Source organism: Cynocephalus volans, chromosome 9, assembly GCF_027409185.1.
Source record: "Cynocephalus volans isolate mCynVol1 chromosome 9, mCynVol1.pri, whole genome shotgun sequence".
Lineage (NCBI taxonomy): Eukaryota > Metazoa > Chordata > Mammalia > Dermoptera > Cynocephalidae > Cynocephalus > Cynocephalus volans.
In genome coordinates this window covers 147,222,548-147,344,443 of record NC_084468.1, presented here as the reverse complement: position 1 = coordinate 147,344,443, position 121,896 = coordinate 147,222,548, and the positions used below count along the sequence as shown (strand labels likewise).

The following is a 121,896-nucleotide window of genomic DNA, read 5'->3' as shown; positions in this document are numbered from 1 at the left end:
AGATAACTCTCTGAGATACTGACTTCCTTTCCTTTGGGTGTATACTCAGAAAAGAGACTGATGGATCAGATGGTAGGTCTATTTTCAATTTTTTGAGGACCTCCCATATTCTTTTCCATAAGGGATGTACCAATTTACATTTCCACCAACAGTGTACGAGGGTTTTCTCCCCACTCTCACCAATACTTACCCCTGTCTTTTTGATAATAACCATCTCATTGAGGTTTTGATTTGTATTTCCCTGATGACTAGTGATGTTGAGCACCTTTTCATGTACCTGTTGACCACTGTATGTCTTCTCTGGAAAAAAGTCAGTTAGGTCCTTTGTCCATTCAGACTATAAATCAGTTTATTATTATTATTTGCTGTTGAGTTGTATGAGTTTCTTATACATTTTAAATATCAATTTTGTTACCAGATATTTGTTTTGCAAATATTTCTCCAAATATCAGCACTGTGTTCTAACCAACTGAGCTAACTGGGCACCCCTGTAATGACTTTTTGTCTCTAGAGACATTTTTTGACTTAAAGTCTACTTTGTCTGATATCATTATATAGCCACTTATGCTTGTCTTTGGTTATCATTTGCCTGGAATATTTTTTTGCATCCCTTAATATTCAGCCTATGTGTATCCTTGAATCTAAAGTGAGTTACTTGTGGACAGCATAAAGTTGAATCTCTGTGTGTGTGTGTGTGTGTGTGTGTTTATTCATTTAGCCAATCTATATATTTTTATTAGGGAGTTCAGTCATTTATGCTTAACTTAATTATTTATTGGGAAAGATTTACTATTGCCATTTTGTTAACTGTTTTCTGTTTGTATTGTAGTTCTTTTGTCCTTCTTTTTCTGTTTATGTTGGTTTTTTTTTTTTTTTTTTGGTAGTGATAGATTTTTATTCTTCTGTCTTCTGTGTAACTTACATAGGTATTTTCTTTGTGGTTACCAAGGGCTTTAACATAAAATATCTTCTTCTTTTTTTTTTTTTTCGGTGTCAGTGGTGGAAAAAGAACATAAAATAAAAGTCTATTTTAAGCTAATAAAAACTTAGCTTCCCTTGCATACAAGAACTCTCCACTTTCTCTCTCCTATCCACACATTTTATGCCATTGATGTCAAAATTTGCATCTATTTGTATTATGTATCCACTAGCATAATTTAGTTATAGCTTTCTTTTAAAAAATTACTTATATATTTTTAATTGATACATAATAATGGTACATATTTATGGGGTACAGTGTAATATTTCAATACAGTATTATATAAAATGTAATAATATAATTAGAGTAATTGGCATATCCATCGTCTGAAACATTTATCATTTCTTTGTAGTGAGAACATTCAAAATGCTTTCTTTTTGCTATTTTGAAATATGCAAAGTATTATTGACTACATAGTTATAATTTTTTAAAATACTTTTGTCGTTTAACTTTTATAGTACACTTAAAAGTGATTTATTCACCATCTTTATAGTAACATAAAATTTTTTGCCTGTTTACCTTTACTGAGTTTCAGACTTTCTTATGGTCTGGTTTTGCTATTTAGAATCATTTCATTTCAAGTTGAGTACTCTCAAGAAAATTAGTAATGTCAAATCAAGGTAGTTGTCTCAAGGGTGAGAGAAATGAGGGTGATATACAGTGAGGTTTTCCACAGACTGTGATGTTTTATTTCTTAATTTGTGTTTTATACATAGGAATTTTATTCTTCTTTAAATTGTGCCTATGTGTGTCAATCCACTCTTGTGTGCTTCTTTTCATAATATAAACAAAGAATAATATCTGAGCCACACTCAATCGAAATAGGCATCCACGTAAACCAGGAATAGAACAGAAACATACTTAATGCTAGAACTAGAGAGAAAAGTGGCAGCCTCTTTGAAGTCTGTGGTGACATGAAGAAATCTCTCCAACAGTGGGAGGGAAACAGAAACAATCTATTGTCTTCACTGTTCCAAATCAAAAATATAAAATTTTACTAGGCCCCCAAAATGTCAAACCAAGGAAACTGTGTGTGTGTGTGTGTGTGTGTGTGTGTGTCTGTGTGCATCATCTCACTTGATCTTCATAATTATTTGGCATGATAGATATAACCTCTATATTTCAGGTGATAGTTTAGAACACACCACTGGTAAATAACAACTCAAATCCTTTATAATCAGCAGTAAATCTGCCTGAACTTCTGTGCCTTGGAGGGAGACATTATCTTTATTATACTAAACAGTAAACAAACCTGAACTCTATTCGGGATGGAGGTACCATCTCTCACTTCCAAGGCTGTTACCCATAAAAACATCCTTGAAAATAGTCTTGAGCAATCAGTGTCTTGTTCCCAATAAGTTCAGAAGCAGGAGACCCTCAGAGAATTGTCTCCCACAATGATGTCTTCTCTGCCACCTAGAATTAAGGTACAAATTTGAAATGGGTAAATGCATAGGTGTAGAAAATATGTAAATAAACACAAAATTTATTCGAGCTGTGAAAGTACAATTTTATGCTCTCGACTTAGAACTCCAGAAACACTTTACAGCTAATCCCTGTATTTAGTTTCCACATATGCTGTTTTTGAAAGAAAATGGAGAAAAAAAAAATGAGTAAAATTTCCTCATTGGTTTAAGTTATAGAAGTATGTATATTTAAAAATTATTTTTATTTTTTATTTTTTTGATAGCTGGCCATATGGAGATCCAAACCCTTGACCCTGGTGTTATAAAGCTGAACTCTAACCAACGGAGCTATCTGGCCAGCTATAGAAGTAGATTTAAAAGTTTCTTGTTGTGCTAAATGGACTGATAGTTGTATAATATTCTACCTACTGTCCATAAATTACAGGAAGAAAACGAAGCAATGTCACAGTTCATCCTTCACAGCCTGTTACTGCACAGATGGTAAGAGGTTTTGAATCATGTCCCACACAGAAATAAGGCTTAAAAACTTCAGAAAATGTGTCGGTGAAAGAATGGATGTGAGACCTGTCGTTCAAATTGTAGAAGGAAATCTCGCCCAGCTCATAGTCCAGATAAACACCAATCCCTCTGGGCTTTTCCATCAGCAGCAGAGTGACTGGAACCGCACCTTGAGCCACATAGTCACCATTCCGCAGCTGAACTGTGCAGCATCTGTTCTGTCCCGATGGGGGCCGCTTTCCCTTCCTGGAAAGGGAGTCTTTACAGACCCCCACGGTCCATTTAGGCTTCTCATCCACTTGGACCTCCCAGTAATGCCGGCCGGAATCGAATCCCTCAGAACACAGGACGACTGGTGACACTGTAAATCTCCTTGGATTCTGATGAACTCTTTGCTTTTTCTTCACAAATGTCACACATTTCTTATCCTCGGAGACAAGCAGATTAGGGTGTGCTGTCTCGGGATCTAGAGTCACCTCTTCTCTAAACCTCTGTATAATCTTTTGAAGAGCCACATTCTGTGGAGGCAGACAGCACGCTTCTCTCTTTAACTGGAAGGAACAGAGCGCGGGAGGTTTCAGGCCTTCACACCTGCCCAGGATGCTCCTGATGTCCCTCAGCAGCTCCACTTCCGACATCACACTCTTCTCGGCCACCTCCGTTAGCAGACCTTTGACAGTGGCAATGTGGTCTGAAAATGCTGTTCTGTTTGCACTGAGTTTCTGTTGAATGTCCTTCTCTTCCTCAGCTAACCTTGAGAAAACTGCCCATTGATTATGTTCTAGAAACTGAGTCAGGTGCTCAAATTCACAGGACAATTTCTGTGCCTGGTTTTCCACCTTCTCTCTCAGTTCTAATAGTTCTCTGTCTTGGGCGGCCAGTAGCTTCTGAACGTCCGCCACTTGCTTCTTCAGGGGCTCAATGTAGCTGCGGAGCCTTTTCCTGTGATGAGAGGCGGCCTCCTCTACGGGTCTCACGTGGTGGCCCTGGTGGTCAGGGGGCTGAGTGCATAGGGGACACAACACCTCTAGGTCCTCCTGACAGAAAAGGGTCAGGACCTGGTTGTGCTTCTCACACAAGGACAAATCTTTCTGCCTCTTCTTCTTGCTCCGGGTGATGTGGAGTAGCCTGGCAATGTCAATCATCCTTCCCAGCTGGGTGTTGCTCCTGAAGGTCCCCTCTTGGCATTGGTGACGACAGACAGGGCAAGGGAAACTGTCCTGTAGATTCTCCCAGGATTGTCTGATGCAGGAGTGACAGAAGTTGTTCCCATATTCACTGGTGATGGGGTCTCTCAGGTCATCCAGACAAACAGGGCACTTGGCCTCTGCCTGGACTCCTGACAGGACTGCTGCCACCTCCATTGGGCTGTGAATGAAGGTCTGGATGGAGGTGGGCTTTCTTCAGGAGGTTGGCTCAGCAGGCACTCTCCAGGGAAAAGCAGATGCACCCTGCGATCTCACTGTCCTTCCTGTGTTGAATGCCTCCTTGTCAATTAAGGGCAGCTCTTGATGTTCTGAGGCCACTGGCCTCAGTTGCAGAGGCAGGTGCCCAAAGGAGTTCCACTGCCACTTGCAGCCAGTCACAGATTTGTTGGGCAAGTAGCTGCCAAGGGCAGAGAACAGGAATCCAAGCTCAGCAGTTCTCAGAGTGCCTATTAGTTCCTGGGAATGAGAAAAGATTATTTCAGAAATGCTACCATTCATCTTTTGGCCCTGGACACTACCATATTTGAGGCAACCACTGATTCTTCTCTCTACCCCCAGGAATTGATCTATGCCCAAGTCAACAGCACTGGGCTGCATGAGACTGCAGAAAGTGTATGAGCTTTGGGATTAGATCCCCTCTCCCTGGGTACCTACTGAGGACCTGGGAAAAGGACTTAATTTACTCAACTCTAGTAGAATCAGGTATACAAGGACAAAAATCCCAACGTCAATCATTGCAATCTGGTGAAAACCTAAAACACAATTCTGGTACTTCTTGGCTTAAATCACACATATTTCTGAGAGCACTGTATTCATAATGTACCGACGTTTACTTGTTTTTCATCTAACTTTCTCAACTGATAGATATATCAAGCTGTGTACATAAGTGCATGGGAGTTGGACTAGATAGACTTACTCTGAAAATTCTGCCAACTTGGAAAGCTTATCTTCACATGATGCACAGAAAGAAATTAGAGGTCAGGGTTTCAATGTGTAACAAAACTGAGAAACACATACTCAATTACTCTTTGAAGTTAATGGTGAGCTACCAACTAGTAAGGATTTGTGGGGATTAGATTCTGAGAAGAGGAGACTGGAACTTTCCTTAAGATGCAGTTACTGATTCTGAAACAGAAGCTGAGAGGCTAAGTAGAGCTTTCAGCTGAATCTCAGGGTTGAGGGAACAAACTTGGAGTTCAGAGCACCCTACAGGGGATAAATCCTGGCAAACACCCCAAGGTTAAAATTGGGATCCGTGAAGTGCTACACAATAGAAGTTGAAATCAAAGCTAGGCTACGTGAAAGTCTATCGATTTGAGTAAATTCAAATCATAAAAACAAATGGACAATTATGAAAACAAAGCAGATGACTGGTAATAACACAGACACAGGAGAGCGGAGAAGAGGAGAGAGCTGGCCAGTTAGTTCAGTTGGTTAGTGTGGTGCTGATAAAAGTTGCTTTTGAGACATGTAAAATATTGTAAATGCCGTGGCATTTATGGCACAAATACTTTCTTATTCTAAGATGGAGAGATTCCATGCTATATAACACTATATCAGAACTTCTTTTGTAACTTTTACATGTTGAGAAATAGGCTCAATTTAGAATAGGAGAAATGTAAGTTACTAATGCAACTTAAACTCTTATGTTTCTTGTTCATTTTTTTTTCATATACTAAATATCCTGTAGTGACAGACTACCTAAAGACTCAAAACAAGGAAAACAAGGCAAATTCTCTGGCACAATTATGTCCTTGCTCTTTAATCAAAAACAATGAAAGAGAATATGAAAGGCTTAGGGATGGGCTGGCCAGTTACTCAGTGGGTTGGAGTGTGGTGCTGATGACACCAAGGTCCAGGGTTCGATCCCTGTAACAGGCCAGCCACCAAAAGAAAGGCTTAGGCATTATGACCTACAGATAGGGGATTAATGAAAAACACATCTAGTGGGATATAAAGCAAAATGTGTTTTGGTTGAGGGTTGACCCATGTAGCCCAGAACAAAAACTAATAGGATATTTACATAGTAATTCTTTTGCAAAATCATTATTTTGCTGAGGTAATTTCTTCTGCCTAGACAAAAAAATGCCTTCTCGAATCTTCAAATACCCAAAATCCTAACTATTATTCAAAGCTAAATTCAAATGTCACCTCATCTATGAAGCCATCCTTGATCACCCCAATCAGTAATTTCTCCCTCATCCACTTTCACAGTACTCATCTCACACAGCCCTACTCCTCTACTGCCCAGGCGGAGAGTGTTCTATCCTGCTATGTCCATAAAGTACATAATCTTGTAGCTTACATACATCAGGAGCTCACAAAATATATGGTAACCATTGACTGAATACTTTTGACATTTCCTCAGACATGACATAAGATGCTGATAAATGAAAGCCATATAGCATGTAAAAAACTGAACCGAGAGACTAGCCACTGAACAGCAGAATGTAATTCAGGCCTAGGAACAGATTCCTCCCTCCAACTTCAGGTCTGAGGCCCCCAGAAAGGCCTCAGGTGGATGTGAGATCTGCCTAAGTGTTTCAGTTCTTTAGAGAAGAGATTCAGGATTCTGAGAAGGTACCAGCTCTTCAAATCTGCAGAAGATGTAATGCTTCCAGGTACTGGAAGGGGGCATGGGTAATCATTTTGGGTTGAAAAGCAGTCTGTTTCACATGCAGACCCTTGGTTATATTCACTGAAAGTGGGGCAGAGACTGACAGCCCATGTTCAGTGAACACAAAGGGAAAAGTAGACAGAATGTCTCTTCCTGGAAAAGCAGCAGTGTGGGGGCCCACGAGCAGAAAGAAGCTAGTGGGGGAACTATTTTTTCTTTTTAAGAGGAAAAATAAATAAGCTCCCAAGTTAAGAAAGGCAACTTTTTTCCTTACTTTAGGAACAACAAAAACAACCACTACCACCAAATGGGCCCTCAACATAGTCTTTTGACAGCCTTTCCAACCAAATGGCTAAACCATTTTAAACAAAGTAATGGGAGTAGGCTCTAATATTTACTAAACACAAAGAATAATTTTGAAAAGACAATTACATGAGCAATGTCAATCCACTTCTCGATGATTCTGGCTCTCTGCTGAGTTTTGAGTTCTTTGCCCCCCAGGATGGTGCTGACAACACATTTGGTGAGGGTATTAAACTGAGAGATGGTAGCACGGATCGTAGGAGCCAAATGTTTGTTTTCCTTCTTATCCCTTCGAGACCAAATGCAGCCCAGGCAGTGGTGAGGCACTACTTTCTTGAACAGTTGCTAGAACAAATGAGGAATTGACTTTAAGACAACAGAGACATTTTATACGGCAAAGCACATCATCTGGGGCATCTGTACGATGGTATTTTGTGAAGACAAATAATCCTTTTCAACTTGATTTGCCTCATGGTGTCCATTTCAATAGACAAAACTAAATAATTAAGACATTAATGCATCAGAAAAGCCTACGTGATCTTTTAAAATCAGCTCAACAGAGCAAATAGAACACAATGACCAAAAGAAAATTTAAATGACTAAAGACATTTTTAATTTTCTGTCTTGCAAGAAAAGCCAGGGTAGATAAATGTGGTTAAGGTTATTTTAACTTCAATATCATACCCAAGGTGCATTGTGGGCACTCATGATCATGAACTACCTATAATGCAACTAGATGCTCACTGACTGCCTGAAAGTGACTCACAGACGGACAGCACATGCCCCCCCCATCAATGTCACTATTCCACATTCTTTAAAATGAAGAAAGTAAAAAACATACAATAGGAAAAACTATTCCATATCACACGGTAGAAGGAAGAAAGAGGGATTTAAATCCTGATTTCCAGGTCTTTTCCTAAAAATAATAACCAACAAAGTTTTCCATCTTTGTCTTATGCTATCATTGTGGAACCAAAAGACCAATGTTTTTTAACAAGTCAGATTCTCATTTGTACAACAATTCAGTATAATTTGTGTAGGGATTTGTATAAAAGAAAAACACCAGGATTTACTTCATACAGACTATCTGATTTACTTCTGATACCTTACTTGCATCCTCATTAGATGGAAACTCTCCTGCTTTCTCAAAACTCGTTAAGTGCAGAAGAGCTAAAACCGTTGTGATAATTCCTAAAAGTCTCCTTTAAAAAAAAAAAAAAGAAAGAAACTGGTACTTACTAGCTAACACTGAGCTAAGAAATGTCACTGACAATCAAATATGTACAGCTAACAAAAATATTCAAACTTCAAAAGTACAGGAAGCACACATGGAAATGGGCTGCCAGATAGGGTCACATGTGGATTCGGTGAATTCATTTTATCCTAACTTATCCTTTGACCCTTTACGATCCTCCAAATAAACAGTTCAGAACTTGAAATATTTATGAGTCTGAAGGGAGAAACACTGTGGAACAGGGTAGATTTTGTTTCACTAGGATTAGAATTCTTACTTCCCTCTGTGTCTTGAGCTCCAAGTAAAAAGCACCTTCTTCCAGATTTGCAAGAAGAGCTTAGGCCTGAATTATTCAGATGATTGATTCAAGTCACATCTTAACTCTGCATTTATAGGCACAGCCTCTCTCAAGGATTCAAAAAGACTTAAATCATATTGCCCCACCAATACTGTCACTCCCCCATGTTTAAGTGGAATCACATCTGAGACACAAAGAGAAGACGTACCGCGTCCATGTAGGTCAGCTCCTCGGCCACGAGGTCCTCTGAGAAGCACGTGAATTCTGCTGACCCTCTGCCCTCCAGCTCCTCCTCCTCTTCCAGGCTGAAGGAGATGGTGTTGGGAAGCCCACCTGTTCACATCCGAAAAAAATCAGTAATTTGGTGCCCGTGTATAAGACCTTGTTTACAGAGTCAAATGGGACCTCTTTAGGAAGAAGAGGGCTAGACCTTCAGAAAACCCATAGGGAAATAACAGCAGACCATAAATCTGAGCAAAATGGAGGTCTTCCCCAACTCTGCTTGTTCTTAGATTCTTTACTACCTTCAGGGGCCTCATGCTGTCACTTTGACAAACCACGGGTTCCTACGCCAAGGACAGAGCCAGGTTAGGCAAAATCTGGAGAAGCAAAGTGGGGCCCACATTTGGGGTCACCCTCATTGTGGGCACCCTCAAACTCTCCGATCAGCTCCAGGACTAAACCAAGTCATTCCTAAACCCCGACCATGTAATTCTTAATTTCTGGGCCACTTCTAACCAGAAGCCTAGAAGGACTGGGCATGAAGACAGGCCAGGCTTTGGGGGTAGAATGGGCCATTGTGGTATCAGAAATACTGACAAAGTCCTCAGAATTCTCTAAATGTTCAGAGTCCCTTTCAGCTTCCACCTAGAGTTAAGTATGCATGAAGCAGCAGAATATAGCCTTAAACTAAATTCATCTGAGCCTTATTATAGACAAGCCCATCAATTAGCAAATTACATAGGGCATAGCCTGAAGAAGTAAGAAAAAAATCATTACCCAGGACTCCAAATAAAAAGCTGAAGGGCCGAGCACCTAAAACAGGACCTCCAGTCTCCATCTGGAAAAAACTAGAATTGGATGAAATTTGACTTGAATCCTCAGCTTCCCTTCCCTGGAGGTTTTCCCCAATTCCTGGGTTGTTTCTCACCTCATCCCCCTTCAAAAAAAAGATCTAGTTGCATTCAGTCATATCTCAGCAGAAATTTAAATCAGTTACTACTCCCCCAGAAGAACATTTATATTTTAAAGCTTTTCTCTCTTTCTTTGTAGAATGAATGACTTTTAGGCATCTTGGATCAAGTGAGGGTAGCTTTTTCTTAGTTTTGTAGGGGAAAGGGAATGCTAAGTGTGGGCCCTACAACAATTCCCCTACCAGGGCAGCATGTGGGTACCTGTCTACTCTGGTGGCAGGTATGTAACCTAAAGATTGCCCCATTACCCCGGAGTTGAAGGTCCTCATGCAAATGGGGACTGGAAGAGGTAGGAGGGGATTACTGCCTGGCCCCAAAGTCTGGGACACAAACAAGTGCCAGCTAAAGGAAGCTAAAACACTCCATGATATGGGGGATGTTAAACAGTCTGATTTCATCACTTTCCCTCCACACTACTCAGGTACTCTCATTCAGTGAAGGAATGAGAAATTGGGGGTCTAGTGGTTCAGAATGGGCCTCTGATCCCTCTTGCCAGCTACTGTATAGATATGTATCAACCACCTTGCAATGCAGAGGCTGACCCACTTCAGCCAAGAAAGGTCTGTGCTAAGGCATGATCTCATTCATTCATTCAACAAACACTCATGGCAGCCGCATATGTTCATATGTCTAGAATGTTGCTGTGCATGAAGAGTACACGGTCCTTTCTCTCTGGGGCCTAGTTCATGCCTTCATTGTTTCTGCTTTTCGTTCTCTTCCAGAAGTAAGTAAAAACTTCAAGCACGATTTTACTTTTGAAACATACAGGAGAGCCTGTTGCTTTTGCTGGCGTTAAGACTGGGTAAAATAAACACATGGGAACCAAGGCAATCTCCTTCTCCCCTGCCTCAGCCTGCCAAATGAGCTCTGCCTTCCAGTCCCTGGGTTGGAAACAATGAGCGACTGGTCTCACCGGTTCCCCAATTAGGCACAGAGCCAGGAGCAGCCCCAATGGGGAGAGCTGGGCTCCAACACAGCGTTTTCCACTCCAGCGCAAAGCCAGGTGTGCAGGCCCCGAAGGGAGCTGAGGCTTGCAGCTGGAGGTGTGCCCCTGCTATTCAAACATTCCCGGCAGATGAAGTCACCTGAGATACACAGTATCTGGCAGTCTGCTTGTAATGATGCAACTGCATTTCGCCCTCTCCGCTCCCCCAAATATAAAAAATGCAGCAGGTACTGTTAAGAATTTGAGGTTATTTTCTTTGGAGCTGATGCAGCTTCCCTGATCAGTGCCAAGGAATCGCTTCCTTTCCCTGAGGAAATCAGCCATCACTTCAGAGAAATGCCTGTCACAAGCTCCAAGTAGGTCAGCCACCATGGCAACCATCACCAGCACCCCAGGGAGAAGATAAAACGTCATGCTGGAAGCTTGTCCTAACCTCTTTCTGACTTTCTTCAAAGCCTGATAGTTATAAACACCCCATGACCTAGAATGGCAGCCCCTCCTTTGCCCTTGAAAATGGGGGGTCAATTCCTCAAATAGGAAAAAACAGCCACAGAAACTTCCTTTGCTGAGGCCATTAGAGATGCTAAATGATGGTAATCTGCTCTGGCAGGGGACACATTACAGTGATGCTTTCTACCCTGAAGGAGAAACACCTTTTCTGAGCTCTGGGGAGGGCAGGAGCAGAATCAGATTTAATTTCTTGTCTGCTGGATGGGGGTGCTTGTTTATAGAAGGAGGAGTTATCAGGCAAACAGTGAAAAGCAAGTTCAGCATGGTACATGTTGATGGTGGAATATAAAAATCTCATCCAGGAGACCCTCTTCTTCTTGGTAACAGAAGAAACCCTAGGAAATTACTTAACTTCTCTCAGCCACAGTTTCCACTGTTTTCTCATCTATAAAATAGGGAGCAAACTAGGTGGTCTTGAAAAACACCCTCTTTGCTCTAAAGCTGTAAGGCTCTGTAATTAGCACTTCAGTAACCTTGAGAATTTTACACCCATGTCAATCCTTCAGCAGCTTGTCTTCTGAGGGCACCAAGCTTTCCTATTCAACCGGCATAGGGAGAGCTTTCCTCCAACGTGGAGGCTGGAAATCAGAATCTAGCTTTTCCCTGTGAGCAAACGCAGTACTCACTGTCAGTTTCCACTTCTTGCTTCTGAAACTACTCAAGAAGGTTTTGTGCTCTTCGCTCTGGGTCAGAGCCTGGCATCATCCGTTTGAGATAATCCAGCAGCTTCTGTAAGCACGGGAAGTGAGGGGGTTCTCGGAAGTCCTCCACGCGTTGGTCAAGCCAGGCCCTCAGGATTGAAGCGATTGCACTGAGAATGAGAAATGGATAATCACTGCACCCAACTGGCTGTGGGGACTCAAAACAAGCCCTGGGCACAGAAGCCTGTCCCGGGTAGACCCTGGGAAAACTTGAGCAGGTGGCCAACAGGTGATCAATTTATCCAAAAGTTCCTGGAAACATCAATGAATTTTAAGCACCTTAAAACAAGCTGACCACACTTATTAAGTGGTGATTGAGTGGTGGGGGGAGACTGATAAGGTTCAAAAAAAAAAAAGAAGAAACCTAACCTTCGGAAAAACCCATACAGGGCGGAAAAAGACCTGTAGAAGAAGCTTTCGTGAATCCTGAAATAACTTCAAAGCAATCTGTACACAGTGGGATATGTGGTTTCCAGTTCTGGATTTGCTCAAATCAGAGACCACAAGATCTACCATACTAACAGTTTAGGAAATAACTGCCTGCCATTAGGCTGGAAATCCATCTGATGAAAGGAAGTGCCTGGGTTTGGAAAAGATAAATGCATAAATTTAATTTTACAAAGATCTCCAGGGTTTCAACATGAGTACCAAAATATCCCCTTAAAATTATCCTTTTGTTTATGTATTGTAATGATGAATAAGCTAATTATCCTGATTTGGCCATCATGTATTATACACAAATACTGATAGTCAACTCTGTCCTCCACAAATACGTATAATCAATTAAGTTTCAATAAAGCAAATAAAAAATAAAGAGAAAAGAACAGTGAATATAAAAAAAATCCTTTTGTTTCTCAAATTACAATGAGGAGAATGTTTGAAGAGACAGAAATAGTAGGGTAGAAAAGTTACATCTCTGAAAAATAAAGGAAAAAAACTTGATAAGGAAGACCACCGAGAAGGTGATTTCCTCTGATGTCTCTACAGGTCACCTGCAGAGTTCACTTTGGGTGAAAAAAGGGCCCGGGTCCCAGGGTGAAAGAGACAAGAGTCATTGTGTGTGTACTGCTCCCTCTAGACATGTTACTGATAACACAAGCATGTTGTCTTTAGGTTAGGGGCAGTGCCTCACTCAAGGGAAGAGACAATCAGCTGAAAGGTAAAGAGGATAAAATATTTGGAGTGCGATGATTATTCTATGCTTTATATTCAAAGAAGACTCTACGGACACTCCTGAACCAGGCACATGCTGGGCTGTGTCCTGTGGAGAAGAATAGCTGCCTCATCAGCAACCACCCTCCCCCACAGCCCAGGCACATTCGCTGATGATGGCTGGAAAAGATGACAGGGACCATGCATGTTCTATTGACAGAAAAACAACACCTCGTCATAGCTAAAGACCTAACTGACCAAAAATCTTTCAGCTAGAAAAATCTTTTAGCAAATTTTAAAATTATCATTATCTAAGGGCTGATCCCGTGGCGCACTCGGGAGAGTGCAGCACGGGGAGCGCTCCCGCCGCGGGTTCAGATCCTATATAGAAATGGCTGGTGCACTCACTGGCTGAGTGCCGGTCATGAAAAAGACAAAAAAAAAAAAAAAAAAATCATTATCTAATTATACTTCAAACAAACTGTTTATTTAATTTAAAAACTATGACTAAACTAAAAGTTCTTATCCCTCTTATGTGAGACTTAGGCTAGGCTTTCACAGGTGTGTCTAACTTTCCCGTCTCGGTCTCATACCAAGGAGCAGAACTGTGATCGAGGCATAAATACAACTAAAGCCAACTTAATGCTGAACTTTTGGAATTGAAGTACAAACAGAAAGAAAATAAATGTGTTAATAACTGTTTTCACTACTGTGTACATCACTGTTTCACTAATGTAGACATTAAGGCATTTGGAATTGTAATATTCAATTATCTACACCTAAAGTAGATGACACAGGGCCTGCCCATGGCTCACTTGGGAGAGCGCGGTGCTGACGACACCAAGTCAAGGGTTAAGATCCCCTTACCGGTCATCTTTAAAAATAAATAAATAAATAAATAAAAGTAAAGTAGATGACACAAAACCATTAAAATCATAGAAATAACTCAATACTCTCCAAATCTTTAGTCCAGATTACATAAAATTATAAACAAAAATTACATTCCCTTCCAGAAAGCTAGAAGAAATTAATCTGGATTCTGGGGTTAATTGAAAACGTAAGTAAAAATGAAATCAATGGACACACATAAGCAATCATCGTTTCTTCTTTCTTTTACAAAACCAAATATCATGAATTAAAGAAGAAAATGATGAAGTGGTAATTAAATATTTCAGTTTTATAAAAAATATATTTTTTGGGCCGAGCCCGTGGCGCACTCGGTAGAGTGCGGCGCTGGGAGCGCGACGACGCTCCTGCCGCGGGTTCGGATCCTATATAGGATTGGCCGGTGCACTCACTGGCTGAGTGCCGGTCAGGAAAAAAACGGCAAAAAAAAAAAAAAAATGAAAAAAAAAAAAAATATTTTTTTTCTGTGAATACGTTCCCTTCCTTCCTGACAAACGTTGAGCCCAGATCAGTGGTGCACACAGGTGGCGTGACAGCCTAGAACACAGGAAAGCCTGACATTTGCATATGGCAGGTTGACTCTTTGACTCTTTTTTTTTGAAGCAGCTGATCAGTATGGGATCGGAACCCTTGACTTTGGTGTTATAATACTGTGCTCTAACAACTGAGCTACCCAGCCAGCCCCTAGCAGGTTGACTCTTCCAGGACTTCTGTAAAACGTTTTGCACTTCTCAAAATAGGAATGAATTAATCTAATTAATATTACTGCTCGCTTATTAACATTTCTTAATATTTCAGTGAGAAGATACTCTCTCGATGACACTAATGGAAAAACAGACATGGAGAAGTGATCATTCACATGACACAATGACAGCCAATAAGAACGTCAGCCTAACAATGAGACAAACAACCTAATGACCCCTCAGTGTTTCCTAGCTTAAAAGAACACCCAGATAGAAACACAAAATTATAGACAGAAACCAATGATATTAATACACCATTTACTCCTTAACTGCTCATAATTATTCATTTTAAAATGATAAAACTCATTATTTATTGCAAAAAAAGTAAGTCTTACAAAAGAATATAAACTAAAAAAGCAAAATATCTACTCCCCCTTCATTCTAATCCCATTCCAATCACCTCTTTTCAACAGTTTGGAGTATATTCTTCTAGACCTTTCTGTGGATGTGTATACATATTTAAATACACATACCATGTATATACAAATCAGCATGGGTTTTTCACTGAACGGTATGTTATAGACACCTCTCCATTCATTACCTCCAGATCTCCCTTACTGTTTCTCACAATTACATAGTGTTCCACTGCATGAAAGCACCATAATTAATTCAAGTATTCTTCTACTGGTAGGCAGAGAGTTAAGTTATTTTTAGGTTCTCACATTACAAACAATTGTAAAATGTGTACCCCTGTTTACGTCTCTGCATACTTGTGAGTATTTCTCTAGGACACATTATGTAGAACTTACTTCCATAGAAAGCCGCAGCCTCAGAAGGACTGGGGAGCTCTAAAGAAGGACCTTAGTCCAGATCAGACTTGCCCCTAGGTGCACATTTTGTCCTCCTCAATATGATGTTTTTAACTAGTTCTGGTAATCTATTCATTTTACCTTTTGCGACAATGACCTTCCCGCAGCTTAGTTTAAGAGGGCTTTGAAAGTTCACCCCAAACCTAGGCACTGAATTAGCCAGAAAAAGCATTTCACACACACACACAAAAGGAATAAAGGAGGAGGAGGAAGAAGAAAAGAAGGGAAAGACACACACAAACAGCACAGTAAAGCATGAGGCAGACCCCTGCCCTCCTTCCTAATCAGTGGAATGTTCATCAGTACGCCAGAGAGAGAGGCTTTCTGCAAAGGCCTGGACATACACCCAACGCTCACAGTAGCTTTACGTTTGCCAGCCCTGGGGAGAAACTTTCCATTCTTGATAGACTAAGAAGCGGATAGAAATGAGAAACTTAAGATTTCAAAAAAGAAAGCAACATCGCAAAATCATGACAGAAAACAGGATTACTGGCCAACAGCTTTTCTGTCTTCCCCTGCCTGGCTCCACTCCTGAGATCTAGCTTATACACTAACCAGAACTGAGTGGGAGTATGTAAAGAACCCTACTACTGAAGGGAAATGCTGGTTTGAACTCACAAATTTACAGGAAAGGAGTGACTGTCAGACTAGAGAAGCCGCTTGGCTCTGTGCACAAAACAGGAAAGGAGGCTTGCAGGAGGAAAACCTGACTTCTCATCCTAGCTGTGCCACCTGTGAACTAAGGGAACCGGGACAGGTTCGCTAACGCCACTGACCCCTATCTGGAGAAGAGACATAAAAATACCTGCCTTCATCCGCCTGACTGATTGTGATTTCAAATGACACAATGACAATAAGGACATTTTGAGGCACCTGGAGACAGAGACAATTGTTAAGTCTGCAACTACTTGCCAAAACTCACAAAAGGAAGAGACTGAAAGAGGTAAAATGGTTTGGTGAAAATCAATCAGCACTCATGGAAGTCAACTCAAAGAATTTGCTACCTATCAAAGGAAAAATGACATAGAATACAAACTGTGTGCAACGCATACGGCTCCAGAGCCGCTGGAAGATGATAATTGCCATGAACAAATGTTGAGTGCACATGTATGGCGCACACACACGCACAAAAGCACACGTGTGGGCACACACATGCATACGCGTGCACAGATCATACACGCATGGGGGCACATATGCACACCCACCAAGGCATCCTCCCTGGGACAGATCAATGCAAAGACATTAAATTATAGTATTAACTCCAAGAGGGTCTTCCAGTGTCCGGCCGCAGGCCAGCCTTAGTGACTGGGGCGCCGGGGCCCCGGGGCGGCGACGTGGGGCGGGCGGGCGGACAGACGCCGGCCTCGGGCTGCCTTCGTCGACCCCCAAGCTCACCCGGAGCAAGCAGCCGCCCGCCAGCTGCCATGCAGCCTCCTCACCCGCTCCCGCCGGCAAGCAAGGTAAGGGAGCGGGAGAGTGAGGCAGGCTTAGGCGGAGCGGCTCAGGGCGCCCGGGGGTTGGCATGGCCCTCGGGCCCGGGGCAGCTGCACGGCCAGCTGAATGTCACCCCGGGGGGCGGCGGGGGCCAGGGCCGAAGGCGCGCCGCCCTTCCCCCGGCCCCACGAGCCGGGAGGCCAATGACCTGTGGCTTCTAGAACCCCAGCCAGCGCGGGCTCCTTGGAAACGGTCGTCAGTGCCTCCTCAGTGCCATGGTGGCCATGGCTTCTGCAGCACCTGATACAGACGGAGAGAGCGGGGCGTGGCTAGGCCGGGGGTCAGCCTCACCGTGAGGGGCCCCGGGGGTCCGTCGTGCCCGGAGTGCGGCCCGGACCCTCGGGAGCGGCCCCCTTGCCCTCGCCCCGTCTGTGTGTTGGCGACACTTAAACGCCTCTCATCGACTCACCTATCGCTTTTCCTTCCCTCCTAGCCGTCGCCTGCTGTCCGGACCTGCTGGCTCTATTTCCGTTGTGGAATTTTATTTTGGGCTGTAAACTTACGTAAGTTAGGTTGACTGACCAGCCATCGGAGAACACCTCTCCCAACCCTTCACGAGTCCCGTTCCTTTAGTGCTCACCAAATCCTGCCCAAGAATTCAGGGAGCCGTCAGTCCGTCCCAGGAGCTGACTGCACACATTCCTATAAGATGCCTGATGGGTTTTGTACTTGTCAGTTTTGCTGCCTCTGTGCTCCTTCTATGCTTTTCCTGAAAAGTGATTGGGTGGCGTGTGTGTTTGACTTGCTCTCTCCCAACCGGGAAATTGGAAAAATAGGTACCTGAAGCACACTTGTTCTCAACAACTAAAAAGTATAGCTTGGCGAACAAAATACTGCTGGGTTTCCTCTTTATGTGAGGGGCAGTCCTCTGGTCTTGACCCCTTCACGGGATTATTGTCCCTGTGAGTATCTTCATGGTGTGCGTTCCTGCACTTAGTATTTCCCTGTGTATGCTTTCCCAACTTATTTGCATACAAAGTGTAACAGATCTGAGAATAAAGAGGCTGTGAACCTTTCATTTATTAGCTGCAGATACTTATGAAACTGCAGATTTATGGGAACCTGTATTCTGCTCTTAATGATTCTAGTCTGGGTCTTTCATTTCCAGATGATGCGTGAGGTGATGCCAACCATCAGTGAAGCCGAAGGCTCCCCAGGAGGAAGTGGGAGCCATGCATCCGGCTCCCCTTCACAGGCAGACACAGATTCACATTTTGAACAGTTGATGGTCTCCATGCTAGAAGAAAGGGACCGACTTCTTGACACTCTTAGAGAGACTCAAGAAACGCTGGCATTAACCCAGGAGAAATTACACGAAGTTGGCCACGAAAGAGATTCCTTGCAGAGACAGCTCAATACTGCACTTCCACAGGAGTTTGCTGCATGTACGAAGGAACTGAATGCATGCAGCAAACAGCTTCTTGAAAGGGAAGAAGAAATTGCTGAACTGAAAGCAGAAAGGAACAACACCAGGCTGCTTTTAGAACATTTGGAATGCCTTGTCTCTAGGCACGAGAGGTCTCTCAGGATGACCGTGGTGAAGAGACAGGCACGGTCCCCAACCGGTGTGTCCAGCGAAGTCGAAGTGCTCAGAGCACTGAAGTCGTTGTTTGAGTACCACAAAGCTCTGGATGAAAAGGTGAGAGAGAGATTACGATTTGAGCACCACAAAGCTCTGGATGAAAAGGTGAGAGAGAGATTACGAGTAGCACTTGAAAGGTGTAGTTCATTAGAAGAAGAATTAGGTGCCACACACAAAGAGCTAATGATTCTTAAAGAACAAAATGATCAGAAAAAAACACTAACAGATGGAGCGCTTGACATGAGCCATGAACAAGAAAATACCCCGAGCACGAATGGAAAGAGATCTTCTGATGGTTCGTTAAGCCACGAGGAGGACCTTGGTAAAGTAACAGAGCTCCAGGCAGTCATAGACAAGCAACTGAGGGAGCAGAGCCAAATGAAAGAGCGCCTGGCCGCCCTCTCCAGTCACGTGGTGGAGCTGGAGGAAGATCTCTACACGACCAGGGAAGACTTGATCAATTCTGAGGAGATGAACACGAAATTGCAACGGGACATCTGTGAAGCCATGGCCCAAAAAGAAGACATGGAAGAGAGAATCAGTCACGTGGCAGAGCTGGAGGAAGATCTCTACACGGCCAGGGAAGACTTGATCAAATCTGAGGAGATGAACACGAAATTGCAACGGGACATCCGTGAAGCCATGGCCCAAAAAGAAGACATGGAAGAGAGAATCAGTCACGTGGCAGAGCTGGAGGAAGATCTCTACACGGCCAGGGAAGACTTGATCAAATCTGAGGAGATGAACACGAAATTGCAACGGGACATCCGTGAAGCCATGGCCCAAAAAGAAGACATGGAAGAGAGAATCAGTCACGTGGCAGAGCTGGAGGAAGATCTCTACACAGCCAGGGAAGACTTGATCAATTCTGTGGAGATGAACACGAAACTGCAACGGGACATCCGTGAAGCCAAGGCCCAAAAAGAAGACATGGAAGAGAGAATCAGTCACGTGGCAGAGCTGGAGGAAGATCTCTACACGGCTAGGGAAGACTCGATCAATTCTGAGGAGAGGAACACGAAATTGCAACGGGACATCTGCAAAGCCATGGCCCAACAGGAAGACATGGAAGAGAGAATCAGTCACGTGGCAGAGCTGGAGGAAGATCTCTACACGGCCAGGGAAGACTTGATCAAATCTGAGGAGAGGAACACGAAATTGCAACGGGACATCTGCAAAGCCATGGCCCAACAGGAAGACATGGAAGAGAGAATCAGTCACATGGCAGAGCTGGAGGAAGATCTCTACACGGCCAGGGAAGACTTGATCAAATCTGAGGAGAGGAACACGAAATTGCAACGGGACATCTGCGAAGCCATGGCCCAAAACAAAGACATGGAAGAGAGAATCACTACTCTTGAAAAACACTACCTCGCTGCACAGCGTGAAGCCACGTCTGTGCATGACCTCAATGATAAACTTGAAAATGAAATTGCAAACAAAGACTCTATGCATCGACAGACTGAGGATAAAAACCGCCAGTTACAGGAACGGCTGGAATTAGCGGAGCAAAAGCTGCAGCCGACCATGAGGAAAGCCGAGACACTCCTGGAGGTGGAGGCGGAGCTGGCCCAGAGGGTGGCAGCGCTCTCGAAGGCTGAAGAGAGACACCGCAACATTGAAGAAAAGTTAAGACAGATGGAGGTGCAGCTGGAGGAAAAGAACCAAGAACTGCAGCGGGCAAGGCAGAGAGAAAAAATGAATGAAGAGCATAATAAACGTTTATCAGACACTGTTGACAAGCTACTTTCAGAATCTAATGAGAGGCTCTAGCTTCATCTGGAAGAGAGAATGGCTGCTCTAGAAGATAAGAATTCTCTGTTACGAGAAGTTGAAAATGCAAAAAAGCAATTGGAAGATACACATGATAAGGATCAGCACATCTTAAACACTGAAGCATTGAGTGCTGAACTAGACCAAATGAGACTAAGAGGTGCTTCACTTCATCATGGCCGACCCCACTTGGGCAGTGTCCTGGATTTCATGTTCCCTGTGGCAGACAGTCACACAGATTCCTACAGCACCAGTGCAGTGTTGTGGCACCCCCAGAAAGGCCGCCTAGCTGCTCTATGGGATGAGCCTTCCAAGGTAGAAACTCTTAATGAACAGGATTGGGAACATGCCCAACAGGCTAGTGTCTTATCAAATGTAGCACAAGCTTTTGAGAGCCAAGTCGATGTGTCTGATGGCAAAGATGACGGGGACACTCTACTCAGCTCAGTTGATCTGTTGTCACCCAGTGGACAGGCTGATGCACAGACATTAGCCATGACGCTTCAAGAGCAGCTGGATGCCATCAACAAAGAGATCGGGTTCATACAAGAAGAAAAGGAAAACACAGAGCAGCGAGCAGAGGAGATTGAAAGTAGAGTTGGTAGTGGAGGCTTAGACAATCTTGGTCGTTTGGGATCAATGAGCTCCATTCCGCCCCACCCTGCTTCCTCCCTTGCCAGCTCCTCCCCTCCAGGCAGCGGCCGTTCCATCCCAAGGAGGATTCCTCACAGCCCAGCCAGGGAAGTAGACAGACTGGGCATCATGACTCTGTTGCCAGCATCCAGAGAGGAGGCACGAGACGACACAACAACGATAAAATGTGAAAGCTCCCCTCCGGCCCTCCGGGGAGACAGGCTGCATAAGGGGGCATTGCACACAGTCAGCCATGAGGACGTCAGGGACGTGAGAAACTCGACAGGCTCCCAGGACAGTCCCGTGAGCAATCCCAGCAGTAGTAACAGCAGCAAGGACTCACTCCACAAAGTCCCAAAGAAGAAGGGCATCAAGTCCTCTATCGGCCGCTTGTTTGGCAAGAAAGAAAAGGGCCGACCTGGACAAGCTGGCAAAAAATCATTAGGACACGCTAGTGTTTCAGAGACAGATAATGCATCTCAAGATGCCTTGGCACTGAGCAAATTGGGAGGACAGGCTGAAAATAATCGTAAACTTCAAAAAAAGCATGAACTGCTTGATGAAGCCCGAAGACAAGGTTTGCCTTTTGCCCAGTGGGATGGGCCGACCATAGTTGTGTGGTTGGAGCTCTGGGTGGGGATGCCCGCCTGGTATGTCGCTGCTGCCTGCCGAGCCAACGTGAAGAGCGGGGCCATCATGTCGGCCCTGTTGCACACCGAGATGAAGCGTGAGATAGGCATCAGCAACCCCCTGCATAGGCTGAAGCTGAGGCTGGCCATCCAAGAGATCATACCTCTTACCAGCCCGTCTGCCCCTCCCATGTCGCGAACGACACTCGCATATGGGGACATGAACCACGAGTGGATTGGGAACAAGTGGCTGCCCAGCCTGGGCCTCCCTCAGTACCGCAGCTACTTCATGGAGTGCCTGGTGGACGCCAGGATGCTGGACCACCTGACCAAGAAGGACCTCCACGGGCAGCTGAAAATGGTCGACAGTTTCCACACAAACAGTTTCCAGCGTGGAATTATGAGCCTGAGAAGATTAAATTATGACCAAAAAGAATGGGAAAGAAAAAGAGAAGAAAGTCAGAATGAAGTAAAAGATGTGCTTGTTTGGAGCAATGATCGAGTGATTCGCTGGATCCTGTCAATTGGCCTTAAAGAATATGCAAACAATCTTTTAGAGACTGGCGTTCACGGTGCCCTTCTGGCCTTCAATGAAACCTTTGACTTCAACGCACTGGCGCTATTGTTACAGATCCCAACACAGAATACACAGGCTAGTGCTGTCTTAGAAAGAGAATTTAACAACCTTTCGGTCATGGGGACTGACAGAAGGTTTGATGAAGACGATAAAAGCTTTATGAGAGCACCATCAGGGAGAAAAAAATTTAGACCAAGGGATATTCGTGGCTTAGCTGCTGGATCAACAGAGACTCTTCCCGCAAACTTCTGGGTTACTTCTTCTATGTCTTCACCCTCCATGCAGCCAAAGAAGATGCAGATGGACGGCAGTGTGTCAGGAACACAGAGGTTGGATTCTGCCACAGTCAGGACTTACTCCTCCTGCTAAAGCCTCCTGCTCTTTACCCACACTACTTCTACAGATGACTATTCAGCATTTTGAATCCAACAAAGACTACATTTTAGAATGCAATGGAATCTTTAATCTGTTAATACTTGTTATATGGACCCTAAGATATTTTATTACAGTTTTTAATTAGTGAAAATTTCATGAATACCATAGAGAAATATTTTAGAATTTAATGTTTCTTATATTTATGTAAACTTATGACTCTTCATTTATATAGTTACTTCCTTTTTCATGTATATCCAGGCTATAAATATCCTTTCAAATCAATTCATGTTCTTATACCTAATTTTAGTTTTTCAAATGAATGTACTTTTTAATGCTTATATGTATAAATCCTATGGACAAATATAGGGCTTTTGTAAATTATACATTTATTGTAATTATTATTGTTTAATTTTTTAATGATAAACCATTACAGAGAAGAAAAATAAATTAAAATAATAAAAATAATTTTTAAAACAGTATTAACTCCAAGAGATGATTCTTGAATGTGAAGATTAAAAAAGTAATTTCAGAAACCAAATGGAAAGATTAAGATTGTGACACAATCTAAACTCAGGAAGGAGAAAAGCCAGGACATGAATGACCTCCTCTTACAGTCATCTTTGGTGGGTTATTGAGCAAAACTTCTGTCTCAAGGGGAGGTGTAAATCTTCTAAGCACAGGGAGTATGTGGCCAGGGGCAGAAGCCCAAACCAGACAGCCGAGGGGACAACTAGAACTGTGTTGTCCACCTCAGGCACCCTTGGCAATATGCAGAACCACAGTGCATGAGCCTTTTCCAACCCACTGCAGTGGCCCACAGAGGAAGGAAGACATGCTCAGATGGCAACATGTGCAACCTACTAACACAGCTTCTAAGGTTTTTCGTTCTAAGAAAACAGACTCCTGGGCAGAATTAATTCACTAATTAAACTGATATTTATTGAGTACCCTTTATTTACATTTACAAAAAACTAATTATTTATGTGATGACTGTCATAATAAGGAAGTTGAGCCCCACAGAAGCATTTAACTTCAGAGGGAGCTAGCCTGGCCAAGGCTTCAGGGAGCACTCCCCAGAGGAAATAAAGCTAAAGCTGGGATCATAAGGGTTAGGAGGAGTCAGCAGGGGGAAGACTCTGGGGAGACAGCGGAGGCAAAGGTCCTGAGGCGGCAGAGAGCCAAACACGAATTTTTAAGAGACTTGAAGAACTGTGTAACTGAAGAACAGAAAGACAGGGTAGGAAAGGAGCACAATGGGATCTGCTATACTCGTTGATTTCCCAGCCAACGAGAATCACACTTAACACTGGTAGAAGATATTGTGGGATTTTAGTAACAGAAAGATATAGCTCTAACCTGCACAATTTGCTAGTATAGCTTTAACCTGCGCTTCTGCAAACGCTTGCTAAAACCGGGGAACATATCTAAAGGCATTTAATCTAAAGCAGCTTCTAAGGGGCTGTTGAAATGTAAAGCAGCTTCTAAGGGGCTATTAAGCAGCAGGGGGCCCAGGTACACTAAACATTCCAAGAAGGGCATGGCCCCCACCAGGTCCCAGGCACGGGCTGGTTCCTTATCGAAAAGACTCCTTGCCAGGTGCCAAGGAAGATATAGGATTGAAAGAAGCGCCATTACCGGGGGTACCAGCCTACTAAAGCCCACCTGTAAATCTAAAGGCGCCACAGATCTACCGGGGTACTAGCCTGCTAGAGTCTGCCCACAAATCCAAGGGCGCCACTGATAACCGACAACTCATCCTGTCATAAAGATCTGTTCAAGAAAAACTGTATAAAAAATGCTTGTGTTGTAAACTGGGGGGGCTTTTCATAAAGGCAAAGTGCCCCAGCATGCTGGAAAAATAAAATCCCTCTTGCTGATTGCAACGGTCCTGGTCTTGTGGTCTTTGTGAGGCGAGCCGCTCCTTTCTGTAGGATTTGTTCTTGGTGCACGGGTCTTATATTTTTGGGGGCTCGTCCGGGATTGGCTCGCTCTCCCTGGGACCAAAGACTAGAGAACGGAGGATCGCTCGAGCAGGTACCGCCATTGTCGGTATGACTGTGTCTGTTTCTTTGGTTGTCATCTGTAAGCTGTCTGTTATAATCTGGTTTCGGTGGCTCCAGGACGGAATCACCGGTCTGATTTTAGATTTTCTGAGGCTCCAAAGCGGAGCCATCTGAAGCGGACAAGCGGCGGGGCAGACGTGCCGGCACGCCGCAGCCACAGGAGTCCTGGAGGACACTCCAGATTCCTCTGCAGGAGACGAACAGGTTCGGCTCCACGGGAGATCTCTAGGACTAGTAAAGAGACCCCTCCCGAGTTCTCTGATAATCTGGTTGTGGCGCTCGTGGCAGGGGCGCATCTGTGTTTTGTTTTTTGTCTGTCTGGTTGTGTGTGTGTGTGTGTGTGGGGACTGACGATTTTCTGGGGCGCCATGGGGCAGACTGTCTCAACCCCTTTGAGCCTGACTCTGAAAAACTGGAATGACGTGAAGGAAAGAGCAAACGATTTGTCTGTGCCGGTTAGAAAGAATAAATGGGTAACACTTTGTTCTTCGGAGTGGCCAGCTTTCCGACCCGGATGGCCTGCTGAAGCTTCCTTCTCTGTGCCGTTGATTACAGTGGTAAAAAGAAAAATTTTCAATTCTGAAAATCTCCTAGACCAGACATCTTATATCATTGTCTGGGAAGATTTAGTCATGGATTCTCCTCCGTGGGTCCGTCCCTTTGTACCCTTAACAGGTCCAATGGCTGTGTTTGCTCTCCAAGAAGTAAAAAAGAAACCGAGGTCCTGCCGTCCACCGACCCAGACTGGCTTCTTTCTGATCCCCCTCCCCCTTCTTTCCGATCACAGGCAGCCCGGCCGTCCGCACCACCAGAAAATGAATCCGAGGGAGGGCCTGCTCAGGGGACACGCAGTAAACGAGTGGCCCCTCCAGATGCTCTTCCTATTTTCCCCCTGCGGGCTTACGGCCCTGCTGATGAAGAGGGCAACCAGCCCTTACAGTACTGGCCTTTCTCTTCCTCCGATCTTTACAATTGGAAATCTCAGAATCCCCCTTTCTCTGAAAACCCCCAGGGTCTCACTAACCTTGTAGAATCTCTCCTATTTACTCATCAGCCCACCTGGGATGATTGCCAGCAGCTTCTACAGGTCCTGTTCACTACCGAGGAGAGACAACAAATCCTCCTGGAAGCTCGAAAGAATGTGCCAGGAGGGCCGAGCCCATGGCGCACTAGGGAGAGTGCGGCGCTGGGAGTGCGGCGACACTCCCACCGCGGATTCGGATCCTATATAGGAATGGCCGGTGCACTCACTGGCTGAGTGCTGGTCACAAAAAAGACAAAAAAAAAAACCACAATATTTCTTGGCTGTCACCCATTTCCAGGGCAGCCCTGGGCCTTGTGACACTCTGAGCACAGCCCAGCAGATATCTTTCTTTAATAAAGCTGGAATGGTAAAAAAAAAAAAAAAAAAAAAGAATGTTCCAGGAGAAGATGGGTGACCTACCCTCCTCCATGATGTTATAGATGCACGGTTCCCGTTAATCAGACCAAACTGGGACTTCAACTCGGTGGAAGATAGGGAGCACCTGAAGGTCTACTGCCAGGCTCTAATGGCAGGCCTCAGAGGGGCAGCAAAACACCCCACCCATTTGACTAATGTAAGAGAGATAACCCAGGGGCCCGATGAGTCTCCAATAGCATTCCTGGAGAGACTCATGGAGGCATTCCGTCGGTTCACCCCGTATGATCCTGGTAGTGAAGAGCATAAGGCTACAGGGACGGTCGCTTTTATTGACCAGTCTAGTAGGGACATCAGGAAGAAACTGCAGAGACTGGAAGGGTTGCAAGATAAGTCATTAAGAGAATTAGTGCAGGTGGCTGAAAAGGTTCATCATACCAGAATCAGAAGAAGCAAAGGAAATAAAGAGAAAAGCGCCAAGAAAAAAATTTTCACAAACTTCTGGCCACTGTAGTTAGGGAGACTAGGGAGCCCAATAAAATGGTGCCAGGCAATAAAAAGGAACCCCTGGCGAAGGATCAATGTGTGTACTGTAAGGAGAGAGGACACTGGGTTCGAAACTGCCCCAGGAAAAAGAAAGAGCCTCAAGCCTCCAAAGTCTTGGCCTTGCAGGAAGACAGTGATTAGGGGGGACAGGGTTCGGGTCCCCTTCCCGAACCCAGGGTAACTCTCAAAGTGGAGGGGAAGCCTACTCAGTTCGTAGTAGACCCTGGAGCCGAAAATTCAGTATTGCTACAAGCAAACGGACCTCTTCTCGGGAAAAAGTCATGGGTACAAGGGGCTACAGGGTACAAGCAGTACCCATGGACTACCCGAAGAACAGTGGACCTAGGCGTGGGCCGGGTATCCCACTTGTTCATAGTCATTCCCGAGTGCCCCTACCCACTGCTGGGAAGAGATCTGCTCACCAAAATGGGTGCTCAAATTTATTTTGACCCCGAGGGACCTCGGGTGCTAAATCGGCAAGGAAAGCCTCTGCAGATACTAACCCTCAGGTTAGAAGATGAATACCAATTGTTTGAAATGCAAGGGCAGGAGACTGGACAGATGGATTGGTGGTTAGAAAACTACCCCCAGGCGTGGGCAGAAACAGCAGGGATAGGGAAGGCTAAAAACAGGCCCCCCGTCCACGTAGAGCTGAAGGCTCAAGCCAGTCCTATAGCTGTCCGACAATACCCAATGTCCCGAGACGCACGCAAAGCCAGCAGACCCCACATTGCTCGTTTGCTCCAGCTGGGAGTCCTACGGAAGTGTCAATCAGCCTGGAACACGCCCTTGCTGCCGGTCCGAAAGCCTGGGACTAATGACTACCGACCGGTCCAAGATCTCCAAGAGGTAAACAAACGCGTGGCCAATCTCCAGGCCACCGTCCCTAATCCCTATAATCTTTTAAGTTCTTTACCTCTAGACAGGAGCTGGTACTCAGTACTGGATCTCAAAGATGCATACTTCTGTTTGCCACAGACTGCAAAAAGTCAAGAGTACTTCGCTTTCAAGTGGAGAGATGCAGAGACTGGCCTAGCAGGGCAACTCACTCGGACCCGCCTGCCTCAAGGGTTCAAAAACTCGCCCACCATCTTTGATGAGGCCTTCCACCAAGATTTGGCTATGTTCCGGGCCTCTAACCCACAGATAACTTTGTTGCAGTATGTGGATGACCTCCTCCTGGCAGCGGCCGACGAGGAACTGTGTTTAGAAGGAACAAAGCGTCTCCTCATGGAGTTAGGAGAGCTGGGCTATCCAGTTGGGAGAGCCACGGGCCGGCCCCTACAATTTCCTTATTTTAAAACACTGCTGGTTCTCTTAATGTTTTCAAATGTAAAAAACTCTCTCTCTCTCTCTCTCAAGCTATCTATAACTAACAACAGTTTGGTAAAATGTCATTTAAAACAAAAGTGAAAGCATTTGTTTTCTCCCTATTAATCCCCCCAAATTTAATAACTTTAAATATCCTCATAACTATTATAACAATGTGGCTATTTTTATAAGTTTAATAAAAATTAACTCTCTCCTTATAACAAAATATAATTTAAAACTTTAAATATAAAATAGCATGTCTCACTTCCAAGTTCTGACCCCTCTTTCATGTTGCCTACATTTGGCCTAACTGCTGCTTCATCCTGCTGTTCATCTTCCCCCCAATGTAAAACAAATCACTATAAAAAAGTAAGCCAAAATGTTCCTTTCAATCACCACCTGGGAAAAAGCCTTCCCAACAGCAAAAAATTTATACAAAGAAAAGTAAAACCTTTTCAATCAAGATATTAATCATTAATGCTTTTATAAAAAATGATTAAAAAGGGAAAAACGTCTTCTCTACAAAAGCAGTTCTCTAAATATTCCTGGCCTTAAAGAGGGTGTTTGTAACTTAAATAAAACATCCTGTTCTTAAACAAAAACTTGTAATTAATCAAAAATTTTACAAAAAACTAAATGCTTTAAAAACAGTAATGTCCTAAACAGTTTAACAAACTTTCTAAACTCAGAATCAACTATTATATGGAGCAAAATCCCTTTCCGGAGTTTCAACAATTGGTAATTACACCCAATTCGCAGCACCTAAAATAATGCTGCTGTAGCTGCCCTAAAAAACAAAACAATAACATCTCAGTCCTCACCTAGAGTAAATTAAAAAACACTTGCTATGCTAAATAATACCAACTTTGCTTTAAATGCTTTTGTCTTAACTGTGCCAACCTAATCTGTAACGTTTGCTTTTTCTTTTAAAATAAATAAAATGGGGGGAGATGTGGAATATACTATAAAGCATATGTACTTCACAGGGCCTGGTTTTCCAAAGCCTTACAGTTTCAAATATTAACCTTGCAAAAAACAGAAAATTTTCCTCAAGGTATAAAGTCTCTGCTGTAAAATAAAAATTTGTGGCACAGCAAGGTTGCTGGCTCAAAAACAAATAGATTACTAAGTAAATTATAAAAATACCAAAAAAATTGCTGTAAAAAAATGTTTGTTAATAAATCACTTAATTGCCTTACTAAAATGTCATCTGCCTTGTTTCACTAAAAGTTACCAGTCTATATTGTTAAACTATAACCCTACCTATGTTCTCTTCCTGGTCTGGAAAATAAATGCAAAAAAACCCAATTGGGGTTAATTTCCCAAAAAAGGAATGCCTCTCGCTTAAAAATTCTGGGAAAGTTAACCACTTTGGGGCTTCTCACTGCTCAAAAAAAAAAGGGGGGCTTTAAGTAATCCTTTGCGGCTCCATCACCCAGGGGAAGTGGGGTAACAAATCTGTGGGGGGCAAAACAACAGGTAGAACTCTTAAGCAATTTGCTTCAGAGTGGACCAACCACTGAAAACAGAATTACTAAGCCATAGACAATTTCAGTGTTCAAGCAGATAGTGCTACCTTTTAAGGCTTCAATGTAATTAACCTGACTACATGAATGTTTGAAAGTCATCATTTCAAAGCTAGAACCTAAATGGCATGCATAAGAGCTCCTCTCTTAAATAAAGGCAAATCAGCATTACCTACCTCTGTTTGGTTGTATCTGCATTAACCTCCATGATACACCAAGCAATCTGTTCAGCTGCTTACTATTGAGCCTAAAACCATCTTCAAGGGTCTCTGTCACAAATTTCCTTATCGTTTCTATCCAACTGGAATCCTTCGTCAAAGCTGAGGCACTGGCCAGGGAGAAAATGATATCAGACAGTGTTAAGTTCAGTAAGAGATGATCTATGTTATTGGAGACAATCGTGCAATGCTTCGTGCTAAAAACAAAGACAAACACACATCTATAACGTGTTACATCAACTGTGTCTGCTTCATTTAGAATACTTAAAATAATCAATCAATGGATAAAACACATTTCCTTCTAGAATTGATAAATTGCCACAAAGACAGGTGCATAGGCCAGGTTTAGGCCACAGTTCTAGAAATAAACCCCATCCATTAGGGAATGAAGGTTGTTAAGACATGAATTACAGTGTATACTGCTCAGTTCACTACGAAGTGCTATTCACACAAAAGGTAAATGCCCGAGAATCTCAGAAGATTTGAAAGATAAAAAGACTTGAAACCCCTAACACACTTAGAGACTTTTTTAATAGAAGATACTTATATTTGGATGAACACCACAGTAGATCTTGGCTCTGCTTTTAAGTAATCATTTGACTTAAAAGAATCACTAATTTCTCCTGGCCGCAATTTCCTCATGTGTGAAGGAGACTTATCTAGGTAAGCACTGGTCTGAAATAACTTAATTTTTTATTTTTATTTTTATTTTTATTTTTCTGGGGTAAATACTATCATCTCTTTATTACAGATGAAGTGAAAAAGTAATTTCTCCTGGTCACAAGTCTCTTCAGTGGAGGAGCCTGCGTTTGCACCCTAGCTGTCTGGTTCCCATACACACGTGTCTACACCTCCCTGAACGGAGGGCCTGCTCTCTGAGCACTTTCCTTTCCTCCAGTTCAGCATCTTTGCTTCTTCACATTCCTTTCTCCATGATGTCTGCTATAGGCTTTCTTGTACATTCCACTTATTTGGTTAAGAAGATACATTCCTTTCTTTGCTGAGTTTCTTTTGTATTGTATCGTTAAATACTTTTTCTGCATATATTGAGATAAGTGTATGGGTTTTTTTCTCCTTTAAATTTGTTTTTCTGGAAGCCACAAGTTGGTCCTGATTGATATATATATATATTTTATTTTTTTATTTTTTATTTTTTTGGTGGTTGCCTGGTACAGGGATCGAATCCTGTACCTTGGTGTTATCAGCACCATGCTCTAATCAACTGATCTAACTGGCCAGCCCCTGAATTTTTTTAAAAAATGGATTGGGTTGGGAGATGCAGTTTGTCATGTTGTTGTTTAGGATTTTTGCATTTATGCTAATCAGTGGTAGTGGCCTGCGATTTTCTTTTTTCAAAAAAAGAGAGAAGACTCAAATTAGTAAAATCAGAAATGAAGGAGGGGATATTATTACCAAACTTACAGAAATAAAAAGGATTATAAAGGAATGCTTTAAAAATTGTGTGCCAATAAATTAGATAGATTAGTTATAATGGATGCATTACCAGAAAGACACGAACTACTGAAACTGCATCAAGAAGAAACAAAAAATCTGAACAAAACTATAACAAGTAAAGAACTTGAATTAGTAACAAGAACTCTACGAAGAAAAGCCCAGGCCCAGAAGGCTTTACTGGTGGACTCTAACAAACATTTAAATAAAAGTTAGTATCAATTATTCACACACTGTTCCAAAAATGTGAAGAGGATGAGCTTCCCAACTCATTCTATGAGACCAATATTACCTGACATCAAAACTAGACCAAGATATCACAAGAAAAGAAAATTACAAACCAATATTCTCTTATGAATATAGATGCAAATACACTAAAAAAATACTAGCAAATGAAATACAGAAACATTAAACAGAATTATGCACCATGGCCAAGAGGAATTTATCCCAAGAATGCAAGGTTGGTTAAATATATAAAAATCAATAAGTATAATATACCCTATCAATAGAATAAAAAATAATCACAAAAAACACACATGAGCATCTCATCAGAATATTGAAAAGCATACGACAATATCTAACAACGTTTTATGATAAAAGTACTCAACATACTAGGACTAGAAGAGGATTTTTTTAACCCGCTAAAGGGCATCTATGAAAATCCTGCTGCTAACATTGTACTTACTATTGACTGATAATTTCCCCTAAGGTTAGAATAAGACAAGAATGCTTACTCTTACCACTTCTATTCAGCATGTACTGGAGACTCTATCTAGGATAATTAGGCAAGAAAATAAAATAAAAGGCACCAATATTGTAAAGGAAGAAGTAAAACTATCTGTATTCTCAGGTGACATAACCTTGGAAATTCAAGGAACCCAGAATTGCCAAAACAATCCTAAAAGGCAGAATGAAGTTGAAGTGCTCACAGTTGGAAACATAGAATAGTTTCCAATTTCAAAATTTACTAAAAAGTTACACTAATCACGACAGTGTGGTAATGGTACAAGGACAGACATATTGACGAATGGAATAGAATTGTGAGTCCAGAAATAAACTCATATGTTTAAGGTCAATTGCTTTTGGACAAGGGTGTTAAGACCACTCAGTGGGGTAAGAATAGTCATTTCAACAAATGAAGTGTGACAACTGGATAGCAAAATGAAGTTGAACCTTCATCTCATATCATACACAAAATGTATCAAAGACCTAAATGGAGCAGCTAAAACTGTAAAACTTTTAAAAGAAAACATAAGAATTAATCTTTGTGACCTTGGGCTAGGCAAAGAATTCCTAGCTATGACACCAAAAGCACGCATCAAAAAAAGAAAAAATCAATAAATTGAACTTCATCAAAATTAAAAACTTTTGTGCTTCACAGGACACTCAATAAAGTGAAGAGACCACTCACAGAATGGGAGAAAATATTTGCAAATTATGTACCTGATAAAGAATACATCAAGAATATACAAGGAACTCTTAGAATTCAACGAAAAAAAAGAAAAATAGTCTGGCTGGTTAGTTCAGTTTGTTAGAGCATGGTGTTCTTTTTTATTTTTTTATTTTTTTTTAATTTTATTTTGTCGATATACATTGTAGCTGATTATTGCTCCCCATCACCAAAACCTCCCTCCCTTCTCCCTCCCCCCCTCCCCCCCAACAATGTCCTTTCTGTTTGCTTGTTGTATCAACTTCAAATAATTGTGGTTGTTATATCTTCTTCCCCCCCCCGGTTTGTGTGTGTGTGTGTGTGTGTATGTGTGTGTGTGAATTTATATATTAATTTTTAGCTCCCTCCAATAAGTGAGAACATGAGGTATTTCTCTTTCTGTGCCTGACTTGTTTCACTTAATATAATTCTCTCAAGGTCCATCCATGTTGTTGCAAATGGCAGTATTTCATTCGTTTTTATAGCTGAGTAGTATTCCATTGTGTAGATGTACCACATTTTCCGTATCCACTCACCTGATGATGGGCATTTGGGCTGGTTCCAACTCTTGGCTATTGTAAAGAGTGCTGCGATGAACATTGGGGAACAGGTATACCTTCGACTTGATGATTTCCATTCCTCTGGGTATATTCCAAACAGTGGGATGGCTGGGTCGTATGGTAGATCTATTTGCAATTGTTTGAGGAACCTCCATACCATTTTCCATAGAGGCTGCACCATTTTGCAGTCCCACCAACAATGTATGAGAGTTCCTTTTTCTCCACAGCCTCGCCAGCATTTATCGTTCATAGTCTTTTGGATTTTAGCCATCCTAACTGGGGTTAGATGGTATCTCAATGTGGTTTTGATGTGCATTTCCCGGATGCTGAGTGATGTTGAGCATTTTTTCATATGTCTGTTGGCCATTTGGATATCTTCCTTAGAGAAATGCCTACTTAGCTCTTTTGCCCATTTTTTAACTGGGTTGCTTGTTTTCTTCTTGTAAAGTTGTTTGAGTTCCTTATATATTCTGGATATTAATCCTTTGTCAGATGTATATATATATATATATATTTTGTGTGTGTCTTTTTTTCGTGACCGGCACTCAGCCAGTGAGTGCACTGGCCAGTCCTATGTGGGATCCGAACCCGCGGTGGGAGCGTCGCTGCGCTCCCAAGCGCTGCACTCTCCTGAGTGCGCCACGGGGCCGGCCCCTGTCAGATGTATATTTTGCAAATATTTTCTCCCACTCTGTTGGTTGTCTTTTAACTCTGTTAATTGTTTCTTTTGCTGTGCAGAAGCTTTTTAGTTTGATATAATCCCATTTGTTTATTTTTCCTTTGGTTGCCCGTGCTTTTGGGGTCGTATTCATGAAGTCTGTGCCCAGTCCTATTTCCTGAAGCGTTTCTCCTATGTTTTCTTTAAGAAGTTTTATTGTCTCAGGGTGTATATTTAAATCCTTAATCCATTTTGAGTTGATTTTAGTATACGGTGAGAGGTATGTATCTAGTTTCATTCTCCTGCATATCGATATCCAGTTATCCCAGCACCACTTGCTGAAGAGGCAGTCCCTTCCCCAGTGAATAGGCTTGGTGCCTTTGTCAAAGATCAGATGGCAGTAAGTGTGTGGGTTGATTTCTGGATTCTCTATTCTATTCCATTGGTCAGTGTGTCTGTTTTTATGCCAGTACCATACTGTTTTGGTTATTATAGCTTTGTAGTATAGCTTAAAGTCAGGTAGTGTTATGCCTCCAGCTTTATTTTTTTTGCTGAGCATTGCTTTGGCTATTCGTGGTCTTTTATTGTTCCATATAAATGTCTGAATAGTTTTTTCCATTTCTGAGAAAAATGTCTTTGGAATTTTGATGGGGATTGCATTGAATTTGTATATCACTTTGGGTAGTATGGACATTTTCACTATGTTGATTCTTCCAATCCAAGAGCATGGAATATCTTTCCATCTTCTTGTATCCTCTCTAATTTCTCTCAGCAGTGGTTTGTAGTTCTCATTATAGAGATTTTTCACCTCCTTGGTTAACTCAATTCCTAAGTATTTTATTTTTTTGGTGGCTATTGTAAATGGGCAGGCTTTCTTGATTTCTCCTTCTGCATGTTCACTATTGGAGAAAAGAAATGCTACTGATTTTTGTGTGTTGATTTTGTATCCTGCTACTGTGCTGAAATCATTGATCAATTCCAAGAGTTTTTTTGTAGAGGTTTTAGGCTGTTCGATATATAGGATCATGTCATCTGCAAACAGGGACAGTTTGACTTCATCTTTTCCAATCTGGATGCCCTTTATTTCCTTCTCTTCTCTGATTGCTCTGGCTAGTACTTCCAACACTATGTTGAATAGGAGTGGTGAGAGTGGGCATCCTTGTCTAGTGCCTGTTCTTAAAGGAAAAGCTTTCAGCTTTTCCCCATTCAGGATGATATTGGCAGTGGGTTTGGCATATATGGCTTTAATTATGTTGAGATACTTTCCCTCTATACCTAACTTATAGAGGGTCTTTTTCATAAATGAGTGCTGAACTTTATCAAATGCTTTTTCAGCATCTATAGAGATGATCATATGGTCCTTGTGTTTGAGTTTATTAATATGGTGTATCACATTGATTGATTTGCGTATGTTGAACCAACCTTGCATCCCTGGGATGAATCCCACTTGATCGTGATGAATAATTTTTCGTATGTGTTGCTGTATTCTGTTTGCTAGTATTTTAGTGAGGATTTTTGCATCTATATTCATCAAGGATATCGGCCTGTAGTTTTCTTTTTTGGTTATATCTTTACCTGGTTTTGGTATCAGGATGATGTTTGCTTCATAGAATGAGTTTGGGAGATTTGCGTCCGTTTCAATCTTTTGGAATAGTTTGTAAAGAATCGGTGTCTATTCCTCTTTGAATGTTTGGTAAAATTCTGCTGTGAATCCATCTGGTCCTGGGCTTTTCTTTGTTGGGAGCCTTCTGATAACAGCTTCAATCTCCTTTATTGTTATTGGTCTGTTCAAATTTTCTACGTCTTCACGGTTCAGTTTTGGGAGCTTGTGTGTGTCCAGAAATTTATCCATTTCCTCCAGATTTTCAAATTTGTTGGCGTACAGTTGTTTGTAGTAGTCTCGAATGATTCCTTGTATTTCAGATGAATCAGTTGTAATATCGCCTTTTTCATTTCTAATTTTTGTTATTTGAGTCTTCTCTTTTCTTTTTTTTGTTAGCCATGCTAATGGTTTGTCAATTTTATTTATCTTTTCAAAAAACCAACTTTTTGATTCGTTGATCTTTTGAATTGTTTTTTGGTTTTCAATTTCATTCAGTTCTGCTCTGATCTTAATGATTTCTTTCCGTCTGCTAACTTTAGGATTGGATTGTTCTTGTTTTTCTAGTTCTTTAAGGTGAAGTGTTAGGTTGTTCACTTGCCATCTTTCCATTCTTCTGAAGTGAGCATTTAATGCAATAAATTTTCCCCTCAATACTGCTTTTGCAGTATCCCACAGGTTTTGGTATGATGTATCATTGTTTTCATTAGTTTCAATAAACTTTTTGATTTCCTGCTTGATTTCTTCTTGGGCCCATATGTCATTAAGTAGAATGCTGTTTAATTTCCATGTGTTTGTATAGTTTCCAGAGTTTTGTTTGTTATTAATTTCTAGTTTTAATCCATTGTGGTCTGAGAAGATACATGGGATAATTCCAATTTTTTTCAATTTATTGAGACTTGATTTGTGACCTAATATGTGATCTATCCTGGAGAATGATCCATGTGCTGATGAGAAGAATGAATATTCTGAGGTTGTTGGGTGGAATGTTCTGTAGATATCTGCCAATTCCAATTGGTCTAGAGTCTTGTTTAGATCTTGTGTTTCTCTACTGATTCTTTGCCTAGATGATCTGTCGAATATTGACAGTGGAGTGTTCAGGTCCCCTGCTATTATGGTATTAGTGTCTATTTCCTTCTTTAGGTCTAATAGAGTTTGTTTTATAAATCTGGCTGCTCCAACATTGGGTGCATACATATTTATGATTGTTATGTCTTCTTGATGGATCAGTCCTTTTATCATTAAGTAGTGTCCCTCATTGTCTCTTTTTATGGTTTTTAGTTTAAAGTCTATTTTGTCAGATATAAGAATAGCCACTCCAGCTCGTTTTTCTTTTCTGTTTGCATGGTAAATCTTTTTCCATCCTTTCACTCTTAGTCTGTGTGAATCTTTATGGGTGAGGTGGGTCTCTTGTAGGCAGCATATAGTTGGGTCCTGCTTTTTGATCCAGTCAGCCAGTCTGTGTCTTTTAATTGGGGAATTTAAGCCTTTAACATTAAGAGTTGTTATTGAAAGGTGTTGATTTATTCCTAGCATTTTATTGGTTGTTTGGTTGTCTTAGGTGTCTTTTGTTCCTTGCTTTCTGATTTACTGTTTGGTTTCTTTGTTTGTTGGTTCCTTAGGTTGTAGATAGTGTTTTTGTTAGCTTGTTTTCTCTTCATGAATGCCATTTTTATTGTACTAGCGGGTTTAGATTTTTCTTAGGTTTTTATGGCAGTGGTAGTTATTTTTCAGGAACCAAACCCAGTTCTCCCTTGAGGATTTCTTGTAAGGGTGGTCTTGTGGTAGTGAACTCCCGCAGTTTTTGTTTGTCTGAGAAATATACTATTTGCCCCTCATTTCGGAAGGATAGCCTTGCAGGGTAGAGTATTCTTGGCTGGCAATCTTTGTCTTTTAGTATTTTGAAAATATCATCCCATTCCTTTCTAGCTTTTAGGGTTTGTGATGAAAAGTCTGATGTTAACCTGATTGGGGCTCCCTTATAGGTGATTTGACGCTTCTCTCTTGCAGCTTTTAAGATTCTCTCTTTGTCTCTGAGTTTTGCCAATTTGACTATGACATGTCTTGGAGAAGGCCTTTTTGGGTTGAATACGTTTGGACATCATTGAGCTTCCTGGATCTGAAGATCTGTGATTTTTCCTATACCTGGGAAGTTTTCTGCCACTATTTTGTTGAATATGTTTTCAATGGAATCTCCATTTTCCTCCCCTTCTGGAATACCCATGACTCGGATATTTGAGCGCTTGAGGTTGTCTGATATCTCTCTCAGATTTTCTTCCATGTCCTTGATTCTTTTTTCTTTCTTTTTGTCTGCTTGTGTTATTTCAAACAGCCCATCTTCAAGTTCAGAGGTTCTCTCTTCAACTTCGACAAGCCTGCTGGTTAAACTCTCCGTTGTGTTTTTTATTTCGCTGAATAACTTCTTCAGTTCAGCAAGTTCTGCTACATTTTTTTTCAGGACATTGATTTCCTTGTACATTTCCTCTTTCAGATCCTGTATACTTTTCCTCATTTCATCATGATGTCTAGCTGAGTTTTCTTGTATCTCATTCAGTTTCCTTAGAATTATCACTCGAAATTCCTTGTCAGTTACTTCAAGGGCTTCTTGTTCTATAGGATCTAGAGTATGAGATTTATTAACTTTTGGTGGTGTACTTTCTTGATTTTTTGTATTTCTGGTGTCTTTTTTTTGGTGTTTATTCATTGTGGCAGGGGGTTTCACAGTCCACCAGTTTGAGACTAATGACTAACTAGGATGTTGCTGTGGTTGCCAATTTGGTATGGCTCCCGCCGTGACTGCTCAGTTGGCCTCTAGTGTCTTGTGTGTGTGGTTGCCTCGGGTCTTGGGCTTCTCTGGGGAGCCACCTTTCTGGTCAGCTTGGACTCTGCTGGGCTGGTGGATCACGTACCACAGGGTGTGTGATCTCTGTTGAGCTTTCACTTTCTGTACAGGACTTCTCCCCGTTCCGTGTGCTCTGGCCCAGGCTGTTAGATCGTGCAGTGGCGACCCCACCGGGTGTGTGGTTTCTGTCGAGTCTCCGCCTCCCTGGCCGCACGTCTCCCCCCTCTGTGCACACTGTGCTGGGCAGGGGTGTGTCTTCTGCACCCCTCGTCTATCAGCTGGGCCTTCAAGACCCTGCTCAGCACCGCCTCGCCCAGGAAGTCTACCAGGTTTCTGCTAGGCACAGACGACCGGTCTCTCTGGGTGCCTTTGTAGCACTGTGTAGATCTTTCTCGGGTCTTGTTCACCTTTGTATCCCCCCGGTATAAACCGAGTCTAGTGCCCGCCTGCAGCCTGCTCTCCGGCAGGTTCAAGCGGACCTGGGAACTCTCCTACCACACTATTCCCAACCAGAAATTCGTTAGGCTTTTTTCCAAACTGGTGGTCGCAGAGATGGTATCTGCCTCCCAGTAACAGGAAGTGTACTGGGGCCGGAGTCCAGGGTGTGGTGGAGTGACAGTCGGCCCGCCCTTACTTCCTAGCCCTCCCAACACTAGTCGGGACGCTCCACGCCCCCAGCCCCGCCAGAGAACCGCGGAGGGAGTGGGAGAGGAGGCCGGCCCGCAGGGTCCGGAAAGCCCCGCGCCAGGCCAAGCAAATGGGCTCAGTGATGGCCGAGCAGGGCGGAGCTGCCCGCACCTGCGAAAATGGAGGCAGCACCGGGGCAGTGAGTGGCCTGGTGGTGCAGGCGGGAGTCGCGTGGGCATCCACCCCCCGAACAGAGCTGTGCCAGGGATCACTCACAGTGCTGTGCCAGGTCGGGCGCTCGCTCTGTCTCTGATTTGTTGCCTTCCGTGTTCTCGGCGCTGCCGCCTCGGGCTGTTCAGTCACGGCACCGCTCGGGCGCTCCCAGGAATCTTCTTTAATGCCGGCCTGAAACCTCGAATCCTGAATAGGGCAGCTGGCCGCCTTTAGTGCGGCCCCAGCCTCCGGGATCCTGGCTGCATCCACAGCAGCCCTGGCGCTGTGTTCCGTTTCAAGACTCGCTTTTGCAGCTAAGAATCAGTTCTTTTCCTGCTCCACACTTCAAAGCTGTTGCCTGTAAATGAGGCAGCCTCTCCTGCCGGGGGCAAAGTGGCGTTGAGCCCCCACGACCGGCCAGCAGCAGCAGTCCTCCCTTAAGAGATGGCCAGAGGAAGGTCCACAAGTTTCCCGGCTGCCTGAGGCCCAGTGGCCACCTTTTCCACCTCAGCTACTCCGCGCCAGCCGCCGCAGCCGCCGCCATCTTGAAACTCCATAACTTAATTTTTTAATTCCATATTAAAATCAGTTTTTTCAATTCTAGTCAAATAAAAAACATGCCTTTCAAATCCTGAAAGAAATTTCAAAACACCTCAAATAGAATATTCTTATAAAGACACAATTTGCAACTTAGAACATATTCATTTCAGACTATGATATATTCAACAACAGAGCCTATTTCTGTCATGTTTTGAAAAACGTAAAGTTATCTAAAATCATAAATATCTCAAACTAACCATTTAAAGGAAAAGATGAATCCTAGATTAGGCTTAAGCCAGGACACAGTAGAGAGAAACCACAAATACATGAGAAGGAAAATAAAAGATAAGTAAAGTTGGAGCTATCAATTGCATTTCATCAAATGCAAGACTAGAAATGACAAATGGGCCTGGAAAGGTAAAATGGGACCAAATGACAAAGAGTCAAAGGCTAAAGACACTAAAATGAATTCTGTAGGGAAGGGAGTAACAGGGTTGTGAACTTCTTTCGGATGAATGATTCCGTGGATGCAAAAGGAAAAATGCAAGTTAGAGACCATAAACGAAGAAGCAGTTGTGCAGCTATTTTAGCAATCCACTCAAGAGATGACAGGTGCAAGAACCAGGGTCTTTGTTGGTTTGAACTGGGAGAAGTGGGGCATTTAAGAATAAAAATTACCTGGACCTGAAATGTGCTTAAATGTACACATATATGAGTGAGTTTGGGGATGATGGAAATGGAAGGAGTCAAGGGATCTAGCACTGGTGACTAAGTTGATAACGATGATGATGAAAAAGGAACAGCGATCTAGAAATAAATGCTACCTTGGGTATGTGAGCTAAAGTGTCATAAATCCAGCCAGAGGTGACCCATAGACAACTCAATGTACAAGTCTGATAATGGGAGAAGTCTGAACTATCTAAAAGAAACTACCCACATAACTGCTCCTAACTACAAAGGAAGCTGGGAAATATAGATTTTGCTTTGTGTAGCCATATATGCAGCTAAAAATTGGGAATTCTTTCATCAAGAAAAGAGAGAATAAAAACTGGGACAGACTTGCAACATTTCTTCCCCACAGGAAGAGCTCTACATGATCTACCGTAACTTTATCTTGAACAGCATAATCTATTACTATCTGAAAGGTCTCAATGGACATCTTCAAATGTGGTAGAGTTCATTCTGATCCTCCAAGAATTTATACAAAAATTTTAAAGAATAAATATACCAACCATCAATTCCATAAGGGAGGCAGGTCTCTGGTGAAACTTCAATTTCCAGTATTGGTAGTGTAGGTAGTTAGAACCAATCCTTCTTTTGAAAATAACTCTAAAAACTGGATGAAATCGTTTTTTTTTTTAAATCTCAAAAGCACTCTCAAAAGAGCTAACAAGAAAATGAACATTCATTTACTGGGCCCCAAAACCTAGGAAAAAGCAAGTTCCAGGCACTCAAGATTTAGTCTTGTGGGCAACTGCCAATTCCAAAGAAAAAGCTGCAAAACTAAGGTAACCTTTCAGTGGCTCCACAGAGAAAGGAAGGCAAAAGTCTAAGCCCCGAGGCCAGCCAAAGATATATTATCGCTACTGTAAGCTGGATCCTTAAAGATTTCTCTCCCAGGATAAAATAAACAGCTCAGATAAAACCGAATTCCAGTTCTACAACATCCTAGTCGCTTAAGGAATAGTTCTTTCCAACTTGATCCATAGATTCAACATGATACTAATCAAAATTCCATCAAACTGTTTCGTAGTTATTGACAAATTGATTGTAAAGTCTATATGATACAGTCAAAGATCCAGAATACCCAACACAAGACTGAAGCAGAACAAATCAGGAGGACTCTCATTATTCCATTTCAAGGCTTACTATAAAGCTACAGTAATCAAGACAGCATGGTATTGGTGAAAGAAGAGACACTCATAAGTTAACGGAACAGAGAGTCCCAAAATAAACCCACAAAAATATAGTCAACTGAACTTTGACAAAGAAGCACAGGCAATTCAATGGATAAGGGATCATCTTTTCAATAAATGATGACGGAACAAGTGGACAGAAATTCTAGAACTAAAATAAAAATTAGGAAAAAAATTCAATGGATTTATGTTTGCCTACAACTGGACACAACTAAAGAATTAAAAACTGGAAGATAAGAGATAAAGAAAAGACAAGAAAAATAGGAGAGGATTCAGTAAATATCCCTAAAATTAGAGTACACAAACTTTTTGAAGTGTTCTTCTATACTAAATTAGCATTAAAAGTGAAAATGGTACTGCAGTAATTTTTTAAAAGATAATGAGAATTTTTCAGAACTGAGTAAAGACATGTTGTTGAAGATTCAAGATCTCATATTCAGTAAGTCTACTGAATTGTAAGGAGAATAAATAAAAAGGAAAGAAAACCACACCAGGATACATCATTATGAAACTGCAGAAAACAAAGGACAAGGAGAAAAATTTTAGGAGGAAAAAACTAACATGTAACTTTAAAAGGCATCAACAGTTAGGCTCATCACTGACTTCTTAAACAGCAGTGAAAACCAGGAGACAGTAAAATGTTATTTTAAGTGTGCTCAAAGAAAATAACTGCCAAACCAAGAATATTATACTCTACTAAAACATTCTTTAGAAATACAAAAGAAAAAAATATTTTTATGCAAGAAAAAAAAAGCTCCAGAAGATTCTTAATGATCCCCGATGGACAGAGATACATGAAAAAAAATGAAGAGGAGAAAGGGAGAAAAAGTAAGGATACAATTCATAGTGGTAGAGAGAAGTTCTCCAAAATATCAATTTTTGCTTGAAAGCTCAAATTTTATCATTGGCAACAAATACCAGTTGTTTTCCTGGAACTGAGAGGTCCACTTTGTTCATTTTTGTGAAAAAAATGTCTGCCAAAACACCCAAGTCTGAGTTTGTCTCAGTCATTTTTAGGTTAAAATTGAGTCCATTCCAAAAAAATACTTACAAGTAGAACAATCACACAAAGCTATTTTCTTGAGATAACTGTAGTTCTTTGATATACAGCAGTAATGCTTTACGTACACTTCCCATTCATCCATCAAACAGAATATTAAAAATGCATGTTTTCAAGGGTCATAACTTAATAAAATCAGAATTTTCACTGCTTCGTTAAGGACATTTTTAAGTGAAGCTGGCTTGTTTTTTTACACTGTGAGTATATGGCAGTGAAGAATGTGTCTACTAGTACAGTTTGGTGCTGCTGCTTAATTCATGCTATCATACCAAGTTTTACCCACCATTGCTTTTGCACTGTCAGTGCAAATGTCAAAACAAAACAAAACAAAAAGGCAAATAACGTCTTAATATAATTATGAAAGTAGTTCTTACCTTGTGGTCCACAGGGGTCAAGGACCACACTTTGAGAACTACTGCCTTAGATAAATGTCATAAGAGTAAGCTAGCTAAATGTAATCAACTGTCTCACAATACCAACAATGCTTATAAAATACACATTAAAAAAAAAAAGTCTTCTGCTTACACAAAATCTCAGGGAGTTTTCCTCCCACCTCCAGCCTAATTTGTTCTGTTCCTTCATCATAAGGTTCTCCCTAAGTAATAACAATCCTTATGGATTTAACAATTCTAGATCTTCAAAGGAGTCCTTATTTAAACTAGTTATGAAAACTTTCTATATACAATACATCCAACAAACCTCTTTTTACCATGTAACCTTTTAATGCTATTCTAGATGATCTTTCATTTTAGCCTTTACAGATATTTCTCTTCGATTTAATGACAGGAAGTCCTGATTTTTTTCTGTGGATGAAACTGCAAATCAATTTCCTTTTTGATTTTTGCTTCCTGAAGTACTCAATCCCTACTGGGCTATCTTTCTCTGCAGCTTATTCTGTTCTCTGGTCCCCCAAAAGAAATCTGTTTGTTAGTACATTTGCCAAAACGTAATCATTCGCATACTGTCTGAACTTCTATTTACTTATTATTTGATACAGCTCACACTTTAAAAACAAATATTTTAAAAAGAAACTATCACTACCATAAATGGAAATCTGGCCTTTCTAACATACTTTGCAATAAATTCACAACCCAACCACCACTCAATCAACCTCAACTTGCTAAATTAATCAAATCTCTCTATTCCTCTGAAAAAATAAACTAAAATTTCCCCAGCAAACAAAAAAATCTTTCCAATTAATGGACTTCTCTAGTCAGCAGTGAATTAACTGTTTTCACAAACTGATCTGTAGGCCAAAGGCAAGACTTAGCTGCATCTATTCACAAACCTTTTCATGCTAGTTGTACTTACCGGCATTAACTCAGAATAATCATCTAAATCAATAAATTATGAGCCCAAAAAGGCAGTGTTCTTAAAGACAACTCAACTACCCTGAATTTTTTAGATGTCGGTATTTTCAGTAATGCCAAAATTACATCCTTTGATATACACAAAAAAATTAAAAGCAAAAACTTGAACACATATTTGGAAACCAATGTTCATAGCTGCATTACTCACAATAGTCAATAGGTGGAAACAACCCAAATGTCCACTGGTAGACAAATGGATAAACAAAATGTGGTATACATACATATAAAATGGAATACTATTCAGCGCTAAAAAGAAATAATCAAGCCAACAAGTGACATGGAAGAACCTTAAATGAATATTACTAAGTGAAAGAAACCAATCTGAAAAGGCTACATACTGTATGATTCCAACTATATGACATTCTCTTAAAGGCAAAACTTATGGAGATAGTAAAAAGATCAGTGGTTACCAGGAGTTAGGAGATGGAGGGATGAAAAAGCTAGGCATAGCACAGGGGATTTTTAGAACACTGAAACTATTCTGTATGATACTATAATGATGGATACACTTGTCAAAACTCACAGAATGTGTAACACCAAGAGTAACCCTAATGTAAATTATCACTTTGGTGATAATGACGTATCAATGTAGGTTCACAGACTGCAACAAACGTACTACTCTGCTACACAGTGTTAATAGTGAAAAAGGCTATGCATGGATCAGGACAGAGAGTACATGGGAACTCTGTACTTTCTGCTCAGTTTTGCTGTGAACCTAGAACTGCTCTAAAGAATAAAGTCTGTTAAAAAAAAAATGAAATTCCAATACATGTTACAACATTGTTGTAGAGACATTATTTCATACACAAAAGGATAAATACTATAAGAGTCCACTTAACATGAGGTATGACGAATAGGCAAATTCATGAGTGGGCAAATTCATCAATGTACACTGAGAAGCTAAAAAAAAAAAATTCAATAAATAAATAAAAGAATGATACTTATGCATACTGGGGGAAAAAAGCAGTTAAAATGGTTAATGTTATATATATTTTACCACAACAAAATAAATTATATCATTTGCAACTCTCTATTTCAACCTGAGATGAAAAAATTTAGACATGAAGTTAAAAATATACTGGGGGAACATGAATATGAGTGTGAAGGCCACTGGCCTAGACTATTGTTGGCTTCCCTAACTATGATCTGTATTGGTATGTACTAAGTATTCAATGCACTAACAAGAGCAGCCTATAGTGCCAAAAAATAACCACTGGAGGAACCCGATGAAGAATAAGTTAATTATACCAGCAATCCATGTTTGCTAAAAAGCCTACAATTCTCCATCTCAACCTCCTCAAGTTAACTCCTTTTTTTACCTTTTATATCTTGAGACAAATGTCACTTCGTCACAGTAGCCTTCCCTAGGACCCTCCTCCCCCTTGAAAGATCAGGACCGCCTCCTTATGTATATACCGTAAACTCTTCCTTCATTATATTTATCAGTCAGTCACTGATTAAAGAATCAGAGAAATAAGTATGTCTCCCTCATTAAACTATACTCCATGAGAACTGGCACCCTGCCTATTTCCTTTACCACTAAATGCTCACCACCTTATATATACACCATAGAATACTTACTCTGCCATAAAACAAGAACAAAATTCTCCCATTTGCAACAACATGGATGAGCTTGGAGAAACTTACGTTGAGTGAAATAAGCAAAGCACAGAGGGATAAATACCATATGTACTCACTCATATGTGGGAGCTAAGAGAGAAAGAAGGAAGGAAAGAAAGACCACAGTGGTGTGTTGGACTTGCAGAGGGAGAGAACATTACCTAAGGATACAAAGGGGGATGGGGAGGGAGGTTAGGGATAATTGGGGGGATAACTGGGTGGGGGACGCAGGGTATAATCACAATTTGTGGTAATAGGCAAGCTGCCAGTATGGACCTGGCCATCACATCTTAGGCACGAGTGGTGACAATTTGCTTTGTACTCTATGAATATTCATAACCAATAAAAAAAAATAAAATCATATATACAAAAAATAAATAAATAAAAACTGAGTCAAAAGGGAAACAAAAAGCACAGCACAAGGCAGTTACTCTCTCTGCTCCACCATTTCACAATGTGATTCCCTGAGTTGCTGTAGTCCCCACCAGGACAAGACCCTCACCAGATGTGTTTCTTGCACTTTGGACTTACTAGTTTCTGAAACTGTAAGCAATAAATTTTGTTTTCTTTACAAAAAAAACAAATGAATTTGATGGACAATGGATAAGACCATTGTAGTAGATTTATACAATGGAATCCTATACAGCAATATAAAAGAACAAACTACTGTTACATGCAAGAATGTGAATGAATCTCAAAAAGACTACTTAAAGAAGCCAGGGACAAAATATTATACACAGTATGCTTTTAAAAAAAAATTTATATGAAGTTCTAAAACTAAATACTAACCTATAGTGTTAGAAATCAGATTGCGGATGCCTGGGGTAGCAAGAGATGTGGAAGATTGACTAAAGATAAGCATGTGGTAATTTAGGATAAGGAAAAGGTCTATATCTTGGCATAGTAATTGGAGTATATATGCTTGCCAAACTGCTCACTTACAATGGGTGCATTTAATTGTACATAAGTTATACTTCAATAAAGCTGATTTTTAAAATGTAAAAATAAATGAATAAATGCTCACCACCTAGTACAGAAAGTGCCTTGTACATATTAAATGTCTAATACATGTGTTAAATAATGGTACAACAACATACTCTTGGATAATTTAATGGTCTACTAAATTCCAAATATTCTACCCATTATTTAATCTCATTTTGATAAAAATTATATATAAAACCCCTTACCAGAAAAAATACACAAATATACAATTCTATATCATTATTTCAAGAGTTCAAGGACTTTCTGAAGCTTACCCATGGATAAAAACTTTTGCTCTAATAAGAAAATTGTACGTGGGGGAAAATTTTCTTGAGCAAGATGTCAGGATTTTATCTCTATGTTTGACTCTGTCACCTCAACTCCAGAAATTCCCTAAATTACTCTTCCTAAAACAACAATTCTAACCCAACCAAAATTCTTCAATGCCAAAAGGATCAAGGCTAAAAGATAAATAAACTCCAGAAATAAGAAATTACTTTGAGCATTAAGGCCAGTGACAAGCAGAAACCAGCTTTGACCCAGGTCCATGCTCTCCATCCTTACCTAATCCTACAGCTCTCCTGTATGCTGTCTACTCCAGTTAGTATAGTCTCTCATCCCTTGCATTCCTGCCTGCTGAAATCATATCCACTACATCCAGTCAAATACTACTCTTCAATATAGCTTTGTCTGTTTATCCTAACAAGGGATCTGTCTCTTCCTATGAATTCCTATAGCACTTAATTATACAGTTCTAATGATACTTATATACTGCCTTGTTTCAAATATGTAAATTCACTTCTCCTGTCAGTTACTGAGCTATTGTTTCTCAGCTTCAAACCCACACTTTACGCTTGGCTTTGTCATCCTGGTGCTCGGACTCTGTGAGCCACATTTTTTTCCTTTGCAGCTGCTTCTCATTGGGATCTGCCAATAATGGTAAAAAGAGACTACAAAGCTGTAGGAAGATGAGACACTCTCCCATCCTATTTTTTTGCTTCCTATTGCTGCCAGTATCGACCGGCAGATCTTCTTTAGGCCATTAGCAGCACATTCTAGTAGCCACAGTTTACTCCAATTTGCAGTTTTTCTGACACAGAAACAGAACCACCCCCTAAGAAACACCAGCACCAGCTAGCCAGAGCCCCCTCTGCAGCGTTCTGGGCCTCAGTCCCATTGGGCCCCACTTCTGAGCTCAAGACACGAGCACCAACCGAGCAGCACCCACTCCTCAGAGGTCAGAGTTTTGTCTCCCTTCTCCAAGCTTCTGCCATTCCTCTCTTTGTTCCCCCAGTTCTAGAGATAGTAGCTGCCTCCTCAGTTGCTACCTCCAAAATATCTTACTGTTCCCTTCTGTCATTTTGGTTTTTCAGTTCACAATTCTTTATATTAAATTCTCTGTTAAAAAAGTCACTGGTGTGTTTTCTGCCTCCTGACACACTTTCTTACAATTCAGAACGAAACTGCTTAGGAGAGCGAGTATACCTTGAGACATCTGATTACCTCTACCATGATACTTTGTTCATAGAAAGCAACCAAAATAAATATTTAGTGAATGAATGAAAAAACCATATGCCTATAACAGCCTTATCACTTCTAAGCATATCCTTTGAAACCTGCTCAAAGAGCTTAATGATTCTTTGGTATATTTAAGAACGTTTTGACGGACTGTAAAATCCCTTGCAAGTGTTTGTTCACTTGGGCGAACTACAGTTTTAAGTGTTCTAGCTTGTACCTGTTTGTCATACTTTATCACATCATTTGTTCTCACATTTATCTGCTCTCACTTGAAGTGGACATTTTAAATAATTTTCAGGCTTACTTTTTCTTTTAACTCCATATTTTAATCTATCACCCATCTCTTTCTGATTATTCTCCAATTATCCCTCTTCTTTCAGGATACTGATATTAATGTCATACCAATTTCCTCATGTATAAATGAGAGCAGAATTAGATGACCTTCAAAATACTTTCTCACTTAGAGATGCAATAATTACATAGTGTCTCACCCAAATAAATCCCCCCACCTCAGCAACGTTTACTAAATTAATATTTATGTAATTTGATACATTCTTGTAGCACAAAACACTCAGTTTACTTTTTTTAAAAAAAATCAAAAACCTGTTAGTCCCAAGGCTTAAAGTGACTTGTTCAAGATCAGCCATACTACTGCTACTTGTATTTTCACAAAATCTAGATATAAATGCCTCACAGTTTAGAAAGTTCCATATTAAGACTAATTACTTACTGATAATTTGTTTAAAAAGCTTTTCAAACCTATACAGTGGAAAAGAATCACAATACCTTTTATTTGTCTCTTTCCTTCTGTGCTTGGTTATTTCTTTTAAGGCATATGGAAAATGGCTCATAAAATGGTGGTCAAAATCGCTGAGGTAATTCTTTCGAAGCCATGATTCCTATTAAAATAAGCAAAGATTATAAAATCTACAAGAAAAAATAATGTGAAATAACCAACGAAAGTTTAAGCAGAAATTTGAAAACTTATTGCTATTCAACTAGACATGTTTCATTACAATACATCTTTTGCCAGTGATCTGTAAATAAATGTTAAAATTAAAATGAACTATTACTGCACATAATTTTCATCTGCAGATCCTTTTGGTGCTTAATAATTACTTTTACTTGAATTTTATCTGCTGTTTAAGAGGGAAAAAAGGGAGAGTAAATGAGATTTAAGAAAATTCTGAATTTGGACCATTGATGCAATGTTTATAAAATACTTAAGAAAGTCTTATACCTGGTGGTCTCTTTATACCCTAACTCTATTCCTCAGCAAATCCATTATTTCACATTAAAGATATTTAACACTTTCACAAAGCAATACACTTCCCAAAATGCTTCAGAAATATTAGTAATTTTATCATTCCCTCCTACTTGAACACTGTCTTTCTAATTCCAGATCATAACACTCTTATTCCCTTCTATCCAGGGTCATCAACTATCCCATTTTGCGAGAGACTGAGTGGTTTCTTAGGAGGTGGAACTTGAGATGCTAAAACAGCTGGTCACCCTAAAGTTCAATTGTTTTTCCTTCTTAGTAACCTTTTCAAGATTCTTCTATTCTCCCTGACTTCTAAATGTTTGGATTTACCCAGATATCAATCCTTGTACCATTTCTGCCTGACTCCAGATTCTATGTACATTTGTATCTTGTACCCTGATATCTCCTCTTGAACGTCGAACAGGCATTTTAAAACTTAACATGAATAAAACCAAACTCTCCCTATCAACAGTCACCTTGCCATCTGGACCTTAACACATGCATTGTCCTTAAGTCCTTTTTCCTTCACTATGCACACCAGCAGTGCTGTTGGCTTTACCTGGATCCAGTTACTTCTCATCACTTCAACCACTAGCTACCATTCTACTCCAAGCTACCATCTCTTACCTGGATTATGGCAATAGCCTCCTAATTTATCTCCCTGCTTCTCTTCTTATCCCCCAAAAGTCAGTTCTCCACACAGCAGCCACAGTGATATTTTAAAACATAAATCGTGCTTCAAAATGATACAGAAAGGGGAAAAGAGAATAGGTGTACATATATGTAGGGCAAACTGGTCATCCATGAAATGATGGTTACTAGAGCTGGACAGTAAGCACAAGGGAGTCAATGAGTGTTCTACTTTTGTAAACTCAACATATTAAAGTTCAATAAACATAATGCAGATCATGCCACTCTTCTGCTCAAAACCCTCCAATGTCCACCGCACTCAAGTTAAAATCCAACCTCCTTACCAGAGACCACAGAGAACCACATGATCTGGCCATACTGTCACTACTCTTTTTCTCCTTCACTTTCTACCATTCTCCTAGCACCTCATTTGCACAGGCTTTCCTGCCTTTCCTCAAATATGCCAAACTTGTTCTCACCTCAGGGCCTTTATACTTGCTGTTCCCTATGCCTAGGATGTTCTTCCCACAAACCTTCGCAAGACTCGCTCTTTCACTTCATTCGGTGACATTCAAATGTCTTACCCTCAGAGTGCGTTTCATAACAAACTATCTAAACTCCCTCTCACTCTGTTCCGACACACGCTGTCTTTACACCCTGCTTTACTTTCATCTTTCTTCCTAGTACCAACATTTTACATTTGCTTACTGTCTATCAGTCCCACTAGAAGGTAAACATGAGAGCAAGCATCTATCAATCTGTTTATCTCTACATCCAGAGCCTAGAACAACACTATTCAAAAGGCCTTTTTGAAATGATGAAACTGTTTTCTATCTGTGCTGTCCAATACAGTCGCCTCTGCCCACATGTAGCTATCGAACACTTGTGACTGAGGAATTGCAGTTTTAAATTGTAATTAAGTAGCCACATTTATAGATGCCCAACAAATCTTACAATAAATGCCTCAAGAAGCATGAATGCATCTGTCTGTGTTTAGTTGCAAATTCTAATCCTTATGGGAAAAGGATAACAGCAATGAGACATACAGCAAAAAAGTAGCAAGTAAGCCCAGCATTAAAATACAAAGTTAAGGCAAAACAAAAATTTTAGAGTGCATAACTACAATTGTGGCCCTGACACCCAGGACCCCGAAAGCCAAAGCGAATTAAAAAGTTAATGAAAAATTGTATTTTCACTTTAGAAACTAGCTACACATTAAGTATACACACAGTATATCAGAAATAAGCAATCTCAGTAAGGATCTGGGTATTCAACCACTGCAAATAACATTCAATGTACCTTGAGATTTTTTTTCAAACCAAGGATCAAAGTTTGAAATTACTACAAAGGTTTAAAAAAAAAAAAAAAAACTAGTTGAATACAAATGAAATTTCTCAAATATGTTGCAAATACTAGTAAACTAAATGCATTAAACAGCACCAACACTTAAAAGTAAGTAATCAGTGGTCTTAGAACTGTGTACCAAACCCGGATGTCAATTTATCAACAGAAAAACCTATAGGTTTTCCGAGGAAAAAGTTACAATTCAGCCTGTGGTGTGTGATTCACTTTTAAGGCCAAGAAATGCCATTCTGTTCCTCCTAAAGATTAAACCGTTGCAACACAGATGAGCTTGGAGAACATTATTTTAAGTGAAATAAGCCAGGAACAGAAAGAGAAATACAGCATGTTCTTGCTCTATGTGGAAGATAAGAAAGTTGATTGCTTATACACAGAAAGTAGAATAGTGATTACCAGACGCAGAAAAGGGGAGTGAGGAGAGAGACTAGGAAGAGGTTGACTAACAGATGCAAAATGATAGCTAGAAAGGATGCATAAGATCTAGTGCTCTGTATAGCACTGTAGGGTAACTGTAAGTAACAATTTATTGTATATACTTTCAATGAGCTACAAAAGAAGATTTTGAATGTTCCCAATACAAGGAAATGATAAATGTTTGAGGTAATGGATATGTTGACTGACTGAATTAAGATCATTACATATTGTACACACGTATTGAAATATCACACAATATCCCACACACATGTTCAATTATTGTGTCAATTAAAAAAAATGCTTTCTAATAAATATCAAAAACTTAGGAAGGAAGGGAGGGAGGAAGGGAGAGAGGGAGGGAGGAGGGAAGGAAGGGAGGGAGGAAGGGAGGGAGGAGGGAAGGAAGGAAACAATACTGGAAATTAAAAAAAGATTAAGCTCTTATAGGTCATCCAATATCTTAACGAACAATCTACAAATAAAGGTGAATGAGAGAGAAACTAACAGTGCAAGTGGTAAAAAAAAATAAATTAACATGCACTTTAACGGCATTATGTATGGCTAACATACATTTTTATACTTTGTCTCTAAGATAATGGTTCTTATTTTATCAAGTTATTACAGTTCAGCATAACAAATCTGCTAAGGTAAACTAGAGAATTCTACCAGCAGATGCTTTCAAATATTATTCCTATCTGAATTAACCACCCTCCCACTCCAGTCATTTCAGTTTTAAACCGTATCTCAATGCAGTATTCTGGTCTTCAACAGTCTATACAGTCTTTAAACTTAGTAGCCTATGTTAAGGAACTGCTAAAAAAATGTAGCCATGTTATAAGAACACAAAATAGATCTAAAGCATACTATTTTAAATATCCGTAAAATTAAAGCAGATCCTTTGTCAGTGTTATCAAAATAGTAATAGATAATCCAAAACTAGTACAATTAATAAATTTGCAGATTTGTTATTTTGGTCCTACTATCCTATCTAAATACAAATACAACTACCAAAGCAGTACGAAAAGTTTACTGGTGCTCATATGTCACCAAACACCAAAGAGGCTTGGAATTTTTATTTTTCGGCTCTCTAAAAACAAAGAAAAGGCTGGTACTCAAAGTCCATGTTGAATATCATTACTTTTATTTTCTATCTTAGCCTTTCAGATGAAAATAGACCAATTCAAGATTGCAGATTAACATATACTTTTCTAAGAAGCTGTACAGATTATTACTAGCCTAATCACAAACCAACTGCCATATGAAAATCAAGCTTTACTTTCTCCAAATCACATACTATACCCCTAATCATGACTAATTTTTTTTTTGCCAGTTTCTGCAATGAATCAAAAGACAGAAAGGCTCAAAACTATTAAACAAAATGCTACCCTGTTTGGAAAAACAACTCAAAAAACGTCCTTACAGATGATGGGTCATGGATTATTAGCAACAGAGCAAGCTCTTAAAAGAAACACACACCTTAATACAATTCCATAAAGCTTTGCGAGATTATCAAATACTATTTAATTTATCCCTAGTCAGTTTATGCAGGCTTCTGACTCATTCTAAACTTCAGCATGAAATAAAAAGAATTAAAAAAACAAAAAACAAAAAAAACACCGCATTCTCAGTTTTATCTGTACAAAGGCCACCTCAAGAATTCACACTTGCCTAGTCAAAAGTCCTTGCAGAATTCTTCTATAAACCAGATACTTCAATCTTTGAAGTCTTGCTCCGGCAGCTGATCTTTTAAAGTGTGCTACCATATTAATTTAGCAACACTTTAATCTTACAGTTTGTTCTTCCTTAGTTGCACAGCAAAAGCATGGCAAGTACTACATTCACTACAGCATACTTAAAACAATTCAGGGCTAACCACCCGTTCAGTTTGCTCCATTTCTGCTAAATATGGCAATGGGGTACAAAGTGGAAGAGACTACTTAATAAGCAACTGTTTTAATAATACAACAGACTTTCAGAAACTAGAATACCCTGACATAATCAACCTGCCATAAGCAATACACTGCAACTCTACTGTGAATTACACCTAATAAAAACAAATGAAATCAGGTATATTCAGTTATCCATTTCACTTAAAAAAATGCATTAAATATATTCAGATAATAATCTCTCACTAATTTGTCTCTAAAAACTAACTTGTAGTTTTGTGCAAAAGAAACAAGTTTATAGTTCAACTCTGGGTATTTTTTGGAAAATGCATAACCAGTTAGTAGTAATAAGCTGATTTCTAATCTTCCCATTTATGATAAAAGGCATTACTAAGAAAATAAAGAACCCATTAGTTCTCACCAATTTATGGGTTTCATCATGTTGTTTAGAGAGTTTCCACAGAAGGGAAATAATGTTAAGAACTTGCTGCATAACCTGTAGAGGTTCTCGTTCTATACCATTTCCAACAGAAGCAGATAGTTGTGGAGGCACAGCTTCAATCCAGCACTCAATTAACAATGGAATTATTATCTCAATAAATCCTTTCAGGTTTTCTGTAGATGACAGGCCTTCATCCACACTGCCTCCTCCAACCAGGTACCTAATAAGGAAGGGAAAGAATGAAGAAAAAGATTAATGCTTAAAAAATATTTATTATCCCTTGCTTAATTTAAATCTTAAATACAAAATACCACTAAAATGAAGTTCCATAAACTAATAATTACATTAATCAAGACTAGAAAGAAAAATGAAATTCTAAGATGACAAAGCCAACAGAGATCATCAAGTTTTATTTCTCATTAGGCTCTGCTAGAAATGAATAAATTAATATGCTTTCAAATGACTCCTCCCATCAGTAAACCAAATCAAATCATGAGTAACTATATGAAAACTACGAAATACAACTGCATATCTTCCCATCATTAGCCATCAATGGTCAGCAGTTATAATTCAAAATAGGAAAACTGAGTGTGGACATAACTGAAATCCTTCTTACCGTAGCCTGAACTGTGAACTGACATTTGGCTGTGAACCCCCATTTTCATAAACCTGGATGTGTTGCTGGTCGTTCGCATGTTCCTTCCAGTTGATAAAAATGGAGTTGCTAGTGGCATGGGGATTTTCTTTTTGTTCCTGAAGTCCTTCACTTTCTCTCAAACTACTGGATCCATCTGCCAAGGCCTGAAGGAATTGACTGAGTCTCACTAAGACTTTCAGCCTCCATTGCTGAGAAGTGAGTCTCCGATTAGGATTTACAGAAAGTATCCAGGACTGGAATCTGTCTCTATTTACCAGTCCTTTGGACAGCTGCTGATGAGAAATAAGTTCTACAAAATTCTTAAGCAATATACTGCTATGGTCAGTAATTAGAGCTGGGTACTGTTCCAGCAGAATGTCCAAAAGTTTTAAAGAGTCCTCCTGAATTCCTTCAGTAATGTGAGTCATGGCACTAGAGAGATGGGCACTTACCAAAGGAAAAAATGGAGAAATTTGTTCAGCTCGTATTTTGGGGGCCAGGAACTGAAGAAGCTGAACTGCTGCTAATCGTACATTAGCATCTTTATCTGTAAACACAGCAGTCAGTTTGAAAGGTGTGCATCAATTATAAATGGGTACTGAGACAAAAGGTCTTTAAGTCCAAGAAGAGCACTTTGTTTAACCCCAGCATTGTAGTGATGCATCTATGACAGCAAATCCTATAAATAAAAATACACATTTTAGGTACATACACATACACATTCTATTATTTTCAAATAAAGATGCTAACTAAAATTATGCTAATACACTAACACTCCATGGAAAAACTACCTCAATAAGTATTTTAAACATTATTTAGCTTTTATTAAGATCAGATCACAGTTTTATCTTTAAAATATTTTTATCTTAATAATGTTACATAATTTTCAGTTAGAATTTTCTCGTTTTTACATTAACCTGAACGCAGACTTAGGCACTCTATGATTTAAAGTGACAGCAATCAGCACCATTTACTGAAGACCAACTATAAACCAAACGTTAAACATTACAGTATGTTCATTTACATACTTTTAATTTAACAGGCCCTTTCTGCCTATTTTAAATTGTCTTTCGGAAGGTGTGTGTTTTATTCAAAGCACACTACTTAACAATTTTATTTCTGGCATAATGTACATAACTTTCAAAAAAAAACACATAACTTCAAATACCTTTCTGGTATTATTTAACCCTCAGAGCTTAAAAACCAAAACTAGAAAATGCATATCTTTACAAAGACTTGTACTATACACAAATGTTCATAACAGTATTATATAAGAGCCAAAAAGTGGAAGCCATACGTCCATCAACTGATGGGTGATCAACAAAATGTGACATAACCACACAATGGGATACTGTATGACAATACAAAGGAATGAAATACTGTTCTGATACATGCCTCAACATGGATGAACCTCAAAAACATTATGCTAAGTGAAAGATCAGTAACAAAACACCATGTATTATATATGATTGCATTTACATGCAATGTCCAGAATAAGCAAATCTGTAGAGATAGAAAGTCGATTTGCGTCACCTAACGCTAGGAGAATGGAATGGAGTGACTTCCAATGGATACAGCGTTTCTTTCTACAGTAACTAAAATGTTCTAAAATTGATTATGGTGATAATAACATAACTCTGTAAATGCACTAAAAACCATTGAACTATATTCTTTAAAAAGAGTGAATTTTATTATGTGTAAATTATATCTCCATAAAGCTGTTAAAAATTTTTTAAGCAAAACTACTGGTCAAACTTCAACTGACTTCAAGCATTCAACAGGAACCTATAATAAGCTATGTGCTATGTATGGGTTCAAAAATGAGTAAAACAGGATCTTATCTTAATTAGCTATAAAAACAGCTGGTAAAATGTTTATCAAAAGCTTGACACATTAAAAAGTTAAACATAAGAATTATTTCCAGATGATATATCATCACATAAGTATTCTAGGGAAAAATCATTATGGGTTTAGTTTAGCAAATCTTTCTGGAGGAGGTGGGAAAGATGCAGGTATAAGATCAGATATAGGTAACAGATGAACTCTAAACATTATCCATCAATAAACCCTATGACTCTAGGCAAGCCATTTGCTTTAAGAGTTAAAACAACTTTTCACAAAAACATAACATTCTACATGATTTCAAAAAAATCTCACTTTACCAAAACACAATTCATGACTTACCTTTATGTTAAGTTTTCTATTGTTTGTTGGAAGTGTTCCATCCTCTTTGAGTTGCTCGGGCAGATGTATCGTCTTTGTTTTAAAGTTTGTTGCAATAGCATTTTCTATCTTGGGCTTCTTTTTACCAACTTTTAGTTTTACTTTTTGGAAATCATCTTGGCGTTTTCTTTTTTTGGTCATTCTTGAATGCTATAACGAAAAAAATTAATTTAAAAACAATGGATAAAGACAAGAATAAACGATAATAAAAAAGCTATTTTCCTACACTTACATTACTCTAACACTTATTTCAAACATACTCAAGAATCAAGGCCTACAGTGATTATGTCAAAGGATCAAAATATTCAATAGAAAACACTGTTAAGAAATGCAAAAAGTAAGCTGAGTCAAGAAATACTGAGGGGAGTCATTAACAATAGGCAACAGTCTTGCCACTGGTTTTGCAAGATTTTCTGAGCCATGGAACCCTCTGTCAAGCAACATGCTAAGTGTAGACCTTCCGAAATGATTTTTCTTTCTTTGTGTGTAGGAAAGCAGCACACTTGCTACAGATATACCCTGTATCTGCTGGGAAGCTTGTAGTTCCTACAGTCCCCTGCGGAACCTCTAGCAAAAGAAAGCAAAATTTGAAAATCAATGTTATTAATAAATGTAGCTTATAACAGGAAAAGTTTCATGAATGTAAATGCCTAAACAATGAGGAAGATTCAAATATGCAGCAAGGAGAGTACTAGGCATTTCATGAGCAAGGAAAGTCAAGAGTAGGGCATGGGCTTGGTATAGGCAAAGTGAAGATCCAGCATTCTGAATACCAGGAAAAGCTAGACTAGATATAAACAGGAAACAGTACCCAAAAGAAAAAAGAATAAAACTAGGATAAAAAGCAGCTTGAAAGGAAATGCAATGTAACAGAGGAATAAGGAACAAAGACCAGGTAGGCCACTATCATAAGAAATAATGCAGGCATCACCATGTCACCTTGCACCCCTCCCTCTCACCACATTATTTCAACTTAAATCCAAATCTTCCTTACACAGGGCATCTTTGATCTGCGTAAAGACGGTCCATTCCCAGACCACTACTTTAAAGAAGTCCTTTATATCTACCCTAGACTATTCAATAGTTTCCCCACTGGTATTCTTGCCTCGTCTCTAGTGTCTACTCTCTAGACTACTGGCCACAGTCACCACAGAGCTCTTTCTAAACAAAGATCTAACCAAGGCTCAGGAGCTTTCAGTTGTTCTTACTCCTCTCACATAGTAAAAACTCCTTAGCAGAATATATTAGGTCCTTCCAAATGTGGCCCCATTCATCCTCTCCAGCTTTACCTTCCCACAAGCTAATCTCTATCTAAAAAACAGTCTCTCCCACCTGGTACCAGTTCAACTCTTCTTGAAGCCTTTCCACATGCCACAAAAATAATGAATTCTGACTTCCACTACAGTTGAGTAAGTAACTACCTTTGGAACAAATGAAACTTCTCCTGGTCTATCAGAATTATCCTGTGCCTAACTATAAAAAGTCACAATGCTATACCTGTTGGTACAAAAAAAAAAAATGAGTTAAAACGAAAGCCTGCATTACTGCAAGATTAATAAAATGTCTGGTGCAAGACTGCGCAGCTCAAGTTCCAGCCTCGAGTTCAAGGATATAATCTGAATTATATCCAAATTCACTTCACTGCAGGGTTTTACTACATTATAAAATCCCCATGAGCTAGGATGTGGCTACACAGATCAAGAGCCAATTCTAGAACCATACTGATTAGGTTCTGATCCAGACTTTGCCCCTTCCTAGCTGTACTTATCCACAGTGCCCTAGTTTCTACCTATAAAATAGGGATAACAACAATATCTACCTCACATAGTTGTTATGAGGGAGGTCAAATAAAGAGTAAATTACTTCATGCTTGTAAAACACTCAAAACTGTGCCTGACACATTGCTAATTATATATGCAATAAGCACAAACACGTATGTGTTCTTGAAGTCTCCGGACCAGTGCATACCAAGCACAATATCAGATGCATTACATACATTACCACTCAATCCCACAATACCATGTGAAGAAACTGGTACTAAACCCATTTGAAAGATGTGGCTCAGAAAGGTTTTTAAGTCAATCCTTCACTAGAGAGTTGAAGAGGGGCTGGGCCGGTGGCTCACTTGGGACAGTGTGGTGCTGACAACACCAAGTCAAGGGTTAAGATCCCCTTACTGATCATCTTTTAAAACATAAAAAAAAAATAGAGTTGAAGAGGAATTCACTCACAGGACTGAGCTCTGCAAAACCTACTGTATGTTATACACACTGGAATCAAAATGGTTTGCCTTATTTCATTTATCCCAATCCCAAGTTTTCATCCCACCCACATCTCTAGTTACTTCAGTCTGAAAAAAACAATGGGTAAGGAAAGGAAGACTAAAACGATGGCCCGGGCCGACCCCGTGGCGCGCTCGGGAGAGTGCAGCGCTGGGAGTGCAGCAGCGCTCGCGCCGCGGGTTCGGAGGATGGCCGGTGCGCTCACTGGCTGAGCACGGTGCAGCCGGTCACAAAAAGACAAAAAAAAGAAGAAGAAGAAAAAAAAGGATGGCCTGGATACTCACCTGGCCTCTTTTAATACAAAACCGGTTTTCACTTATTAAGCAAGCACAATCTTTGAGCTTTTCCTATAATTACTAGCGGGTACCAGGGATGAAAATAAATGGTACAGGACATTCTGAAAAATTAACCCTCTTACCCCCACCCACACCAATCCTCTTGGCTCTCTTTAGCCATTAACTACCTGACTGATCTCTAACAGAGATTACTGTCAAGTTCATGCCATGTTATCCGTCATTTTGTATTAGTCACACGAATGTTCTGCCTTCGATAGGACAATTAGGAGGGCTCATTGCCCTTCCTTGACTTTTAAAACTGGCAAGATTATTTCTATGTAGATCACATTTTTACATTAGGAACTTTGAAAGTTCTACTACAAGTTTCTGTTATTTTCACCTAAAAGAAAGAATTTCATAGCACAGAAGTCAAACAGTTCTACTAAGCCGCTTTCAGAGTAGCTGGTTTTGAGTATAAAGTAGGAACTCTGACCTCAAGGACTGAACTCATATCACTGGGTCTCTTAGATATGTGAGCCCCAATAGTTTTTAAACTATCGGGCTTTAATTCCATATATTCCTACTGCAGGCCTTTTCTGTTAATTTCAACTAAAGGCAGTTCATGGCTATTAAAATTCAACGGCACCGAATTCCACCTAGTTTGCCTGACACCTCACTACCCTTCCTCATTTCTAACTTCTTTTCCCAAAAAAGTCAAGGAGAGAGCAAGCACACTGCACTGGGCCTTTGACAATCTCCTCTCCAACCCCGACCCAAACTCCACCGAGAGGCCAGTCGGAGGCACCCGACTTCCCCGAAGCAAATGCCCCAGGCAGAGGGGACTCCACACAACTGGTGCTCCGGTTCTGCTCGGTACAGGTCGCTTAACTGCACACCCGGGCGGCGGGAGGGCGAATGAGGAGGCGACCGTTCAGCCCCACCCCACGTTCTCGGTCTTGAGTGCCAGAAGTGAAGACCCCGTGGGTTTTAGGAAACTATCCCTCCTTCTACTCCTGTGAACGCCGGTCAGGGCCGCAGTCGAGTAAGGGGGGCCGATCCCCACACACAGACCTAAAACTCTCAGACTCGGAACCCCGCGAACCCGCCCAGTCACTTGAAACGCTTCAAACGCCCGCGCGAGGCGCCCCGCCCCCGCACGGCCCCGCTCCGCACCCAGGCCGAGCTCCAACGGCGCGCCACGGCCGGGGGCAGGGAGGGGCGCACAGCGGCCACAACCGGCCCTGTCCGCCTGGGCCGCCGACCAGAGAGCGACGGCCCCGCGCGACGTCCCTAGCCCCGGGAGGGCCCTGCCCGACGGGAAGTGGCCTCTCACCTGAAGGCCCTGCCGGGGCCGGGCGCGGAGGCCGAGGGGAAGAGCGTGCGACCAGAAGCCCAACGAGCGACAGCGTGCGCCGCCGACCGCAGCCTGTCGCTCCCGGAGCGTGTCTTCAAATCGCCTCGTCCTCTCACGCGACCGCGTCTCCTTCCGCCGCCCGGAAATCAGGGCCCCTCCCCCGCCGCGCCGCGCTCACGTGACCACGACCCGCCGCCGCGCGCAGCCGGGGAGGCGGGAGCCGGAGCGGCAGGCCCCGCCCCCGGGAGAAGGGGTCGCGCCGGAAGCTTCCCGCCCGCGGGGAGGAGAGCGCCGGATTGGAGGACAAAGCCTGGCCCTTAGGGCCAGCCCACAACTTTGCAGGCCTGCCTCTCGGGGTGTCTCCCTGGTCACAGCTAGCTTTTACTCCTTCTTGTACACCACGTTTCTTCAGACACGGAGCTGCATTCAGAGAATAGTTTAAATTGAACTGAACTAAGAAAGGGAAAAGTTTGAGAATGCAAGGAGGGTGGAATTCCTGGGGACATTAACCTGGGCTACGATGGAGCCGATAAGAATTACTTAAAAGCAAAATACACCTCGTAGCTGATGCCTGGAAGTCTCAATCTAGGATTTTCCCTAATATTTCAGTTTCTCAGGACTAATAGTCCTGCTACTGAAATTAAGTGGAAAATTAAATTAATTTAAATTAATTTCTGAAATTAAGAAATTAAAATGCCTAGAAAGAAGGTAAAAAAAGCAAGGAGAATGAGCCTTTGGGAGATAGTCTTGGCATAGACTGGCATGGTGACACGGAAGAAAGAGCCCCAAGTATGGAGTTTAGATCTTGATTCAAATTTGTCTCTACAGCTTACCAGATATGAGACTTAATAAAGCTGGCAAAGACATTGAGCCTCAATATAGAGGGTAGGAGTTCAAAGCAATGATGTCTGAATCTGGGAGACCCAAACTCTGGAACTAAAACCATGCCTACTGCATAATCAGAGATTAATGAGGCAGCACCAGAAACCCCGCTCTTCACTGTCAACACAGCCACACTGCCACAATTTGCCTCGAATCCCCCATAACCATAAACTTTTAGGAGTCATTGGCATTTTATGGCATTACATATAAAGCTATGAGATTGAATCAGAAGAAGAAAGGTTTATTGCCTGCCAGATTTGGCCCCTGAACTCCTGATTTATACCTAACAGGTCATTCAACTTTTCCTTTTGATATCAGGTATACATGTTAAGGTCAACATACTCAAAGCCAAAATCCCAATTTACCCTCTGAAATTTATTCTTCCTGCAGCTCCTTCAAATAGCAACTCCATCCTTCCAGTTACTCAAGGCAGAACTTTTGGGTTTTGGCCTTGCTTATTTCTTTCGCATCTCACATCTAATCCATGAGGAGATTCTGTTGAGTCTACCTTCAAACACATCCTGACTTCCACCACTTAACATCACCTCCTGTGCTGCCATCCTGGTCTAAGCCACTTTCCGATCACTCTGAACAGGTCTCCCTGCTTTTGCCATCTCCTTTTCCTCCTAGAATCTAGTATCAGCAGAGCAGCATCGTGAATATTTTAAAATCTACATCAGATCAGGTCACTCTTTTCAAAACCCTTCCATGGCTCCCCTTGACCTCTGAGCACTCCTCCTTGCACTCTTCCCATTTTCACTGTTGCAGCCGCCCTTGCTTCTTTGCCTTTCTCAAACACATGGGACATGCTCTTGCCTTCGGACCTTTGCTTTAGCTTTTCTGTCTGCCTTAAACACTCTTCCCAAATAAATTCACGTAGCTAACTCCCTCCCCTCCCTTGAGTGTGCTCAAATATCTTTTCGAGGAGGCCTTCCCTGACCACTTCATTTAAAATCACAACCTACCTTCTCCCAGAACTTGTAATTCCTTCTTTGCTCTACATTTATATTATTTTTAGAACTTATAACCTTCTTATATACCACATGATTTGCTTATGTATCATATTTATTATTTGATTCTGTCCTCTATCCACCACTAATATGTAAGCTCCACATGAGATCTTTGTGTGTTTTGTTTCCTGGTATATTTCAAGTACCTAGAGCAGTGCCTGTCATACAGTAGGTCCTCAATAAATATTTGTTGAATGGATGTCAAGGAAACACCTGCTACATAGTGGTGCTTGCAAACAGCAGCCCTTCTTTGCTGTAGGAAATGTAGGACATGGATTACAGACTCAGCCGAGAAAGTGGTCTGGTGGCTATGGAGCTGAGGGATGTACTTGTGGCTGGCAGGTCTCAGCAATGGCCAACTGTTGCCATGAGGGAATGCACATCTTCTCATTTGCAAGCAAACCCAGAAATCCAGAAATGTTTATAAGAAATCTGATCTTTAAATACAGCAAGTACATTTGGGGTTGGCCGGTTAGCTCAGTTGGTTACAGCAGTGTTATAATACCAAGGTCAAGGGTTCAGATCCCATACTGGCCAGCCGCCAAAATAAAATAAATAAATAAATACAGTGAGTACATTAAATAAATGATCATGTACATTTTTTCCCCCTTTTTTAAAACTGCGGCCACAAAAAACTCTTATGAACAGGTTGCCAGTTTACAGCCTCTGGTTTAAGACATGAAAAGTGTGTACATAAAGATAGGCTTTTACTGACTTCTGATCAAGATGGTGGAATAGACGGCCCTCAGAGTCACCCTCTCCCACAAATCAACTAATTTATGACTATTAAAAAGCAATGACAGCCAAGCTGAACTGCTAGAGCTCAGGGGAAGAGGAGGAAAGACGTATAGAGTGCATGAAGGCCAGAAAAGCCATGATGAGAGAAAAGAAAAACGTCTTGGACCATTTCGAATCCTGGCCACTTCCAGGCTGGAGTTGCTAAATACACAGAGCAGGAGCTGGCAAAAGCTGCAGCTGTGCCCTTCAGATGAAGTTGCTTGGAGGCAGCAAGGGAGAAGAGGGTGTCGATGGCCCTCTGGCCAGCAAGACCAGTAATAGGGTTCCAGTGGACACACATAGGAGCGAGGAACCACAACAACTGAAAAAAAAGAGCCATTCAGAGGCCTGTGAGTCATCTCAAGGGACCGGTGTACAGCCCGTCCCATGGTCAGTGTTTGCAGCACAAGCGGTGGGGGAGAGGGGACCTCTGGGAGAACACTGGGGCACAGCAAGGACAGCTGATCTGACCCCCAGTCAGTATAGGACCACTCAGAGGAGACTGGTCAGGAATATAGAATTGCATGGGTTGCAGTTTGATGAAAAGACTCAGGCCCAGACCAGTGTGTCTACACAACCCAGGTGCATTGGATTTCACTAAATCCAGAAGTCCTGGGCTGAGCCCGTGGCGCACTCGGTAGCGTGCTGCGCTAGCAGCGCGGCGACGCTCCCGCCGCAGGTTCGCATCCTATATAGGAATGACCGGTGCACTCCCTGGCTGCACGCAGGTCACAAAAAAAAAAAAAAAGCATATAAAAAAAATCCAGAAGTCCTATGAAGTCAACCATTAAAACCTGACCTGCACAAAAAGCCTTCCCCAGGGAATAAACAGCAAAGCAGCAATTTAGCTCACCCACAGAGCTCAAGTACTGGTCTCCACAGGAAGTTCCCCCACTTTTGAAGTAAGCAAAGGACAACAAATTAGTTCCAGTTCAGAGTTTAAGTGGTGGAAACAGCAAATAATCAGACAGAGAACTGAAAGAAAAAACAGAGTACCCACAATCAGAGACAAAGTTTGATATTAACTAGTAACGGTCTCATCTCACCAAAGAACACCTATAACATTTAGAAGGACCAGAGGTCCCCTGGTCTACCAATCCAGAAAGGGGGGACAACCAGGCACGCCACCAGCACCATGGGGCCCACCCAGGGTCCTGAGGTTGGGATCTGGGGACTGGAACCCCCTCCCACAACCAAACACACCATGATCACCACCAACAACTAGGTAAGGAGCATGCCTACCACAGCCACCACAATAACCACAGCTACCAATAGACACCACAACCACCGTGTAGATGGTCTGCCAGCCACTGGAGTGCATTGACACAAGGAGAGTCACCAGCAGAGATAAAGGAAAGAAGAGGATGTCTCTCTCCACAAAGCTCATTCCAGAGTGACAGAATAAGCATCTGCTCTACAGTAATATTGGGGGACCTGAACACACCTCTCAGCATTGGACAGATCATCTAGACAACAAATCAACAGAGTAACCACTACACTTTCAGAAGGAGAGAAGAAATCTAGGGTAATTAGAGGGGGGAGGGGGGAGAGAGAAGGGGATGGAGAGAGATTGGACAAGGGGCGTAAAGAATAACTACGATTTGTAACAATATATATGCTAGTAATATTGATTTGATCAGCATATGTCCATGTTGAACCCCCAAAAGATGTATGCTCGATTATGATTCGATAAAAATTTTTTTTAAAAAGACAGGCTTTTTCCGACTCTATATGATGAACTTAACAATTACAAGGATTGTCTGCTTAGCTGAGCCAGAAGAGACTTTTGATAAATAGCAAGCATGTAACTAATCAGGGTCCTGACCCATGCCGGAAAAACATTATTTACAGTGAAAATACATTGTGGAATGTGTAGGACATTCCACTTCCAAAACTCTGTCAATTGGCCACATAATCCACTGTATTAGTTTTCTGGGGTTACCATAACAAAGTACCACAAACTGAGTGGCCTCAATAACAAAAATGTATTGGCTCCCAGTTGTGGAAATATAGAAATTGGTTTCTTCGAAGGGCTCTGAGGGAGAATCTGTTCCATGCCTGTCTTCTAGCATCTAGTGGCCTTTGACATTCCTTGGCTTGTAGATGGTGTTCTCTCTGTGTCTTCACATTGTTTTCCCTCTGTGTGTGTCTATATCTGTGTCCAAATTTCCTCTTCTTAATTTTGTTTGTTTTGTTTGCTGGCTGCTACACAGATCGAACCCTGGACATTGGTGTTGTCAGCACCACATTCTAACCAACTGAGCTAATTGGCCAGCCTTAAATATCCTCTTTTTATATGGACACCAGTCATATTGGATTAAGGCTGCCTTAATGAACTCATTTTAACTTGACTACCTCTGTAAAGACCTTATATCCAAATAAGGTCACCTTCTGAGGTACTAGGGGTTATAACTTCAACATTTGTTTTGGGGGGGACACAATTCAATGCATAATAGCCACCAAGATCTGTGTCCAGAAATGTCTATATTTCATCTGAACAACTTCTTTTTGTCTATGCTCAGAAGCATCACAAGATTCTAGATTAAGTAACTTACTCCTACACAATACAACTAACCTTTGCAGCTGCTCTTTAAAATGTTTTTTATATGGGCTTCCACTTAACATTTGCTTTGGGAATAAGGTACCACTGCTAAAAAAAAAACCTGAAACTCTGTTAACCAAATAAAATTGATTTTATAATGTCAAGGCAAACAATAAAAAGATAAGCATATTAAACTGGCTCTTACCTTACATTGTAAAGCTACTGCTAATACAAAAAGCAAAAAGTGTCCTTAAAGAAAGGTGAAAAGGATGAGTTCAAGTTTGGTACTATAACCAGTACAAAAACTGAGAGTACATTCCCTGGGAATTGATATGACATATGCAAATTACTTGGCACACTGCCTGGTACACAGTAGACCTTCAATAAACGGCAACAGATATCAGTATTGAGAATGTAGTGGGCCTTGTTTGTGCAAAATGAACTTTTTGTCAGGCTTCTCAAAGTAACAATAAACCAGTTCTGACTTTAAGTGAAAAGGAATTTATTGAAAGGGTATTGGGTAACACTCAGAATGGCCAGGAAGGCTGCCAGTTCAGGCTTGGAAAAAAGGCAGGAAGAAGGGGGACCAGCCAGGCCAGGAGTACCACCACCGTTATGTCACAATATCAGTTTAAGAAATAAGAATTGGAAATGAGGAAGTAAAATTATTTTTATTTGCAGATATGATTGTATATCTCAAAAAAAATCAACTAAGAAGTTATTACAAACAATAGTAGAATTCAGAAAGGTCAAGGAGGTATAAAATTAACATTCAGAAATCAATAGTCTTCATTTTACGCAAACAACCATTTGGAAGATAGGATGGAAAAGAAGGTCCCATTTACAGTAGCAATCAAAACAGATAAGATTCCTATGACTGGATTAGAATATTCAACTTCCTAAAGATGCCAATTCTCTCTAAATTAATTGGTAAATTGATTGGGATCCCAATAAATATATCAACAGGGCTTTTTTCTAGACATGGGGTCAAATTGTGCATAAAAAATTAAACAAACAAGAATAGCCAAGAATCAGTTGGTTAGAGAATGGTGCTGGTAACAGCGAGGTCCAGGGATCAATCCCTGTACTGGCCAGCCACCAAAAAAAAAAAAAAAAAAAAAAAAAAAAAAAAAAAAAAAAAAGAAAGAAAGAAAGAAAGAAAAGAAAAGAATAGCCAAGAAAACTTTTAAAAAGAAAAAAAGAGAAGCAATGAGTGAGGACCAGCACTATTAGATAAGGAAACATTATAAAACCTCAACAATTTAAATTTGGTTTTGGCATATGAATAGAAAAATCAATACAAAACAAAATACAAAGTCCAGAAATAAACCTAAATAAATACAAGAACTTTGTACATTATAAAGGCAACATCTCATATCAGTGGCACAATGCTAAATGGTTTAAACAAATAGGGAGCCATTTGGAAAAAGGTAAAGTTGGATCTATACTTCACATATTAAATTCAAAGATGTATATTTAAAAAACAAATCCATAAAAGTCCCAGACAACAAATTGGGTGGATTATTGCATGACTCTGGACTTCTACTAGGATTTAAATCTAAATGCCAGGGGGGAAAGTGTTTCCAAAATTTGGTTATAGGCTTTTGCCAAAACTTTTAAATATTTTCTGCATGACCAAAAAAAAGTGAAGTCGAAAGAAAAATGACAAACTTGGAAAAAAAAATTGGCAGCTCATATAACATAAAGAATTAATTTTCCTAATATATAAAGAACTACTAGAAACAAACAAAAAAGATCAACAAAAATATTTGCTTCCTGACAGTTTACAGAAAAAGAAATACAAATGACACTTCTACATACTAAAAGATGTTCAATCTGATTCATAACAAGAGAAAGGCAAATTAAAAGTAAACTATTTTTTCCCATTTTTAAGATTATCGAAATTCAGAAGTTTGACAATATATCTGTTGTTGAGGCTGTGGAGAAACAGCACTCTCATATATAGTTGGTGGAAGTATAAATTGACATCAACCCTACAAAATATGTATTTGTAAGAACTAAGTCTGTCTGGGAGTAACAGCAAAACACAAAATAACAACTTAATTTCTCACATTAAAGTCGAGAAATGACATCAGTGGCTCTGCTTCAGAAATTCCTCAAATCCTCAGGCTGCTTCTGCCTTGTTGTTCCATTCTTAAGGTCACCTCATTCTTCAAGATAGCTGTTCTAGCTCCAGTCATCACACCCACATCTCAGTCAGCAAGTAAAAGAAAAGGAAGGAGAAGGGCATGACCATTCCATTTAAGGAGACTTCTTGAAAGTCTCAGACAGCATTTCTGCTTATCTTTCTGGCCAGAACTGTAAAGGAGCTGGGAAATTTGAGGGATCTTCTGTAAGTAGTTAAAATCTTTGCCAGAAATATTGTTTTGTGAAATTTTTGTTTCAATTTTATAGAAACATGTAAATGTATGCTCATTGACAAAGCAGAATACATCCTAACAATAGATTCAAATTTTTAAAAGTTTGAAAACCACTGTCCTAAATGAGGCAGTATGGTATAGCACAAGAGCACCAAAAGAAATAGACATGATTATATGTCTAACCTCTGGGTAGAAAGGACTTTTCAAAGTGTAAGAGGAAAGGGAAAAAAAATCATGAAAGATGAATTGATGTTTGCCTACACAAAAATTTTAAAGTTTCATGTATCAAAAGGTCTTTTAGGGCCGACCGTGTGGCGCACTCGGGAGAGTGTGGCGCTGGGAGCGCAGCAGTGTTCCTGCCGCAGGTTCGGATCCTATATAAGGATGGCCGATATGCTCACTGGCTGAGCGCGGTGTGGCTGGTCACAAAAAGACAAAAAAAAAAAAAAAAGTCTTTTAAACAAAATCAGTAGGGAAAAGATGATTAGATATTAAATGCTGTTAGGGTGATTAGCCATTTAAAGAGGGGGAAACTGGCCTCTGTGAAATTCCTACATAAAAGTATGTCACAACTTGCTTAAATTCTAAGGAAAAGATTGACGAATTCAACAGTAACACTCAAGGTCAAAGCAGGAAACAGAAACCATGCCAGATATTTTAACAGAGATTATTTAATATAAAGAATTGTTAATTGGGTACTCAAGAATAAAAAGGCAGAAAGGGGATACTGATATATCACACGGGAATAACTGCAAGAGTCAGTTACTACCAGTTACTACCCATAGGTCTGGGGAAACAAAGGCAAGGAGTGGGGATTATTAAAATATAGGAGGTTGGAGATGGCGCCACTGAGCTGGAGGTCCAACCTCTGGAGGGGCAGACAGGTTGGGTGCTAACTGGCTGGCATCTCCAAAGTGGGTCAATGGGACTGCTTCTGCAAGAGTTGGAAAAACTGCAAAATGGAAACAATTGCTGCTTCAGAACAAAGTTGCAACTGGTTGAAGACCCATTATTACAGTGATGTGGACTACAGTGATGAAAGGAACAAGAAACAAACAGAAAAGATCAAGTCCCTTCTTCCTCCATTACCCTTCCAGTCTCCCTCTCCTGCCTCCCACTGGCAGAGCCCAGCAGGGAGCCAGCTGGCAAAGTCGAAATGTAGTTTGCAGAGTCCCAGGCCCAGCATCACAAAGCAGAATATAGAAGGATGGGCTTGAGGGCCGAGCCCGTGGCGCACTTGGTAGAGTGCTGCGCTGGCAGCGCGGCGACGCTCCCGCTGCGGGTTCGGATCCTATATAGGACTGACCGCTGCACTCACTGGCTGAGTGCCGGTCACGAAAAAACGACAAAAAAAAAAAAAAAAAATAGAAGGATTTGCTTGAAGCTGAGAGATCACAGCTTGATAATCAGCACTTCAAGACTATAAAAATTTAAAACAATTAATTAAAATAATAAAAGCATTAATTTAGGAGAGACTTTCTTTAAAAAGACAAGAAACCTAGGAGCTATATGAAGAGTCTTCAAAAAGTTCCTGGAAGGATTTGTATTATCTTTTAATTCAATTTTTCCATAAACTTTTTTTTTTTTCTCATAAACAACGCAAATTTATTTCGCAGATTTCTGGAGGCTGGGAAGTCCAAGATCAAGATGTTCAAGGTCCAGGGTTCTTTCCCTGTACTGGCCAGCCACCAAAAACAAGAAAAGAAAGAACAATTGCCTCCAAAAAGGCCAAGTATGTAAGCATATAAACAGTTCACAGAAAAGGAAACAAATGGTTTGTGAGCCTATGAGAAGATGATAAATTTCAATTATGGTAAGAAAAATGCTAATTGACCTATATAACAAGATAGCAAACCAGATAGATGAAAAATGTTAATACTCTGTATGAGCAGTACTCTGTGGGAAAAAAGCACTGTCCTGTGTCCTACTGGGATGTATAAATTGGTGACCTCTCTGGAGGGCAAATTTAGAAATACAGTATCTGTCAAAATCACAAATGCAATATGTTCTTTGACCTGCAATTTCACTTCCAGGAATTTATCCTAGGAATATACTCTCACCTGTCCTAAAGTATTAATTGTATGATTATGAGGGTACTTCAAAAAGTTCATAGAGAAATAGAATTAAAAATATTATGAATCTTTTCATGAACGTTTTCAAGTACCCTTGAATTTGTAATAGCCAGAATAAGAATACAAATTAAATGTCCATCCGTAGAGGATTGGTTAAATAACACCATCAGAAAGTACAAGGCAGGGCTGGCCGGTTAGCTCAGTTGGTTAGAGCCTGGTATCATAACAACAAGGTCAAGGGTTCAGATCACCGAACCCTTTTTTTGGCCAGTGCCAAAAAAAAAAAAAGTAGGGTACTAACTGGATAGTGTTACTATTTGCGTAAAAAAAGAAAAGATACTTTTACAGTATACACATTAACTGTCTCTAAAACTATAAAAACTAGAAATTTTGGTTTCCTCTAGGTTGGGGAACATGGTGGCGAGGAGACAGGGCTGGGAATGACTTTATTGTATATCTCTTTCTGCTTTATGGGTTTTTTTGTTTGTTTTGGGAAGCTGGACTGGGGATCTGAACCCCTGACCTTGGTGTTGTCAGCACAATGCTCTCCCAAGTGAGCTAACCGGCCCTCTCTAGATAGGGATCCGAACCCGCGGCCTTGGTGTTATCAGCACCACACTCTCCCAAGCGAGCCACAGGCTGGGCCCTATCAGCACCATGTTCTAACCGAGTGAGCTAAACAACCAGCCCCTTTGGAGTTTTGAAACTTGATTTTTATGCCTATTCAAAGATTAATTGAATTTCAGATTTAAAAAGGGAAACAAAGAAAAGTAAGAAGAGGATAAATACATGCAGTTCGTAGAAACACAGTGGCCAAAACTATGTGAAAAGATGTGCCACCTCGTTATTCATCAGGGAAATTCAAGTTAAACGGTATTTCTGCAAATCAGTGGCAAGAGTGATAAGATTGGTTGTATCCAATTTTGGCAGGAGTGTCCAAATAGACACTTGGATATGGCAATCACGGGCACTTGGGAACCACATATTTAGTGCTAAATACACCAAATAACTCTGACTCCAACAATCCTTCCTACATTCATATGTGAAAAGTCATGTGAGGGATGGTTTACTCCATTAGTTTAATATTGAGCATATGAAATACCATATAGATTCAATAGGTGAATAAATCTTAAAGATATGATAGACTCCTGGCATGAAATGCTCTGCAGCATTTAAAAAAATAATGTAGATATATATGAGGGTCCTTCAAAAAGTTTGTGGAAATTAAAAGGTAATACAAACCTGTCCGTGAACTTTTTTGAAGACCCCTCTTATATACCAACATGAAATAATGCCTCTAATATATTGTTAAGTGAAAAAACCAGGTTGTTGAATATGTGTTTAATATCATGACATCTCACTTAGGTTAAAAGTGGTGTGTGTGTGTAAGTGGATAGATGTAGGTCAAGAAGAATACACAACAAACTTAGTAATTCACACTGGAAAGGATATGTGGCTATGGAGTAAGAGAATCAGATGGGGAAGGACTGGACAAGAAGAAAATAAAATTAAAGAATTTTTGACTTTATTCTATTTCTATATTATGTAAAGTTTTTACAGTAACTACGTATTATTATTATTATTATTATTTGGCTAGTTCTGTTATTTATTTATTTATTTATTTTTGGCGGCTGGCCAGTACAGGGAAAGAACCCTGGACCTTGATGTTATCAGCACCATGCTCTAACCAGCTGACCAACCGGCCAGCCCAGTTCTGTTTTGGAAACTCTATCTGCACTTTCTGACAAACTGAAACAATCACCCTCATATCTAGTAATGTGCCAAGGTCCATCCACGTAATCCCTGCGGAAAAGACATTTACTAGCACTGTTTTCTATAGTTGCTGAAACAAAATGAAAGTTTCTTCTTGGAAGAGGTGAAACTATGAAAGAAAAAGTTAGGAATTAGATTCAAAGGTGTATTAATACTATAGCCTACACACTTTCCATTAAAAAAAAAAAGTAAAACGGTTTAGTCTATCAAGGGGATTTCATTCACAGTCGGTTCCTGTACAGATTCGGAGAGGTTGTGAATTAGGTCCGATATGGAAATAAGGCCGAAGAAGTCCAGTAACGGTGAGAGAGAAAGTACAGATGAGAGATTTATCAGTCATGTCATAGAATGAGATCTCACCCAACTCACAGTCCAGGAAAATGCCGACGCCTCTGGCTTTCACTTCCAACAGTGGAGGGTTTGGAACAGCTCCTGGTGCATCATAGCCATCATCCTGCAGCTGAAGCCTCCAGCATCCCTGCTGGGCTGATGGTGGTCTCCTCACCTTTGCAGGAAGAGAATCTTTGCAAACGCCAATAGCCCACTCAGACTTGTCTCCCACCTCTACTTCCCAGAAATGCCTGCCGGAATGAAAATATGGAAAACCGAGGACACCTGGATTGACTGTAAATCTTTTAGGAAAATCAGGAACGTTTTGTTTTCTCTTTGTAAATCTCACACATTTTTTATCCTCAGAGACAACCAGGTTAGGGTGTGCTGTTTCAGGGTCTAGAATTATATCTACTTTAAATTTCTTTATAATTCTCTGCAGAGCAGAATACTGGGGAGGAAAACTGCAGCTTTCTCTCCTTAAATGAATTGAAAAGACTGATGGGCTAATCCCATTGTCAGAGTTGTAGAAAGTTTTAATGTGTGATAGCAATTCCACTTCAGACTGCATGCTGAGCTCCATTACCTTACTTAACAGACTACTGAGTGTAGAAACGTAGTTTGAAAATGCTGTTATGTTTTCACTGAGTTTCTGTTGAATGTCCTTCTCTTCCTCAGCTAACCTCGAGAGAACAGCCTGTTGCTCACGTTCTAGAAACTGGTTCAGGTGCTCAAATTCAGAGGACAATTCCCGCCTATGGTTTTCCACCTCCTCTCTCAGGTCCAAGGGTTTGGTGCTTTGAATACTTATTAATTTTTGAACGTCCGCCACTTGCTTCTTCAGAGGCTCGATGTAGCCATTGAGCTTCATCCTGTGATGAGAGGCGGCCTCCTCTACGGGTCTCACGTGGTGGCCCTGGTGGTCAGGGGGCTGAGTGCACAGGGGACACAACACCTCTAGGTCCTCCTCACAGAAAAGGGTCAGGACCTGGTTGTGCTTCTCGCACAAGGACAAATCTTCCTTCCTCTTCTTCTTGCTCTGGGTGATGTGGAGTAGCCTGGCAATGTCAATCATCCTTCCCAGCTGGGTGTTGCTCCTGAAGGTCCCCTCTTGGCATTGGTGACGACAGACAGGGCAAGGGAATCTGTCCTCTAGATTTTCCCAGGACTGTTTGATGCAGGAGCAACAGAAGTTGTGCCCACATTCGATGGTGACAGGGTCTCTTAGGTAATCGAGACAGATGGGGCACTTGGCTTCTGCCTGGAGTCCTGACAGGGCTGCTGCCACCGCCATCAGGCTGTGAATGAAGGTCTGGACTGAAGTGGGCTTTCTTCAGGAGGTTGGCTCTGCAGGTACTCTCTGGTGAGAAGCAGGTGCACCCTCAGCTCTCACAGTCCTTTCTGGAGACAGCTGATGGTCTCACTACAGTCCCACTGGTTTCTCACATTTGAGGCAGGACTTGAAGTCCTTGGAGTCTTCAGACCCTTTATTTCCAGCTGCTAAAAGGAGTCCCACTCATGGCCTGCAGCCAGTCACAGCTTAGCCAGTCAACTACTCTTCCAGCCTTTGGCAGCTCAGAGAAAAAGAAGCCAAGCTAAGTAGTTCTCAGGAAAACAGCCATTGCCTCAGATCATTAATTGCTGTGGGTGAGAAGATATCACGTTCTTAAAAAAACCAAAAACCCAAACCAAAAACCATCTTGAGTTTATTTCAGGTGGTCCTACCTACTGCCTTATACTAGTCAAACACAGATTTTCCGCCCCATCCCCAGTCTTTCATTCCCGTGCCTTTACTATTGTGCCCTAGCGACTCCACCGACTCGGCACCACAATCCCCACATTTCATCCACTTACCAGTCACCCTAACTGGGGCTCTGAAGCAGACAGACCACAGCCAAATTGGAGTACAGCCTCGGTCTACCACCATATCACCCTGAACGCATCTGAATGTCTGACTTTGAAAGGGAAGCAGGGTCAGGCCTGGTTAGTACTCTCCAGGGGAGACCCCCTGGCAATACTGGTGCTGTAGGCTTTCAAAAAGAAAAAAAAAATACAATCTTTGTTAGTTATCTTTGTAACTTCGAAAAATTTACTTTACATCCCAAACTTTTGGAATTAGGTAAAATATAATGATCTCACCATAAACTTTTGTCTTGTTAAAATATAGAAGAGAGCTAAGGAAAGCCCGCATCACTTTTAGGGCTTAAAATATGTTTCTTTCTTTTCTTTCTTTCTTTCTTTTTTATTTTTTTAGTTATAATAAGGTATTTTTAATCTCTGAAAATTCACATTTACCAAATTTGGTTTGCTTTTTTATTAGATCTTTGTTTCTCTACAGCTGAATAGATTGCAGAAAGCCTACTTTGTGAAATGAAGCCCAGGAGATAATATTAAAAACATATAAAACATGGGGCCGGGCCGTGGCTCACTCGGGTGAGTGCGGTGCTGATAACACTAAGGCCACGGGTTCGGATCCCATATAGGGATGGCCGGTTAGCTCACTGGGTGAGCGTGGTGTTGACAACACCAAGTCAAGGGTTAAGATCCCCTTACCGGTCATCTTTTAAAAAAAAAAAAAAAAACCATATAAAACCAAAAAAAAGAAAACATTTAAAACATACAAATTGAATATAAATAAAACTCAGAAAAAACCAAAAACTCAGAAAAATATTTTCAGTATTTATTATTAAAATGTCATTATCTCTAAAAACAATTTATTTTTTAAATTTGTAATTCTTAGATCATTAGTAAAGTTCTACATCTTTCCATAACTTGTTTTGTCTTTTTTGTTTTTGGTAGCTGACGGGGGGATCTGAACCCTTGGCCTCGGTGTTACAAGTTGGCCCTCTAGCCAACAAAGCAAAGTGGCCAGCCTTTCTCATCTCGTAGGTATTCTTTGTTTACAATAGATAATGCCATATTAATAGTAAATACTGAAAATATTGTATTAGTAAGATTGAAAAAAATTGGTAATTCCCTGTTATGGGGTTAAGGAGGTAGATATTTCAACACTGTAGACAGGCAAAGTAGAAAACTTTTTTAAAGAAATATCCATCAAAAATTGAAGTCTTTAGGGCCGGCCCGTGGCTCACTTGGGAGAGTGCGGTGCTGATAATACTAGGGCCACGGGTTCAGATCCCTATATAGGGATGACCGGTTAGCTCATTCGGAGAGCGGGGTGCTGACACCACCAAGTTAAGGGTTAAGATCCCCTTACCGGTCATCTTTATTTAAAAAAAAAAAAAAAAATTGAAGTCTTTGCTTGTGTAATTCCACAATACTAATCCTATAAAAACACATATAACTTAAATACTCAAAGATAAGGCTGGGCTGGTGGCTTAGCTCAGTTGGTGAGAGCTCTCAGTCTTATAACACCATCATCAAGGGTTCGGACCTCAATACCCACCAACCACCAAAAATCAAAAACAAATATGTGTACAAAGATGTTCTTATCAGCACTGATTTTTTTTGTTTTTGTTTTTTTGTCAGGGACTGGGATCAAACCCTGTACCTTAGTGTTGTCATCACCAGGCTTTCACCAACTGGCTGGTTACAGCACTGATTTGACCTTCAAAAGGGTGGCAACATTGGAAATGTCTATTATCGTCAGTACTGGTTGAATAAACTACATATATTCTGTGCATGGGACTACCAGACAGATTTTAAAGAAAGATGGTCGCACCAAATGTAGTGATAGAGAAAGACGCACACGATATACGGTAGGATGAAGACAGCAGGCTTAGCACCCATTCTTCACTCCAGGCCCTGCTACTATCTCTTCCCCCTGGACCACAAGGTCACAGCACTCAGAATTTTGCAGTTTAGAAAATGAATGTGGTACATAGATGGTCTATCATGTGAAGCTCTCCAGGAGGGTCTGGGGAGACAGTTCCTAATGAAACATAGTCACATCTGTGGAGCACAGCAGTGAGTCTTCCTCGGCCCCAGGGCGTCTGCATCCTGCTGACCCGGAGTCCAGCAAAGCTCTGCCACCGCCAAGGGCTTCCTCCCTCAGCTCCTCCTCTTCCTTGCGATCTCGCACTGCTCCCCTCACCCCACGGTCCAATTTCCACGTTCACTATCAGACACCTTTCCTTTGTAATTATCTTTGAGGTCCATGGCTGTCTTCCTCATTAACTACCAAAACAGTAGGACTGAGTCCTTCTTTCTCACTCTTGTATCCTTAAGCACCCAGCTCAGGGCCTGGCACCTATGGGCACTCATTAAAATTTTGTTGACTTAGGTTTCTGGTGCTCCTTTATCAACCGTGTGACCTTGGGTAAGCTACTTAACCTCTCCGGCCTTAGTGTGCCCTTTGTAAGCAAGCAAGCAGGACAGTTAGATTAAGGAAGATAAGTCCATAAAGCGCCTGAGTACAGGGGACATCAGGCACCCATATCAGGGTCCTGATCTCTCTACCCCCCACATCCCCCTGCAAACCATTCCGCACGTCGACAGCCGGGAAGACGACCCCACACTCGCCATCAGACCAGCACCTCTCCGTGCCGCTCCAGACACAGACATTAGTCACTTCCCTTTCTGACTCTTTAGGAGTTTACGTATTTGTAGCAAGCATTTAGGTGACTCAGGACAGGGCTCATAGACGAACCGGGAGCCATAATAAAAAGCACAGGTTTTCAAATAAAGCGAGGCACGACCTCCCGCCCGGCACCGAGCCGGCGCTCAGCCGGCCCCTGCGCTGCAGCCCGCGAGCCCACACGGTGTCATCTGTCCGCTTACCTGGAGCAGGCGCTGTGCAGCTGTCCTTCACCCGTGCAAAGAGCCGGACACTGGACCCTAAACACACAGGTGTCTTACGTGGAAAGTGCGGCTGTGAGGACTGCTCCCAGCAAAGACCCTCGATTCCTCCTGGAAGCGGGAGGGGCAGGGGCGAGAGAAGGCGGGGGAGGTTTTCAGCTGTAAATACTTGAGCGTCTTCGTCCTTGATCTAAGAGCTTTGGAGTCTTCCTTGTGATAACCGAGTAGGGCAGGTTCTGTAGTTATTTGCATTTTTTGGAGAAGAGGAAACTGAGAAATTGAGAGGTCGAGAAAAACGAGAGAAGATTTCAGCCTGGATTCTGCAGGTGGGCTACCTGCTGAAAGATTTTCCTTACATAAGATTAAGACTGAGGGTGCCCTTGTACAACAGGCATTCCCCACATGTGCACCTGGTTTTATAAGAAAATGTGTGGAAAATAACGTAATTCATTTTGGTCTGCTATATATAGAAAGTAATTCTAAAGTGATTTTTAAGTTGGAATATTGGCTAATTCCATTTAGTTATCAATTGGAATATTGATAACAAGCCTGATGGTTACATGGAGATTCATTCCGTCTACTTTGTGTACGTTTTTTTTCTTTTTTCCTTTTTTTCTTTTACCTCCTATCCCTCTGAAATGTATGTTTTTAAATTTTTATAACATTTAGAAAGGATTTAGCTGAGAAACAAAATGTGTTTGTAGGCGAAAACATATTACTCTGTTCATGTGAATCCCATGTACTGTATAATGGAATCCTGTAGTAAATAACCTGTAGATACGTGGTATTCTTCAGTTACCCTGATAAAAGATAAGACGCTAAAGTGAAATATATAGTTATCTGTGAATACTGGCAGATAGCAGGCAAAAATATATAGTTATTGACAAAGTATTGATACCATTCATATGCTATTGTAAAAGTAAATGCAAATACTGTATTTAAGTGAATACAACTAACTAAAAGCAGAGCTCAACATAAAATAAATTTAAATGAATTTCTATGCGGCACATACACATAAAAGAAACCTATCAGTAAATCAAGCAGATATACACACACAGAGCAATAATTTATATTTTATAAAAATACATCCGTATTTAAAGACAAATCAAATCCATTCAAGGGGGGGAGAAGAACGGGAGTGGGAATCATGAATGAGGGAAGGATTTTAAAGGGAATGGTCTTCATGAAACGACGGTAACACAGACTGAACTGAGGACAGGATTAAATCAAGGCTCTCAGAGAGAGACCACAAATTTGAATAATATTCTCTCTCAGAAGCAACAAAACAGGCAGACAAAATGATTTACTTGAATTTATTTATAAAACTGAAATATGCTGGTTAAAAAAAATCAAACATTTAAGTTCATTTTGTCCTCCTAATTTTAAGTATAAATGAAGGTCTGTATCCATTAATATTTCCACTCACAAACCTTGCCAAATGGTTATTAAGGGTCTTTTTAATTTTTGTGAACCTAGTGGGGTAGACATACTTGTATATTAATTTAATTCTCCTGTCCCGGATTATGAGTGAGTTAAATTATCTGTTCATTTGTTAATTTGTATTCCTGTTGTGAATTGTCTGGAGGACCCTTTTTTTCTCCCTAGACAGTACCATTGCTTTTAAGCATTAACACAACTTTAGAATGATGGTTCAGAGTTGTTCTCCAGCCTGGCTTTGTCCTGGCCACCAGCCTTCTGTTTGCAACTGTCTATTGGTGGTTTCCACCTGGAATTCTAGCTGGCATCTCCAGATTCATGAACCAGAAAGAGGAATCTTGATTTCTCCCCAACTTTCACTGCCATGAATCTGCCCCTCCCCGAGTCTTCTCCATCTCAATCAATGGAACCTCCATTCTCCTAATATCTAAGGCAAAAACCTAGGAGGCATCTCTGATTTTTCTCAGTCCTTTACGCCCTACTCAACCTACTAGGAGGCCTGTCATCCTTCCTCCACACTGTGACTTTGGGTTCTGAGGCACTCTCCTGGGGACACCTGGAACTCCTGGCCTGGGATACCTGACTCTGGCCCATCCTCACACATCCCCCCAACCTCCGAATCACAGTGTTGTATGTGAAATGTTACTTTGGGGAGTGTGTTTGGCTTCATATGGGTCCTGTGCAGGCAGAAAACACATGGAGAACCCCAGCCAAGGGCAGATCCTTAGGAAGCAGTGAGTTCTAAGGAGCACGAGAGAAAGAGCCATCTGCCAAAGAGACTGAGAGATGGCTGGCAGAGGGTGGTCAGCAGGGTCACCTTCCAGAGGGATCAAGACAACAGGAAAGGCAGTGATGAATTAGTGGGAGCAATTTCAGTGGAGTAAGGGTCAAAGTCAGCATGGCTCTGATGGGAGTTATGAAAGAGAAATACTACTGATAATTTTTCAAAGTAATTAGCCGAGAGCATGAAATCAAGGGGAAGAATGGATTTTGGGGGTTAATTTGCATCTCTGAGGGTAAGTAATCTTTCTTCAATTCTACCCCCTCCCACCTATTGGCTAATTCCATTTACTTTTAGCCTGCACCCTATGGATAAAAGAAATGATCAGAGTTACTGGAATATTTTCCTGAAGGGGTTTTAATCGAGACAGGGTAAGGTTTCCTGTCTTAAGAGTGAATCTGAATGTTTTCGATTCTTCGAACTATTAAACCTTATAAGGCCGGCCCGTGGCTCACTCGGTAGAGTGCGGTGGTGATAACACCAAGACCACGGGTTCGGATCCTATATAGGGATGGCTGGTTTGCTCGCTGGCTGAGCGTGGTGCTGAAAACACCAAGGTCAAGGTTCAGATCCCCATACTGGCCAGCCAGCCAAAAAATAAATGAGTATGTAGATCTTGTTTGGATCCTGAATTAAACAAACTGACTCTAAAAAATAAAAGCTATGAGACAGCCTGGGAAATTTGAAAACAAAAGGGATATTTCGTGATATTCAAAATATGTTTAATTTCTTAAGGGTAATTATGGTATTACTGTTATTTATTTTTGGCAGCCAGCGGGTATGGGGATCCCAACTCTTGACCTTGGTGTTACAAGGCTGCACTTGAACCAACTGAGCTAATCAGCAAGCCTGTATTACCATTATTATTATTATGATTTTTTTTTTTAAAGATGACCGGTAAGGGGATCTTAATCCTTGACTTGGTGTTGTCAGCACCATGCTCACCCAGTGAGCTAACCGGCCATCCCTATATGGGATCCGAACATGTGGCCTTGGTATTATCAGCACAACACTCTCCCGAGTGAGCCACGGGCCGGCCCTATTATTTTTAATAAGACTATATCTTTTAGAGGTATATTTGACGTAGCTTTGGACCAAATGATGTGATGACTTCAAATGATATGATTAGCTTCAAAATAGTCTAAGTGTTACCAAACTCAGGTCCGGCTGCCTGCCCCCTCAAGAAGAAAAGAAAAAAAGACTCACAAATTAAGTGATTGGTGTTTAGAAAAGCAGATGTATTCAGCTGAAGGGGATGGTAAGCTATCTCATCTCAAAGCCTTAGATTTACCTGAGGAGTTTTTTAAGGCAGGGGTGGGGAGGGTGGGGGAGGGGGAGACAAAGGAATGGAATGTGAGAAATGAAAAGTAGGAGGGACTGGTACAGCTACAAGGTGTCCCGTCCTTGTCTGGAGTCAGGTACAAGTTCTTGCCAAGGTCTCGTCTGATTTCTGCTCTCATCTTTGCTGTTATCTCAGGGCCTTGCAAGATTTTGATTTGCTCCAGAGTAGAATCAACCTTTCTGCAAAGTCTTTTGCATAGTTTCACTTCCAAAGCTCTGGTTGACTTGGCTGGTGCCCAAGGTCAACTTCCAGTCATTTGGCTTTGATCACTTCTTAAAATTCTACAAGTCTCAAAGAAAGAACTGTTAGCTTTGCAAACTACTGATTAGCTTCTCAGCATTGTTTTCCTATTTAGCAAGTGAGATAAAGTCAGGGAGTGGTAAGAAAGAGTGGAGAGGAAAAAAATGTCCTTTTAAAATTCCCACCTCCACCCCCACAGCCCAGGTGGTTTTAGGACCCAATGTGGCCTCTTCAGTCCTGCTCACTTCAACAACATGACACCTAAGCTTAAATAAAAAGAGAGGCTTTTCCTTTATTATATAGCACTTATTTAGTCCAATTGTCTTCCTAAAATAAAGAAATTGCTTTAGTCTATAGTCAGAGTCAAAGACCTAGAAGCGTATTTCATTTATATTTACATTAGTTTTTAAAGGTTCTATTTGAATAAAACACACTATTAAAAATTGTCTTTTTAAAAACTATTATTATTGCTTTTTGGTGGCTGACCGGTACAGGGATTGAACCCTTGGCCTTGGTGTTATCAGCACCATGCTCTAACCAATTGTGCTAACCAGCCAGCCCCCAAAATTGTCTTTTTGAATCTCAAATTGATATAGCCCTAATTTAAGAATACCTGATAATTTGTAACTCAGACTTGCAAAATAAATAGAAGATGATTTACACAGGAAAAGTTTATAATTATTATAAGTTTACTTAGTGCAGAGTTTCTTTAGAAGGTTTAAGCATGACTCGTTTTCTTCCACCTCCTTAGTAATAGGCTTACTTTTTAAAATCATAGTGTGCCGTTGAATGTACTATAGGCTCTGACAGGAGGGAATTTAGAGAGTAGCTTCTAGGAACAAATGTTGTTTTTGTTCAGTATGTCACAGCACGTTTGGGGTTGCTTCCCTGATATATATGCATTTTTCTTCTTTCTCTGTACTAAATTTTCAAATGATAGCTAGTTTCGTAATGTCAGTAGAAACTCTTTAGGATATAATTCTTTAATATATTAATTATGACCTAAACTTGACTAATTTATTTGCATTGTTAAGTACTTAATCTCTAGACACCAAAATGGACTCCTTTCATCGAGCATTAATTTGCCTGACTGCCTCCTAGGAGAAAACTAGGAAAATACAGGAAAAAATAAGGATATATATAAAGCGCTTTATAAATACACAGAAATTAACATCCATATTATTGTTACATGAACATCATAGTATAAAAATACCTCATACACAAAACAATATCATAATTCCGTCACCCAGAAATACAGTCATCCCTGTGGATCTGTAAGTTCCGCATCAGGAATTCAACCAACCAAGAGGCAGAACCCGCGGAGATGGATGGACCAACTGTAAGAGACTTGAGCATCCGAGGATTTTGGTATTTGTGGATACTGAGGGACGGCTCTAATATTCTGCAGTATGTATATTCTGACATTTTTCTGTGTTTGTTAAGAACTAGAAAACCTCTCTTCAGGAACACTCTGTCCAAACCCCTGCACTGAGACCTGACCAAACTTTAACAAGACTTCTAGCAGCCTAAGACCTTGTCCCTGGGACCACCCAGACACTCTGAGTTTTTGTCTGATAAAGCTCAAGACTGTCAAAAGAATTTATTGTTTGTCATAGGCCCTTCGCCCCCTTCGTCTTAGAGCATTTACTTAAGAAGTTTACAATTGTAAATCCTTCTTCTTCTTCTTCTTTTTTTTTTTATATATATCTTAAGAAATATACTTTATTATACACGAAACAGGCAATCCAGACTCCACCAAATCTCATTTCCATTGAATCATTTTGGTTACATTTTTAAAACACATACTTCAAAAAATTAAACAATGGAATCAGTATGCAAATGCTTTTTTAGCCAGACCGTGGCTAAATCCATGGCAGATCTTAAAAGTAGCACTATCAAGCCCTTGCAACCAATCCATACAACTTTGACCTCCAATTTGATGCTATAGTTCAGGGGGGAACAAAAAACTCTAACTTGGATGTTTTCTCTTTGAAAAACAGAGATTAAGGGATCAATAAATAAGCAATTGCTAACTCTAACATTGTTTTTATTTAGTGAAGCATTTTCTGCAACAGACCTCAGAAGCAAAGTTTTGAGTCCATTAACTTGTGTTGGATAGTGACGTTGGAGACCAATTTATATAGCCTACGTAATGAATCAGATTGGACCATCTGAAATAATGTTTAACTCTAAAACTTATACTAACTTTCATAAAGTATTACAAGGCATTAAATGTAGTTAAGGCATGTTACTATATGTAACACAGCAACGATTTATCACAATATGTAAAGAATTATTTGCTAAATAATGCTATTCTGTACATGTATAACAATTTTCAACAAAGAACCACAAAAGTGTTTTCAAATATCAGAGGCAAATATAATCATTGTAAAAACAGAAGCAGAGGTGAGGTTAAAGGGTCTGTCTTAAAGAAAGCACTCTTTAAGAGACAAAAATTCCTTTTAGATCTTGACCTATTCCAGAGTTCTAGTGGCCAAATGGCACCTTCCCAACCATACACATTACTTTGGGGGCTTAAAAATATTTAAACTATTTCTTAGCCTCTATTACACAAATTATACATTATGTTCCCATTTCTGTTTCAACTTATGCTTTCACAGCACGCATGCTAAACATGTTTTTAAAAAGTTTCAAAACTGAGTATTGAGCATATGCTATCATAATTCTAGAACCAAACTTTTTTGCAACTAAGTATTTTGGTGGTTTTCAGTAGTAAATTTTCTTCAGTTGCAGACATCTGATGAGATCATTATTTTGCTTCATAAAATTAACATGAATAACCTTAAACCAAAAAATAATTTAAAAAATCAAATTTAAACATTACCAGTTTTGAGTAACAATAATGATATTACCTTCCAAGTAAAGAACTTCCTAAACATACATTTAAATTCATTTCTGCTTTAAGCATGGGTACAATAGATGAATGGATTGACTGCTCTCAACATCAACTAACAACTGTAGAGCTTTTATACACAATCCACTTGTACATGGCTCAAAAAAATTTTTAAAGGTAAAAAAAATAAATAAAAGCATCTCCAGTCTTCCTAAATTCTGCCTTCTAAGTGGGTTCCTGAATATTATCCACCACATTCCAGATGCACAAGTGATCACTAACTTTGTGATTATGAGCTAACTGCTATGTTTTATGCGGAGCAGCAGGTTACCGAGAATCTTGACTATATAGTTTATGATCATCTTGTTGGCCAAAGTGTGTTCCTTTAGTTGCAGCAATTCCATTTTCCATTTCTCTCTGCTGTGATGGGGGTGTGATTCCCTGGATGCAAATGTGAAGAGTCCACTGTTGAATGGTGACTAACATCCACTTTGGCTAAAATTTCATAATACAGCAAATAAAACACAGGTGTTATTATGCCTACTATCAACATTATCACTACAGCTGTCCCCCACCCTGTTCCCCAGTCTGCTCCATAATAGGGATCCTTACAGGTTGAATGTTCTTGCTGTCAGAGTCCAGACGTATTTGTTGTGTTGTGAAGGCAGACACTGCCTCATTGAGGTTCTCTCTTGGTGTCTCTACACTTTACTATTTGTCCCATGTCTCGGTCTACTTCTTTTAAAAAGCTCCCAGCGACTCCCTGGAAGACAGAGAATGCCTGGCTGGTAGGATTTCCTGTTGCTGTGGAGCATGCTGAACAGACAAGGACGTGAAGCCTGCCTTCCTGTTGGAGGATGTACAGCGATACTGAAGGGCTGTTGCATTTACAGTGTCTCCTTCCTGCATATCTTTTGTTCATGCTGTAGTGCCATCAGGTCTCCCTCTCGATGTACTTCTTCGGACTTTCTCTTTTCTCTGGATCGAAGCTCATACCCTTCAGCATCCTCCTCCCACGTATCACTCTCTGTACAATTTCCAAATGCATGTCCTTGACCACTCGACCGAGCTCCTGGAAGGGGAAAGCTACGATTCTGACGCCTCCCTGCCGTAATGTTAAAGTCCGTCCCGCTAGCAGGTGGCACGTAGCGAGGGCGCAGCTACCGAGCCCACCGCTGCCGCTGCTGTCCCGGCAAGTTCACGGCACAGCCTGCACTTGGGCTGCCCGTGCCCACCGCCGCCCCACGTCTCCGTCTTCTCCGTAAATCCCTCTTCTGTCCCTTTGAGATACATACGTTTATCCTACAGGAGTGTCTTTTTCAAGAACCTGAAAGCCGTGCCCTTGACAAGTAATCATATGGAAGGACAGGGCCTGTCTCCCAGTCTTTGTGGGAGGGAACAGTCTGAACTTCCGTAATGGCCAGCTAGCAGACGTAGCCAGCCTCATTGCTTTTACACTAACAACTCTTGGAAGTTTTCCACTTTCCCGACTAGATCTGTTTTGGGCGGCTGGCAGGTGCAGGGCTGAACCCTGGACCTTGGTGCTGCCGGCGCTGCGGTCCCACCAGCTGGGCAACTGGCAGCCGTCCCCTGACTGTGCCGGCTCCTGGCTCATTCCCGCTCCCAACTCGGTCTTTGTCCCTCTAAAACGCCCTCTGTGCAAATTGGAACGGAGCTTAGCGCTTTCTTCTTCTGCTAGTAGATTCTGAATAAAATGTTTCCGGCGCGTTCACTAATGTCTGCCCTTATCTCTGACAGTGGTAACCCCATACTTAGAATAATTGAATATTATAATTGAACGTATTTCTCCTCTAATAATGTGCAAAGAACATTCTTTTCCATCATGCAATCTTTATCTTTATGAAATGTGGTTATCTTAATGTTATAAAAACAATGTATTAGTTTAAAGACATATATGTAAAATAAGATAGATTGTGCATGTAGAAATTCAAATCCTCCGACTCCTCCCACTTCAGAAATAACCAGTTAGCTAAAAAGATAGAGAAAATACATCATGCCTCTTTTTACTCGTAAAACTTTTTATTTAAAAGAAATATCACGCGAGATGATTTTGGATTTATACAAAGGTTCAAGGTAGGCTCAGGTGCGCATCCTGCTTGGACCGGCGTCACCCCAGGCCCGGGATCCCCCGCTACCGGGCGCCGCCACGTGCGCACCGCTGTCCTGGGCCCTGGTGGCCAGAGCGGCAGGACCAGCTGGGGCTGCGCGATGCGACCAAGCAGTTCGCACGATACCGCAGCAGCAGCTGCGGAAGCTGGAGGCCGAGGAGCGCGAATGGTACCCAGAGGTCACGCAGGAGTCACTGCCGGAGCTGCAGCTGGCGAAGGAAGAGAAAGAGCCATGGGCAGCTCATCGCGGACCGCAGGGCCAAGCTGCCACAGGTGACCAGGCGTGGCTGAAGCAGCAGCTGGGAGTGCTGGGGCAGGCGGTCCTGGCTGAGGCTCCGGAAAATTGTAACAAACTGATAGGTCGAGCCACCTGCCCCCAGACAAAAGCAAACCACTCGAAAGTCAAATGTTGGTGAAAATGGACGTCAGCTTTTTTTCAGGAATACCCGTGACCTGAGGAGGTTAGGCTAGGCCATCTCTCTAGTCAACCTGAAGGAGAATGGCCAGGCTAAAGCCATGTCAAAGACTCAGGTTTACTGAGGGGATGAGAGAGTGGAATATGGGAAATTAAAAGCAAGAGGGAGAGGGACATGTAAGGGCCAGGTGCAGTCTCACCAAGATTCTGCCTGGTTTCTGCTCCCAGCCTTGGCTTGCTGTTATCTTGGGGTCTGGGTAGCAGGTGCAAGTCTGTAGCTTCAGGAGGACTGGAAAACAACTTTACATGCATGTAAATAATGTCATCTTGCCCCATAGCAAAGGTTCAAAATATCAAATAACCATGGGAAAACAGGGAACTCAGAGAGATGCATGCTAAGAAAAAAAAAAAACCTTGTCCTTTAAAAAAAATTTTTTTTTTTTTTAAAGATGACCATTAAGGGGATCTTAACCCTTGACTTGGTGTTTTCAGCACCACGCTCACCCAGTGAGCTAACCGGCCATCCTTATATGGGATCCGAACCCATGGCCTTGGTATTATCAGCACCGCACTCTCCTGAGTGAACCACGGGCTGGCCCCTTTTAAAATCTTTTAGAGCCCATGCGGGTTTAGGTCCCAACATGGCTTCAGTCCAACACTTCCAGGAGCTGCTACAGGACCTAGAGAGGCAAGCCCCTCAAGGAGAAGAACCAAAGACAAGAAGGAGGCCCCGGCTGATGCAATGGGTGCAGCTCTGGCTCAGGACCTAGCTCCTGAGCTTTGTCCTTTTCCAATATAGCCTGCTTCCTTTAAAAAACCAACAACAAAACATTGCAGAATAGTACAGAGAATTTTTTTTTTTATAAGATGACAGGTAAGGGAATCTTAACCCTTGACTTGGTGTTGTCAGCACCACGATCTCCCAAGTGAGCCAACCGGCCATCCCTATATAGGGATCCGAACCCGTGGCCTTGGTGTTATCAGTACTACACTCTCCCAAGTGAGCCACGGGCTGGCCCTAGTACAGAGAATTCTGTGTATCCTTTAACTAGATTCCCCTCATGTTAAAATCTTACATAGTCATGATATGTTTATCAACATGAAGAAATTAACATTTGTATAAAACTATTAATTACAGGTTTTATTTGGGTTTCACAATATTTCAGTAAGGTTGTTTTTATGTTCCAGGATCCAATAGAATACTGTATTGTAGTTAATGGTTTTTTTTTTTTGGTTGGCCGGTCTAGGGATCCGAACCCTGACCTTGACATTATAAGGCTGTGCACTTTAACAAACTGAACTAACTGGCCAGCCCATAGTTAGTATATTTTTTGAAAAAATATATTGTTAACCTTTTTCCAGGTGATACATAGCTGGATGTATTAGTCTGTTAAGGCTTAAACAACAGAAATTTATTTTCTCACAGCTCTGGAGATTGGAAGTTCAAGTTCAAGGTGTTGGCAGGTTTGGTTTCTCCTGAGGCCTGTCTCCTTGGCTGTAGACAGCTGCCTTCTCCCTGTGTTCTCACATGGCCTTTCCTCTGTACATGTACATTTCTGGTGCCTCTTTCTCTTCTTATGAAGACACCAGTCCTATTAGTTGAGGGCCCAATACATATGACCTCATTTAACTTTAATTACCTCCTTAAAGTCCATAACTCCAAATATAATCACACAGGGAGTTAGGGCTTCAACATATAAATTGGTGGTGGGGGGTTGGTGGGGATGCAGTTTGACTGAATTAAAACTAGAAAATAGAAAAACAAAAAAATGAAACAAACAAACAAACACAAAAAATAGAGAAAAGAAAACAACAAAGAAGAAAAATAAAAAATATAAAAACTAGATGATAGGGCCGGCCCGTGGCTCACTCGGGAGAGTGTGGTGCTGATAACACCAAGGCCACGGGTTCCCATCCTATATAGGGATGGCCGGTTTGCTCAGTGGCTGAGCGTGGTGCTGACAATACCAAGCCAAGGGTTGAGATCCCCTTACCGGTCATCTTTTAAAAAAAAAAAAAATTCATTGCAGTCTTGTGAAAACCTAAAACACGATTCTGGTACTTCTTGTCTTAAATCATAAATATTCTGATAGCACTGTATTCATAATGTACCGACGTTTACTTGTTTTTCATTTAACTTTCTCAACTGATAGATATATCAAGCTGTGTACATAAGTGCATGGGAGTTGGACTAGATAGACTTATACTGAAAATTCTGCCAACTTGGAAAGCTTATCTTCACATGATGCACAGAAAGAAATTAGAGGTCAGGGTTTCAATGTGTAACAAAACTGAGAAACACATACACAATTAGTCTTTGAAGTTAATGGTGAGTTACCAACTAGTAAGGATTTGTGGGGATTAGATTCTGAGAAGAGGAGACTGGAACTTTCCTTAAGATGCAGTTACTGATTCTGAAACAGAAGCTGAGAGGCTAAGTAGAGCTTTCAGCTGAATCTCAGGGTTGAGGGAACAAACTTGGAGTTCAGAGCACCCTACAGGGGATACATCCTGGCAAACACCCCAAGGTTAAAATTGGGATCTGTGAAGTGCTACACAATAGAAGTTGAAATCAAAGCTAGGCTACGTGAAAGTCTATCGATTTGAGTAAATTCAAATCATAAAAACAAATGGACAATTATGAAAACAAAGCAGATGACTGGTAATAACACAGACACAGGAGAGTGGAGAAGAGGAGAGAGCTGGCCAGTTAGTTCAGTTGGTTAGTGTGGTGCTGATAAAACCAATGTCCAGGATTCCATCCCTATACCGGCCACCAAAAAACAAAACAAATCAAGAGAGACTGTTGTTCGTGCCTCATCTGATTGGCAATGGTGAAGATGAATTAGATTGCAGACACAGGGCAGAGGAGCAGGAAGGAGAGGAGGCCTGGGGGTGAGAGAGCAAGGCCTCTGGGCCAGGCTGCCTGGGCTGAAATCCTGGCTCCTCCAGGTATAGTGATGGGACCTTGGACTATTCAGAAAGGACATACTGAGGAGAGAAGATGGTCCCGACAGCAGGCCTGGGACACAGAAGGTCCTCATTTGTGTTTGATGGTACCCCAGACTTTCCACATTCAGGATCCTATGGTCAAGGAACACATCTTTTGTTGTCACCACTACTGCCATCCTCAAAGCTACCTTGTCCCCAGGAGATACCTCCCCTGCCCCATCTGCCAACCCATTAGCACTGACTGGGGCCTCCTCTCATCTGCTCTCCACGCCGATTTAACCATGACTCTCTCCCACAGGACTGCGGGTCCCATCAAGAGGACCCCAGTCCTTCCTTCAGCTCCAGCATATCTTAGTACCATGTGCAGTTCTTACTTTCTCCAGTAGGCTGCACTTCCTCTGGCCCCAGCACCTGTGTATAAGTAGATCCCTTGTCTCCTGTGCTGTAGCCAGCTCTCAGCTCATTTGTCACTTCCTCCCAATCCAAGCTCCGCCTGACCCTAAAACAATGTCATGGAACAGTAGGTCAGCATCATGAATTGTCCTTTTAACTCTTAATGACTGTTGCAAATTTTCGCACATTTGGAGATCTGCATTGCCCAGTAACTGTGACCTCCATGTCACCCTTGCCATGATTGGGTCTCCTCAGTCCCTGGCCTAAACAGCTGTTGAATGATAAAATCTTGGCTAGGTTCCTGGGTCTCCCTTAAGACCTGAGAGAATCTGGACAACCTACTTGAGCTGAGTGTCTGTAAGCAAGCCCACTGGTTTGATTGAGAAAGATCAAGCCCCTTACTATGATATCTGGAAGGTGATTCCACACTTGGCTTCAGATCAGCACCGCTGAGCACATGATCAGTCACAGAGGTTAGTCCACAGCTTTTCTTTTCTTTTCTTTTCTGAAAAAGATGACTGGTAAGGGGATCTTAACCCTTGACTTGGTGTAGTCAGCAACACGCTCTCCCAAGTGAGCAAACAGGCCATCCCTATATGGGATCCGAACCCGTGGCCTTAGTGCAATCAGCACCACACTCTCCCAAGTGAGCCACGGGCCGGCCCATAGTCCACAGCTTTTCTGACCTCACAGGGCAGGGTGGGACCTAGGTACATATATTTTTAGCAAGCACTTATTTGTGTTAAAATAATGCCATATGGTGTTTGGATTCCCTTGCGAGGTGTGACCTCCTGCCTGCCACAGAGCAGGCGCTCAGGAAGCCACGGGTCTTACTATGTTCCAGCTTGCCAAACCCACATAATCCCATCTCCCTGCTTACCTAGAGCAGGGGCCTCTGGAAGGGTCTTGGAAGAGGCCTCAGAGAGGGGTCTCCAAAGCCAGTCTTGCAGCAAACCTTGCAGTCACTGTTCAACTGTGGTATATATGTACCACTAGGAGGTTGGAGCTATTAGGTCCCCGCCCAACAAAGACTGGCAGCTCCTTCCTGCAGGAGGGAAGGCAGGGCAGTGGGTGAGGATGTTCAGAAGTCTTGTGGGTGGGGAGGGAATCTCCTGTGATTGCATTAGGCCAGGAGGGCCAGGCAGTGTATTTGTATGCATGAACTAATTTACACTTTTGTGATCCTCCCTTAATCCTCTCGAAACACTTGATCCCATCTTTGCTGATGAAGAAACTGAAAATATGAAAGGCTAAGTAGTTCTTTTCCTATTCTGGCCCAAGTAAGTTTGACTCGGGAACCAACCAGTTGAACCCTCTCTTTCCAGTGTCAGGCTTCCAGCACTGTACGGGACAAAGAGGGACAACTTTGCCCTTCAGTGGCAGAAGTCTAGGTTGAGTCTATCACTTGCTTTCTGCCCCCTCACAAGCTGTGACTTATTGCAGTGACTGCAGAAGCCCCCCACCAGCAGGGGGTGGTTTATGGAGACCAACCCAACCATGGGGGTGCCTGAGGCACAGGAGGAGAACCTGTGAAAAGTCCCAAGCCAGAGACAGCTGTGCAGCTGTTGATGGTTCATGGTCCCTGAATCACTGTCTCCAGGAAATGAAGAATCTGGACATAAGCAACCCATGTGATAGAGTTTGGATGTGTTGTCCCCGTCAAAACTCGTGAGTAAATCTGATCCCCACTGTGGCAGTGCTGGAAGCTGTTTGAGTCATGGGGGTGGATCCCTCATGAATGGATTAATGCTCTCCCTGGGGGAGGGGGGATTGAGTGAGTTCTCGCTCTATTAGTTCCTGAGAGCTGGTTGTTTATAGGACCCTGGCACCTCCTCTCTCTCTCTCTCTTGCTTCCTCTCACCATGTGATCTGCTTGTACCCACGGCTGCCGGCTGCTTTCCACCATGAGTAGAAGCAGCCTGAGGCCCAGGGCAGATGCAGCTGTCCCAGAATCATAAACCAAATAAACCTGTTTTTTATAAATTACCCAGTTCCAGGTATTCTGTTATAGCAACACAAAATGGACTAAAACACCATGGGAGGAAAAGAGCCTCAGTACACCCCAGAGTGCATCAGGAAACAACAGTGCCTGAGTGTGGTGGCCTGTGAGCATCTGCTGACCCCTTTTCCTGGTGATGCACCAAGGGGTTGGTGTGAGCCATAAAATGACCCCTCACTTCTTACACCTCCACCTCACCCTGATCCTGAGGCAGATCCCAGGTCCTCTCTGAGTCCAAGTGACAACATGGCCATCTCCACCCATCTACACTGCTTGGTCTCTTAAGTGATTTACTCCCATTCACTCTACCTCACCGCTTTCTGTTGGAGTGAGCAGGACTGAAGCCATGGTGGAAACTAAAACCACTGGGGCTATAGGAAAAAATTTTTTTAAAAGTTATTTTCTAGGCCGGCCCGTGGCTCACTCGGTAGAGTGCGGTGCTGATAACACCAAGGCCATGGGTTCGGATCCTATATAGGGATGGCCGGTTTGCTCACTGGCTGAGCGTGGTGCTGACAACACCAAGCCAAGGGTTGAGATCCCCTTACCGGTCATCTTTATTTAAAAAAAAAAAAAAAGTTATTTTCTTAGCATGCATTTCTTTGAATCCCCCTCTTGGTTACTTGTTATTTCAAACCTTGGTTATGGTACTCTATGAATATTCATAACCAATAAAAACAAAACATTAAAAAAAACAAAACAAACAAAAAAACCTTGGTTATGGGGCAGAATGACATAACATTATTTATATAAATGTAAAGTTGTTTTCCAGATAGCCTGGAGCTGCAAACTTGTCATGAGACATATACTATCCAGACACTGAGAAACCAAGTTAGACATCAATAAAGCAAAGCTGATTCCACACCGAAGCAAATCAAAATCTTGCAGGAACCTAAGATAACGTCAAGGAGAACAGAAGCCAGATGGAGGCTTGGTGAGGATTTACACCTGGCTCCTTACACGTCCCCCTCCCTCCTGCTTTTTGTTTTCCACATTCCATTCCCTCAATACCCTTTGTAGTGGATTGAATTATGTCCCCCCCAAACTCACTGAAGCTTGAATTGTGTCCCCCACATTTTATTTATTAGGAACTTAGCTCCCACTGTGACTGTTAAGAGGGTGGGAAATCCTATTATGGTAATTGGAAGGTGGAAACTAGACGAGGTGATTGGATTGTAGGACCATGCAGTAGTGAATGGGATAAAAATGGTGGTTAGGGATGTGGTTCTGAAGGCTTTAAAAGAAGAGGAGAGTCTGTCTTGCTCTCTCTGCTTCCACCATCTTGCAATGTGGGACCCCTGGGTCACTGTCACCACCACCAGATGGACTTTGGACTTCCTAGCGTCAGAAACTATAAGCAGTAAATGTCATTTTTCTTTATAATTACCCAGTTTCGTGTATTTTGTATAAGCAACACAAAACGGACTAATACACCTTCTTTGAAAACTCCTCAGTAAATCTCTTTGAGATGGTTTTAGTCTTGCCATCTCCTTCAGGTTTACCATGGAGATGGGTTAGCCTAACATCTCCTTCAGGTTGCTGGTATTACTGAATAAAGCTGACTTCCTTCTTTACCAACATTTGACTTTTAAGTCATTTGTTTTCGTCTGGGGCAGGCAGCCAGACGGGTTTGGTAACATTTCCATTGCCTACTTGTTATCTTTCTTCAAACTGCAATTTTAATCATGCTCCTTAAAACAGTGGAGTGGCTTTCACAGCTCTTAGAAAGTGACCAAAGGCCCTGCACCGTCTGGTCCCACCTATTCTCTTGATAACACGCTGTAACTTGTTAATTATAGATACCTAGGTGGACTGTACACCAATAGAACTTATCTTTCTTATCTAGCTGTAATTTTCTGTCCATTAACTAACCATTTATGATTACCCCCACAACCCTCCCTTTTCCACCTCTAGTAACCACAGTTATACACTCTCCATTGTGTGTGTGTGTGTGTGTGTGTGATGGCAGGCCAGTATGGCGATCTGAACCCTGGACCTTCTTCATGTTATCAGCACCATGCTCTAACCAAGTGAGCTATACTCTATTCTTCTTAAAGTTCAACTTATTATTATTATTTATTTACTTACTTATTTTTTTAGCTCACACATCTGAGTGAGAACATGCAGTATTTCCCTTTCTGTACTTGACTTAATTCACTTATTTCTCCAAGCTCATCCATGTTGCTGCAAATGGCAGAATTCATTCTTTTTTTTTTTTTTTTTTTAAAGATGACTGGTAAGGTCCTTGACTTGGTATTGTCAGCACCATGCTCTCCCAAGTGAGCTAACTGGCCATCCCTATATAGGATCCGAACCCACGGCCTTGGTGTTACCAACACCACACTCTCCCAAGTGAGCCATGGGCTGGCCCAGAATTCATTTTTTTTAATGTCTGTAGTATTCCATAGTGTATATATACACCACATTTTCTTTTTCTTTTTTTTTGGGAGGGGGGCAGCTGGCTGGTCTGCGGATCCAAACCCTCCACTTTGATGTTATTTTTTTATTTATTTATTTTTTAAAAGATGACCGGTAAGGGGATCTTAACCCTTGACTTGGTGTTGTCAGCACCACGCTCAGCCAGTGAGCGAACCAGCCATCCGTATATAGGATCCGAACCCGGGGCCTTGGTGTTATCAGCACCGCACTCTCCCGAGTGAGCCACGGGCTGGCCCCACTTTGATGTTATAACACCATGCTCTAAGCAACTGAATTAGCCGGCCAACCTCTGGATTCCTCATTTTTTTTTTTACCCAATCATCTGTTGATGGACATTTAGGTTGGTTCCATTATCTTGGCTATTGTGATTAACATCGGAGTCCAGGCATCCCTTTGACTTGATGATTTCCATTCCTTTGGGTATGTACCTGATAGTCGGATTGCTGGATTTTATGGTAGTTCTATCTGTTTGAGAAACCTCTATACAGTTTTCTGTGATGGCTTTACTAATTTATAGACCCATCAACAATGTATAAGAATTCTCCTTTCTCTGTATCCTTGCCAGCATTTGTTATTTTTTCTCTTTTTGATAATAGCCAGTCTACCTGGGGTGAAATAGTATCTCAGTGTGCTTTTGATTTACATTTCCCTGATTAGTGATGTTGAGCGCTTTTTCACATACCTGTTGTCTATTTGTATGTCTTCTTTTGAGAAATGTCTATTCAGTTCCTTTGCCCATTTTTTAATTGGATTATTTGGGGGTTTTTTGTATGTTTGTTTACTATCAAGTTGTTTGAGTTCCTTGTATATTCTGGATATTAGTCCCTTGTCAGATGCATATTTGGCAAATATTTTCTCCCATTCTGCAGGTTGTCTCTTTGCTCTGTTGATTGTTTCCTTTGCTGTGCAGAAGCTTTTTAATTTGATATAATTTCATTTGTTTATTTTGCTTCTGTTGCCTGTGCTTTTGAGGTCTTTTTCACAAACTCTTTTCCCAGTCTGATGTCCTGAAGCCTTTCTCCTGTATTTTCTTCTACAAGTTTTATAGTTTCAGGTGTTACAGTTAAATTTTTACTCCATATTAAGTAGACTTTTGTGTCTGGTAAGAGATATGGGTCTAGTTTCATCTCCTACACATGGATATCCAGTTTTTCCACCACAATTTATTGAGGGGTCTGTCCTTTCCCCAACATATGGTCTCAGCACCTTTGCCAAAGCTTGGTTGACTGTAAATATGTGAATTTATTTCTGAGTTCTCTAGTCTTTTCCATTGGTCCATACGTCAGTACCCTGCTGTTTTGGTTACTATAGGTTAGAAGAATAATTTGAAGTTAGGTAGTGGAATGTCTCCAGCTTTATTTCTTTGCTCAGGGTTGCTTTGGCTTTTAGGATCTTTTGTTGCTTCATATAAACGTTGGAATTGTTTTTTTCTATTTCTGTGAAAAATGTCATTGGTATTTTGATGGGGAGTGCACTGAATCTGTAGATCGCATTTGTAGTATGGTCATTTTCACAACATTAATTTTTCCAATCCATAAACATGGAGTGTCTTTCCATCTTTTTGTGTCCTCTTTAATTTCTTTTATCAGTGTCTTGTAGTTTTCATTGTAGAGATCTTTCATTTATACCTAGGCATTTTTTCTGGTAGCTGTTTTATTTTATTTTATTTTTCTGGTAGCTGTTTTATTTTACTTTATTTTATTTTATTTCTTTAAAAAGATGAATAGTAAGGGGATCTCAACCCTTGGCTTGGTGTTGTCAGCACCACGCTCAGCCAGTGAGCAAACCGGCCATCCCTATATGGGATCCAAACCCATGGCCTTGATGTTATCAGCACCGCACTCTCCCGAGTGAGCCACGGGCCGGCCCCTTGATTTTTTTTTTAAATACTAGTTTATTGTTGGTGTATAGAAACACTACTGATTTTTGTATATTCATTTTGTATCCTGCAACTTTACTGAATCAATTATTCAGTTCTAAGTTTTTTTTTGATGTTGTCTTTAGGTTTTTCTATATATGATTATGTTATCTGAAAATAGGGATAATTTGACTTGACTTGACTTCCAATTTGGATGCCCTTTATTTCTTTCTCTTGCCTAATTGCTCTGGCTAGACTTTACAGTACTATGTTACATAGGAGTGGTGATATTGTACATACTTGACTTGTTCCTGTTCTTAGAGAAAAACCTTTCAACTTTTCCCCTTTTAGGATGATGTTAGCTGTGGGTTTGTCATATATTGCTTTTACCGTGTTAAGATAATTTCCTTCTGTACCTAATTTGAGAGAGCTTTTATCATGAAGGGATGTGGAATTTTTTTTTGCATCTATTGGGATGATTGTATGGTTTTTTCTTTTATTTTATTGATGTGGTATGTTACATTTATTAATTTGTGTATGTTGAAACATCCTTGCATCCCTGGGATAAATCCCACTTGATCATTGTGCATAATCTTTTTGATATGCTGTTAAATTATGTTTGCTAACATTTTGTTGAGAATTTTTGTATCTATGTTTATTAAGGATATTGGCCTGTAGTTTTTTTGTTGTTGTATCTTTGTCTGATTTTGGTATCAGGGTGATGCTGGTGTGACGTGTGTGTATGTGTGTGTGTTGATGAAACTCTTAAAAAGTTTGTATCCGGGCCAGCCCGTGGCTCACTCGGGAGAGTGCGGTGCTGATAACACCAAGGCCCCGGGTTCGGATCCCATATATGGATGGCCGGTTCGCTCACTGGCTGAGCGTGGTGCTGACAACACCAAATCAAGAGTTAAGATCCCCTTACCGGTCATCTTTAAAAAAAAAAAAAAAAGTTTGTATCCTTTAGAGGTACAAACTGAAGTATATACAAGTGATGTGCCATGTCTGAAATGATGTCTATTTGCTTCAATAGGATTAGGTGCAGGGCCGGCCCATGGCTCACTCGGGAGAGTGCGGTGCTGAGAACACCAAGGCCCCGGGTTCGGATCCCATATATGGATGGCCGGTTCGCTCACTGGCTGAGCGTGGTGCTCACAACACCAAGTCAAGGGTTAAGATCCCCTTACCGGTCATCTTTAAAAAAAAAAAAAAAAAAAGGATTAGGTGCAGAGGAGAAGAGGGTGTGGTATAGAAGACACAAGATTGCCTGTGAGTTGACATTTGTTGAACATAGATGACGCTACATGGGGGTTTGTTTGAATGTATTTGAAATTTTCTAACACAAAAAGGAGAGAGTGTTCTGCTTCTGGCCTAACTTGTCCATTGAGAACAACCATCGAAGGTGAATAAAACACACGAAGCAACAGATTGAAAGGCACTGGAGAACAAACAAGGCTGTCAGGGTCTGAGAGGCCAAATCCTGGAGAGGAGGAGGTCCCACATTGATCTGCCTTTGTGTCCCTCATGGACTGGGGTATTCTCCACAGTGAGAACACACTCCTACTCCATGTGTGACATGCATATACCACATATAAAGCCTGTGCATCTATGAATCCCCTCCCTAGTCACTCACATGCTCAATCCTTCCACTCCATCCTGCATTGATTTATGCCTCTCTACCAGATTGTTCCTATCAGCATATTAATGAGTTGTTTTTGCTCCCATCTTAAATTTTTTACAAATATGAAAAGAAATAATCCTCTCTAGATCTTCCTTTCCCCTCCAGCTACCACCCCATTTTTCTAGTCTTTCCATCTTAAAACTCCTTGAAAGAACGTTCTCATCATTATTTTTCATTCTTTCTTTTTTGTTCTTAATTTTTTTCCACATGCAACAATGCAGAGTGTTCTATTCTTCCTCATTTCTCTTCTCCCATACTCCCTTGAACACACTAGAAAGCAGGTTTCCATAGTCACCCTTCCACAACACCTCTTTTCTTAAATTTACCAAGGGTATCTGCTTGGTTAATTCCAATGATCATTTTTAGTCCTCAACACACTTAACTCTCTCTTCCTGAAACACTTTCTTACCTTGGCTGGCAGACCAACATACACTCGTGGTGTCCTTTATTTCTGGCCAATTCTTCTGGACCCTTTCATGGATCCTCCTCATCTCTCCTAACTCTAAAGTGCACCAGAAGTAGCTTTGCCAGACTTACGAGATAAAAATACAGCACAACTGGTTAAATTTGAAATATTGCATGGGGCATACTTATCCTAAAAATTATTTCATGGAGTTAGTGTGGGGTGCCTGGCCAGGCCAGCTCTGCCATATCACACTGATGTCAGACCCACAACTGCTGTACAAAGAACTCAGCTTTCCTGAAAGAACACCTTTCACAACAGTCTTAAAGTTTGCAGCAGAAGAATTTAAAGTTCCTGCAGCAACTAGTGCAATTATTACAAACGATAAAATAGGAATAAATCCTGTACAGACTGCTGGAAATGTTTTTCTGAAGCATGGTTTGGAACTATGAGTTATTTCTAGAGACTGTGTTGAAAGTTGATAATATCTGCTACTTGGAACATTTGATTACCTTTTCGAATAAATATTGATATTTTTTGTTATTGTTGTAAACAAAAACCAAAAACCTTATTTGTTGTTTATATGAAATTCAAATTTAAGTTCGAGCCCTCTTCTTTGTCTGCAACCCTAACCAGAATTCAGTCCCTGGACCTCTACTTTGTCTACCTCTCTGCTGAAGTGATTTCTACTGTCAAGTCTTTAAATATAATTCATATGCTGGTAACGCCCAAATTTTACCTCCACCTTGTGTCTCTTCCCTAAACTCTAGATGCTTGTATGCAACCACTACTTGATATCTCCACTCATGTGTCAAATAGGCAAGGCCAACTTAATATGTTTAAACAGAACTCCTAATATTCCTACCCAGTCCATCTCCTCCTGCAGTCTGCAGTCTTCTCCATTTCTGTTGATGATTACTCCATTTACCAGTTACTCAGACTGAACACATTCCTGTCGTCCTTGATCCTTCCTTCTTTTTCTCACACACCTCTTACCAAGACCGTCAACAAATCCTGCAGGCTTTGTTTTCAAAATGGAGAATTCAATCCTTTTCTCTGCACTCCCACTGCTACCACCTTGGTATAAATCATTCATCATTTTTTGCCTGGATTATTGCAGTAACTTCCTGATGGCTCCCTGTTTTCCATCTATTTTTAAGAGTGTAGCCAACGTTCCCGTGTCATTCCTCTGCTCCAAACCCTCCCATTTTACTAAGTAAAATAGCCTAAGTGTGTTTATCATGACCTATAGCATCCTCCTCAATTTTCCTATTTTACCCTTCCTCAATTTCTGACTTTACCTCCTAAAATCTCCATCTCTGGTTCTCTCTGCTCCAGCACACCAGCTTCCTTGCCATTCCCTGAATACTTGCCATGTATTCTTTTGATATCCATGATTCACTGAACAAATGTTGAGATTCTACCATATGCTTACCATTTAGGGAATAAAATGATTTAGGGAGTAGTACTCTTATTGTCTCCACTGTCAGCACCACACTCTCCCGAGTGAGCCACGGGCCGGCCCTCTTATTGTCTCCATTGTATAGAAGGAAAAACAGATTATATAGAAGAAAAAAATAATAGCCAGGATCTCACAAATTATTTGGAATACTGTATAAGAGTAGAAATGATCTATGTATATATGATAATATACTTTATCTGTAGCTGTCTGTAACTAAAGTTTTAGCATAAAGAAAGAGTCCAGTGTGGGGGTCACTCAAGAGCAACTCACACTGACACCCTTCCTTCCCCACGTACCCCCACACAGCTAGACCAGGTCCAGCAGGGGACACAGGGCTCTCATCCTGGACTGTGTCCTTAACTACACCTGGAGCACACCTCCTGCTATTTTCCCAGAAATTCATTCTCTTCAGGATCTTCCTAAAGTATTCACCCTGCCAGCCAGGGTGCTATGTATTTGTGTGCGTGTCCCTCCCCAAATTCATATTTTTAAGTCCTAACCCCCAGTACAAAATGTGACTGTAATTGGAGATAGAGCTTTTAAAGGAATGATTAATTTAAATGAGGCCTAATCCAATCTGACTGGTGTCCTTATAAAAAGAGAAAGGTCCTTGTGAGGATATAGCAAGAAGGTGGCCTTCTGCAAGCCAAGAATAGCCTCTGCTGACACCTTAATCTTGGGTTTCTAGCCTCTTAAACTGTGAGAAAATAAATTAATAAACTTCTGTTATGTGACTTATTCTGTGATATTTTGTGATGACAGCCCTAGCAAACAAATATAGTCCCTTTTTTGTTTTTGGTGGGTGGACAGTGTGGGTATCCAATAAATACAGTCACTCTTTTTGACTTTCCATGTTTTTTTTTTTTTTTTAAAGATTACCGGTAAGGGGATCTTAACCCTTGACTTGATGTTGTCAGCACCATGCTCACCCAATGAGCAAACCAGCCATCCCTACATGGGATCCAAATCCATGGCCTTGGTGTTATCAGCACCGCACTCTCCTGAGTGAGCCACAGGCTGTCCCCGACTTTCCATGTTCTAAACCCCCTTCCAATATTTGGGGAAGTCCCCAATGATGTGTTGGTGGTCAGTGCCTCTGTAACAGCAGCAATGGTTTCATCAAGATGGAGTTTCCAGTTCAGTGCTGAGAATGCTAATGGGGCACGCTTGACTAGGTGGCTTTTTTATAACAAGAATCTAATGCATTTATCTCCTAAAACATCCCACTTGCCCATGAAGACTCTCAGATCCCCCTGGTTGGGTTGCTTCCTCCATCACAGGCTGCCATGGCCCCAGGTTCCCTCCTCCCTAGGTTCTACCCAATGGAATGAGGCCTTTCTCACTCTGAGTCCTCAGATAAAGTCCTGCTCCAGGCCAATAAAAGCTCCCCCAAAATGAACAAATAAAAAGAAACAAACATAGAACAATCAATTAATATGTGGAACTTTCAAAAGTAGAAATCAGAACTGAAATTACTAGAGGTGAGAAAGGGGTGGGGGAGGGGGGAAAGGGGGGAATTGGTAAAGGGCCATGGAAAATCCATTACATTGTATAATGTTGAACATACTAATTATACTGATTTGAACATCACATACTGCACACAAGTATTGATATTCAATGCTGTACCCTACAGATATGTACAATCAACTGTGTTCCAATAAAAAATACATAAAAGTTCCCAATGAGGGGCTCACTTGGATCTGGCCAGACTCCATCCTGCTCAGCATCTAGGTGGCTTGATGGGGAGGAACCCCGGGACCCCATGTCAATCCGCACTGAGGCAGCTTCTTCTCACACACAACCTGAACCTGGAGGCTGTAAGATCAGAGTAAACCTAGGCCTGAATCCTATACTGCTCTTCAGTCTTTGTTCCACCCCAAATACCACCTGGAACTAAACTGACTCATTTAAAAAAAAAAAAAGTTTACTTAGAAAAAATAAAGTGCTTCTTTTGTCTCCATAGGTGAGGTCAGAGAATCTGTATTTTCTTTTTCTTTTTTAAAAATATGTTTCTTATTTGAGAATCTGTATTTTTGACAAGCATTCTGGTGACTGTGATAAAGTCACTTCTTGCACCAGCAACTGGAAACCATGGTAGAAAGGACTGGCTTCAGTGTGCAACAAGACAAAATTGAGTCCAGATTCCTGGTCAATTACTGAATTTCTGTGTGACCAGACCCCGCATGTGGTAAAACCTCACTAAACTGCTCTTGCTAAACCTCAGGCTGCAAAACTCTTGTTGCCCTTAAGCTGCCCAAGTTGACCATACCATGTGGCTATTATGAGTGAACTCTGGAACAACACACTGGGTTTGAACCTTGGCTCTGCCTAACTTGTAAGCCTGAGAGCATGGCTCCCAGAATATAAGCCCCCTGGACCTCAATTTTTTTCCACCACAAAATGGTAGAGCTGATCTCATAGAACAGTTGAGAGGAGAGAGCTAAAGCACTGAGAATACAGAAAATGCTATATACAAGTTTTCTGATATGATGATGACTAATAGCACCTGAAGCAGGTAAAAGTCAGTCTATGTTGTGAGTCTCAAGTCTGAACAGCTATAATACAAACTGGAGAGAATCAACACCTTTATTATACTGAGTCTTCCAATCCATGGATATGGTAAACTCTGACATTTATAAAGGTCTTCTTCAACACCTTTCACTAAATGTTCATAATTTTCTGCATGAAATTCTTGCATATTAATAGCTAGATTCATTTCCAGCTAATTTATGTGTTATGCAATTATAAAAGGTTTCTTAAAAGTTAAACCCTCCTTATCTACAGAAATAAATTAATAAAATAAAAAGCAGAAAACTTTGATGAGAAATATGCAGATATACAGAAGAATCCACTAAAAAGAAAGGCAGGTATGTGGTAAGCATGATATTTAAATAACAATTCATACAACTTTACATGTCTGACTTGTTTTATTGGACATGTTAACAGAATTCTCAAACTTTTTTTTTTTTTTTAAAGACGACCGGTGAGGGGATCTTATCCCTTGACTTGGTGTTGCCAGCACCATGTTCACCCACCGAGCTAACTGGCCATCCCTATATGGGATCCGAACCCATGGCCTTGGTGTTATCAGCACCACACTCTCCTGAGTGAGCCATGGGCCAGCCCTAGAATTCTCAAACATTTTATCTTAGAATTCAAAGCACCTGACAATTAGTATTCATAACATGTATGAAACTGGTATTACTGTCACATTTTCATAGTTGCTGAAAAGGACAGAGAATAATCTACTCAGGTTTTCAGTGGTAAAACTTATAAAGATTCCAGACATAATGAGATTCAGTTTACTGGCTTAAGTTTCCCCTAATAACTAAAGCAGAATCATTTACCAGGTTCTTTATCTTTCATAATCTGATACTGAACAGATTTTAAGAGGTTCAGAATCTGTTCCAACATGGAAATAAGGCCAAACGGCATCTGTAAAATGATCATGAAAAGTATAGAGTACAGACCTATCATTCATATTATAGAAGGAAACCTCACCCAATTCATAGTCCAGAAAAATGCCAATCTTGCTGGGTCTCACTCCTGGCAGAAGCTGGGTTCTCTTAGGACCTGATGCAACATAACCACTTTCAATGTATTTCCCAATTGCCCAGAATCCACCGAGAACTGATGGCTGATTCTGCCAGTTCCTAGGAAGACAGTCTTGACACACGCCCAATATCCACTTAGGCTTGTTTCCCACTTCTACCTCCCAGTAATGTCTGCCAGAAGTAAATCTCTGAGAACCCAAGATAGCAGGGCAGACATAAAATCTCCTTCTGTTATAACACATGGTTTGTTTCGTTCTTCCATATCGCACAGTTTTTCTATCTTCAGAAACCATAAGTTGAGGATGTGCTGTGTCAAGATCTAGAATCACATCTACATGAAATGGCTTGATAATTTTGTCCAAGCCAGAATATTGTGGTGGAAGACTGAAACCATATTTTGTTAACCTGAATGAAGAGAGTTCAGGGTATTTTAGATTTTGATACCTGTGGTGGATACGCTTAACATGCCGGAGTAATTCCAGGTCTGACTTCACACATTTGCCCTCTATCTCCCTTAGGAGATGTTTTAATGTGGAAACATCATCTGAAAATGTTACAAGGTTTTCATTTATTTTTGCTAAAATGTCCAGCTCTTCTTCTTGTATCTGCCTAAGAATAGCCTTTTGCTCATTCTGTAAAAAGAGTCTGATTTGCTCAAATTCAGAATTTATTTCTTCTCTCCTATATTCTACTTTCTTTTTCAGCTCTACTAATTTGCTGCCCTGTAGAGTTATCACTTTTTCAACTCGTTCCATATTATGCTTCAAGGGCTCAATGCTATGTTCTAGAATTTTTCTGTGATAACAGGCAGCTTTCTTAATGGCGCAAATGTAGTGATTCTGGTGTTTAGTGGCTAAACTGCACTGTGTACATAAAACCTCGAGGTCCTTCACACAGAAAAGGGTCAGAAACTTATTGTGCTTCTCACACACAGCACTCTCTTCATGCCTCTTCCTCTTGCTTCTTCTGACCTGGAGTAGCTTAGCAATTTCAGTCAAATTACAGAGCTGGGGGTTTTTCCTGAAATTCCTGTGTGGACAGCAAAAATGGCAGACAGGACAGGGAAAAGTATCATCTAGATCCTTCCAGGATATACTGAGGCAGGAGTGACAGAAGTTGTGCCCACAGTTGATAGTCACTGGGTCTTTCAAGTAGTCCAGACAGATGGGGCAGCTAGACTCCTCTTGGAGGTCTGCCAGGGCTGTCGCAAACTCCATTGTGCTGTGAACAAAGGTGGTGGATAAGGTAAGCTCGCTTCGGCAAGGCCTGCCTCCCTAGAGCTCAAGACCCAGTTAGAAGTGGATATCCCTCCCAGCCCTTCCAGACTGACTAGCTTTAGGTTTCACTGGCCAGGCAAGCTGATGGAAGCGACTGAAGTCTTGTTTAGTCCACTGCTCCATAGCTTGGAGGACAATGATTCAGGCAATAATCATTAATAATTGTTAACACTGTTGGGTGATACTTTATGGGGGGAAAAATACTCACAGTCTCAAATATCACCCTAGGAATTGTATTTTAATTACAGAGAGAAAAAAGAAATACCTTTACAATGTGGAGATCTAGTGAATCCTACTTTAATCAATGATGGGACAAAATGATGAACTGCAATGGGAAGAAAGCATTATCACCTATGAAGAACGCTGGCAAAGAATAAAAATAAATTTGTTCTACATCAAAGGAGGCTATAGAAAATAGAGTAATTATTTATCCTAGCTTAGACTCCAGACTGGGAAAAAAAGTTGCAATAAAATGGATGATATGGAAAAAAAAAAAAAAAGGATGATATGAGATAATGTGAAAAATTTATGTGCTAGTGTTTTGAAATAGTAATGAACACAGGTACGTCAGAGTTAAATTTCCTGAATTTCATAATTGTACCATAGCTACATTAAAAATGTCCTTATTCTAGGGCCGGCCCGTGGCTCACTTGGGAGAGTGTGGTGCTGATAACACCAAGGCCACGGGTTCGGATCCCTATATAGGGATGGCCGGTTAGCTCACTTGGGAGAGTGTGGAGCTGACAACACCAAATCAAGGGTTAAGATCCCCTTACCGGTCATCTTTTTAAAAAAATGAATAAAGAAAAATGTCCTTATTCTTAGGAAATACATGCTGAAGTATTTACTGGTGAAAGGCTCATGTTCTTTGCAACCTGCTCTGAAGTGCTATAAAAAATAAAAGGATATGTGGTTCCTAGGGTTCAGGGATGATGAGAGTGACATGGATGTGGCTATAAGGGTACAGCACAAGGGAGATCTCTGTGGTGATGGAATAGTTTTTTTTTTTGGTGGCTTGCCAGTACAGGGATCTGAACCTGTGACCTTGGTGTTATAAGGCTGCGTTCTAACCAACTGAGCTAACCGGCCAGCCTGTAAAGGAATAGTTCTGAAATTTGATTGTGGTGGTGGTGATGTGAATATACACAGGATAAATGACACTGAACTATACACACTCATTCTATCAATGCCAATTTCTTTGTCTTGATATTGTATTCTCAAATAACATGAGAAACTAGATAAAGGGTACATGAGACCTCTCTGTATCCTTCAAAATGCCTATGAATCTATAATTACTTCATAATACAAAGCCAAAAGAATCACCTTCATGACAGTAAATCCTAAGGTTTAACTCAACAGGAAGTGGTATAGTTCATTGCATAAAGCCCTGGGATACTCAACAAATCATGTATACCCTTTGTGTCTTCTATTCATTGATTTTACCATGAATTAGAAGGGTATATGACCACTTTGTACAGTACATGGACCCAGTATGGAAGCCTAACCTGGATCGAGGCACCATGAGCTCTCAGCTGGATTATTTTGTCCTCCTCCTAACCGATCAGCTTGCTTCTACTCTTGCTCCCTTACATCCATTCTGCATTCAGCCAGCAGTCAAAACTTCTTTTGAATACACAACTTTGGAATGCCCTTTCATTCCAGTCCTTACTACCCTCCATGGTCTGACTGCAAAAACAAAAACCCAAACACCCCACCAAGGTCTGTAGCCCTGTATAAACAGGTACCTTCTTGTCACTGAGTTAGACTCTTCTTCTTTGCTACACTGCAGCTACAATTAACTTGTTTGTGTTGAATAAGCCAAGATAATTCTGCTGCGGATGTGAGAACCCTCTCCCAGAATCTTCAAACACCCCTGTCTGTCTTTTCCTTCAGGTCAACTCACAAGTCCTGAGGAAACTGTCTCTACTCACCAGTGTGACAGCCTCCCACTCACATCCACCATCTCACTATCATATCCCTCTGCTTTCTTTCACAGAACTCAATCATAATCTAAACTTGTCTTCTTCCTTTGTGTCTTGGTTTGTTTCTCTTCTGGCTTTCATTCGTGAATGAGACAGACTAGAAGCAGGTACTTAGTCTACTCTATTCATTGGGAGGTAGTAGAAAAATCAAGAAAGACTTTAAAAGTAAATAACAAACAAGTGAATACAAAATGAATAAAATCTCAATAAAAGAATACAAATAGAATAAATGTGTGTAAAAGACAAAATTTAGGTGGGGAGACTGTTCAAAATTAAGAGATTAAAGAGAGGGCCGGCCCGTGGCTCACTCGGGAGAGTGCGGTGCTGATAACACCAAGGCCGTGGGTTCGGATCCCATATAGGGATGGCCGGTTGGCTCATTGGGTGAGCGTGGTGCTGACAACACCAAATCAAGGGTTAAGATCCCCTTACCGGTCATCTTTAAAAAAAAAAAAAAAAAAAGAAAAAAAGAGATTAAAGAGAAAAGAAAACCATATGCAATGTGGGATATCTGAATTCCTCTGGATTATAAAAACAAAATAGTTATCAAGGATGCTGTGGATACAACTGGGAATATTTAAACATGGACTTGTATCATATAATTATAGTGTATTAGTGAAAAGTGTGTGCAATATTTATAACAAAAAAGTACAATGTCCAAGGTCTTAAGAGATACAGCCTTGTCTTTTTAAGAGAGAAGTGACATGACGTTTGAAACATTTTTTATTTTTTTATTTTTTATTTTTTAAAAGATGACCGGTAAGGGGATCTTAACCCTTGACTTTGTGGTGTCAGCACCACGCTCACCCAGTGAGCCAACAGGCCATCCCTATATGGGATCCGAACCCATGGCCTTGGTGTTATCAGCACCATATCAGCACCATACTCTCCCGAGTGAGCCATGGGCTGGCCCCTTGTAACTTATTTTTTAACTGTTCAAAATGAAACATATATATTCATAATTTTACGCATGTATACACCCATACACACAAATGCACACACACCCATAGTGAGAGACAGAAAGTGGGTCAGCCCCAAATGTTAACTGGGGACTCTAGGCAAAGAGTACAAGGGGTGTATTCATTATTCTTTCAGTATCACTGTAGGTTTGAAATATTCCAAAATAAATAGTTGTAGAAACTACTAGCTTCTTTTCCATATCCCCTTTCTTGACAATTTTCCAGCCAATCAAGGTTAACCTCTCATACATCTGGTTACTCAACCATCACTATAGTATTCTCTTCCCTTCTCCCCAATGCTAACAAGCACCATTCTTTCAATTCTTTCTGCTGCTCACCTTTCCCTTATAATGAGGCTTGAAGGTAGTGGAATTGGCATGATTTTGACATGTGATGCTGACTTTGTCTTTGACCTAGAGGAATTTGCCTCACTGTGATTCATCCACTGCAAGCTACCTCTTCTTTTCAGAATTATTCAAATGGTCACTCATCTGAGTACTGATGAAACAGGTCCTATGTAGCTGTCACACATTTTAACATCCCCTCCTCGCTCATTTCAATCCAACACACTTTAGCAGAACATAGAACTACATACATCAGGCTTAGGGTCCTGCAGGAACTTGAAGAGAAAGCCACTTGAACTGAATTTGGCTTTCCTTTCTAGATACACATGCAAGTAATCTGAGTCTATAGGTCAATTCATTCCTTTTTCCCAGACACTAAGGCATACCTTGACTCTAAATTACATTCCAGATCTTCTGGTCTCTCTCCTCCCTGTGAATGTTTCAAATACCTGTGTTTAAATCACTGCATGGGGACGGTAGAAATGGGCTGGTAGAAGGTACATTCTCAAACATCCACAGCTCTGATCTTCCTCTGTTCTACTAGGGTTAGGGATTTTTTGACCACTCTATGTTAATCTTCCATCTTTGCAAACTTTACTTTGCAAACATTCACTTTGCCTAGTTCTGTTCCTCACTTTTTCCCTAAGATTGACTTTTGATGCTGTTTAGAGACATCTCAAAAATCACCTTCTATGGTAAGGTTTACTATGTGTCAGGCACAGTGGCAAATGCCTTCCATACAGTCACAGATCTTCTTAATGAAATCTTAACAACTGCCTGAATTCATGTTGAGGGAGTCAATCTACCATCGGCTCCAAGTGTCCCTGTTTGTCTCTTAGATATGCCAAGAATCTAAGAGGGCCCTGTGACTACTCCTTATCCAGGACAATTCTCAGGGTTGTGTTTGCAGCAAGCATCCTTGAAAGATGAGGTAAAGTGTCATTTTGGGACAAAGAACAGGCTTGCTATTAAAATGGATTCCCAAGCTCAGGGTTCATTGGCTGTGATACAAAACCTTCTTGTGCACAGCATCTGCTAGGGTCCCTCCACATCACCTCTGTGGGACTTGGGAAGTATGGGAAACTGACACAAACATGATTGATGCTCATGCTGCTGGCTGTGCCAGGAGTAATCAAGTTCTTTGTCTCTGATTCAGGAGTGTTGTGTCTTCTGGTAGTATACAAAAATACTAACAGGCTAATTTATTAGCTTGTAAGTAGGATGAAATCCCAAACTCTGAGAATTTGGAGTTATTATCTTCAATTTATAAGTGTGAAATTTAAATTTACAAAAATTTAGGCCGGCCCGTGGCTCACTCAGTAGAGTGCGGTGCTGATAACACCAAGGCCACGGGTTCGGATCCTGTATAGGGATGGCCGGTTTGCTCACTGGCTGAGAGTGGTGCTGACATCACCAAGCCAAGGGTTGAGATCCCCTTACCGGTCATCTTTTTAAAAAAAAAATAAAGAAAATAAATAAATAAATTTACAAAAATTTGATACATTTATCCAAAGTTGTAATACTAACTGGTATAACAACTGGTACGATATTAATTCATTAAGCACACTATCCTTTCTTGGTACTCATATAACACAGTGTACAGCCTTCTAAACCTATATTAAAGAGCTTCACAGTGTTCTATTCAACCCATCCAGATGGACATTCCACAACTCAATATATCCAAATAATCTAACAATGAGAAAATTAATATATATATATATATATATTCTTTTACATTTTTTCATGCTATATAAGATGGCATAAAAGGATACTACTCAAATTATTAGGTAGTGGTCTCCTACTGAATGAGTGTTTTGTCCCAGTACTGCCACTTAACAAGCTATACATCATCGATCAACTAACTTAATTTCTCTGAGCTATTTCAGAAAGTCAGAAGCAATAACTGAGAAAATACTTAAGGATGTTACAGTGCCTAACCCAGTACAGATGCTCAATAAGTGGTATTGTGCAGAAAAGAGTTAACATTAGCAGGTCCAAGCCTGCTACCCTTAAGAAGGCTCCTTGCAAGAATGGCACTTAGCTCGTGTCTGGGAACTTTGATTTCCTAAGGGTCTCACCATTCCTAAGGGTCTGCTTTCCTTCTAAAAATCTGGAATTTTGATATGAGCTAGGTAGATGTGTCTGCATGACCTGCTCCCAATAAAAAACACCTTGGGCAACAAGTCTCTAAGGAGCTCCCCTGGTATGCAATATTCCACTTGTATGGTCACAACCTGTTACAGAAAGAATTAAGCAGGACCTATGTGATTCCATTGAGAGGACTTCTGGAAGCTTGTGCTCCGTTTCCTCCAGACTTCATTCCATACACTTTTCCTTTTGCTGATTTTGCTTGGTATCTGTTCACTATAAAAAACCATAACTGCAGGTAACACTTTCTGCTGGGTCCTGTAGTCACTTTAGTGACTCACCAAACCTGGGGGTGTTCTTGGGGAAAACAACAACACACATATTATTAGAAAATCCAGTAAAATTTCTAAGTGAAAAGCACACTTAGAAATTTAGCTCAACTGCCTACATTTACATTATGGCACACATTGTTCTATTGTAGTATATACAATAGTACTATTTTAGCCTAAAGCTTCCATATCTCTCATCACTCCTGACTCTTTAATGATAAGAAAAGTTGTTAACTGCTCATGGCAGTGATTTGGCAGAAAAAGTCATGGACATTCTAATTTCCAAGGGGTGATAAGACATCATGTTTTAAAAATTTTAATGTTTTTCAATAGGCTGGCCCATTAGTTCACTTGCTGTGGTGCTGACAAAACCAAGGTCACGAGTTTGTATTCCATATTGGCCAGACACAAAAAAAGAAAACAAAACAAAAATATTTTTCAATACTGAGGAATTTAAAACAAAAATGATAATGTGTCTTTCAATTCTTCCCACTTTCCAATCTAACTTTCCATAAATACCAATGCCATTCCATGAGCTCCTAAACTTGTTTTACTTTTATTATTATTTTTTAAAGATGACCGGTAAGGGGATCTTAACCCTTGACTTGGTGTTATCAGCACCTCGCTCTCCCAAGTGAGCCAAGGGCCGGCCCCTAAATTTGTTTTAAAATATCATGTTTAATGGGTACATTTGGCCTGGGTTAATATGAAGAGGAAGTTTTAAGAATTTTGCACAAAGCTGTACAGCCAGTACATTGCAAAATATGACTGGAATTGTTGAAAATAGAAGGAACAACTATATCTCTGTTAAAAAAAGGATATTTCATTTAAAATAAAAAGAGGGGGGAGGAGGATTTCTGCACAGACCCTGGTACCTCCCCTCCCCACATACTCTAATTTCTTCTAACAGCTTCCAGACTCAGGCCATGAAGTGAAAAAAACAGCTCTGTAAGCCATTTTCCTTGTCCAGGATGTAAAAGTTGCCTTCTATTGCAACTAAATCCTTGCACTCAACAAAGACTCTTTTTTAACCAACTCTAGCCAGGCCCTTCTGAGCCCTCTTCTCAACCAGGCCTCAATTTTGGTCTGTAAAGATTTTATCAAAATACTAACATAGATCTAACAATTCAAGGCTGCATCCCTAGGGTGATGCTAGCCCTCATAAAGTTCCTTCTAGAGAAAACCCATGGCTGCCAAAAGAATTTACTGTTTATTCCAATCAACATCTGGAAGAGCAAACCCAGATGTGTTTCACATAGACCAACTACCACTTTCCCATTATTTGTAATTTTTCATTTCTCTGACTCGACTGTCCCCCCATTCAACACCCACCATTCCCACTTTAAAATAGTCACCTCTGTAAAAAAAAAAGTTGAGTTCTGCTCATGGTGAATTCTTTTTCCTATTGCAATAGTGTATTACTGATTAAAATCCATCCTTCCATTTTACCAAATGACCAGCTTTATTTATCTTTGACACCCTCCACCCCCTCAATCGATTCCATAACTCTGTAGCTTTTCAAACACAAATCTAAGCCTATTAGTTTCCAATTTCCAACGCTGCAATAACTTTTCCTTACTCAAAGAACAAGACTTAGAGAACCTCAATATTAGGAACTCCACTCTCTTTTCATGGCTCCAAATACCGATCATACCTCAGTTGAGAGACAAAAATAAAAGTCAAATCTCAACTATGATCTGCGTTGACTTTTACTTTTGTCAACCTTTGGTTAAGGACACTGGAGTTGTACTGTTCTTGGTCTGAATTCTTCCCTATATTCCTCAAAATTGTACTACCTACTCGTATTCTTGTGGCTGGTGCATAGTGTGGGCTACTGTGAGATGCAGAAATACTAGGCTGATAAATCTGTGGTAGATTCTGTCCTCTGAAGATTCAATCTCTATTGCTTTAGATAATACTTAACATAACTGAGCCTAAACTTTCTCATCTGTACAATTTAAGTAGTAATTTCCTACCTGCAAGATCCCTGTAAGGACTGAAGGGTGATGAAATCCGCCACAGCGGTGCTGGTACTGCAGGGTGGTAGATCGTCCCTAACCCTCCACCATAATTCTTTGGGGATCGTGTGGCCAGTACCCCAACAGGCCTACAGATCACAACCTCATTGAAAGTTCGATTAAAGTGCTCCCACCATCCCCGTTACGACTACATGCGTCTGAACTGAGGCCCGGGATCCTGTATTTCTTAAAGGAGGCTCCACAGAGTCTGAGGAGACCCAGCCGTGGACCAGCCACGACCCCGAGGTTTGGGCACAGCAGATGCCCAGGAAGCCCCCGCCCAGTCAAGCCTCCCTCCAGGCCGTGCTGGGCCTTTCTTGCGGCCCTCCCAGCTTACCCGGGGCAGGTGGACCAGCGGCTCAGGCCCGAGGCTGTCTAGGACCCACAGAGCCTCACGGGGCGCAGGACGGAAACCCCCACACGACCCTGAGCTGGGGGTTCCCGCCTCTGAGGCGCACACTCTGCGGCGCGGTGATTGGCTGGTCCCCGGAAGTGGGTAGGGAAGCGGCCTGCGCATGCTCAATGACCCTGGGTAAGGGGTGGGGGGACCTAGAGTGTGAGGATCCTTGTAAGAGCTGCGGCCCCGCTGGCTTCAACTGATCGTTTAAATTCCATTAGCTGCCATTTCAGATTCTTACTATTATTATTCCTATGAATAACTTTAGGTTCAAAGGCCAGTCCACTCTGATTCTAGGCTTGTTTTAAAAACTTTACCACCACATCCTTCTCCCTTGCACAGAGTCGCTCGCATCTCGGTGGGTAACTGGGTGGCTCGGTCCCACTATGTAGATTATGCACCACCCTACCACCTCAGGCTCTCCAAGTCTCTCCTGAAGAAGTGACATTTAAGGTGGATTTTATGGGGAAATTTGAGTTCCTTGGATAAACTTAAGGGTAAAATCTTCGAGGCTGAAGGTCAGTAGTTGAGAATTGAGAACTAATGAGAACGAGGAATTAAATGACAATTAAGAGTAATTGCCTCTTAATTCTTATAACTTGGTACATCAGATAATGCAAGAGGCCAAAATTTGCAAAAGAATAATGGAATCAGCATATCACTTTCCTATGGAGAACTCAGAACCAGCTTCCCTGAAGACTAGTCTATTGTAACGAGGTCTGGGATCTGATGGGTGAGAAGGAAGTCAAATCTTCCTACAATAAGTCAAATCTTCCAAACCCTTGGTGCAGAAGTTGCAAGCTAGATGGTGATGGGTCTACGGTCAGGAGTCTGCCATTTCCAAGATGCTGATTGCATCTAGATTCTGTTCAATGGGACAAAGGAAAGGAAACTAAAGGCATAAGGCTGAATGAGGCGAGATTTGGCCACAAGAATGAACCGAGAATTTGGGTTGTATTGTGCTCTTGACCCTGATTGAGGAAAACGCATCTGCTCTGCAAGGACGAGAGGAGCAGACAGTCTCCAGTTACCCCCGACTGTTGGATACAGGCAGCTGTCTACCAGCACCGAGCCTCTATTGGGAGCAGAATATCCCAGTGAGGATAAGGCCAGGGGCCACAGGTTAGCAGCAATACTCAAGGGACTGGAATCTTTGGCTGGTCATAAGCTAGAGGAAGGTACTTTGCTGGCTCATGTATTTTATTTCTAAACTATCAATTATGTACTTTAGAAGCATATATATTTTAAGGTATATTTAACATTATAATATATTTAATTATAAACATTTTACTCTATTATATTAAATGATTTGTATATATTGTATATGAATATATATTACAGGCTTCTTATTGAAGAGAGGATGAAGAAAAACTACTGGAAACAAAAGCTAAATCTTAGACTATATTTTTACATTAGAAAATCTGCCTTTGGGGCCGGCCCATGGCTCATTTGGCAGAGCGTGGTACTGACAACACAAAGTCAAGGGTTAAGATCCCCTTACCGGTTATCTTTAAAAAAAAAAAAAAAAAGAAAAGAAAAGAAAATCTGCTTTTGTTACCAACACCTCAAAGGTCCATTTGCTCACCGCTCAATAGCCAATAATTGAGAGACAAGTGTTGGTGTAAGGAAAGGTAGCCTTTGATCAGGAAGCTGGAAGCCTGGGGAAATGATGGGCTCATGTTCAAAGACCATCTCTGCTTTTCCCAGACTTGCCAAAGAGTTTTATAGGGACAGGTGGTAGGGGGGCTAATTCACAGTGATCTAAGCAGGGACATGCAGGCATAATCATAAAACTGCAGATAAACATCCAAGAACTTCTCGGAGGCCGGCCCGTGGCTCACTCGGTAGAGTGCGGTGCTGATAACACCAAGGCCACGGGTTCGGATCCTATATAGGGATGGCCGGTTTGCTCACTGGCTGAGCGTGGTGCTGACAACACCAAGCCAAGGGTTGAGATCCCCTTACCGGTCATCTTTTTAGAAAAAAAAAAAAAAAAAAAAAAGAACTTCTCGGGTGGGAGCTGATTCATGGTGACCGTCCTCCATGAAGTCAAGTCCCAGATTCAGTCCCTGTTAACCTCAAAAAGATCTAGTTAATAAACTAGTAAAGAATGGCTATCTGGGTTAATAATTTCTTCTATAATTATTCTGTGTACAGTGTGAGCAAAAATGATTATGTTCCAGCAATCATGTGAACAAGAATCATTGTATTTTTATTTATTTATTTAATTTTTAAAAGATGACTGGTAAGGGGATCTTAACCCTTGACTTGGTGTTGTCAACACCACGCTCTCTCAAGTGAGCCACGGGCTGGCCCTAAGAATCATTGTATTCTAATGTCCAGCTGCAAGGTATGTGTTCAGGTTATAAGAGTAAGAAAAAAAACCCTTTTTTAATTTAGAAGTTTAACAAAGTGGAGTCACTTCTGTTCGGCCTGTTACACTTTGTGACATAACAGAAATGTTTGCAGGCTGACCTGGAGTCAGGTATTGAAAGTATTCGCAAGAGATATGTAAACCTGAAAATCACAGCAGCGTGTTCACAGGAATTAAACAAAGATAGGTGCAGTCTCCATCACCTTCTCCAGTATGTAGGCCTGCCAAAAATGATCAGCTTATTTGAGGCAGATTTGACACTAGATCATAGACCTTCCACCCCAAACATATTATTCCCTGAAATAGAAAAAGTGTACTATTAGCAATGAGGAATTTCACCTGTCCTCATAATTTGAAGCTGTTTATTTTTTACAGTTTTGGTCTGAGGGATTGAATACTGGTGGGTACTTTTGGCAGGTAGAATAAGAGGCACAGGTGCATGGTCCTCTTGAAACAGTAAGGCTAGGCCCGTGAACCAAACTGACTCCATTTTCCCTGTAGAGGACACTTTGTTACTTTTCCACTCCTCAGTCATGAGACCCCCAGGGCAAATGATTACCCCCTGGGCTGCCCTGACAAAACAGACTGAGGTAAGAGAAGAAACAGATATTTACTGAGTTGCAAAACCCCTCCCCAAGGCTTGTTTTACCATAATTGTAAAAGTTAGAGATTAACCTTAAGCCCCCTTTAGGAATTCTCACCTATGCACAAAGCATCCAGGTGACTGCTACAATGACCCTCCTGGGGTGACAGTGATGAACACCACTGCCATCTTGGATCTACTGAGCAGGCACCCATGATGCAACCAGGAAGAACAGAATGGACCACCTCTAGTGATGCTGGCCTGTACCCCTTAACTCCGTTCTTTAATAGAAGACCCTGAACAGCTCCCCTCGGGGGGCTAGCTTTACTGTCACTACCCCCATTATGCATAAGTCTATCTCCTCTTTTAATAAAGCATTGCTTGTTTTACTGCTGGGTACATTGTTCATTTCTATGACTTTAAAATCCGAGAGCCTAATTTAATCACTGGCATAAATTGGAAAGCTTTGGGCACCAGAGAAGACTCCAGCTGCAAGAGGCAAGTAGCCACTGGGACTATTTTGCTCCCATGTCTCTGTTGCTGGTAGATCTCTCCTGGAGTCCCTGGCCTAAATTCTGACAAGACAATACTTTATTCTCTTTACCTTCTTCTGATTTTCTGAGCCCTCTTCTGCTGTTTGGTTGGATTGTATCCACTACTATGCAGGTGCACCCTGGAGGGCTCCTGGCTATGCTTTGTTTCGGATTTTCTGAGCCCTCTTCTGCTATTCTGTGTAGGTGCACCCGGGAGGGCTCCTGGCTATGCTTTGTTTCTCTGATTTAAATCTAGTCGGTACTTTGTTTCTTTATGCCAACAACAGTGAGGAGAACTGCTCTTATCAATTACTGTCAGTGGAATAGGTTGGCCCGGCTGGTTGGGACTAGGATAAACTGGACCCCACTGCTCCTCTTTTCTCTTTATTTGTTTGCTTGGTTAGACATCTAGTTGAGTACCGATAATCTGAATAAACCTTCCAATCCTTGCATCAACTCTTGGACTTTCATTTGTTTAATGCAAGAGGGCAACCTGACCCTGGTCTGTAGGTAACATTGTATGTAAAGAATCTTTCCCCAGAGATGTTCATACAACACCACCCCGAGGAATGAATATTGGCAATTCCAGCAATGGACTGATATGTCACTATATGGGATTTAGTCCCAGGTGAATGGATTGGCCTTTTTCTGGGCTATGAATTGGAAGTTTTATTTCACAATTTGAATGATGGGTCATATTTGTTTACATTGACTGATAACATTTACAGAAAAACTTATGCCTCATTTGTTTTAGACCTTTTGCAAAATTTCTTGCAATCAAACTAGACAAAGCTGAATGATATTCTTCCTGGAAGACTGTTGTGCACAATATACTTTCTTACTATATTCTTGGAGGGTACTTTTAATAAAAAGTTTGACTCCATTTTTGATATTTGACTGCTGATATCTTTTCATCCTCACCCTTCTCTCTTTCCCTTCTGCCCCACATTGAGGAAAGCTGATAAGTAAGCCAGTATCTCTCCCTTCTTTGGCACAGAGGAGAGAAAAAACGCAGAACAATACACATAGCTATGTTTAACCAGTAGTGTAAAAACAAACTACAAAGGGATTCTTTGCTTGTATACTTAGTTACATGTGGGTAAGACGTTCCTGAAAGGATACAGAAGAAAGTCATGAATGGTAACACTGGAGAGAAGCCAGGGGACTGGTGGTCTAGGATGAGAGCAGTTTGCTTTTTAGTGTGTCATACAGTAACGCTGTGAATTTTTACCAAGTTTTTCTATCCATCGAAATAGAATCTGGATCCATTCTTTGATGTGTGACTGCTGTCTGCTTTTAAACCTCACCCCTGTCTCTTTTCCTTCTGTTCCATATCTGAGCACAATGTCAGGAAAGTCCAGGTGCTCCCTCTTGACCTAGGTGGGAGATTCAACCCACACAAGCCCCTTCATACTCACTCCCACCCCCACCCTGTAATTAAAATAAAACCACAAGCCAGTCTCTCCTTGCTCTAAGGCCATTGTGAAACAGCTTGAGAAAGCTGTCCTGCTGTCCCCCAAAACCCTCATTATGCAATGAATTATGTTTTCATACCCCCTTGGTATGTATGTGGTATCATCTGTCTTTATCTAAACCAGACGTTAGGTGCGAATCTATTCTATCTCTGCAGGGTTATGTTCACTGGAATCCCAATTTTAGTATTGCTGATTAGAAAAAAAACACTTTCCTATTCCTGATTTGACAACAATACACTGATTGTAAGTCCAAAAACTATACAGTTCACTTACCTCTTGATTCTTTGGACTGAGTTATCTGATGGCAGAGACTCCAGATGGGATCTTGGCACTCCAACTGTCTGGTCAGGACTATTGTCAGAATCCTGCCAACTTAGCTAATTGTATTGCTAGGGCTAGGGTCCACAGACTCTTCAAACCCATTATACAGACAGGGTCACAAACCCCTCGCATGCCTGGCTAGGTCAGCAGACCCCCCCCTTTTTTTTTTTTTAAAGATGACTGGTAAGGGGATTTTAACCCTTGACTTGGTGTTGTGAGCACCACGCTCAGCCAGTGAGCGAACCGGCCATCCGTATATGGGATCCGAACCCGGGGCCTTGGTGTTCTCAGCACCACACTCTCCTGAGTGAGCCACAGGCCGGCCCAGCAGACCCCTTACATGCAGGTCCATTCTAGGTAACTGGGAAATATCCCAGGAGCCACTGGCAGATGACACAAGCTCAGTTTTCAGCAACAGCGGCAGCAGCGGTGGCCTCCCGGAACGTCCTGGTGGCCCTGGCAGCAATAGCTTGCAGCAACAGCCTCCAGAACTAGTAGCCGCCTTCCCGTGCTGCACCCCCTACAAGGGCATCCCGGGGGTGGGGAGACTGAGGGCCAGAGCCACTTGTCCTTTATACTTAAGTGTGATAACCCAGGACACCTGGGCACATGTGCATATTTACATCAGATGCTCGGCAAGATTCTGAACATCTGAGGGAGCTCTGCCATTTTCCTATATTTTCCCTACACCAACCTTCTCCTTCAGTGCCTCATATCTAGTGAGAGCTCAATGAGTAATTAAATGAGATGCCTAGCTGGGATTCATGAGATCAGGAAGGAGACCTGGCTTAGAACTGCAGATCTGACAGTGTTCAGCCTCTGTGAAAAAGGGGATACCAGGAGCAATGGGTATAACTTATCAGTTCCCAGCCTATCCCAACCCCAAGGTTTTCCTATGAAGCCCCTCGGGAAGCCTAGATCTGCTGTCCCCTTGAATATCAGTGCAGTGTAATGGAGGGTGTGACTGCCTGGTGGAGCCTGTTCTGCCTAGAAGACTTGGGATGAAGAATGATTGGTGTCATCTGAGAGGAAGGCCAGGAAGACACCTGGGAATCACTCACATGTGAGGGTGTTTAGAGGGGAAAAGATCTAAATGCCTCTGACATTTTGTGTGTTTCTCAGTGATCCTGTATCCCCACATCCAGATTTGATCTTTCTTAGGATCTTTATATTAATATATTTAACATCTTAAAAAAGATACATCGAACATCTATTTCACATTTCACTTCTTGATGGCTCATTCACTTATATATCCCTCCAACAAAGCGGCGGGGTGCTCACTGTCTATGCACTCTGATTAGAAGCCTGGAACACCAGGATAACAGCACATTCCCCACCAGCAGGGAGCTGCAGTGCAGAGGGGAGTTGCAGTGCATAAGGGCTTTCCTTGTGTCAGGAGCACAAGAGCCCACGCTGTAGAACCAGCTGCTATGAAAGCTTTCAGGGAGTAAAATGAAATGCTGTTTGAAAAGAAAAGCTTCCCATAGTATAATGGATACATGATGTCTTTTCTCTATTTACCTCTGTAGAGGAAATCTTTCTCAATGGACTTTTAATGAACCTTCCTGCTACTTCTGCTGGAGGCAGTCACTCCAAGCTGTTCCTGCCAGGACCTCCGAGACCCTCTGGGAGGCCACCAACACTGCTGCTGGAGGCTGAGCTCACGATGTCTGCCAATGGCTCCCGGGATTTTTCCCAATTATCCAGCATGGACCTGTGTGTGAGGGGTCTAGTGACCCAGCCTGGCATGTGAGGGGTCTGGTGACCTAGCCAGACATGTGAGGGGCTGGTGACCCAGTGTGCCCCTAGGGCTAGGGTTCACAGACCCCTCAAGCCCATTATACAGACTGGGTCACAAACCCTTCACATGCAGGTCCATGAGCTAGATAATAGGAAAAGATCCTGGGAGCCATGGGTAAAAAATTAATAGGCTTTATTTAGAGCTAGGAGCAGCTGCCCTAGTGGCCTCCCCGAGTGTCCCGAGAAACACTGTGGATCAGAGCCATTGGTCCTTTATACTTAAGTCCTTAACCCAGAACACCTGGGCACATATGCGCAATTACATTAGACCATAACCAAGGAAGACCTGGGTTCACGTGCATGTTTACATCAGATGCCCAGCAAGATTCTGATCATCTGAGGGGCCCTAACCATTTTCCTATATTTTCCTAACACCCAGCTTGTACAACGGGTTTGTAAGATCTGTGGGTCTAAGCCCTAGCCCTAGCTTACAATTGACTATGTTGGCAGTATTCTGACACTGGCCTTGTTGGGTGCACATTCCCGTTCCAAAAGGGAGGAATAGAAAGGAAAAACGGGCCCCAAACAAATCCAAACCCAACGAGGCAAACATTAAGCACACTGGGGCATCTGGGCCCCCAAAGCATTGGGCAGCCTCGCTCCTACAGCTCTGCCAGGTGCAGCCCATTGAGCTGCCCTGGTGCCTGTGGCTTTTCCAGCCTGGCTCTGCATGCTGCCAGCAGCCCCACAGTTTTGGGCTCCTGGCGGCAACCCCACTGCCCTGACTCCACTAGACGTTCCCCCAGTGGGGGCTCTCTGTGGGGGCTCTGACCCCACTCCTCTGTTCCACGTTGCTCCACAGATGACCTCCACAGTGGTTCCACCCCTGCAGCAGGTCTCTGCCTGCATTCCCCAGCTTTTTCATACATCTCCTGAAATCTGGGTGGAGGCTGCCTCACGTCTGCTGTACTTACGTTCTGCTGGCCTGCAAACTCAACATGACATAGACGCCACCAAGGTTTCCGGCTTGTGCTCTCCAGAGCTGCTGAGGCAGGGTTACTCCAGCCAGAGCAGCCAGAGTGCAGAGAGCAGTTTGCTGAGGGCAACAGCACCCCTGGTCTGCCCTCCCAAAAAACACAGTTCTCTTAGGTCTCAGGGTCTGTGATGGGAAGGGCACTCTTCCAAACTTCTGAAATGCCTTCAGGGCCTTTCTCCCATTGTCTTAGCTATAAACATCTAGCTGCCCCCTCCCTGGCTCCTGAATTACTTAAATCAGCTTATGTTTGCCATTTACTCACAGTCTCGGGCAGTTCTCTAGCATTTGCCCACACAGTTCAAACAGCTGCATTCACCCAGTCCATCCAGGAGTGACTGCCCTGCCCCTGTGTATATTTGGGGCTATCCTGTAACTGCTGCCACAGAGACAGGTACATAGTAATGGAGGTTAACTTTTCCACCTTTTTACCAGGTGAAAACATACTTGAAATTCTGCAGGGGCACCCGTCCTCGGGTCATCTGCCCATCTGCCTATGGCACTCTTTTCTTGGGTTTATAGGGCACCCCGCAAGCCATCTGCTTTCTCAGGTTTCTACAGCACCAGGAGAGTCATTGGGTTTAAGTGGCACCCAGCGAGCCATTTGCCTTCAGACAAATGCAACATGCATTTACTACATCTTCTCCAGAACACATCACACCATCCACCCCTAGGTCCCATAACTGCAGCAGCCAGGGGCTCTCCCTGTTTCTGCCACTTTTCCCCAAACCAACCAATTCAACCTGAGTAGATGGGACATAGGCAGTGAATTGGGTCACCTGTGGGTTGCCTACCAGTCCACCCGTTCTCATAGGCTGCTTGTGCTTCACTTTCTGATGAGCAGCAGGTCGTTCCAGGAGACGCACAGTCTCCCCCAGTGAACCATTGCGTCATCGTCCCTGGTGTTGGAAACAGGAGTAACTTCAGCCTCCAGGGCATGTACTTGTGTTTCCAACCCATCTGCTTTCTGCTGCAAATCTCAAAACTGTGCTGCTTCATGGGGTTTTGGTCCATGTTGGCTTGCAGTACAGCAAGCAACAGCCAGACCCCATTCAACAGGAAAGTGGCCACCAGGCACCACATACCCAAGGGTAGCCACATTTCCTCCCCCTCCCAAGGGATTAATGGCTCCTTTACCTGCGTGGCATCCTACCCATGACACCAACTGCTGGGC

The 121,896-nt window shown here is 41.4% G+C and overlaps 4 protein-coding genes and 1 pseudogene across 6 annotated transcripts; 1 reads left to right on the top strand and 4 right to left on the bottom strand.

The window, feature by feature from the left end:
- Positions 1 to 2,481: 2,481 nt before the first annotated feature.
- On the bottom strand, positions 2,482 to 60,882 carry LOC134386481 (tripartite motif-containing protein 75-like). Of its 3 annotated transcripts, XM_063108682.1 has the most exons (10): positions 60,785 to 60,882; positions 56,856 to 57,044; positions 55,124 to 55,350; positions 54,014 to 54,254; positions 48,823 to 48,935; positions 29,609 to 29,760; positions 11,840 to 12,024; positions 8,773 to 8,897; positions 7,162 to 7,377; positions 2,482 to 4,568 (listed from the first exon to the last, which is right to left on the bottom strand). In XM_063108682.1, exon 10 carries the CDS (start codon positions 4,266 to 4,268, stop codon positions 2,856 to 2,858), a length of 1,413 nt encoding a protein of 470 aa, XP_062964752.1. In that variant the 5' UTR covers positions 4,269 to 4,568; positions 7,162 to 7,377; positions 8,773 to 8,897; positions 11,840 to 12,024; positions 29,609 to 29,760; positions 48,823 to 48,935; positions 54,014 to 54,254; positions 55,124 to 55,350; positions 56,856 to 57,044; positions 60,785 to 60,882; the 3' UTR covers positions 2,482 to 2,855. The 3 variants fall into 3 exon arrangements, with proteins under 3 accessions (XP_062964752.1, XP_062964753.1, XP_062964754.1); XM_063108683.1 differs by lacking the exon at positions 29,609 to 29,760; XM_063108684.1 differs by lacking the exons at positions 55,124 to 55,350; positions 56,856 to 57,044; positions 60,785 to 60,882 and adding an exon at positions 54,651 to 55,108.
- On the top strand, positions 18,127 to 22,581 carry LOC134385830 (liprin-alpha-1-like). The gene is given in 3 exon segments (XM_063107507.1): positions 18,127 to 18,657; positions 18,706 to 19,107; positions 19,906 to 22,581. Coding segments are annotated over 3 exon segments (3,609 nt in total).
- Positions 60,883 to 72,459: 11,577 nt separating the features above from the next.
- LOC134385873 (tripartite motif-containing protein 75-like) lies at positions 72,460 to 73,866 on the bottom strand. Its single transcript, XM_063107545.1, has one exon. It carries the CDS (start codon positions 73,864 to 73,866, stop codon positions 72,460 to 72,462), a length of 1,407 nt encoding a protein of 468 aa, XP_062963615.1.
- Positions 73,867 to 84,311: 10,445 nt separating this feature from the next.
- LOC134385829 (lysM and putative peptidoglycan-binding domain-containing protein 3-like) lies at positions 84,312 to 85,599 on the bottom strand (annotated as a pseudogene).
- A 17,471-nt stretch (positions 85,600 to 103,070) lies between these two features.
- On the bottom strand, positions 103,071 to 104,486 carry LOC134385581 (tripartite motif-containing protein 60-like). The gene has a single exon (XM_063107269.1). The coding sequence runs from the start codon at positions 104,484 to 104,486 to the stop codon at positions 103,071 to 103,073; it is 1,416 nt and encodes a 471-aa protein (XP_062963339.1).
- Positions 104,487 to 121,896: the final 17,410 nt, after the last annotated feature.

Coding starts and splice junctions, on each gene's coding strand:
- LOC134385873 (XM_063107545.1), bottom strand. CDS start 73,866: ATGGCGGTGGCAGCAGCCCTGTCAGGACTCCAGGCAGAAGCCAAGTGC.
- LOC134386481 (XM_063108682.1), bottom strand. CDS start 4,268: ATGGAGGTGGCAGCAGTCCTGTCAGGAGTCCAGGCAGAGGCCAAGTGC.
- LOC134385581 (XM_063107269.1), bottom strand. CDS start 104,486: ATGGAGTTTGCGACAGCCCTGGCAGACCTCCAAGAGGAGTCTAGCTGC.